This window comes from Trachurus trachurus (genome assembly GCF_905171665.1).
Source record: "Trachurus trachurus genome assembly, chromosome: 3".
Classification (NCBI taxonomy): Eukaryota; Metazoa; Chordata; class Actinopteri; order Carangiformes; family Carangidae; genus Trachurus; species Trachurus trachurus.
The window spans coordinates 37586421-37730599 of record NC_139893.1 but is presented as its reverse complement, the minus strand read 5'-3'; the positions used below and the strand labels follow the sequence as shown (position 1 = coordinate 37730599).

Genomic DNA, 144179 nt, shown 5'->3' with positions numbered 1-144179 from the left:
TCATAACACACAATAACTGTAATATCATGTATTGATATTTTATTATTAGAGGGAAGAATAACCCCCTTGAGTTGCACCAACTGGTTTTCAAGGGGGGAGACAGTGAGTATAGGCTACAACGCAGGACAACACAACACAGTTACAACCATACAGACACGAAAGGAAGCTCCCCCTACCAGCCCCCCCACCCAACCATTGCAAGGTGCAGGAAAATAACTAATATAAATGCATAAGCAGTGGCAACATAACCATGCATTAGATTGTAAACATAAGCAAGCACACATGCAGAAGGGTCAGTGTGCACTAACAGCCAAGATATAAGCAGGTATGCATGAAACATATCACCATACCATGTAGTGGCATGCAATGAAATGTCCAAGCTTAAAAAGAACAGGAACAAAAGAAAATTCTCACAGCTCTTAGTCAACATGAGGGTGAGTAGATAATGAGTGAAATTTGAATTTTGGGTGAACTATCCCTTTAAGTGGTTTGATTTGGGCTGCAGCAGACTAACATTATCACTTTTTGGTATGAGTCAGCATCAGCACCTGCAGCTTCAAGATCTCTAGCTGCACTGGATGATTGACAGTTAGCATCTGTGGGCTCCAGCAACAGTTAGCGGTTTGTCCTCTAACCTGTAGATGTTTCTCATAACTCAAATCCAGGCAGGGTTTCACATTTGTTGTGGTGTTGTGATGTGTTTCACTGTGAAATGTAATAAAAGTGTCCCTCAGACTGGTAAACTAGACTAGAGAACCAATGGACCCATGACCTTTGACTTCAACTCACCAGACATTAGCACCACAATTTATTTACTTATTTGACGCAGTATAAAAGCTCATATCCTTGCATCTCTCTAATCTTAGAGTATTTTAATTCATATTTTTATACATATTGTATGTTTGTATAAGGATATATTTATCTTTATATCCATTTATCTATGAGGTGAGTCACCAAGGTGCCCCAATTTCTAACTTTTATATTCTTTTGCAGAGGGAGCGACTGTAACTCAAACTAATTTCCCCTCAGGATCAATAAAGTATCTGATTCTAACTCCAGAACCAATCAGATTTCACCTCTATCTCTTGCTCTCTTGTTCTGCACATAGTAATAAAGGTTTATTTGTTGAACTCACAGTGAAGTCTCTTCTGTTAAACTCTGTACTTGAACTCTGCAGCCCTCAGTGCAGGGCATCAGTTCTTTTGTCATCACAGTATTCAAATTTTAAAAGACATTTAAAATTGTTTTTGTAATCTTGGTGATTTTTGGAGTTTATCAGCATGAGAGATGGAAAATACATGTCCATACAGAAATTAAAAATACAATATGTAATCCTGCTAAGTTATCCCTGATTATTTTTCAGTACTGTATTATAGTTACTTTTATTTTTAATCCTAATTACGTGTGACAAGTGTTTTAACTGGAAGCACACAATCATTCGGTTGAGGATGCCTTTCAGAAAAATGTAAATGAGTGAAAAGGCGGCCATCACACAGAGGGAGGAGGTAAAGTTCTCAAATGCTGGGACAATAATACACATTTTCAGTCGGTGTCCCCAGGGAAACCCTCTCTGTTGCTCTCAGTGACAAGAGGCATAAACACAGGCGCTGTGTAACACGTGTAAAAAGGGGAGAAAAGATGCTTGGATCCAGTTCCTCTCTCACCTCCACACGGCCGCTCACACGTGAGGTGGGTGTGAATGCTGAAGCTGTTACTGTAAGGAGGAAGTTGAACACAAAGGCGTGGAGGGAGGGAAGATCTTCAAGACACTGATATCCAGCAGCAGCTCCCTCTGGGCAGGTAGAAAATAAACTGCTGCCACCGTGTGCTCCGGGAAATGTCCCAGTTTGAACAAAGATCTATGTGCTGCAACGGCACGACGGAGCTCCGCTGAGCTACTTATACTGGACCAGCGAGAAGCGCACCATAGACTACGGCCACTGGACAAACCTGGCAACCCAGAAAACTGAGTCCAGCAGCATCAAAACCATTTTTAAAGAAAAATAATGTAAATTAATTGTTTTTTATTTATTTTCTTGAAGACAATTTTGATTATTATTATGTATACTATACATACGGTACTGGTGCTGAACCATCTGGCAATCCCTGCCAACACTGGCCAGTTAAGTTACACTAGTGTGTGTGTGTGTGTGTGTGTGTGTGTGTGTGTGTGTGTGTGTGTGTGTGTGTGTGTGTGTGTGTGTGTGTGTGTGTGTGTGTGTGTGTGTGTGTGTGTGTGTGTGTGTGTGTGTGTGTGTGTGTGTGTGTGTGCCTGGACTGTGGAAGGAAGCAGTGAGTTTTAAAATGACTGTGGACTAAGCTTCATCCCAGTGATCAGTCTACTGCATATGTTTAGAACTGAATGCACTTTGAAGAGATGTTTCAAATGGATTATTATATAGGTCATTACAGTCAGTTTACTTTAATTCAATTATCTTGTACACCCATATGGCAATGTAATATTATGACACGTGTCCCTACTTTAAGGGTGATGATGCCATGTAGTACACTATGTCACTTATATTACTATCACATATAAACATCATCTGAATATATATGAAATGCCCATAGTAAAAGTTGTATATATGTATATTGAAAATATCTGTTTGATGAATTCTTAAAGCTGTACAGAAAAGAGAATTGAATTTGAGCCCACTCTGGGTCATAAAATTAGTGTAATAACTGATCTTTCAGACGATGTAGGCCAAACTTCTATCTATTTTTGAGTAAATCCGGGATGAAACTGTGTATTTTTTTTTTCACTGATATTGGATCCGTCATCCGTCAGACACGCACACACACACACACCGAGTTCGGTCTCTTAATCTTAACATCTAATTTTACTATATATATATATATATATATATATTACATATTTGTGCATATGTCATATATAGAAATGTGATATATGTATGTGTATCACATGTATGTGTAGGCAGGCAAAATAACATTGCAAAGCAACATGGCCTCTGAAATGTCGTTGCAGATCCTTCATGGAACGCAGGGCCCCGTCTACAGAGGATTCCTACTGAGGTGTCATTACAAATCATCCATCAGTTGTTTAAGGAGAACAGCCCCCCCACGCCACCCCCTTACTGTAGGAGGCCCTCTAACAGCCCGGGGGCCCTGACAGTTGCCTTACTGACCACTGATGCACAACCCCCTAAAAAACACCAGGACAGTAGTGTTCCCTGGTGCCGTGATGAGTGTGTTCCATTTGTTGTTTTGGATGGTGCAGCACTTTAATAACTTTGTCCTGCCTTTTTTTACACATAAAACAAAATGTTGACAGTGGAGCAGACCAGAGCCATAACAGGTCCATCACCTGCACCACTACCAGTGCTACACTCACAGGAAGGAGGATGTTGTGTGATCCTGTCAAACTAAGCCTCAATGACAATGATATTTATCAATCCATGTAACTTTGTCGCAAACACAGAATGTTGCCATGTTCCTTTAAGATCCACTGTATCAGCAACAGACAGCCAATAAACAGTGGAAACAGGCTGAAGAGCTCGTTCACCTAGAGGTCAAACTACAGCATGACTTGACTGTCTTTCAAAACGCACACACTCACAAAATATACACACACTCACACAGGCGCATCGTGACGTGCAGTGAGAACAGTGGGTAGTGTCACTAAACTTTGATCTTGATGTGGGTCAGCATGACTCATCCAGTGACACACACACACACACACACACACACACACACACACACACACACACACACACATACATTATTGCACTTCTGTTTTTGTGAGGGACACTCATTGTTCATTGACATAATGCAGTTCACAACCACATGCATTGAAACAGCGGGGTGACACTGCAGCTATTTAACCATTTACAGTCCAAACCTGATGATGTTTCTTTAGTGAATCAGTTTATCTGATTCACTAACATCTGAGTTCTGGATGTTGATATTTAATGACTTGTCATATGATCTTACACATCTGATATCTATGTTTGATCGGTTTGAGTGTTTTGATACTGATAGGATGTGTGAGTAAATGTTAGCAGCTGTCAAAAAAACAAATGGTTGTTTTAGACATAAATAGCTACAGTGGATTCTGTCTGTTTTAAGAGATTGTTCAGCTTTTTTGAAGTGGGGTCGTATGAGCTACAAATGCCCATTAAAGGGACATTGTGTAACTTCTCCTGTTATCTTTTCGCAAAAATCGATTATTTGGTTCAAAAGTATGTTTTTCATTCATCAATAATCCCCCCCATCAACAAAGTGAAGTGTTCCTTTCAGCTCTGAATGAGCCGTTCATATCATTCATATCTCCATGGAGCGGGTAAGCTCGGTGCTGCTGCCATGTGGTGTCGCCATGTTTTTTTTCATTCAGTGGCAGCGTGACGGTAAGAAACCACGGAAACTCAGCGGAGACACCGGAGCTGTCGGCTCAGGTGGAGGTGGCGTCTGTGAAAAGTCACCACAGTAACGCAGTGAGGAGGAATGGAGCGTTACACTGATGCTGCATTCAGGTGCAGTCGGGCAGACGGCCGTCGGTAACAAACCAGATGTCATTTTAGTCACAGAAGTGGAGAGAAAGCCGGTAAAACAATACCACATCACCATGACAACATATTGTCAGGTGTATTGTTTTGCCTCGTGCTGACGGACCACTTGTTTACATAGAGGCTTGTTTATGCCGTTACGTGCAGCGGCTGTCGTCCGTCTGCCATCTGCCCAATTTCACGTGAATGCAGCATGAAAAATACGACTGAGTTGCTTTTGATATACAACCGCAATGCTAGATGGGAGTAATTCCTACACAATGCACCTTTAAGTACACTAGTAGATGCAGTAGAAAGGTCTCTGCCCCCCCCACTGAAAAACACTGTGTGATACAGCATGTTGCGGGCATTTGTAGCTCATACTGTACAACCCCACTTCAAAAAAGCTGAACTATCCCTTTAATGTAACGTTGCTGGTATTTTTGGTATTTTCTTTGTGCATCCCATGTGAAAAATGACTGCAGGTCTCCAGGTCACGCGTCGCAGCCACGAGGCACAAGACGGCGTGCACACTGACCCGTTACATTAACACAGGAGCAGAAATGAAATCCAAGACACCATGCAGTTAACCAAAGTCAGACCCCTGTGCAGGGAAGCGTGCTACACTTTGACAGACAAATGAAACCGTATGACTGAAATGCAGTAATAAATCTGGGGGTATGGCGATATTGTAGACATATTACACATGAATATATTTCCATACCAAACCCTGGGAGCTGATATTATAAAAATCACTTTCCCAGAATGAGTAGATGGCATTTAAAGTTAATGAAAAATGATTAGGCAGAACATATAGAGAACTTTTATGTTTCTTAAAGCAGATATCAGCTTCACGGCCGTTTCGGCTAATGCTGCGTTCAAGGCAGGCTTTTGAAACCGTAAGTTACAGCTTCAAGTCACAACTACGACTTGGTAGCGTTCCAGGTAACCCGTAGCTCGTGTTTTTACCATCCTGTTGTCTGTGAAAGTTCCCTATAACGGCCACTCGTAACTTCCGACCCGTGAACTCGTACCAGATCGAACTGGTATGACTTCACAGGAAGGAAAAACACAAAGTACGAGTTTCTTTGAACGCACCATGAGTTAGCAGCCCCCGCCCTTGTCAGGCATCAATTGGTCCTCGTGCTACGTCACCACATTCACGCGCATCCCTTGGCTGCACACACAGCCCTTCATGCCGTTCTCTCTCCTCATTGGATAACACTTGTATCCCACAAGGAAAATTTTCTCCTCGGGTTACAGCAGAGCAGAGTGACGGAGAGACTCGTGTTTAGGCTGAAATACTTCATGTAAGTGATTGCTGACGGAAAATAGGACTATTTAGGACTTATATTAACAAAAACATTCCACTGATATCTGCTTTAACTAAACAAATATATATCACCATATACACTACTCAGAAAAAGTTAGGGATATTTGGCTTCAGGGTTAAATTTCAGAAAGCACCTAAAATGCACTTTAGAGGTGAACTTAATTTGACCTTCTCTAAACTTTTGAATGCACACGTCCAACTGTTCAGTGTTTCAGTACTTGCTGTTCTCTACAGTAACAAGGTGATGAACCACAAAAATCACAAAAACAAGTGATCCATGAATCCACCACTGAATGTTCTGCTTCAGTTTGTGTTCAGACAGTCCTCTTCATCCTGCTGTTCACATTCTGACATCATGAGACCAAGACCACACCTAACAATCCATCAACACCTGGACATGTGGAGGCTTCAGACAGGATGTTGTCAGAGGGAAGTGTCCACTGAGCTCAGAGTGTCACAGAGTGTCATCAGCAGGTTGGACAGAGATACAGACAGACTAGAAGAGTGACAGGGCTCTAATGTCATAGCAGGCGCAAACAATTTATTTTTTGTTTTTCTCTAAATTTTTACCTTGATACTTACCTTTATAGATTGCTGTGACTAGCCACTCCATGTGTCACTCTGCACTGGGGGAGCTGTTTGCAGAGGAGGACCTAGCCCTTAAAACCGGCAGGCAGGCAGCACCACTAATCGACCGGTCAGAGAAGGCAAGGAAGGAGCTTGAGCTCTACAGAGCTCTTCCTCCAGAGCTGACCTCCACCAATCCAGCTGAGTGGTGGTGGGAGAGGAGAGGGACATTCCCTATGCTGTTTAATCTGGCCTCCAAATACACCTGTGCCCAGGCATCCTCCACTCCAGCTGAACGTATCTTTTCGACCGCTGGTGACACAATCAGCCGGGAAAGGGCTTGCCTTTCGCCAGAGAAGGCAGACATGTTAATATTTCTGAAAAAAAATTGTTAATAATTAATGAGGACTGACTGATGGTTCAGTGTTGTTGTGTTGGCTGTGATATTGACACAGAGAAAAACACTTAATTGTACAGGTTTGTACAACTGATGAGTCAGTGTTGTTCAGTGTTGTTGTGTGTTGTGTTGGTTGTAATATTGACAGAGAGAAAAATATTTCATTGTACAGGTTTGTACAGCTGTTAATAAATATTTAAGCACTTTTGAAATGCATTCGTGTAGAAAATCTTTTGAATGGGGAGAAGTGGTGACATTTATGCAACTTTTGCTTTATTTTCACATGATTAATATTGAATGAAGTTGAAAAAAAAGTATCGAATGAAGTACTCAATTGGTATCGGTATCGTTTTATGGGTACTGGTATTGGTACTGGTATCGAAAAATTTCAAACGATACCCAGCCCTAGGCGCAGGGCAGCACAGAGGCTTTTTATGGTATCTGTTCATGTTGTGATCTGTACACACTACACATCTTTGTTACACATGGTTTAAATATAGGTTACTAAGGGCGTATTCACACCAGGCTCGTTTGGTCCGCTTGAAACTGACTTTTCCTCTGGTGCGGACTTTTTGGGGAGGTGTGAATACAAACCAGCGGACTCTGGTGCGGATCAAACAAGTGGACCGAGACCACCTCTGCAGCTGGGACTCGGTTCACTTGTTTGGTCCGCACCAGAGTCCCAAACGAACCCTGGTGCGATTTGCATCCGGTGTGAATGCAAACCGAACCTTTTTCAAACCAAATGCTAAATCCAAGCGCCTTTTTGGATTCAACAGGCTTCCGTTGTTGTCAGGAAAATGTGGAAATTATCAACAATGAGTGGGTCAACATGGAGCACAGACAGACACGCTGCCTCCTTGATATTTGGTCAGTGGAGACGCACCCGTCGCCGTTAAAGGTGTGCAGAAAAGAAAATTGAATTTGAGCCCACTCTGGGTCATAAAATTAGTGTAATAACTCATCTTTCAGACGATGTAGGCCAAACTTTGTGCAAAATTCTATTTTTGAGTAAATCCGGGATGAAAGTGTGTTTTTTTTTTCACATTGGATAATGCAGGCGCATGGATTATACGTCAGTCTGTACACGATTCATCAGTCACTGATATTGGATCCGTAATCCGTCATTCAAACGTCTGAGACACACGCACACACACACACGGAGCTCGGTCTCGCCCCAAGCTTTGAATGTCCCGCCCACTCGATAACGACCAATCAAATTCGTTTTCCTTACTCGGGTAAACTCGTGTTGCAGCTCGTGACAACTCGGCGCGACAAACAGGACAAACAGCCATTTCTGTACACCTTTAAAGGGACAACGAGGAGTTTCTATTCGGTTATAAAAAAGTCTCACGTTAATGTGGATGAATCTCCACTACCCACACTTGTTAATGGGCCCATTTTCGATAAATATATCGTTCTGTCTCTATCGTTATTTTGTTATTATTAGCGGTGGCGGAAATGCTGGGCGAGCCGACCAGCGTTTTTTACTTTCGGTTTCGCAATGAGTCATGAGAATAACGCAGCTGAATCGCCGTTTATGGTCGGAACTACGACGGTGTGTGAACCTCTTTGAACCTCTGACTTTAATTCTTGATGAATGAAAACATGAGTCCGTCTTGCGCCGGTCAAAAGAATTTTACGGTGCGCGCGGAGGCTCATAAATGTAGTGTGAAAACGCTTCGCTTTTCCCAAACTCCTCGTTGTCCCTTTAAGGATGCACATTCTTAATATTTTTTTTAACTGAGAACAGAAAGTCGTTTTCCGATTAATAACCGTTAACAGAAATAAATGTGACTAGGCTTCTGCCGATCGGCAACGCGGCATCCTGAGAGAATGATTATGTTTTTTGTTTGTTTGTTTTTTGCTGTGCCGTCCTTTTTTTCTTTTTTTTAGTGCACCATCCTTCAGACGCACATGCAGACGTGTGTGTGTTTGTTGTCTGACCATCCTTCACGGAGACGGCTGCATAACGGCCACATAGCCTCCAAGTGATGAATAAGCACAGGACAGGTGCAACTGGAAAAAGGGCAACAAGAAACGCATCCATGACCTCCATTGTGTCGGCTACTTTTCGTGGAAGATCCCGCTGATCATTTTTATCCAATGATTGCGCGACTGTGGGACACACGTGCTTTTGTTTACAAAGTTGAATACAAACCGCACCAAGTAAAAAAAGATTTAGTCAGCACCAAAGCAAGTGAACTATCGGACTTTCCTGGTGAATACGAGTGTCTTTATTTGTGGAAAAAGATGTTTTGCCTTACCTGTAACTGTGCGTTCACACCAAAAGCTTCCAAAGCGTCACCAGACAAGAAGTTGAGCCATGATTAACTTTAGGGTAATTAGCTATGACGCGGTTCGGCGGCAACCTGTCAGAATAGAGACGTCCTTCAGCTCCCTTTTTTTTCTTTTTTTTCTTTGTCTCCCCAATGACCAGCGCGATCGAACTTTGACATCAGTCACGTGACGAGCGGCCAAAGCGGCTAAAAATATTTGCCGTTTTGGAAGCTTTTGGTGTGAACGCACAATAATCCCAACCTCAATCCCACCAAAACCCTCCATGCTAACCTGATTAATGATATTAGTAACCTCCTCCTAGACTACTTCTGCTTCACCAGTCTGAGGTCTGTTTGTGTCTCCATATATTTGTCCACTGCGAGTTTGGACCTCCTGGACCAAAACATTAGTTTCCTCCTGAGGGAAGTTTGGCTGTCTGGTGTTGTTGTCTCCTTCATCCATGTCAAAATGACAAAACTGCAGCGTGCCTCGCCCGCAGCGCATTTAAAGGTGAGGAGAGGAGCTCATTTGATTGGTGAAGATCTGACTTGTCTGTGTTAAAGCCACTCATGCCTTCTCCCTTCCCTCTTTCCTACTTGTGCCAGTAGGATGGACTAGAGTTCTCAACGGGCCTGAAAATTACAACCCCAACCGACCCGACCTCGACAGAGCCCGACACACCAGCATTAATTATCTGCCCGAACCCGGCCCGGCCCGGGAAAAAAAAAGCAGCGTGCTTTCTTTGCAGCGGGAGGTGCCGCAGCACTCGTCTTCTGGCTCACGTCATCTGGCCTCTCCGGTACCGGCCCGCTAATGGGCGGGACTTAACGTACTGTTGTAGGCTACATTTGCCGTCTGATCAGCGGGCAGCGGGCGCAATTGATCAAATTTCCGCCACGGGAGCGGTGTGCCTTTGTGGAGATTTATCCCCCAACCAGTGCGCATGCTGTTGACGCACAGCTGCCAGCTGTGGAGTATCGTTGGCATGTTCCGGCAGTAATGTTTCAGTGGTTCTGCCCACAGCAGCACAGGATGCAGAGTGGGATATTTCTCTGAGACTCACATTTGAACAAACACCAATTTACACCAGAAATGTGTTTTATGAGAGAGAAAAAAGGAAGCCTGAGGTCCGACCCGACACAAGTCACTTTCATATTTTTTCAACCCGAACCCGCGGGTCCGGTCGGGTTTGTCAGGCTGGCCTGACCTGTTGAGAACTCAGGGAAGTGGACATCGTTTGGTCACATGACATCTTATTGACACACTGACATTTTTTGTTGTGGTATACCCATCACTGTTGTTAGCTTTTGTTTCAATTCATTGTTTGAGAGATTCCATTCTTATACTTACTGTATATGCCCTACTTTAATATAATATCACTGTAGAATGAATTTTTTACATTTTCCATAAATTCCATCTGAAAGACGAATATCCCTACGTTTGTGAGTATAGTGTATTGTTGACATATTAACGGTTGCAACATATTACACTACAGGAATAACTGATCTTATAGACACATTAGATACTTCATGTACTGTGTTAGAAACTTTTATCTTTCTATTTGAATAAATGTCATATATGGCATCTCTGTGGAACTCACGGGATTGGCTGAAAGATATCAAAGGTGATGAATTGTTCATACAATACTAATACAAAAATATAAGTTTAACTGCAGAGTGACCTGACCTGCATAAACTGCCAATGGCTCATAAATTCCGGAAGCTGATAAAAAAGTGTGATTTCATACTTCATTTGTTCCAAAGGGCACCTGTGACAGCCAAATCAATCAAAGTATATTTAATCTACTACATGAAACTCTGAAACCTGTAATATCACTGCACATCTGTACAGCGATTCCAAACCTGAGTGGTGTTTGTACGAACAACAGTCAGACAGTTCTGGGTCTTCTTCTCCTTTGCCCTCTGTGATAAAATATGTGCGTCGAGATGACTTTGCAGTTTGGAGTCAGTGTGCAGCCATTACTCTTATCATCAATGCTTTTTTTCCAATATAATAACCTTGTGATTGCTGGCCCAGCAGCCACACAGTGAGGCCAGCTGTACCGGTGGTAACTCTTCTCATGAGTTCTATTTACTTTAGGATTCTGTATTTCTTAGTGGGACACTCAAAAGCACATGAATAATCATACAAAGATTTGTTGTCTGGTATAACCTACAGCCTTTATTCTCAGTATTTTGATCCCTTACAGAAAAACCACATGAACTTCACATGTGATTTTTCACATGTGAAAAATTTTGCACATGGAAATCATGTTACTGTATTTGCACATGGGAAACATGTGTTTTTGACCCAATTTTATGTGAATCACATGAACCCATTTTCCACATGTGGTAAGATGTTTTACACATGTGCTCTACATGGTGTATGTGATCACATGTTACCACATGTGTTACCATGTAGAGTGTAATTTGGGCCAAAACCGCATGTTTCCCATGTGCAAATAACATGATTAAAGGGATGGTTCACCCAAAATTCAAATGTCACTCATTATCTACTCAGCCTCATGTCGACTAAGAGCTGTGAGAATTTTCAGAGTCCTCCGTGCCTTCTCTGAGTTACGGGGGGGTCCGCGCAGCAGTATTTGTCCATATAATGGTTGTCAATGGATACCAACTTTCTTCGTCCAAAAAGACACACCAAAAAACATCCAAATACCTCCATACGAGCAGTGAAGCTACAAAAAAGCTTAAAATATAGACTTGTTTAATCTTTTTCGGAACAATTTCTCATGTCAGGGCTTCAATACAAGAGGGACATTGCAGACGAGCTGTGTGTAGGTATTTGGATGTTTTTTGGTGTGTCTTTTTGGACAAAGAAAGTTGGTATCCATTCACAACCATCATATGGACAAATACTGCTGCACCCCCCCCCCCCCCCCCCCCACACACACACACACACACCCCCACCCCTCACCCCCGTAACTCTGAGAAGGCACAGAGGACTCTGAAACTTCTCACAGCTCTTAGTTGACATGAGGGTGAGTAGATAATGAGTGAAATTTGAATTTTGGGTGAACTACCCTTTTAACATGTGCAACATTTTTCACATGTGAAAAACCAAATGTGAATCACATGTGAAGTTGGTGTGGTTTTTCTGTAAGGGCTGTTTGAGGTGAACACATTTAGTTTACTTTCTCTGTCAGTTTTTTTTTTATATTAGTTTCATAAATTCATTTGGGTTGTCTGTTCCTAAAGGTTGCTTAGTGCTGGAGTTGTCATGTCAACCCATCAAAAGGAGCCCCAGCTCCATCAGGACTGAAAATGATGCTGATTATGGACTGGATGTCATCATGCTCTGTGCTAACTTGTAATATCTAAAAGTGTTGTGCAGATACTATGTTGAATGTTGCCAACAGTTTAGCTTTCTGCTAACTGTATGAAGTGCTCTGACCCAGTCGTCCTTGTCAAACTGGCTCAGATCCTTACATGCCCATTATTCCTGCTTCTGTGTTGTTCACTTCACCTGTCAGTGCTCATAATGTTAGGCCTGATCGGTGTTATGTCTACAAGGGAAGAGCTGCAACTGTGTTTTATAATCTGCTCCTTTTTCTCTAGACGTCTTCCTGCCCTGGCATCAAACATCATCTCCAGTTCTGAGGCCAGCGTTGATGGTAGTAATCATTTCTAAATAGGCCACTGATCCCGATGGAGTGACAGTGAGTGTCTGCCAGGAGTCTTCAACTATCATTCTCATCAGCGCTGACCCTGGCCATCCCTCCTCTTCACAGGCAAAGAAATCACCCAGACAAAGAGCAGAGCAGCCACACAGGGAGTTCTGAAACTCATCCACATCTCACCAGCAGCTCCAGAGAAGCACTAATACAAGCTTTTATTAGATTCTACTCTGTTGAACATTTGTGGGTTAACAGGTTTTTAAACCTGGTAACCCATACACAACTTTAATATATAGAAGTTTTATATATAGGTTATGTGTAGCTATAATATAAAATATATAAAAACTATATATGAAATCTATCTATCTATCTATCTATCTATCTATCTATCTATCTATCTATCTATCTATCTATCTATCTATCTATCTGTCTGTCTGTCTGTCTGTCTGTCTGTCTGTCTGTCTATACTATATACTCTTTATAATATCTGCTTATCTTACAGTAACTTTATCTCTTCAAACCATATCGCTCTGGAACCTTTGCCAACTGTGTACTGAGGCATAAACTAAATTGTGGGTATTGAACAATAGGATTGAGGGCTTTTGTTTCAATTTTTCAACCTTGTTCCGTTTACATATATTCAAAGGGATTTCATGCATAAGAATGTCCAATGTTACTCTTTCAAATGTCACTCAGTCACTAATATTGAGTATGGCCACCCCGACACGGATCAATGTGTTACTGTAAGACATTTTGGCATACTGGCCACAAGCATGAATTCATTTCACCTAGGTAACTGGGACTCAGTATGTAATCACTGCATCTGGTCAAAGGTGATTACTGATGTGTATCAATAGGAATAAAAAGAAGAATGTTTCTGAAAACAAATTGATTCCAAATCTATGGATAACAGCAGTGTAATACAAACAAAGATGATTGCAGCATCACTAAATGAAAGTTCATTAACATGTTTTTACTGTAATGTGGAGATTCTACTGTGGGAATTTCTGAGGTTATCTGTCTCCTCTCAGAGGGTCTGAGGAGAGAAGGTGTCATCATGCCGTGTTGATTCTGAAGCCCCGGATACCATGTAGTCTTTTGTCATGTTTTGTTTCATGTTTATTTTTCAAAAGTGTTTCACAGTTTTGTAAAATTAATGTCTTGTGGTGTCAGAGAGAAAACACCTCCATGTGTCTGTCAGACAGTCAGAGGGTAGATTAGGACGACATGCTGCTACTGAAACATGGCCTGCAACACCAATGCTGCTCTTTCTAATTATATACACACTTAAGTGGGACGTGCAAGAGACAGCACTCAATCATTAGATTTCAAATTAATCAATTCACATTCATTTCTATGCTAATGTAGGCTAATCTTTAAGTCAGTGCACGGCAGGTCAGCTTCACTTGGGTTTAGATTAATGGAACCCTTTTTTACCAAATTACGCACACTTCTCTTCAGGAAACTGTCAAGGAATTATGAGGAAATAACAGAGCCATAAAAGCAGAGGGACCTCAGAGAGAGCAGACCTGCACCGGGGCCGATGTCTAACGACACAGGCCTCCGGGGAAGAAAATTCAAGCTCATATTAAACGATCTGGATCCAGGTCAATATCAATCGGTTTCTGGCCTGGCCCACATAGCTCCATTCTTCCACCGAGTTTGGTTCAGATTGGTCCAGAACTTCTTTCATGATTCTGCTGACAAATAATCAGACGAGTGAAAAGATAACCTCCTTAGCTGAACACTCTCTGTTCACCTACTGGCTCTGACAGAAAACTCTCAGCTTTAACTTCCTTATAGTTTCTACTTCAACCAAACCACACTATGGGCATCATATAGAGCTAGTTATTTGACTGAGTTATTCTCTGTAAATATTCTCCATTATTCCAGAGGTCTGCATTCTGGGCTCTGTGAAGCTATGAAGTCAAATGCCATCGATGACACCCAAGAACTAAACCACTGCATTAAACATTAAAGAAGCCTTAGGTCAGTGATCACACTGTGTGCAGTGCTTATTGTGAAACCTGCAGGAGTGGGTAAGACAATCTACTCTATCTCCTGAGCCACAGCCACCCACACTTCAATCTTCTTCTTTCTTAACAGGTTAATTGGTTGTTGGGTTATTGGGTTAATATATATTTTAATATATATTTAATAACTTATGTTTTGTGTTTATTAAGATATTTTTGGCAACATGTTTTGGTATCATTAGAAATTATAAATAGCTTTAAAGGTATAATATGTAGGAATTCCCCCCATCTAGCGGTGCGGTTGCATTTCAGAACGTGTTCTTGATGTTGCATTCACGTGAAATGGGGCAGACGTCAGACAGACAACAGACGCTGCATGTAACAGGATAAACAAGCGTCTATGTAAACAAGTGGTCCGCCAGCACGAGGCAAAACAATACAGGCGTGACAATATGTTGTCATGGTGATGTCGTATTGTTTACCTGACCCACGTTTTACCGTCTTTCTCTGGTGGAGTAAAATGACATCCGGTTGGTTTGCCGACGGCCGTCTGCCTGACTGCACCTGAATGCAACACCAGTGCCTCCGTCCTTCCTCACACTACACAGTGGTGACAGTTTTAACAGGCCGAGCCCACAGCTCCGCTGAGTTTCTATGGTTACCTACGGTCACGCTGCCACTGAACATAAAAAATGGCGATGCAACATGGCCGCCTTGGTTCGGTGCGTCACCCACTTATGTATTTGTAACGACTTGTAACAACTGATTCTAAGGTACCAGAAAGCTTTCATTTGTATGCGGCTGTGATTCCACTTCAGTGAAATACGTATTTATGAAAGCAATATTTGATTTTTGCTAATAAAAAGCCAAATAAGTTACATACTGGGGCTTTAAAGGGTAAATTAAAGGGAAGGATTAAGGGTAGGCATAAGCTTGTTAGTTTCAACCGTTTTTTTGATCAACACAATAATATGAAATCCTATGTTATGTCTGATTGTACTATACTGTATGTGTATATGATCAAACTAAACTAAATTTCAACCCACACATATGGAGAATTTTTTGTCTGGCACTTAGCAGCTAGCCAGTGAAACCTCCACCATTGTCTTCTTGGTGGCACCTGACAGGCCCCGACAAATCAATGAGAAAGTTCCACTCTGCATAACGCTTCCACCCATTCTCATCCCCCTATGGGATGTATTGTGGGTGTATAGGCTCATGGTTTGTATCTTCATAAACCAAAAGGTTTTTCATTCTTTTCTCTTCTCCATTCTTTAAATAATAATGATATAATGTCAAATCTAAACATTGAAATTCAATATTAAAGCAGAAGTAAGCGGAATATTTGTGTTAATATAAGTCTTAAATAGTTCTATCTTCCGACAGCAATCACTTCTATAGAGTGTTTGGTCTGAAACACGGGTCTGTCAGTCACTCTGCTCTGCTGTAAGCCGAGGAGAAAACTTTCCTTGTATCCTACAAGCTTTATCTAATGAGGAGAGAGAACGGCATAAAGGGGTGGTCCTCTCTGTGTGTGCAGCCAAGGGATGCGCGTGAATGTGGTGACGTAGGGACGAGGGCGGGGACTGCTAACTCCATCGGCTGACAAGAAGTTAGCCAAAACCACCGGATCGCCTACTTCTGCTTTAAATGCAAATATAAATGGAGGTGTTAAATGGTTTCAATGGTAAACTTGAACCATAACATTCAATCTAAATCTGAATGTTTGAAGTATGTACATCATCATCATTGTTCCCATTAAGAATACAATATATGATATTTCCTGATCAAAAAATAATTTCACTGTAGATTTAAGTTTAACACAAAACACAGGAAGAGTGCAAAGTAACTCCATGTGGTCAGCTTTAACTGGTTTCTATAATCACTTCATTATCTCACTCCATTTGTGTCTTCATTAGACACCAGAGCCCATCAACTAGTGATGAAACCTCTACAGCTGCTACAGGCGGTGCAGTCGCTTCAATTTACTGACCAATCCATCCACAGCCAGCCTGGTGCTTCAGATAAGTCACCACCGCGCTGTGGGAAAGTCAGCGCAGACAGAGCGCAGAAGACAAGGATCTACAAAAAAATCACAAAGTACATTTGTCGAGCTGGTTCTTGGACTCCGAAACAACTTTAAAGGAGGGTTCTGGATCACAACAGCACGGGTCTGTTTCTTTCTCATCATCAGGACAATTTCTGGAGATCTGATGAAATAATCACACTGCAGTCAGGTTGTAAAGAGACTCCCAGATCAGTCTAACTCAGACTGAGTAAAACAGAACTGACTCATTTCCTGCTGGTTTTGTTTTCTTCCTTCTACCTCAGCACCTGACATCTGCATTTCTTCAACAAAATTTATGCTCGTCTTAAGATTTTCCACTTTGAGATCATCAAGTTTTCCTGCAGCACCACGGGCAAATCAAAAATATCAACGTGGCTCGTAGGACAATTAATTATTCAAGAGGAGGTATATGCAAGAATTAAATCATACCGCCACACTCCTGCAGCTCTCCGCTCATACGCACACGCAACACAAGCAACTGCAGTTCATGAGTGTTTGTCTACAACAGAGGGGTAAACTGTTAGCAACATTCAGCACAGCCTCTGCAACTGCAACACGATTAGATGACGCAGGAAAGTGAGCAGCCTGGTACCTCTAGAGAAGAACAGCAAGTTCTCTCCATCCTGGACATTGGCCTGTATCTTTCCAAATAACTTTAAAGGTCCAGTGTGTAAAATGGAGGGGGGAAAACCGTGATATCAAGCGTTCAGATTCTAGTTTGCAGCTCTCACGCTCACTCCCACTCACTCAACGGATAAGTGACGGTGGCCTCAGAGGACAAAAAAACTTGTTTACCATGACTGGGAGGACTGGGAGTATTTCAGGAGTATGGAGCGATGAGGTGTAGATCTAAACCGTTTTACGATACGTCTGCTGTTTCCTTCTCCTTCGTCTTTCCTTCCGCCTTCTTCATTGGTTTATTTATGAACGCAAAACTCTTGAAACCTGCTCTCTGGTTGGCTGGATTTTCCATTCGGGCTGCCGTACAGGCGAAGCAAGATGGCGACACTCTCTAAAGCAAGACCCTTGCTATATGTACTGTATATAAAAGAAGAATTACTGTATAAGGCTACGAAAACCAAACAAATTTTATTTTATAGCCATTATACACTTATACAAATAGTAGACTGTACTTCTTCAGGTTGCTCAGGAAGGCAGGCCTGTGCTGTCGCCCTCTCACCCAGGTCTACAAGGGACTGGTAGAGAGCATCCTCACAAGTGGCATCACTGTGTGGTATGGAAACACCACACAGTCAGAGAGGAAGGCCCTGCAAAGAGTCATAAAGACTGCAGAAAAGATCATAGGGACTGAACTCCCATCCATGAACTCCATCTACACACTGCGCTGTCAAAAGCGAGCACAGAGGATCATCAAAGACACACAACATCCAGCTCACTCCCTGCTCGAAGCACTGCACATACAACCTCAGACACAAATGACCAGACAGCATCATCACACACAGATCACGCTTTTTCAACAGTTTCTACCCGGCTACAGTCAGACTTTTAGCAAACACAAAATAACCTGGGCACATGGCAATACAACACGCACCTAGCTCAGTAGCACTTGGCACTTTACACCTATTTATTCTTACATTTATTTACTTATAGACACAGATCTCTGGCCTTTTTAGAAATTGTATGTCCTTGTCCTTTTAATCAGGCTTGATTAAATGATGTCTTGTATGTCTTTGTGTGTTCTCTTTTGTTTCACCACCTGACCTGGAACAACCGTACAAAAATTCCTATGTGTGTATGCACAAATGGCAAATGAAGATTTTTTGACTTTTTTGACTTTTAGTATATTTAAGCACTTCACTTCGTCATGCTCAAATGACGTTAAAGCATACCCTCTCGGGTAATATTGCGATTATACAACTATTACCAACAAAATAAAATGTATCATCAAAATATAGTATTCATTTTGATGGAAAATTTGCTCTCAAATTTGAAAGTTTTTTGCGAGAGTGCTTCCCGTTTCCATGGGAATACATTGGGTCCGACTCATACCTGAAACACAATCAGTCACGTCAGTAGACTCCTGTGTAATAGAACCTAGTTCACCACTACAGCAAATAATCCGACCCTTAGTAACGACCTAGCAACAGAAAGGATTTTCTAGTCCCAGATGAGAGAAACATAGAGGTATCTTCCGTTTTATCCAGCGAAATATTCAGCTCCAGGCCATATTTTATTTTCACCGTGGTCACAACTAGCGTCACTCTGAATGTACACATATGGAAGGGAACAACAGCCTCTCTGCTAAAACGGGGCAGTTTACAGCATATTCACTAAAAAATGGTTATTTAATTGTTCTAAAATTTAAGTTTGGCATCTGAAAGGAGCACTCTACAGAAAGTTGATTTAGTTTGTGATTTATTTTCACGAGTAACATAACGTTTCTAAAATAGTAAACATAAGAATCCATGGATGGTTACCATGGAGATGGATAAAATAACATGACATGGCGGAATAATATGTTTAGTGATGAGTTTAGGCGTGCTGTCATGTTGATTTGAGTGCGTTCTAAATGTCTTGTTGACCAATCAGATTGCTTGGTAGGAACTACTTGTTGTATAATCAGATTTTGAAACCTTGAGAATTATTACACACTGGACCTTTAAAACAATTTTTTTTAAAGAATAAAAAGAAGCAGTGCTTGATGGTAGTGGTGATGTCAGAAGTGGAGCTGGAGCGAGACAGAGGAGGATGAGTGATTCCAGGAGTCCAGCCTGATGATAGCATCAATGACTCTCCCTACGTCAGTAAAGAGGAAGGTTTTATTAAGAGAGTGTTTGAGGCTGTAAGAGGCAGTTTTAAAATGTTATGTTTTACTCTTTACTGGCTCGTGTGGGGGACATTGGTTTTATATATTAACCTGAGTAGGAGCTCCTCTGATACTTCACATTGACTCTGTGATTCCAAGTTTTTTTTTAATGGATTTTACTTTGTTTGTACATTAGACAAGGAGGACTCATTAAACTTATAATACCTTTTCATGGTGATGGAGGAGGCTCTGATGATGGCACTGTTTTAGTGCCGCCGCAGTCCGTACATCGATGTATGTCCCATTGAAGTGAAACAGAAAGAAACCAACATATTGATCTTAAAGGGATAGTTCAACATTTTGGCAAATTGGCCCATTGCCATAATCCCTATAGTCATAGCAGTAGGTTCGTTACCTTTAATTGTTGGTGCAAGCTATTTTTAGAACGGCGGAGCAGAGCCGTGAGCTGCTCAGAGCTACGCTACGGAGGCTAAAGGAATTTCTTGGTTTCCCTCATCAAACTCATCAAATACAAAATCCCAAAACTCCAAAACGCTCTGGTGGACAAGTTGTGACCTGCACATTCACCACGCTATGAGATAATAATGTAACGTTACGAAATGGAGCCGTTTTTGAGGTAAATACAGGGTAAATACAGAGTCTGCATGCTGAAAAACTGTCCCTGAAGGCAACGCGCATCAGCGGTTTTGCATGAATTTACCTCTAAAACGACTCTGTCTCGTAACGTTCTGTTATTATCTCATAGCGTGGTGAATGTGCAGGTCACAACTTGTCCACAACAGCGTTTTGGAGTTGTTGGATTGTGTATTTGATGAGTTTGATGAGGGAAACAAAGAAATTCCCTTAGCCTCTGTAGCATAGCCCTGAGCAGCCTGCTGCTCTGCTCCGCCGTTCTAAAAATAGCTTGCACCGACAATTAAAGGTAACGAACCTACTGCTATGACTATAGGGATTATGGCAATGGGCCAATTTGCCAAAATGTTGAACTATCCCTTTAATTTTAACTATATTGTTAGTGATAATGAGTTGAAATACAATTCCCATTGTGTTCAGTTTTGGGCCTGGGGCTCTTTTTCTGGAGGGAAATGCATGTTCTTCCTGCCTGCGTGGGTTCTCTGCAGGTTCTCCAACTTCCTCCACACAGTCCAAACACAAGCAGCTTGGGCTAACTGGTGTGTGAAAGTGAGTGTGTGAGGTTGTTTGTCTCTGTGTGTCGGCCCTACGATAGACTGATGACTTGGGATTGACTCCAGCCCCTCTTGCAACCCTAACAGGATATAGCAATATGGCTAATGAATGAATGTATGAATGAATGAATGAATGAATGAATGGCACTAAGCCTCTAGGAAAGCATGACATAACAGAAAACTATCAGTCCTGATTCCCAGCCTCCTTCCACCTATCTAACTGTCCTGCTTGATGATTTTGGAATTGCAAAAAAAAATAAAAAATAAGATATTTAATGATGCTGCACAGAGAGGGGAAATTAAAGTGCAGACACTGCACTGATAAAACTGCTGGATTCTAACTCTCTTATTCAGACTGGGCTGTGCTTGTTGTTCCTTTCGCCACAGTCATCTTTTTCCTCACGGCTGTCCCATGGAAGGTAAGTCAAGCAGCTCTGCTCAGCCATCGCATGAGAGATCTGCTCTCTGTCCTCTGGATGTCTCAACTGCTTCCTTACCTGTGCACCAGATGATGATATTCTGGGCGAATAAACAGATAATAAATATTATTTCTTATATAATCCATTTATAAGATTAGGGGGTGTCGGATTAGAAAACTATGAGTTGCTTTGGAAGAAACTGACAAATGTCTTCTCATTTGAATGTTCAGCTGGAATAAGTTTACAACCATAGATGAATAAAGTTGTCAATACCAGACAGATACCTAAACGTCAGTCAATTGATAACTACTGACTGATAAATTCACTTTATTGAGTTTCTCTGACTGTGAATATTTTCTCCTTCGTCCTTTATCTCCTTGAAGCATGACAACTGAATTCATCGGAATGGGCAAATCATATTATTTCTGACGCTAGACTTAATTATGAATCAAATAATCATTGGCTGCAGCTCTATATGAATGAATAGCACCACTTTCCATTACTATATGAACTAATAACTCTAATCTGATATGTTTGTGATGTCCCGGTGAAGGTGCACAGCCAGTGGGAAGTTGCCACCTGTCACTGCTCACCAGTCTTGGGGTGTTACGCTGTCTCTGACACAACTAAACAACAAGCCCAAGAAAAATTTACAGGACAATTAAAACCACAGTCTGTATCTGTTTGCCGATGATTCCTCACTCCACTGCAAAAAAAACAAAACACATCTGAACATTACACACACTTGTCAAAGCTCTTAAATGCCTCCCTGAACATCCTCGCTCAGACACTTCAGAACATCTGTGCCTGTCATCACGACATTCACTAACACATGGAGAACTGTTGCCTGTGTAGTGCAGAGAAAGAGAAAAGAAAGAAAGAAAGAAAGAAAGAAAGAAAGAAAGAGAGGCAGCCGGAAAGAGGAAAATCTGAGGGCTTCTTACCTGCTTGCCTTACATCCTGCACGGCTGCTGAAGGTAGGACAGCTCCCGGTCTGCACTGAGGAACCGCTACGGAAGAGAGGGAGGAGAGGGAGAGGGAGGGAGGTGAGGAGTCGTGGGAGCGTGGCAAGTTAATGGAAAGCCCGGTGGAGAGGGGAGGCAGATGGGAAGAAGGGGGCAGATGGATGGAGAGCGGAGGGGAAAGAGTCAGTGCTGGTTGCTGCATCCCCTCTCTGCATACTGAGCCCCACAAACTAAGCAGAGCGGAGTGCTGCACTCATCCCTGCTGCTGCTGCTCCACGCTCACTCACCGCCTGTGTGCTCTGCTACACGAGAAAGATGCAGCAAGTGTGTGTGTGTGTGTGTGGCATCATATCTGCTAAACTCACTTGTGTGTGTGTGTGTGCACAGGGCGATAACCAAACCAAATGTTGTGCACCTTTCTAGCTTGACATATATACTGTGTTTGTCTTTGAACTTTTTCATCAAAACGATTAATACAAATTAAAAAAAATAAAATCCACAGAACGTCTAGAGGGGTGCAGAATAAAAGCATTCATTTTACAGATTTTTTTAATTGTATAGAAATTATTGTTTTATGAATTTTGACGGGTCCAAAATATATAAATATTTACGTTGGCAACGTTGGCATGAAATCATCTCTGTGCCAACAGCATTAGTACGTTGGAGCTCAGGGGGAGATGGTTATATGCTGTCATTCCGACATCCCATGGTTCCGACATGCAAACGTCCCACCATTCCGACAAGGCTTTCCATATAAGGAAAGGTTACTCAACAGGTGACTCCCTTCTCTAAGACATGCTGATAGAGGAATACCCACATGGTTGTGTGTAAGAGTGCAGACAGGGACTAGTCTGCCTGTCTAGCCTCTACCTGCTCTTTTTACTAAACTTAACCAACTCCTTTCTTCATTGCCTATAAGCCCCAACATGGCTTGTTGCCTCTGAGCCTGTGGCTTTGATGTTTTCTGATTATTGTGTCTTCAATCTTTATTTAGTGTCCTTTGCATATTTATATTCACGGAGTGTTGTGTTCCCCTTACAGCCAACCAAACACACACAGTGGGTGATATGTCCCTCCAGTATTTGCCTCTATCTGATGTGAGCAACTCTCTCCAACTGGGTAGACGTTTGGACTCATTTAGTGGACTTTACATGGTGTTTAAGTTAAAGGGATAGTTCAACATTTGGGCAAATTGGCCCATTGCCACATTCGCTATAGTCATAGCAGTAGGTTCATTACCTTTATTTGTCGGTGTAAGCTATTTTTGGTACGACCAAAACTCCAAAACGCTCTGGTGGACAAGTTGTGACCTGCAAATTCACCACGCTATGAGATAATAACACAACGTTACCAGACAGAGTTGTTTTCGAGGCAAATGCAGAGACTGCTTGCCGAAAAACTGTCCCTGAAGGCAACGCGCATCAGCGGTTTTGCATAAATTTACCTAAAACAACTCTCTCTGTAGGGATCTTCATGGCTTTACATGCTGTGTCCTCTCTTCTCCGCAGGTATGATGATGATCAGATTCCTGGTGGAGATAAGGAGAGATACGCCAGGTAGGCCTAGCCAGCTGGGGCCGCACAGGATGTTCCACTGACTCAGGGACCGACAGGCTGCACAACCCGCACACCTCAAACCTGTTCAGAGACATAATAATAAAAATACAAACCCTAACAAGGCAGCGGTTTGGGCATCTTTAAAGGGATAGTTCAACATTTTGGCAAATTGGCCCCTTGCCATAATCCTTATAGGTGCAAGATATTTTTAGAACAGCGGAGCAGAGCCGCGAGCAGCTCAGAGCTACGCTACGGAGGCTAATGGGATTTCTTGGTTTCCCTCATCATAACTCATCAAATACACAATCCAACAACTCCAAAACGCTCTGGTGGACAAGTTGTGACCTGCACATTCACCACGCTATGAGATAATAACAGAACGTTATGAGACGGAGTTGTTTTCGAGGTAAATTCATGCAAAACCGCTGATTTTCTGGCAAGCAGTCTCTGCATTTGTCTCGAAAACAACTCTGTCTCGTAACGTTCTGTTATTATCTCATAGCGTGGTGAGTGTGCAGGTCACAACTTGTCCACCAGGGCGTTTTGGAGTTGTTGGATTGTGTATTTGATGAGTTTGATGAGGGAAACCAAGAAATCCCATTAGCCTCCGTAGCGTAGCTCTGAGCAGCTCTTGGCTGCGCTCGGCGGTTCTAAAAATAGCTTGCACCGACAATAGGCTTTATGCACAGCTCTACTACTTCCTGAATTAAGCCAGCTCCTTTGTTTCCTGTCTTACATTATTGGACCGACTGATTAATCCAGGTGTGTCTGACCATTGTTGGCAGGTCAAACACACCTGGATTAATCAATCGGTCCAATAATGTAAGACAGGAAACAAAGGAGCTGGCTTAATTCAGGAAGTAGTAGAGCTGTGCATAAAGCCTATTAAAGGTAACGAACCTGCTATGACTATAGTGATTATGGCAATGAGCCAATTTGCCAAAATGTTTAACTATCCCTTTATGGCTAACATCATCATCATCATCGACCGTTTTTTAACCAGGCAGAAAACATTCTTGTTGAAGGCAACAGCCAGGTAGGAGGCAAAACACCTCTTAAAACACAAGAAATTGTTCAAGAGGACAATTGGGTTCATGGGTTCCATGGCCCAAGGATCAGGGCCGTTGTATAGGGGAGAAAGGTGATGATAATTCTAGGGGCCCAGCACCCAGTAGGGCCCATAAAAAACCCTAGTAGTCTAATCTTTGTATGACTGAATTATTCTGCATAAGACCCTGACTAATACTCATAGTAATGCTGCATTAGCATCAAAATAAAGTAGGCTAAATAAAAAATGAAAATACATACGTAGTCTTAGAAAGAAAACTGGAAAAGTTAGGGGGTAGGGGCCCACTTCAGTATTCTTTAAGGGGGCCCAGAATTCCTAGCAACGGCCCTGCCATGGATTCAAGTCAGACCTGTGGCCCTTTCCAAATCACCACGGATGTTAAATGTCAATAAAATCAATCAATCAATCAATCAATCAATCAATCAATCAATCAATCAATCAATCAATCAATCAATCAATCAATCAATCAATCAATCAATCAATCAATCAATGTCAGAAATATTAAAGTCCACATGGACTTTATCTCATGCTACATCACCACACCTCTCCTTCTGTTCCTGTCATGACCACTGTGGCCACCAGATGTCGCCTTCAAACAAAACATAACTATGCGTAAAAATCAGCTGCTGAAGGACTGGAGGACGGTCTACGTACGATAATAGTCTGCTATTAGCAGCAACTGTTTCCTTCAAATATCACTACAAGCTACTTATTTCTAACTTCTGCAGTCACTATTCAACTTTGTTCTCATCTACATTTTGGCCTTGGTTGACATTAGAGGTCTTCCTTTGCTGTGGAATGAGAACGCCTACCCATGTGAGCAGCTGCTGCTGCAGTGCTGCATGAAAATCCCTGCTAGGGGCAAGTTTTCAAAAGTAATTTCTTAACTTGTACTTGTTGTGCTGACTATCATGAAAAAAAAATAGGAAACTCTCATTTATGTGTACGTATCTGTTTTCTGTGAGACTGTTGTTTAGTCCCACGATGTTAGCATTAGACCTCTCTCCCCTTTTGTCTTCCATTGTTTCCTTTTTTCACCTAGTGTTCTGTTTGTCCCGTGTGTGTGTGTGTGGGGCCTCCTGGTTCCAGCTCACCCGTTCTTCCTCTGCCAACCAGCTCTTCATCCTGCACCAGGATTAAAGCAAAGCTCATCTCTTCGTTCTCTGGCAGGTGGTTTAGTCATGTTGTCTGGTGTAGGTGCGGCGGCCAACCTCAGCTCTAAACCTGCTGCCTGCCACAGTGCTGGATTTTCATCTGTCTGCCCTGCTCTGCCAGTCAGCTAGCAGCCCATCTCTCCTCTGACTGACAAACAAACAGTCAGACTTTGGCAGACTGAGTTTAAATGTAATCCATGTGGGCCTATGAAGCAGTTTTGCTCTTGACTATCTTAAGCCTGGCTGTGGCACAAAGAATTCTGGGAAAATTAAGACATATTTCAAAATGAAAAAAATGGCCAATGGAAGAGTTGAAGCCGACCTCTCAGTTCTGTTTACTCTCAGCAGAAAATGTTTTGTGACTGGAAGCTTTCAACAGTTACTGGATGTTTTACTTGGGAAATAGAGCGATGAGTGAAACAATAACACAAAACTCATTCTCGTCTTCTCTCAGCAAACCACAAAACAACCATGTTTCACTTTTTTTTTTGACTGGTTAGCATAGTAATACTGGTCATAACATTATTTTCCCTGTAGGCCTACCTAATTGTGCTCTACTTTGTGGGTCCAGATCATACACAATTGCAATATGTAGGTCTGCTACTGAACTATGTATGCTGCATTAACAACTTAGACATAAAAGTTATACATGAAACCAACGAGAAATTGGACAATTTCACATGTAATCTCTACAATTATGTTAATATATTTACATTAGTAATGTGTCGCATAAATATATCTCCACCCCAAACCCTGTTTATATGTGCTGATATTACAAAAGTCTCAGCCAGTCTGAGCCAACTTTTACAAATTAGAAAACATGTTTACCACACAACCACTGTTGTGTTTTGTTTATTTACTGATCTGTTTAACTTAGGTTTTCATTTCTTTTTTTCTGATGTTTCTTATCACCATGGACATGCAGTGTTTTTGCCTTCTATGTGTGTTTGTTTGTATATTTATTTAGTATATTTGTTCCCCTTAGTTGTAACTTATTTTACTTTATTATGTATGTGTTTGTGTGTATATATGTGTATATATATATGTGTACATGTACATGCATATATACAGTAGGCCTATGTTTATTAAAGGGCCAGTGTGTAAAAATTGGCGAGGTTTATTGGCAAAATCTGAATACACTACCCATGAATATATTTGTATAGCTATAACATAAAATTTGTTTGGTTTTCGTAGCCTCATAATTCTTCTTTATATAGTAAGGGTCCTACTTGCTTTAGAGAGTGTCGCCATCTTACGCCACCATGTTTGTACATGTAAATCCAGCCAGAGAGCACGTTTCAAGAGTTTCGTGTTCATGAATAAACAAATGAAGAAGAAGGAGGAGGAAACAGCAGACATATCCTAAAACGGTTTAGATCTTCAACTCATCGCTCCATACTCCTGAAATACTCCCAGTCGTGGTAACTTTTTTTGTCGGTGGGAGGGGTGTGAATGAGTGAGCGCTGCAATCTAGAATCTGAACCCTCACGGTTTTCACCCTATTTTACACACTGGACCTTTAAAGCAACATACAAAAAGTTGTCTTTGTTGTTGTTTGTTTAATCAATTTCTAATTAATTGTAACCATGTTTTCTAATTTGGAGAAGTTGCCTCAGACTTTTGGACTCTAGACTTGGCCAATATAATGAACATTATTTGATTGCTTACAAATTCAGAGCCAATTGTGAACTGTTTGTTTTGTAAATTTGTTTAAGAAAACAAATGGCATTAATGAAATGAAAATAACTGAGAGTTAATGAGGCCACCGTCACTTTGCCGACAGGAGGGGTGAGTGTGAACGAGTGAGCGCTGCAATCGAGAATCTGAACCCTGGATATCACAGTTTTCACCCCATTTTACACACTGGACCTTTAAAGCAACATACAAAAAGTTGCCTTTGTTGTTGTTGTTTGTTCAATGAATTTCTAATTAAGTGTAAACATGTTTTCTTTTTTATTCCAACTGTTTTTTATTTTATTTTATTGTTCAATTAACAAACAAAGGCAGACATTCCCTCCACACTCTACAAGGTTATAAAAAGAAAAGAAAAAATAGCCTATGTATAGCTACAGTAAGCACACACAGAGCCTACAGAAAAAAAACCCAGTAATCAGATTACCGGTACATTTGATAAAAACGGAGATTACTTGGCTGATTACTTCACATTTTAAAAATCAACCACAGACTATAGAGCGGCCGTAGAAGCCACTCGCCTCTAGCTGTATTTCAGAGGAGAGGCACAGAGCTGCTCTGCCTCTTCTGCCAGTACGGTGTGTGTGTGGCTGAGGCTGCCTCATTGCGTAACTCTACTAGTGTGAGCGGCACGTAAATTCACGTTACTTTCGTGAATTGTAAACAAACAGACGCACCCTCGGTTTTAGCTTCCAGCAGTTTAGCGGCTAATTCAACAGCAGTGATGGATAACTGTACCGGAGAGGCTCAACTTTTTTTTTTTTTTTTTTTTAAGTCTACGGGCTCAACATACAACTTCATGAGCTTCATCTGAGGAATAAACGGCAGCTTTTACCTGACGGGAGACCGACGCCTGAGCTACGGTAGCTAACAGCTAACAGCTAACAGCTAGCAGGTATACTTTCTCTCTCTCTCCCTCTTTTTCTTACACACACACACACACACACACACACACACACACACACACACACACACACACACACACACACACACACACACACACACACACACACACACAGAGCCCAGGTTGTCTGTCACATCTGTTGTAAACCTTGTACTACTAACTTGTTGAGTACAGTTAACATTATTGTTGCTTCGGTTTGAGTGTGGATTAATTGTTAACGGTTTGTTGTGTAGCTAATGTGAGCAGTGGTCCAATATCAAGATCCTGATGAGTTGGGTTTTAATAACAGCTGATCTGTGTAGCTACTGTAAGTTAGGCTAGATGGCGTGGATTGTGATGAGAAGGTGTTGCAGTGCACACATTTTAAGACTTATCTGTGCAAAGTGTAAACCATTGTGCAAAACCTGTTTGTTGCGACTTTCTTGCTGATAAGCTGAGAGTTTATCCATTGTGTTTTATTTTGAAATTTAGCGGATGCTCGGTGCGTTTCATTTCCTGTTTCCTCTGCGTGGATTGATGCGTGATGGCTGCGTGACTGAATTTGCATGTTTGGTATTAAAGTAATCCAAAAGTAACTAAATGTAATCCGTTACATTACTTTAATTTTGTGGTACTTAGAGTAAGTTACTAATTACATTTTCTAACAGGTAACTTGTAATTGTACTGGAATACATTTTTAAAGTAACCCTCCCAACCCTGCCAGAGCGGCATCTGAGAATGACTGAGGCATTCTGGGTAATTTAGGGGGCAGCGCCCGGCATCCCTCCATTGAAAAGTTCAGCCAAACTGGCTTGACAAACTAAAAAGTTGGCTATGCAGGCTATTTACAAACAACACTTAGCCAAAACCTTTTCGACCAAATACGTGTAGCTAGATGTCCGGGTCAGAAATTTCTGGCCACTGTGTGGGGTCATTGATCATTGTGGGAGGCTAAATGGGCATACTGGTAGATTAATTAATTGTAGTCTTTCGAGATAGCGTGAACGATGGGTTTCAAGGAGGGTGTCAAAATAATTATGAGACATAGTGCTACAAAAGAAACAAAAAATAAAACCTTCAAAATGATTATTAGTTAGTCTACGCTCCATCAAAACACAAAAAGCCACTGAGTGCAATTTATAATTGCCGGGCGCTGCCCCTAAATTACCCAGAATGCCTCAGTCATTCTCATTTGCATAAAGACGCCGCTCTGGTCAATAGACATCTGTCATTTGGCAGCCAGTGGCGATGACGCTGTGCTCGAAGTTATCTCCACAGGTAACAGCAAAATGACCTGAGTCTTGTCCTTGCATCAGGTGACAGTGCAGTGTGAAATATATCTGACATTTTCCCGAGTCAGGAGCACTGGTGCACTCACTCTGCTTTATTACATTGGTAACATTAGCCTGTATGAAAATCCTGTTCTTTCCACAGAGTATACCAGACACTGGATCAGATAAATACAGCAGGGAGAGCTTTACCCTAAAACCTCTGACAATAAAGTATTGTTGAACAGCCACGAAGGATCATGTTTCTGCAAATTCATGATCATAACAATGTAACACATTGACCAATCAAAGCAGTCAGACCTGTTCCTCTATGTCTATATTCCTTAACTGAAATGCAAAAGGTCATACTGAGGCTCAGCAGTATTCATGGAGCAGCCTTAAACACACAGTGATGGTGTGAATTACCTGACCTTAAAACTGCTGTTTGTTCCTACAGTCTCAGTTTCAAGCATCCACTGCCTTCATGAAACCTCTCCCATACCACTGAAACTAACAGCTAATTCGACACTGAGCTGACAGGTGAAATAGAAAGTGTCCATTCATTACTTCAGTCAAACCACTTTTCCTGTTGTTTGTCTCCACATTAACTCAGTTATTTTCATTTCATTTATTAAATTACATGTGTTTTCTTAAAACAAATTTAGAAAAGAAATAGTTCACAATTGCCTCTGAATTTGTAATCAATCAAAAAATGTTCATCATATTGGGTAATCAACAATTATGATAGTTTTTCCATATGAGATATGAAACAGTAAAAATGTCTTCCTTATTCAATGTAGCCTATTCCATAATTATTTGTTTTTGGTAATAACTGGGTGTTAGTTTGCTTTTTTTTTGGCCATTTCCCGGTTTACCTGTGGCGATAAAATTGGATATGCTTTCATTCAATACAGTTTATTCAGCTGGAATTTCGTGGTAATTATTGTATTCAATGAGTTTAGGAGAATAGAGTTTCATGTTTAACTTAATCAGCTGATTTATTCTTGAATCTATCTATCTATCTATCTATCTATCTATCTATCTATCTATCTATCTATCTATCTATCTATCTATCTATCTATCTATCTATCTATCTATCTAGATAAATAATTTTTATATTTTGTATGCTAATATCACAGAAAACAGCGACATAAGAACATTAGGTCATGTGAGATGAAGTGATGGAGGACAGCTGCTGATGTTCTCCTGGGCAGAGAGGTGATCATCCTGGGCGGTTTGGAGGCACTGAGGGGTGTCTGTGTGCATGTGGTGAATTATATTGTATCAGAGTATTTAAAAGTAGCCTATACTTTATTCATAAAAATAGCACAACACGCAAAGTCAACTTGCTACAAACTCTTATATTGCATCACAATCAAAACGCCACTTCTCTCCGCTTTGCGTCCCTCACTTCCACCAGCTGGACTGTATAACATTAATTTATTCAAGCAACCCTAAAATCTCGCGGTGCTACCATTCAGACATCTTGCATTTTTATTAAGTCTGGTCTTGGGAGAAAATTTTCCTTTTACATACATTATATAGGCCTACATGTGTGTGCATAGGCTACAGCACATCTCCATCCCGCCGCAGAGACCAGAGGCTTTTTTTTACTGGCGCTGTTTGAATCCAGATTATTTTTAACTCAGCGTTAACGGACTGTGAGGCGGTCGGACCGAGCCTTGCGTGCCAATCCCGCGGAGTTTAGACGCTCTCTCACGGGGGCTCTGTAGCCGTATTGTGCGTCATCTCCATCGCTGCCCCGCTCTGTTATTTTTTTTCTCCCTCCTCCTCCGGTTGAGGCAACATGGCAACTCCCGCCGCGGTCAACCCGTCCGGTAAGTCAGTATACCCGCTCTGCTGGTAGCTATGCTATGGGGGGGAGGGGGAGCCGGTACCGACGCTGGCTCGGTTAACGGAGAACAGAACCAAAATAGGAGCAGGGTTTTTGTTCAGACCGCCGACCGACAGGCCGCCGGAGCCTGGCTCAAGCATCCATCCCCCTTCCCCCCACCGACAACACAGCCATTCTTCCCGGCTTATACCGCAGCACTTAGACGGGCTGAATGTCATAAAACGCTTCGGTTGCTGTTGTTATCGTTTGATGCGTTTACGTTCCTTTGTGGTTGTGGGTTATTATTGTTCCTCAGTTGAGCTGCTAGGCTAACGTGTTGGGGGTTTTTTGCTTTTTTTTTAACCGACCCCTTCGCTTTTCTCTCTCCCTCACTGTGATACAAAAGGTTATTTTGCATATCGTTGCTCCACCGCACTGCCCTTCGTGTGTTGTGCGTGTGTTGTGTTGTGTGTTGCATCGCAGACATTTCACCGTTTGTTGTCATTTGAGAGGAAACAGCCCTGACAGCCTGTGGGTTTTATTTGTAATTTGTCGGTCCATCGCCTGTTGATTCCTTACTGCATAGTAAAGGCTTTATAACGGTGTTCGCCCTGGGATGGAGCTGCACATAGGCTACAGTCTATGGAGCTGCCGCTTTCACACCAAACCTCATTTAAAAATCCTGCTGTTTCTTAATGCCTCCTCATGTTGACTTCATGAACGTACCGCAGATCAGAAAAGTAAAATGTCACTATTCTAAGTCGAAGTCTGGCATGTAGGCTACCCACTGTGATATTTGAATAGGCTATTATCTAAACTTTAAGAATGTATAATATTGCTGTGAACTGATCCCTTTTGCTCAGGGATGAATTAGGGGATTATTGGGGAGTCAGCTTTAGAAGTTAAGGCTGAATTGAACTAGTCCACATGGTCCTTGGTGGTTCAAATTGCATAAGATGGATTTATCAGAGATCGATGTCAGTAGTAGGCTATCTGATATGCATGTGTCAGAGTAAACAGAGCAAGTTGAATGAAGTGTGTTGACAGTGGTCCTGATCAAGACTCAAGACACTTTATTGTCATTTCTCACAAATGTAGCCTATGTGCATTGCCTACATAGACTGAAACCAATGTACCGGTTCTTACCAGCTTCTTGCAGTGCAATAGGAATAATAATAAACAGATGAAATCAAGTTAAAAACATAGCTATTGGGTTTTGGGTTTATGCTCAGTTATCATTTATAGCTTGGTTGAGTCACATTTTTGCCTTTGAATTAGACATTTCACCTAAATTGTGTTTTGTGAACTGTTTGATTCAACTTCAAATAATAAAACAATGAAATGTAGGTAACCAGAACTGCTATGTAGCCTAAACGCTGGTTAAAAACAAAAAAAAAATGAAAGTTAAGTTATGTTGACAAGATGAAGATGGTTACAAACACATTGGGATGCAAGACAAATTTCAGAGTGATCTGACAATAAAGTGTAATCTTATTTTATCTTAAACAGAAACAGAGATTAAAACAAACAAACAGATAAATTAAGGATTGTACAAAATGTACTCCACATGCCTCTCTGTAAACATGCCTCAAAGTTAGCATTAATCTGCATTGACATTATAAGCCGTCATGATCATGGCATGATAAGTATTCAGCTGAGAGAAAACAACACCCAAAGGAATCGGTCCACGTTGGCAGAGAGTGGCAGAGTAATTATTCTGGCGTGGAGGACGGAGCCTGTGAGTTTGAGAGACCTCCATATGAAAACAGGTCAGCCGTACTCTACCTCACGCTCCGTGTCACTTCATTGGCAATGTAAATGAAAAGGGGAATATAAATAAAGAATCGGCTGGTTATTAGCGCCTCGGCTGCATACAGAGTGTCGGAGCGAGGTGCCGTCGGAATGAACAATGAACAGATGAGAAAATAACCCTGTCAGATAACACAAGAGGCACCTAATCCTGCTTCTTCCTCTTGTTTAAAGATAAAACCGGCTGTCAATCATTGAAAACCATGAGGGTTTTTTATGGAAACAGCCCCAAACCCCTCCAGGCCGGGGGCAGATGAGATCTACTGCTTTAGTTAAGTTATTACCCCCCTGCATGCTGTGGGCCTGTTGTACCGTGGTGACCCGCTCAGATGTTTGGGGCGGAACTGGAAGCGTGCGGCGAGAGCTACGTGCAGCTCCTCCATCCAGCGATGACACCCACCCAGTTAGAATTAACTCATGCCTAATGCTGCTGCTGCTGCTGCTGGAGAGGAGGAGGACAAAGTTAGCCTGATCTGTGATCAGCCTCGCCGCTCCCACCGGAACGGTAATGCCGTCAGGTGCGTTGACCTCAGACCAGAGAGCTGCTGCAGGGTTTGTGGGAACGCTGTGTCATTGAAGGATTAAGTCAAGCTGGTCGTCACCCAGATCCAATTGGTGTAAGAGCATGTGAAACATGACAGGGGAAATGATCTAATGAGGGTTGCGTGTTTAGAGAGGAAAAAGATGATTTCTGGATCATGAAATATACAGATCCAACCGCAGCAAACTGAAAACACTCAGCCACAGTCTCTGCCTGGTTCTTCTCAACACAATGATCCACTAATGGAACTTAATACACGGTTATGTTAATCGTTTTAATTGGCTGTTTGTTTTCTGAACGTAATTAAATGTTACACAGGCCCTGGGAAATGATCTTTGGTCATTTCCCCAATCTTTTCAGACCATGATCATTGCATTAATGAGAGAAATAATCAACAGATGAGCTGACAAGAGAGATTACATCACGACTTGCATCTCTTTAAAAAAAAACAAAACCAAATAATGAATGTAAAGTGTTTCATTTAGGGCAAATTCAGGTATGTGCATTTTCACTTATCAAAGGTTCAAATAGGAAAAACAACAGGGAAAAAAAGTATTTGAAAAGACTCTTTCATATATGACAAACTAAAATTGGCAGATAGGATATACTGTATCTAGCCTTTAGGCTTGTTACAAATATTACATAATCCGCTGATCGTTAAAACTGTCTTCACTCATCTGTATAAAAACAGCTGGATGAAACCAACAGAAATGTCATATTTCTGTTAGCTTCATCCTCTGCTCTGACTGGTCCTCTTTTAATGACATCATCACATTGTGCCGCCTTCTGCTATGGTTTAATGGCGCCTGAGTGGAGAATAATCTCCAGGGCTTAATTTCTAATATTTGACGACCGCATTTCAATGAGCATGTGTTGACATGAGCATCATGGATATAGCTGCAAAGCCAATAAATGGCTCTTCTTCTTCATAAGGTCTATGTGTATGATACAACTATGTTTAGGCTTAAACTGTAATAGTGGCATGAAATGATCAGAAAAAACTATTTAATTGTCAGTTGTAATTATTTGTATGGCAAATAAAATGTCCTGATGTGACAGCTCTACCAGCAATGAAGAATTACCGACAATTTATATGAGATGTTCTGCATAATTAACAATGTGTATCATGATAATATGAGTTCAGTTTTATGTAAATATGAAGAGATGATCTCTGAGCTCTGCTCCATTGTGATACATCACATTACACTAAACTGTTGACATGTTAGAGAGATTATATTCTTGAGATTATTATATAATAATATAGTTACAACAATCCCCCAGAAGTATTTTTTTAAAGATTAAAAAAAAAAAAAAAAAAAGGAAAAAAAAAGAAGAAATACAACATAATAACAAAAGTCTAAGTAGACTTCTTAGTAAGTGGAAAAATGTAAAAATGCAGTGACATTTTCTTTTTATAGTGTTTCCCTTTTGGAGTATCAATTGTCCTTTTTGAAAGATAAATGTCCTGAGGCTGTTTGATAGACCCGGTGTTTAGGGAAAACACATCTGGATGGAAGAGAGGAAAGAAAGAGAGGAGGAATGACAGGGAAGAGAGAGAAAAAAGAAATAACCTTGTGTGAGGGGGAGCAGTGATTGAAAAGGAGAAAGTAGTAAAGCAGTTCCCTCCTGGTCTCCTAACAGGCTTATTAATGCATTTGACCTCAGGGCTTTTTAGCTTTTGGCTGTCTGAATAATGTATGTGACTAAGTTAAAACCAGGCTTGTGATCAACTGGAGCGGCGTGTCTTTAAGACGCTGCCTGGAACACTTGCCATGCATTTTAAAGGGATAGTTCACCCCAAATTCAAATTTCACTCATTATCTACTCACCCTCATGTCAACTAAGAGCAGCTGTGAGAATTTTCAGAGTCCTCCGTTCCTTCTCTGAGTTACGGGGGGGTCCGCGCAGCAGTATTTGTCCATATAATGGTTGTGAATGGATACCAACTTTCTTCGTCCAAAAAGACACACCAAAAAACATCCAAATACCTCCATACTGCTCGTCTGTAATGTCCCTCTTGTATTGAAGCCCAGACATGAGAAATTGTTCCGAAAAAAATTCAATAAGTCTATATTTTAAGCTTGTTTGTAGCGGAAGCTCCCAGTGTCTCAGTTCACTGCTCTTCCTGGCACTGACCGGCGGAACAATTTCTCATGTTGAGGCTTCAATACAAGAGGGATCTTACAGACGAGCAGTATGGAGGTATTTGGATGTTTTTTGGTGTGTCTTTTTGGACGAAGAAAGTTGGTAGCCATTGACAACCATTATATGGACAAATACTACTGCTACGCGGACCCCCCCGTAACTCAGAGAAGGAACGGAGGACTCAATTTAGACTCACAGCTCTTAGTCGACATGAGGGTGAGATAATGAGTGAAATTTGAATTTTGGGTGAACTATCCCTTTAAGAAATACAGGGATGGTGGACTTATGTAGATAGGTGACTGGAAGGCTGTCGACTTCATGCGAACGCCTCAGCGTTGCTGTGCTGAGTGACAGTGACACAAGGCAGCTTTGTTTGTACCACAGCTGGCAATGTATGAGGATGGGGAAGTGTCAAGTAGAGGTGTACACCCTCTTCTAGCCTTCACACTGCACAGGAAACATTCTTCACTTCTATTCATAATAAAACAGAGCTGGGAAATATGGCTTACACCTGCTTTAGATTTTCACTGATTGTTTTCCCCTTAAAACCAAACTACAGAAGACAAAGAGATTACTCACATGAGGTTCGTTTTTGTTGAAACAATGAAAATGATCAACATCTGGGGCCGATTGTCTTCTACATGTAGATGATCTCAGACCTTAACAGCTGGACAGCTCCATATCGTTGTCTGTGTGAACATCAGTTCAGTCCAGTTCAATTCAATTCAGTTTAATTCAATTCAAATGACTTTATTGTCCTCAAGGCACAATTTAAAAGGACATGAAAGTAGCTAAAAAACACACACACAATCAATTGACACAAAATCAACACACACAGTACAACAGATTAATAAAGTCCATTCCAGCATCATCTACTGTCCCTCCACCAGGACCCTTCGTCTTCTCATACAGGACACTGTGGGACAGGGCCGTCACTTTTTTAGAAAATGTAGGTTCGAACGAATATAAAATGACCCGTAATTCGTAATTCCAACCCCCCGCTGTATCATATTTGTCAACTGCAGTGTTTTATTTTTAACCGTAGATTCTCAAATAAAAGCCGAGGATCAAATAGACGTTGGTCTCCTGTACTGGACCGGGTCTGGCAACAGGTTTGAGCAGATAAAAGACGGTCTCAATTAGAAGCTGGGTCTGTTTCTATTTTCTGCGAGTTCTTGTGAATGAATGAAAAAACTCTATATAGCCTGCCCTACAGTCTATGGCCAGAGCACACATTCATTTAGAGGTTTAATTGGTTATTAAACTTCCGACTCTTTCCTTAATATGCTCATTTAAACAGTAAGAATAAAGCAATTTGACAGTATTTTCCATCTTTGCTGAGCATCAGATTAGTTCAAAATTAATACAGACGCCTGTCTATAAGCCGGGTCAGTTCGTTTATTGGAGTTCTATTGGAGAATTTAGGATAAATGAGTGGTGCTGCTGCTTTTAGTCCTCACAGATCAGAAGCTCAACACTTCCAGACCAGGAGAGGCTGATCCTCACTGTAGTGAGCTCATGCTGCTCATGTTTCACTTGTGTCTGAGGAGAACTCTGTATTGTTATATTGGTCGATTTATATTGAGGACATCAGTAAAGCAGGCAGGGTTTCAGAGGACGTCAGTAAAGGAACGTGGACACATGGTCCACGCCTGAACTTAGAGCTGAACACTGATTGGATGACCTGAGAAGGAGGTTGATACAAGCTGTGAACAGGCCTAGGTTTCAGTTATCTGGTGATTACCGGACTTTTGATTTTTAACCCCTCTGGTCAAAATGTCTGGTGAAAATAGCACAATTTGAATTTTATTACAATTTTTTAATTAAATACACAATTTCCACATGTCATTTTATTTAAAAAAAACAACAACAAAAAAACCTTAATCTTATTTTTTATGAATGTGTAGGCCAGGCCTATGGGGAACGAAACTTTTATTTTTTCACGCAGAACTAAACTTGTTTCATTTACTTTTATAAAAAGCCAAGTAAGTTACATACTGGGGCTTTAACACAACATACCCCAATAATGTTAAAATTGCGGACTTTTTCTATCTGAAACCCCAGAACAGGCTCTTTGTGATGATAGCACGTCATTGGTTAGCTCGCTGAACGTAGACTGAATTGTTCAATTTACTGTTTTTGTAATCGAACCTTAGCTGCTCTTTGTCAAACACAGCCAGTGGTTTTTGTCCTACAACGAGGTGGACTTCCCCTCCAAGAACTTTTCTCTGCCTTTCATTTGATTGACTCATTATTTAGACTGAGTGTGTGTGTGTGTGTGCTGTTTCCGCCAGGCTGAATGGCCACATTTATTGTCTCCATCAAGTGATGCTAGTTTAGAGCCATGTGTTACTCATACCCACTTCATGAATGAATGATGGAACAGTGCTTCTTAGAAAGAAGGCTGTGCACTGCAGGGCGAGTGTGTGTTTCTCTGGAAGCAGGGGCGAAGGGGGGAATGCATACTGTATCAAATATTAACTAAGTTACGCGGTGCACTGGGGCATACTGTAGGGTTTGTTTGGCCTATCTATTGCATCTGGGTGAATGAGTGAGTGAGTGAGTGAATGGAGTGGGGAGATGGAGGGGAAACAGCAAGGCAAATAGAATGGATTTGTGGGACGAGCGAGGACAGAAATAATGCAGCGGCAGCTAGAGAGAGAGAGAGAGAGAAAGGGGGATATGAGGAGAAGATGGAGGCTGTGTAATTCCTTCTGGCTGTAATGACACTCAGCATAGTGGCTGCAGATTGAATGGAACACTGAGCACATATTTTACCACCATCATTACTGAGTAAAAGCAAATAAAAGGATAGTGTGTGTGTGTGTGTGTGTGTGTCCTGATAGCATTGGCATTTGAACATAGAGCTGTTCGTCACAGCAGCTGGAGGTGGCTGGTTTCCTGCTGCTCTAATGATTTAACTTGCTTCAAACTGCCAACTGTTATTGTCTGTCACGTTAACACCTCAACACCATAGGCCCAAGACAAGCTTAGCCCTTCAAAATAAAAGCACCAGAGGTTCTGCTTTGTTTCATTCAATCCTAACAGTGCTTTATTTTACTGGAGCAATGTTTTATTTATTTATTTGTTTGTGTATTACTTTCTAATCTGCTAATCTTGGACTGACACATTGTTTGTGAGCATGACTTTAAAGGGATAGTTCAACATTTTGGCAAATTCGCCTATTGCCATAATCCCTATAGTCATAGCAGTTGGTTCATTACCTTTAATTGCATGTTGTTTTGAGATCAGTGGGGCAGAGACGTGAGCTGCTCAGCTAACACATTGGAGGTGAACGGTACAGCAGGTCCCCTGTCCCTCATCAAACTCATCAAATACACAATCCAACAACTCCACAACACTCTGGTGGACAAGTTCTGACCTGCACATTCACCACGCTATGAAATAATCATATATAATTGTGTAACATTACGACACATGAAGCAAATACACGGAACTACTTGCGCTTTTAAAATCACTCCACCCAGCAGCTGGAATGTAGTTCCGGCAGTGCAATTGCCTTGAAAAAAAACTCAGTCAGTAATGTTACATGAGTATTTGATGAGTTTGATGAGGGACAGGGGACCTGTACCATTCACCTCCATTGTGTTCATTGAGCAGCTCCCGTCTCTGCCCCGCTGATCTCAAAATAACATGCAGCGATAATTAAAGGTAATGAACCTACTGCTATGACTATAGGGAATATGGTGATACGCAAATTTGCAAGAATGTTGAACTGTGCCTTTAAGACAGAAGGTTTACAGTAATAATTATGCTGAGACATAGGGCTGTTCGATTAATCGATTTAAAATCGTAATCGCGATTATTTGCCTAGGACGATGTTAAAAACGTGAAATTCTAAAAATCGATTTTTTACTCTAACTAGGGTAATTACGGTAAACCCCCGTTCATGAATCTGCGCTGCGCTGAATTACCGTAATGACTGCCGCCTCCTTCCTCTCATCACGCTCTCCCACTGCTCTCCCCACACACTGTAAACAAGCATGTCGGCATTCTGCTATGACCAGCGAGGATTTCGTTGCCGAAAAGACCAACAGCCCTTTTCCACTACACAGTTACAGGTCTGCTCGGTTCGGCTCGGCTCGACTCGGCCGTCATATCACAGCGGTGTGATATGACAAGGATTAGGTCTAAGTTACAGCTGAGTTTTTCAGCGGGGGCGGGGTCGTCATATAACAGCGGCTACAGCCGTGTCATCTCGATTACGGACTGCGTGGTTTTCCACAAAGCAGACATTTAACTCAGGTGACAGAATAACAACAGTTCGTCGGTGTGTTTTTACTGTAAAATGAGCGGTATTGATTCGGTAGTGACGGACATAATGGTCGGACGTTGCGCTTGCGACTCTTCCGGTGACAACGCTCTGACCAATCAGTGGAAGGCAGTCAGTTGACGTCACGTTTTTAGATAGATAGATAGATAGATAGATAGATAGATAGATAGATAGATAGATAGATAGATAGATATGCTTTATATATTGCATATTATTTTGAAAAACTTTTGTATTGTGAAACAAAGTTTTGAATAAAAAATAGATAGATTGATTTTTTTTTTTAAATTAGACTCTAGGTCCATTTAAAAAGACACAAACAGCACACAAAATAGTTTGTCATTTAACAAAAAAATCGTAATCGTAATCGGAAATCGATTTTTGAGAGAAGAAAATGGAGATTTTAATTTTGGGCAAAATCGAACAGCCCTACTGAGACAACATCCAGTCCACTGATCAATGCGGTCTACATTGTTGAAATACGATGAATCCTTCATCCACTAACAGTGATGATGCTGGCTACACATCCTGAGTCTCTGAAGCATTCAAAGATGTACGGGCACAAAACCATTACTGATGATTAGGAGTGCGTATTGTCAAGAATGCTATATTGTGATACTAAGCAAGATGATAGCAATTTTTTTACTGTGCTAAGTTAGCATGCAATGAGCCACAGACCTGTACTCTCTGAGATCTCATTGTTTCATTGGAGCAGAGGAGTCAGTGGCTGAATGTCTGCTGCCAACCAGCAGTCAGAGTTTTAAAAGAACCACCGCCGTAAATGTTTGCATGTAAATTGTTCATAAAATATCGATTCAGTGCTTTTGAATATCGATACAGTATTGCGAAACGAAAAATCACGATATTTCAGTGTATTGATATTTCCTTACACCCGTGCTGCAGATCGGTGTGTGGTCTGGAGAACATGCAAACTCCATACAGTGTGTACTACTTTAGCGCTGCTCTACTGGTCACACAGTAAAGTCAAAATCCATACCATAGTGCTAACTCACACTGACGTACTGTCTATACGGTTTATACTGTCCAGCCTTACCCACCCCTATAGGAGTGTGTCATCTTGAGCAGCAGAGAGAGACCATGTCCTGTTTGGCTGCTCAGATATGTGTGTGTAGAACTGGAAAAAAACTAAATAGACACAATCCTAGTTGTTTTGAAATCTATTTATATATGTTTTCTATTAAACTTTTCAGGTTTTGAATGGTTTGATGTCTGCATTTTGACACATAAATTATCTGTTAATTAAAAACAGAAGTTTAATACAGTTATGCAAGAAAAACCCATTGAGTTACCTGTGGTCAGTGCGACTCACTACACTGAAAAAAAGGAATGCTGACTTTGCACACAGGTATTGTATAGAAGAGAAGAGAGTTGGGAGACAAACATATTGTCTTAATTCTCTAGATGGCTGTGTCACACTTCAGCAGATTGAGCTGCCTGTCTGATTGGTTGTTATAATCACAGAGCCACTGTGTTGAGGACAGTGATGACAACAGCATTCACTCCACCCACACACACTGGTGATCACACCAGGAAGTGGGTCCTCTTGGTGTTGTACAGCGTCTCTGAAGCTCATTATCATGCATCTTCCTCATGGGTAATATAACCCAATGGAGGGAATATACAAGGTCTTTCAATGGTATGTGACCACATGGATTTTACCATGTGTCAGTTTGTCTGTACTCCTTGATCCTTTGAATTTGTTTCTGTGTTGCACTGGTTCAGTTTTGTATTGCTTTCATTCTTGCTGCTGATCAGTCTCTGACATCCCTCATTAAAGGGATAGTTCACCCAAAATCCAAATTTTATTATCTACTCACCCTCATGTCGACTAAGGGCTGGGAGAAGTTTCAGAGTCCTCCGTGGCTTCTCGGAGTTACAGCAGGGCTCTGTGCAGCACTGCATGTCCATATGACGGTTGCAAATGGATACCACTTTTCTTCGTAACAAAAAGACACACCAAAAAACATCCAAATACCTCCATGCTGCTTGTATGTAATGTCCGTCTTGTATTGAAGCCCCAACATGAGAAATTGTTCTGAAAAAAATTAAATAAGTCTATATTTCAAGCTTGTTTGCAGCGGAAGCTCCTCTTCCTGGTCCGGCGCAAATCTCGCGAGAGTGAGTAGATAATGAGTGAAATTTGAATTTTGAGTGAACTATTCTTTTAATAAAGTATCACTTCATAATCAGATTACCCTTATAAAGGATTTATAAACAGTTTATAAACATTTTATTTTATAAATCATAAATCAAGAGGAAAATTCTTTAATAAAAAGCCCCTGAATACAAAATAGAAAAACAATGAAAAATGTAATAGTGACATTTAGTCACACAGTCAAATGGAAGCTAACCCTCTGCTCTCCTCTGTTGCTGTGTCCTCCTGCAGAGATGGGCAGTGAGTTGCCGGGGACAGTGGGGATGCCGGGAGCAGTCGGTGCTGGCCAGGTGAGGATGGGCGGAACTGTGCCGGGCCGCGGGGGCAAGAGGAGATCAGGAGGGTGAGTACTGTCTCTGCTGAGCTGCTGTGGAAACTAACTAACCCTCCACTAATGACTTTTTTTTTTACAGCATGGTCTTAAAACAACACCATAGGCTGATGCAGGTTGGTGAGGGGTCACCAGTCACACTTTGTTACAGTTTATAATAACATGAATGACTGAACAAAAAGTCAGTCATTCATGTCTTGTGCAAAAAGCAACAAGCTTTTATTGAGATGATTTAACAGATGCTTAATTAGTTAATGGAGAACAACAACCTGGCTGTTATGGCACCCAAATACTGGGCTCTTCTACAGACACATGGGGGTCTAATACATTGGATTCATTTGCTTCAACCTGTCTTCTGACTCATCCTCACTGTGCTCGGTCTGTTCCAAAATCATCAGCCTCCAAATAACTTGTGCTTTTTGGAAATGACCTTGTAGGAGTTGTGTCGACACTAATGTTAGATCTCATCGCGGTGCAGGTTATTTATTAACCAGGGTTCTTTTATTCAGTAATGAGACTGGTGACTTTCACCACCACAGAAATAAACTGTAAAACATCCTACATTAAATCAACTGCTCGTCTCTCAGTAACTGAATGTAAATCAAAAGATTTATCAATTTCTTCAAAGTTATTTTCTTTTAAAGGCCCCATGGCATGAAAAATGTGATTGTGGTTATTTTTTGGTGCTTGGGGAGGTCTCTGGGCCACGTATATACTGCCCCATGCATCAAACTGGTCATAAACGGAGAAACACACACCGCCCATTTGTAGGAACATTCTCTTTAAGACGAGCAGATAGCACTTCCTCCTTTCTGTGATGTCACACACAAGGTAACTCCGCCCACCGTGACCAGTTTTTTTTTTTCAATTTTATGAATGCAGCTTAGGTTTCAGTTACTTGCCTGTGATCGGCCCGACCACACGCCACTCAAAAACAGTCAGCCAATCAGAGGAGAGGTTCTCATTCTCTCTTCTGATTGGCCAAATGACCTGTGCCTGCTAGAGCTCCAGAAAGAGGCAACAGAAAGGGGCAGTATAAACAGAAAGCAGATCACAGGTACTCAAAACCAATGATACATCTTGTTAGGGATATCAGCAGGTAAATAAACCCAGAGAAAAGTGCACAGCATGAGGCCTTTAACTCATCATTTTCATGATGACTTGTGTGAATTAAATGCTGCCTGGTATGTATTGCATTGGGTTTGATGAATGTCTTTCTCTTGAACTCATATTAAATGAAGGTAATCCTGATGAAAGCTAGGCTTGCATTCAGTCCCTGTAAATATTAGTAATAATAATTTACAAGGTTGCAGTCTTGCATGTTGAATAGCACCAATACCAATCGTCTATAATATAATGACATAGAATAGTATTGTGATGTTCCCATGTCTCTTTTTTGTTGCGGTGCGTTAACATTCTGCTGCAGGTGAAATCCTGCACAGAGGAGTCACAAACAGTTAGACATTCATCAGATAGGGTTAGCTGCTGCTTGTTCCTCTGAATCATGTCTTTATTCTGACAACATCATTTTTTTCTCTTCATGCACTCTAATATATCTCGTGCTGTCTCCTGTGTCTTTCTACTGTTGTGTGTCTTTTCTCCATCACTCAACCTGCTGATGAATGAGTGTTTGGATTTACTGGAAACTTGCATTAGTTTGCAGAATGAAGACGTTCGACAAGTGCATGTTTGTGATTGTGATTAACAATGAACAGTCTTTCTTTGTAGTTTAACATCTTCCAGAGCTGAGCAGACAACAAAGACTGATGGAGGACACTTCAGACAGGGCTACAACAAAAAAAAGTCATGATGGACATAAGAAAACAAAACACTACTAATTTTCATAACTTTGCGTTTTTTTTTCTTGTTTAGAATTTCACCAAGTCCTCCACACATTCAGTATCAGCACAACCTAAGCTAATTGTATACAGTATGCCAATTAGGGATGTCACAATTACTTGTTTTCACAATTAATCGCGGTATTCAACACCACAATTAATTGATCGTAAAGATTCCTAAATACCGTCACTTTCCAAAAAAGGATGATGTCGGAACCATATTGGCAGATGTGCACCAAAGTAAAGGTAAATGCTCAGATACTGGTCCATACGTAACATTGAATTGGTAGGAAATGCTAGAGTCAGTGTCATTCGTAAAAAAAAAAAAAAAAAAAGATTAAAATTAACTTAAACATTTGGTATAGATGACAATTAATGACTTATATATTTCAAACACTTTAATAATTGGTCATATTTTAATAGATACTTTGTGGAAATAATTAGTAATGCAATTATATTTTGACTATATTTGATTTAATAGTGTTTGAAATTAATTGATGCATAATAATCATGATAATCGTAATACCGTGATTATTTCTTTGACAATAATCGTACCTAGAAAATCTGTAATCGTGACATCCCTAATGCCAATCAATAAAGACATCTAGTATAATATGGGTTACAGCCCATGAAAGGAACACACCTTGATTAGTTTCCCTTATTTTTATAGGTAAAAGCTCCAAACCATAATAACGAAGGAGCAGGAAACCGCTTTGATCTGTTTGGCTTGTAGTGGGAGTGATTAGAACTTTCTGTGGTTGTGAGTTGCGGTCGTTCTCTGGGGAAGGATTTTCTAAGCGATTTGTGTTTGTGTCTGCTCCTGGAGAAATCAGCCTGTCGCTTTTCTGCTGCTGCCTTGTTTCTCACTGTCCTGGCCGCTAAAGCAGCTGCTGCTTTTCATTTAGAAGAGGAAGGAGTTTGGGCAAAACTCAAAACAGTTAAAAGATAATGTCATCAGTAGCCTGGGGATATTAATGAGCGTGTGAAACCTTTTCGGTAGCACCACTGCTGAATGAACGTAGGGGAAACACTGGGCCCGGCCCATCATTACATTACACTGCAGAATATAGCAAATATTGTAAGTGGCTGTTGAACTGTTTTTAATTCCTAATTCAAAATTAGCAAATCAAATTATCTGTGTCTGCAACTGCAATTATAGATTTTTCTAGTACAATTATTGTCAGAGAAATAATCACAATTATTATGCATGAATTACAACACACTATAAATGTGTAAAATCAAATATCGTCAAAATATAATTACATTAGTAATTATTTACACAAAATAATTTAGTATCTATTAAAGCAGTACTAAAGAACTTTCAGTTTTGGTTGAGTTTGGCGGCGCCTGTGGACCAAAGCGGTAGTGTTTTGCCTGAAGGAAGACTCAATTTCCCATGAACACTAGCGTGAAGCACTGTAAATATCCTGCATTAAAATTAACAAAAGACATCAAAACTAAGTTTCTGTTTCCAGTGGATCATTTCAAAGTGAAAACACAAACATAATCCATTGCTAAAGTGCTGTTTTGCCTGCTCCCTCCTTGTTGTGACTCGCAAAAGTGAAAGTGAAGGAAGACTCCATTTCCCATGAACACTAGCGTGAGAGCAGGGTTCCTACCATGCTCCTCAAAGCTGCTTAGTGCCAGAGAAAGAGATACAGACCCCCTCAGGCCATGACAGAGGTGTCATTCAACTTGTTGTAAGTCGATGTATCATCACAAAAGTTATGAAAATATTTTATGAAGGTTGAAAAGTTCCTTAGTGTCGCTTTAATATAGGACCAATTATTCATCCCCGAGGGGAAATGTTTGAAATATTCAAGTCATTGTCTTCAAATGTTTTAGTTTATTTTAATAGTTTTTCATTACAAAGGCCATGCTAACATTTAAATTCCTACCAATTCAATGTTACATTAGGTAAATTCACATTAACGTAATTGAACGCAGTATATATTTACCTTTATTTGGCGCTTACATGTATCTATATGGTTCCGGCATAATCTTTTTTGGAAAGTGACTGCATTTAATCATGACGTGATTAATTGTGAAAACAAGTGGTGACATCCCTAGCTGTGTCTGAATTCAGGGGCTGCATCCTCCAAAGGATCCAGTCCACTAACATTTTAGTCAGGGAGTTACTAATGCTAAGTTACTTACTTACTTTTTGCCTCAAATTCTGGTCAGCTAATGGCTGGTGAGGCATGGTATAAATTAGGGGTGTCGACAATAATCGATTCGGCGATGCATTGCAATGCGGGACATGCACGATTCAGCATCGATGCAGCAACGTGCCATAATCGATTATGTGTTTATTTTCTGGCCTCAAATAAAGTTGTGAAGTTTCAATTACCTCCGGGGGTATTTCCGGAGCAACGACATGCGCAGCCTGTAGCTACATGCTAAGCAGCAGCACCAGCAGTAGCAGTGTTGCCGCTGGCTTTCTTTTTACTTTTTTTTTTTTTTTCACCGGCGGTCAGGTTGAGTATTAATTAATTAACGCTCATGAGTCCGGCCGTGTTGGGTCGGAGATTCAACAAGCCGGTCGGGTTTTACCGTTACAGGCAGTATCAGCATGCCCGTTTATCACCAATAAACACAGTAGAGGAGGGGGAGTGACTGAGCTCAGGCTGTAGACGGGGGTCTCTGATGCAGAGAGGCCATAGACTGTAAAAAGAATGGACGTAGCGTCCGTGACGTCACCCATTGGTTTGGGGGAGTCTATTTTGTGCCGCTACTACGGGGGTTTGAACCGCGCCATGTTGGATTCTACTTGCCATATTTGGAGCGGTGCGGCCGTTGGCCGGCCGAGAGCCCGCCCACTGGCTCGTAGCAGCGGTCGCCGGACCTGTCACTCAACGGTTCTGCTCCCTAATTGGCCAGAGCTTTAAACCTAATAATAGTAAAACGGTAGAGTTTAAAAAAAATTCACCCCCCTCAGAGTGTGTGCGGGGGTAGAAACTATCGATTGAGACCAAAAAAATAAAATGTACCAGGCTGTAAATATGTTTTTTTAAGCTGTAAAATCGGCTATTTTAACATGGGGCTCGATTGGAGTTGCTCCCTGGAGCCAGCCCCCAGCGACAGCCGAGGGGATTGCAGCTTTTTGAACGCGGAAGTGAGCTTCACTTCTCAGACCGACAACTGCCCCCTTGAGAGAGGCCTGCCGTGCCTTGTAAAAAAAAAACAACAACAAAAAGTGTCACGACTTCCTGTATCTGGCCCTTCAAAATAAAAGCCCCATAGTTTTTCATATTAAGTCATATTGATTTTGAGTTAAAGCAGAAGTGAGTGATATATTTGTGTTAATATAAGTCTTAAATAGTTATATCTTCCGACAGCAATCACTTACATAGAGTGTTTGGACTGAAACACGGGTCTGTCAGTCACTCTGCTCTGCTCTGAGCCGAGGAGAAAACATTTATCGTATCCTACAGTTTTTATCCAATGAGGAGAGAGAACGGCATGCAGGGCTGTGTGTGCAGCCAAGGAACGCCGTGAATGTGGTGACGTAGCGACGAGGACTGTTATGGTGCGTTCAAGGAAACTCGTATTTTTCCGACCGTGAAGTGGTACCAGTTCGATCTGGTACGAGTTCACCGGTCGGAAGTTACGAGTGGCCGTTATAGTGACTTTCACCGGTAAAACAGGTCGGAAAAACACGAGTGGGTTGCCTGGAACGCTACAAAGTCGTAAGTTGTGACTTGAAGCTGTAATTTACGATTTCAAAAGCCTGCCTGGAACGCAGCATTAGCGAAAACGACCGGATCACTCACTTCTGCTTTAATATTGACAAGACAGGGCTCCAAAGGTTTGTTTGTTTTTTCCCGCGACCAATCGACCAATGAAATTTTGGTCGGCTAATTTTGGGGGGCAGCCCTAGAAGTGATTTATGTTTTCTTTTTCAGGTTTGAAAATGCCATATCCAATACCCTGTAGGCCTACCATTCAATTTTATTTTATTTAATGACATTTATGTCAAAGATACAGGAGAGTGATAATAAACACATAGCAGCCGATAAAATCTGTTGTTCAATATCTCATGACTGATGAAAAATTTGCCGTGTTGCGTGCAGTAGAATTTTGATGCATCGCAATGCATCGGAAAATCGGATCGAATCGAATCGTTACCTGCTGAATCGTAATCGAATTGAATCGTGAGGGCAGTGCCAATGCACACCCCTAGTATAAATCTCATTTCAGTCTGGCCTTCATGGTCATGGACCTCACCTCAGAGGATGCAGCTGATCAGGACACAGGTTATAAATCAGTTGTGCCTCTATGCTGTGTGGGTACACAGCCAGTACAGACTGAGCCTCATTATCAGACCCTCTGATTGGTTGTGACAGCACCCACTAGAGACAACAGAAGACATGACTGTAGACGGTCGAGAACTGATCAGAAACGCACAATGTATTAATGCGTGGAGATGGAGGTGATGGAAAAAAAACTCTAATCAAACCAAATATAATTTTCTATCTACATGTTCTTTGTGTTTTTATTCATGTTGTAATTTAGGGCGTATTCACACCAGGAAAGTCCGATAGTTCACTTGCTTTGGTGCAGACTAAATTTTATTTTACTTGGTGCGGTTTGTATTCACATTGCATTTTTTCATAAGTGGATCAACTTTGTAAACAAAAGCACTTGTGTCCCACAGTCGCTCAATCATTGGATAAAAATTATCAGCGGGATCTTCCACAAAAAGTAGCTACACAATGGAGGTCATGGATGCGTTTCTTGCTGCCCTTTTTCCAGTTGCACCTGTCCTGTGCTTATTCATCACTTGGAGGCTATGTGGCCGTTATGCAGCCGTCCCCGTGAAGGACGGTCAGACAACAAACACACACACGTCTGCATGTGCGTCGGAAGGATGGTGCGCTAAAAGAAAGAAAAAAAGGACGGCACAGCAAAAAACAAAACAAAAAAGTTTAAAACATAATCATTCTCTCAGGATGCTGCGTTGCCGATCGGCAGAAGCCTAGTCACATTTATTTCTGTTAACGGTTATTAATCGGATAACGACTTTCTGTTATCAGTTAAAAAAACTATTAAGAATGTGCATCCTTAAAGGGATAGTAGCATTTTTTTTAAAGTGGGGTTGTATGATCTACAAATAGCCCCTAAGTACTTTAATTGCAGTAGAAGACTCTCTACACTCCTCCCGTTAGCAACGCCAGCCCATAGCCCTGCCCAGAGATTTACAACATACTACATTGTTGTGAATGGACCCAAAGAAACGGCCTATTTTCGCGGCCTAAAAGAGGTTTTATGTGAAAAAAAAGACACAGTTCCATTGTTCGCTATAATATTTTTTTTTCCAGCCCCTCAAAGTGCAGGAAAAATGCAGTTTTTATTTGGACCTAACCAACTCACGTATCCCTCCGCCCAGGGTTAGCGCCCGCCGATCAGCAGTTGGTTAGCTCCAAATAAAAACTGCGTTTTTCCTGCACTTTGAGGGGCTGGAAAAAATTATATTATAGCCAACAATGGAACTGTGTATTTTTTTTCAGGTAAAACCTCTTTTAGGCCGCAAAAATAGGCCGTTTCTTTGGGTCTGTTCACAACACTGTATGTTGTAAATCTCTGGGCAGGGCTATGGGCTGGCATTGCTAACGGGAGGAGTGCAGAGAGTCTTCTACTGCAATTAAAGCAACATTGCGGAGTTTCAGCGCAGTGCTTCCACCATCTGGTTGAGAAGCGCTATCGTCTGGGGGGAAAAACGAAAACGAAACTTAACAGCGAGCGCATCCAGCGTTTATTCCCATTAATAAACGACAGTATTTCCCACATGTTTGCAAGGAGACTGTGTGGCGGGTGGTCGGGGGAGGGGAGGAGGGGGTGTGTGGGGTGGGGGGGCGGCGGCGGCGGCGACAACGGCGACGACGACCGGAGGAGAACCGTAGTTTCGCTTTTACCCACCACGTCTCTCCCTCGACGCAGAGGGGAGGGGGGAGGAGGGGGGGTGGTGACTCGTACCCGTGCAGGGAAGTTACATAGTGCAGTTTCAGCCGACGCGACCCGGCTCAGGCTGCGGCGGCAGCACCATTCATCCTATTAACCATTTTTCTACCATTGCAATGAGTCTGGAAACATTATTTTAAGGCCGAAAAACTCCGCAATGTTACTTTAAAGTACTTAGGGGCTATTTGTAGATCATACAACCCCACTTTTAAAAAAAATGCTACTATCCCTTTAACGGTGACGGGTGCGATCCTCTCCAGCGTCTGATAAATGTTTTCCTCTGACCAAATATCAAGGTCTGTCTGTGATCCATGTCGACCCACGACTCATTGTTGATCATTTCCACATTTTCTGACAACGGAAGCCTGTTGAATCCAAAAAGGCGTTTGGATTTTGCATTTGGTTCGGGAAAGTTTCGGTTTGCATTCACACTGTACGAGAATTGCACCAGGGTTCGTTTGGGACTCTGGTGCGGATCAAACAAGTGAACTGAGACCCAGCTGCAGAGGTGGTCTCGGTCCACTTGTTTGATCCGCACCAGAGTCCGCTGGTTTGTATTCACACCTCCCCAAAAAGTCCGCACCAGAGGAAAAGTCCGTTTCAGGCGGACCAAACGAGCCTGGTGTGAATACGCCCTTAAAGTTGTTTGTGAATGCGACCATCTAAAACTCCCTGTGAGTAATCATCTGAACGAGCTGCAGCTGTTTAGGTTGCCGGGCAACAAAGGCCAGGCTTTGGGGTAGGGCCTCAGGAAACGAAGCGAACACTAGACCATCTCATTTACCAAAAGCTCTGTTCCGGTCCACATGGTGGACGCGGGACAAAGACTTTGTAGACCACGTGGACTAGACAGTGTCCTCCACAGGAACTGACACAGCTAAGACAGACACTGGTAAAAAAAAATGTCTCCAAATGTCCTCCTAGAAGAAAAGACGTCAAGTTAAGCTCTAGTGGTCACGGAGCAATTGATCTCCTTCATTTGGACACAGATGAGCTCCAACAGGCCTAAGAGGGCTGATTTAACGTTAATGTATCATTGCTAATTGTAAATGTATCTTGTCAGTGCTTTTGTCTGCTACCGAGCAACCGGGGGAGGAGATCCTAACAATCTCTGTCTGTTCTGAATGATGAAATCAGTGGGGATGGTTTCAAACTCCTTCATCTTATAAGAAGTGGTGTAGATGAACTTTATCTCAGTGGAGAAAAGAAAGTAGAAAAGTAGAAGTGTTGCAGCTGCAGAGCTCAAAGAATCAAATCAGTGTCAGTTCTGCACTCGTGTGGAAACGGCATTAAAGGAACGAGACAGAAAAGAGCTTGTTGTGTGTATTTGTGTGTGTGAGGGGGGGTAGAGGGGTGGGGGGGTTGTTGAACATGAGCCTAAGTACCTTGTAAATCAGGGGCCAATGCAATGCACTTAACCCATACACAGGCAATAGGCCTACACAAACACATAGACATAAATAAATAATCCAGGCCTGGATGTAGGCAGCTCAGGGAGACAACAGGGACCTCATGTACACATCTACACCATTGTTGATTTATTCATTCAGCCGGCCCTGTGTGTGTGTACATGTGTGTGTGCAGTTGTGTGGACAGAGCTGATGCTGACAGTCTGCTCTGCCTCGGCTCTCTGCACAAGATCTAGTGAAGTTAAAGGAATACTTAACCCAAAATTGAAAATTTTGAAAAATTCATTATCTACTCACCCTCATGTGGACTAAGGGCTGGGAGAAGTTTCAGAGTCCTCCGTGGCTTCTCTGAGTTACAGGGGGTCTCGGCGTAGCAGTGCATGTCCATATAACGGTTGCAAATGGATACCAACTGTCTTTGTAACAAAAAGACACACCAAAAAACATCCAAATACCTCCATGCTGCTCGTATGTAATGTCCGTCTTGTATTGAAGCCCCGAAATGCAAAATTGCGTCAAATTTGGACGAACTGGGAAGAGGACGGAACCTGGTTCGTCCAAATTTGACGAACTGGGAAGAGGAGCTTCGAGAAGCTTCCGCTACAAACAAGCTTGAAATATAGACTTATTAAATTTTTTTCGGAACAATTTCGCATTTCGGGGCTTCAATACAAGACGGACATTACATACAGTATGGAGGTATCTGGATGTTTCATAGTGTGTGTTTTGGAGAATTCCAAGTGAACTCTATCCACCACCATTATATGAAAATCCGTTGCCAACCGGACCCCCCTGGAACTCTAAAAGCGTTTTGATGACTCTCAAAGTTTCCCAAACCCTTCCTTGGCATGACGCTGAGTAGAAAATTGGTGAATTATGCATTTTGGTTGAAGTATGCCTTTAACTTGGTTTCTTGGATTTGTTCATGTTGTGAAATCATGTGGGCGCAGTGATGAGCTGGATTTCTCTTGACTACCTTGTTTTTCTCCAATATACAGTGTACACGTGACTGTTTTTCTCTCTGTCTACTTGTGTGAGCATGAAGAGCAGCGTATACGTGCTCTGTGTGACCTCGATATTATGGAGGATGAATTTCACTTTCTGTTTCAGTGCCCTCTGTGTAATGAACTGAGGAAATACATGTTCAGGTGAAGAACCCTGACTTCTCTTGGATGTCTGAGTGTGATATGTTGAACTGGTTTTTCAAGGAGGAGATCCAGGTCCAATGACACTTAAATAAACAAATCAACCAATCAAAAGCCTGAGAGAAGGCTGAGGGTGGACACAGTAACAGCTGAGCTCAGGATAAAAGCATGTAGAATGATGAGTGTTTAATAATAACTCTGTCTGAGGTGAAACCAGACCTGAAACTAACATCAAGTCCCCTGTAAAGGTCTAAATAAGAGCTGAACACTGGACTGTTATTCAGACACAGTGGTGGTGAGTGAGGCCCTGTCTGTGCATGTGGTGCAGTCATTGCTCATGTAGCTGGAGCCGTGCTGATGCTACTGCTGTGAGTCAAGGCTGAACTGCCTCTTCCTCTTTTTATGCAAAAGAGAGAAAAGAAAAGTTATATTAAATCAACACTAAAACCTTAGACTGAGGCGAACAAAACCCCTAACCACGACCCAAATCAAAACCACAGCCATAGCAACAGCAGTGAGAACATATAAGTAGAGCAAAACAAACTGTTGGCCATCTCTGTTTCCCCTTGTTCTGCTTCTTATTTACATTGACAGTGTTCTGTGCAGTGCAGCTCTTAAAGGGATAGTTCAACATTTTGGCAAATTCTTTTATCACCATAATCCCTGTAGTCTTAGGAGTAGGTTCATTACCTTTAATTGTCGGTGCAAGCTGTTTTTAGATCGGCGGGGCAGAGACGCAAGCTGCTCAGCTAACACAACGGAGACGCACGGTACTTTCGTCTTTCCCTTATCAAACTAAATACACAATCCAACAACTCCAAACACAACACAGCAAATACTCAGAACTACTATAGTGTGGTGAATGTTCAGGTCACAACTTGCCCATGAGTGTTTTGGAGTTGTTGGATTGTGTATTTGATGAGTTTGATAGGGAAAGGGAAAGAGCTTGTGGCTCTGCTCCGCCGTTCTAAAAACAGCTTGCACCGGCAATTAAAGGTAACAGACCTACTCCTAAAACTATAGGGATTATGGCAATAGGTGAATTTGCTTATTTGTTGAACTATCCCTTTAAGAGTCCTATACAATCCTTCTCAGCTGATTTTGACCATTACTGAATACTTTTGATTTTGTCTTTATATACCACATAAAAAAAGAAAAAGTTTACCATACTCATGTTCTCCTTTCAGCACAACTTCTGTGACCACAACCTCTATGATCTGACGATTATTTTTTTCACTTTAACCTACTTTATGATTTGAACACTTTTTTTCCATTTTGTAAAATTTGATGAATATAATATTGAAAGCAATGCAACGCCCATCCTGTCTCACTTTTATGCTCAGATAAATATTCTTGTACTATCAAAACTGTCATATCTCTGGTTTTACTGGTCTATCAAAAACATGGAGAGAGTTTCAAATCTTCACTCTGGAGTGAAGTTGACAGCAGCTCTCCAGGTCACCTAGTTATGGAAACATGAATTAACATGAACATCTCAACAAATAGCTTCATGATGGCTTCTCTGGAGAAAACACAACTACAACAAAACTGGTTTTAGAGGAAACAACAGAGGCAAAGACAGTGAAACCTCGCTGCTGGCTGCTCATCGCTATCCTTCTCCTACAATCAGGTTCAGGAGCCTTTAAAGTCTTTTTTACTGTAGCTGTAGGAACACCTTCATGTTATCTGCCCCTCTCCATCTCCGTCACTCCTCTCTGTTATCATGACTATCAGGTTGGCACTCCAGTTCCTGTACAAGCCAACAGTCCATTGAGACAGTACTGCAGCCCACTGACTCTGCTCTCCCTACAGAGTCGACACTGTTCTGCTAAGCAACGACTGATTATTTCAAAATGCTGTAAAGCCCCATAATACCACCATGCTGTTCACTTTCATGCACGCCTGCTCCTGAACTGCTGCTCTCTGTTTTCATCTGTTCTCCTGTCACACACACAGACTCTTTTTATACTTTTTCTTTATTCCACTTTGGTTCACAAAATTTACTTTATATGTCAGTAGTGCACAGGTGTATTTTTTCCCCCTTTTTCTCCCCACGCAATGTTATGTTACCCTTACAAACCAATTATGTTATGTTATGTTAAGTTTATTTATTTGATATGGACATCACAAATACATTGAGACTGTTCCAGTGGACAGACCAGATGCTTTGCTTGATTGTGTTTAGCACAAGTGCTAATTTTCAACACCAGTCCATAGGTGTTTGCATTAAAGGGACAACGAGGAGTTTTGGAAAGCAAAGTGTTTTCACACTACATTTATGAGCCTCCGCGCACCGTGAAATTCTTTGACCGGCGCAAGACAGACTCATGTTTTCATTCATCAAGAATTAAAGTCAGAGGTTCGAAGACGATCACATACCGTCGTAGTTTCCACTATAAACGGCGATTCGGCGGCGTTATTCTCATGACTCGCCGCAAAACCGAAAGTAAAGAAATGTTGGTCGGCTCGACCAGCATTTCCACCACCACTAATAATAACAAAATAACGATAGAGACAAAATGATATATTTATCGAAAATGGGCCCATTAACAAGTGTGGGTAGCGTAGATTCATTCACATTAATATGAGACTTTTTTATTGTCGCGGAATTTTTCGTTCTGCCGACGGAGAAACTCCTCGTTGTCCCTTTAATTACTAACAAATTCATATGAAATGAAATGATTAAATCATATATGGATGGATATGGATATATGTATATGTGTATATGTAAATATATATATTGTTTTTATGGTTAGTTTATTCTAACAGAGATAGACAAAATATCAACAAAACACCCGGAAACAATATAATCATAAAAGTTCTAAATTAATTTACATTTGATCAAGTGAAATAAGAGCAAAAATCAGCAGGGGATCAAATACTTATTTTCCTCACTGTATGTACAGTGGTCATGAGAGAGCTCTGTCTGCTCTCAGTGTAAGAGAGTTAGTAACTGTGTTTCCTGTGCTTGTTCCTCAGAATGGACTTTGACGATGAAGACGGAGAGGGACCTAGCAAATTTTCAAGGTGAGAACAATGACAGCAGGTAGGAGTGACTGACCCTGTCTGAAATGTGTTAGAGGATCACACAGTTCCTGTCTCTGGGAATCAGTGGGTATGATCGATTAACAGAAATGTAAAAACTGAGCGAATACTGTGCATGGCCCTGTCAAACAGAAACATGTTTATGTTAGATTAAAAGGGTAAATTAAAAATGGAACCCTGCAGATATCCTATGTTTGTAACATTGACCTCATGACTTTTGATTTGCCTCCATCAAAATTCAGCTCTGTTGTGTTTACTTCTTTCAAAAAGAGACTCAAGTCTGTCACTTCATCACAACTGTCCTCTCACCTTTAATTTATCTCAACTTGTTTTTTGCTTTTCTTCTCACATTGTGGAGTGTGTGCGCGTATGTAGGATGTACAGTAAGTGCTTTGTGTCTGAGGCTGGCGACATGGCAGTGGATTTTGTTTCTGGCTAATTTGAAGTGGTGGCTGGTTTGGAGGAGGAGGTGCCCTCTGCTGAACACAGGAAGAACTGCAAGCCTTAATAATGGACAGCAGCAGTACATGTACAGTACAGGACCGCTGGGTGTTTGCACTGGGGAAAGGGTTTAAGAAGGGTTTACCATGGTACACACACTCCCTATGAATAGATTAGATGGGTCACTGCTGTTTCCCAGAATCATTTATTTGTTGTAAAGCACATTTCTTGTAGAGAAGTTCCTATAACAACTATAATATAAACAACACACATATTATTTGTGTTATCTTCTGTATTCATTTATACCCAGTCCAAAATATTTTAGGGGTGTTTAGCGGAAGGACGGTATGTAAATTGCTCAAATTCTTGTCTGATTCCGATTAAATCCAGACACCAAGATACACATAATCCCATTACAGACAACTGCACTACCAAGAAAAATAAATCATGATTCTGTCCACAATTTTGGTGTCTGAACTGAAGCAGTTCATTTTTTTTAAAATGAATTTGAACAATTAAAATATAGTTTTAGGTTAATTTCACCTTTGAATTCAATACAGAGTGAATTTCTGAAGCCAATCACCTGATTGAAATGTCAAAAAATAAAAAAAATGTGAAATATTTTAAATATATGTTCAATCAAGGTTAGGTTTTATTCATTTGCTCCCGATATTGAAATACATATTTCTTCCCCCCAGTTTGACAGTCAGACAGATTGTACATAAACTGTATTTATATAAACCAGTTTGTATCTAAGATAGCATTATGCTAAATCATATATCAGTGAAATAACATAGGCCTGAGTTTGCTCTGAGTCTAGTGATGACACCTCGTCTCAAGCTGTTTAAGTTTGTTAGTTAATGTGATGAAATTATCTGAGAAGAGCAGTTCTGAAAAATAAAGTGTGAGGAAAACATAGTTAAATCATGTCCTCACTCTCTATCACTGACACTGACCACCTACCCGTTCAGTTTTTTTTCTCATTTCGTTGTCATCAAACTTTAAACCATCGACCGTCACGCATTAATCAACACATGAAAACCATTGGATGTGCTGAGTGTGGAGGGTGAAGCTGCTCTGTAGGGATCTTCATGGCTTTACATGCTGTGTCCTCTCTTCTCCGCAGGTATGATGATGATCAGATTCCTGGTGGAGATAAGGAGAGATACGCCAGGTAGGCCTAGCCAGCTGGGGCCGCACAGGATGTTCCACTGACTCAGGGACCGACAGGCTGCACAACCCGCACACCTCAAACCTGTTCTGAGACATAATAATAAAAATACAAACCCTAACAAGGCTTCTTTAAAGGGATAGTTCAACATTTTGGCAAATTGGCCCCTTGCCATAATCCCTATAGGTGCAAGATATTTTTAGAACAGCGGAGCAGAGCCGCGAGCAGCTCAGAGCTACGCTATGGAGGCTAATGGGATTTCTTGGTTTCCCTCATCATAACTCATCAAATACACAATCCAACAACTCCAAAACGCTCTGGTGGACAAGTTGTGACCTGCACATTCACCACGCTACAAGCTAACAACAGAACGTTACGAGACAGAGTTGTTTTCGAGGCAAATTCATGCAAAACCGCTGATTTTCTGGCAAGCAGTCTCTGCATTTGTCTCGAAAACAACTCTGTCTCGTAACGTTCTGTTATTATCTCGTAGCGTGGTGAATGTGCAGGTCACAACTTGTCCACCAGAGCGTTTTGGAGTTGTTGGATTGTGTATTTGATGAGTTTGATGAGGGAAACCAAGAAATCCCATTAGCCTCCGTAGTGTAGCTCTGAGCAGCTCACGGCTCTGCTCTGCCGATCTAAAAATAGCTTGCACAGACAATTAAAGGTAACAAACCTACTGCTAAAACTATAGGAATTATGGCAATGGGCCAATTTGCCAAAATGTTGAACTATCCCTTTAAAAAAAATTGATCAATATAAGTGTGAGCCTTTATTCAGAAAAGAGAACAATCCAGCCTCTTACAAGTTTGCTGCTGGTTTTAGCATGAACATGCAGGTAGTTCTACATAATTAGGAGGCAAAGACAGAATAACTGTCCTGTTACAATAACACAACAAGTTACAAATACAATCTCAAAAAAAAAAAAAAGGTTTATATACTGTATATTGGTTAATTAGAACTGATTTATTTGCTGGTTAGCGTTTGTGATCAATATGAACATTTCTATCAAACCAGCCTGTGATGAGGGAGTTTAGTCAACAGGTTAGTTGGTTGTTAGTTGCATTTTTATTGTTTCCTTCAGGAGAAATTTGTTTTGGACACAAGAGAATATCACATATAGCACATCACAAAACACAAAAATACAAAACACACACAAAGGAGAGAAGAAAAAAAAAGAAAAGAAAAACGTTTGTTTACATATAGCAAAGATTCCATCGACCATCGACCACCAAACTAGAAATGCAGCTGTTCCCTCCTTCCTTCAGGAACAGCGGGGTTGTTTGAGTCTAAACACACCCAGTGATGCTGTCGTGATGTCACATGAGCACAGGCCAGATCTGTGTCGACAGCCGTGAAACCTGCAGCTGAACCTGCTGCGTCCTGCCTGACGGAGCTGGGGACACGGCTACAAGATAGAGCGTTGTTTGATTCTTCCTCCTCGATAAAAAAAAATAACATTGGAGGAGAAACATGTACTCTTCTGGACTTCAAATTCATTTTTTTTTGGCACGAGAAAAGAGCATCACCCTAAAAGCTGCAGTATTGAGATAATTTAATAATTTGCAACTTTAGACATCAGTGGAAATAGTCTGTTTTGATTATCAGCAGGCGCAGTAGAGAAGGCATCTCTACACTGCAAAAACTCAAATATCTTACTAAGAATATTTGTCTTATTTCTAGTCAAAACAAATCTCATTATACTAAAAATAAGACTCATCACATAAAAAGTAGCTTGTTTTTAGGCACTTTTTACTTCTTTCAAGCATATTTTCACTTGAAATAAGTAGAAAAATCTGATAGTGGAGCAAGTTTTTCTTCCTTATTATGAAAACTTGCTTTCACTGGAAGGTTTTTCTGCTTATTTCAAGTGTAAATTTGTTTGAAACAAGTGAAAATGTTCATTTTTAGGTGATGAGTCTTATTTTAAGTGGAAAGAGATTAGTTTTGACTAAAATGAGACATTTTGACAAGAAATAAGACAGATATTCTTGGAAAGATTTTGAGTTTTTGCAGTGTAAAAGCCTTCTTCTCTTGCCATATGAGTGAACGTGCCTTCAGTCAGTAAGGTCAGATTTGACACGGCTGGCTGCCGTGTGTTGTAAACATGTAATTTTCCCTCAGAGAGAAAAAAAACCAACAGCTACATGTCAGTGTGAAAGCGAGCAGTCGACGTGCAATTCCATTCACTTGTTTCTCCAGCGTTGATGACAGTTTATTACAGATGTTGTCAGACGCTGTGGTAAAAACCCTCCTGTTAGCGTTTCACTGCAAGACTGAAACAAATCACACTCACACTCCAGGAACACCGACGTAGCCTGCTGTGACTTGTTGGGTGGTGATGGAGAGAGATGCTGATCCGATGCATCGTATCTGGATGCATCTAACTGCTCCTCTCTGTTTCAGAGAGAACCACAGTGAGATCGAGCGGCGCCGACGCAACAAAATGACGCAGTACATCACCGAGCTGTCGGACATGGTGCCCACCTGCAGCGCCCTCGCCAGGAAACCCGACAAACTGACCATCCTGCGCATGGCCGTGTCCCACATGAAATCCATGAGAGGCACCGGCAACACGTCCACCGACGGAGCCTATAAGCCCTCCTTCCTCACCGAGCAGGTAGCGTTGCGCTTTGACACCAAGCACACACATGCACCACTGATATACAGGATACAGGATTGGAAAGGCAGGTGCAGAAAGAAATAAGTGTCTGTCTTGTTGTGGCAAACTAAGACCATGTCCACACGTAAACGCAAACGGCCGGAACGCAATACTTGCCTATGTGTTTGGGCCTGTCATCCACACCTAAACGCCGTTTTTGGTCCTTAAAAACAAATATTTTCTAAAAAAAAAGGCCTTCTGGGCAGTAGACTTTTCAAAAGGCCGTTTTCGCGTTTACGTGTGGAGAAGGAAAACTGAGTTTTTGGTTGCACAGGGGGCTGGACCGGGGGAGTGGGCTGATGTTTGCCGAGACACCGGCAAGCTCTGGGCGCCGGGTAGCATGTTGCTGCTGGAGAAGCAGGTCAGCAGAGCTGATTGGTTAATTCTTATCACATGACATGCGGTGTGCTTGCTGCATGCGTGTCACACCAAACGTGCGCCGCCACGGCGTCACTTTGGGTTGTGACACTGTGAAAGTAATGGACATTGTGCGCGCAAAAGACGCTCCATTTGAACAGAAAAGTGTGACGGTAGTCATGGAAACAGTAAACAGAGATCAGACCGGAAGTACGCTTTAGTACTCCGGGGTTCACTGTGATTGGTCAATGCATTTTTTTAAAAGTCGAAATTCTACCGCCGCCTGCTGGTGTGGCATGCAATGCACAGCGTTTAATTGCGTTTTTTGTGTTTACATGTGGACAGATTTTTGGTGTGGATGTGAATTGTTTTGGAAACAGAGGAGGGACATACTCCGTTTCATTAGAACCATAAACCAGTGAATGCCTTCATCGATGAATGTAGAACCACATACAGCTGATCATAAACACAGTCCACCTACAGCTCCTGATGCACCTAATGTATCTTTTGTACTCCCCATAGGAACTCAAGCATCTGATTCTGGAGGCGGCCGACGGCTTCCTGTTCGTGGTTGCCGCGGAGACGGGCCGGGTGATCTACGTGTCGGACTCGGTGACGCCGGTGCTGAACCACCCCCAGTCGGAATGGTTCGGCAGCACTCTGTACGAACAGGTTCACCCCGACGACGTGGACAAGCTGAGGGAGCAGCTCAGCACCTCGGAAAACTCCATGACAGGTAGAGAGAGAGAGCTGGCACTGATACTTCTCCTCCAGCTCAGTGTTGGACTTTTTTTCTGCTTTGGTTTAAATCACCAAGGGGCTTGGTTTTAAAACAAATATACCTGTTAATGTAATACCTCCAGAGAGAATCAAGTGCAGCCTCGTCCTGTTTTATACTCAAACTCAGGCTGTAGAAGAGCTCAGAGTGAAATCAGCCTGCAAGTTATAGTTTAGTGGTGAGCATTTTATTTCTGCGTTTAGTATTTAGGATTGAAGCATCATGATGTGCTTCATTAGTGCTCATTTTAGAGTTCAGTAGGGTTCATTCATTTTCTGTAATCCAAGACAAAGTAAAAATACGGTGGCCCCTGAGGGAACCAGAGAGACGCTAACCTCCTTTTCAGGTCAGACATTTTTAGTCATCACATCAGGTTCAATTCCATCACACGTCCATGTAAAGTATGTTAATGTGCCAGGACCCTGGGAGGGGCTCAGTGGTAAAGGAATGCACCCAGATTTAATGAAAAGTTTCCAACTGTGCTTTTTCCTGAAAAAGTCTAGAACTATGATCACAGAAAGAAAACTTATTCAGCTTCAAATATTGTATATCATAAATCAATTCTCACTTTTCCAGTGATCTGAATAAGTTCCTGCTGCTGCAGCTACTGTCTGGTCCTCTCATGCACTCTAGTGACCATTCTTGTTATCAGTTCTGTGGATTTCTTATGTCTGCACAGTAAAGCAAGAGTATTTTGTACATTTTGCATGATGATGAAAAGCAAAGTCTTGTCATATCGAAGGAGACGGAGCGCAGGCCCAGTTTAACCCCTGAGGGTGCATCAAGACTCCTACACTGAAATGCAATATAAATTAAAACAATATATAATAATAACTTTATTTTTATAGCACGTTTACAAAGTGCTTCACAAAACAACATATATGAGGCAAGTCACAAATGCCATTAAACCATAAGAGATACAGCAACACAGGTAATACTGTACAATAACCCAACAACAAATTGAGACCCCTGTTTCCTCAAATTAAAATACAGGATGCAGTTAAAATAAGGGGGGGTATACATGATAAAAAAGATACAATGATATAAGAAAAGATGGGAGAAAAGAGTTAAAGGTGTGAAATCAAAGAAAGAGCGTCTGAGTAAAACTGTGAGAAAAAAATGGATGATGATGATGATGATGGAAGAAAAGGATGACATCACATAAAAGCAAGTCTGTAAAAGTGGGTTTTAAAGGGACAACGAGGAGTTTCTCCAGCAGCAGAACGAAGAATTCAGCGACAATAAAAAAGTCTCATATTAATGTGGATGAATCTACGTTACCCACACTTGTTAATGGCTCCATTTTCGATAAATATATCGTTTTGTCTCTATTGTTATTTTGTTATTATTAGTGGTGGCAAAAATGCTGGGCGAGCCGACCAGCGTTTCCTTACTTTAGGTTTCGCAGCGAGTCATGAGAATAACGCCGCCGAATCGCCGTTTGTGGTCGGAACTACGACGGTATGTGATCGCCTTCGAACCTCTGAATTTAATTCTTAATGAATGAAAACATGCGTCTGTCTTGCGCCGGTCAAAGAATTTCACGGTGCGCGGAGGCTCATAAATGGAGTGTGAAAACGCTTCGCTTTTCCAAAACTCCTCGTTGTCCCTTTAAGAAGAGATTTAAAAGTCAACACTGAGTCCGCACACCTTATCTCCTTCATAGCGGAAAGCCGGAAATATTGCATGCTGTGCAGAGCTTACGTCTCTGCCCCACTGATCTAAAAACAGCTTGCACCGGCAATTAAACCTACTCCAACTATAGGGATTATGGCAATGGGCGAATTTGCAAAAATGTTGAAAACCATTTGAAAGGCTGTATGAGATGTTTACAGTGAGATGAGGCTGCTCTGAGAACAAATGGAAGTGGAGGATCCAGTGAGGTCTCAGCCTCTACTAGTTTTACCCAGGCTATATATATATATATATATTTATACACTAAGGCCATTCCAGGTTTAGACATACTCTTTTATGTTTTTATGTTACATGATAATTGCAGCTTCACCACTGTGTTCAAAGGCTGAACTTATAAATATAAGATTGTGAGACATGCCCATTGTGCTCACTAGAGGGCAACCCTGCCTTGTTAATCCCTTCCTGCTCCACGCTGCTCCGGAGGCTCCGGAGGCTCCGCAGCATCTCAGCATCTCAGCGGAGCCTCTGCGTCTCTATCTGTCCGTCCGCCCGTCCGTCTGACCCCGGAGGGCCCACTCTCAACCTCCCTGAATACCCAGCAGGCCAGTCAAATCCACATAACACAGTAATCTCCATGTAGAGCTGTGACAGATGAAAATACACTCATGAGCACGAACCCATACACAAGCCCCCCCCCCCCTCCCTGATGAAGCCTTTGAAGTCCCGGCTCTTCTCAGAGTTAAGTTTCATTCAGTGGAACCAAAGCAGTATGTTCTGGAGGCTCTGCTCTGCTCTGCTCTGCTCTGCTCTGCTCTCCTCTGCTGCTTCACTGTTTGAACTTTGTTGTGCGCCTGCTCAGGGACTGTGTGTGTTTTTCCAGCGACTCGTTGTGGAAGGACTGAACAACATAAACGAGCAAGAAGTGGAACAAGTGATTGTTTCCTTCGAAGCAGTTGTTGCTGTCTGTAATTCGCTCTGGGAATAATAAGTGAGTTAGAGTTTTGGAATCTTTTGAGGGCAGAGAGTTTGCGGTGGTCTGTGATTTTCCCAGCGTTTGATATTTGCTTCATTTTTCTGGAGCTCAAACAGGCCCTGTTCTCACTTCAGTGGCCTGCGTTTACAGCTTTCATGACATTGTTTTTGTGGCTCGGCAGCTCTCTCTGTGAGGTTAGATGAAATTAACTAAAAGAGAGTGTGAGAATGGACCTACCGACACCTCCACAGCCAGGAAAGTGAGCACCACTCTCAGTTTGAAAGGCTGTTCATTCCCTGGTGTGAAGAAAAAAAAACACACCACTGTCAGTAACGATTATAAAAACTTTATTACCCCTGGTTTCCAGCAGGGGCAGCGACACCGAGTCTTTTTTTTTTTTTTTGACGGAAGGCACGTCAAGCTGCACAGACGTGATCTAGCCGGACGGGAAGTCGGACACAGGAACGGCATGGAGCTTTCAAAGTAAAGCATGCTGTGCAGTCTCCCGATCCTATGTCACATCACTACATCAATGCCACAGCGGATGACAGGTGATCAAGTAACAAAATACAAAATATGACGCTGGGGTGTGTGAAGCCGTGCAGAAGAGAGGGTTATGTAGCCGTGATGTGTCATATGGAGTCGTGATTCAGTCATAAGTCATAGTGACACACTGACTGCACAACTGTTGGCAATAGAGGAGATCAGTTTACATGTTCCCAAGAGAGCTGGAAAAAGGAAAACTGAAGTACTTTATTTGGTTCCTGTTTCATTGGATTGGTGTTAAAGGGGTAGTTCACCCAAAATTAAAATGTATCCGTGGCTTCTCTGAGTTACAGGGGGTCTCGGCGTAGCAGTGCATGTCCATATAACGGTTGCAAATGGATACCAACTGTCTTCGTAACAAAAAGACACACCAAAAAACATCCAAATACCTCCATGCTGCTCGTATGTAATGTCCGTCTTGTAGTGAAGCCCCGAAATGCGAAATTGTCCCGAAAAAAATGTAATAAGTCTATATTTCAAGCTTGTTTTGTAGCAGAAGCTTCTCGAAGCTCCTCTTCCCAGTTCGTCAAATTTGGACGAACTTGGAAGAGGAGCTTTGGATGTTTTTTGGTGTGTCTTTTTGTTACAAAGACAGTTGGTATCCATTTGCAACCGTTATATGGACATGTACTGCAACGCCGAGACCCCCTGTAACTCAGAGAAGCCACGGATAACTCTGAAACTTGAATTTTGGGTGAACTATCCCTTTAATTGCCCTGTAAATATACTGATATTCAAAGGAGAGCAGAGCAGTCGGCGCTTACAAGTACACATCATTTAGTGGTAGATCTCTAAGTCTCTTTGTCCATGGACCAGGAAGCACCATCACTGTCCAAACACTATGAAAGCATCAGTGAGCTACGGTGCTGCACTGATGCACAGACAGAGAAGTTGATGGGCTAACACCGGTGCCAGCTGTTACTCTCTTCCTCTCCTCTTCCTGTTGTATATTCGCAAACACGTCACTTACTTTTTGGTGCATCAGATGTGCATTCATACTTTCATCATATTGATCTGACTCAGTATCGGACGTTGCAGACTTCTCAAAAGAACATCCGTCCAGTTTGAAGTTTGATATGCAGGGGATAAATTGATCTTTTTGACCGACCTGCCAATGGCAGATAAGGTGTGGAATATTTACCGGCCTTAATATGTTTTTACCAGCCACTGATCTCATTAAAAACAGCAGTGTTTCCTCCAGTGCTTTATACTGTAGTTAGGTGGCCACCTTAACATCACACTAAACAAAAACCATCAAAATGTGGGGTAACACTTTGAAAATTGATCAGTTTTTTGTATAATATTTAGTTTAAACTTTCTGCTGTTTTGAATGCAATACTATTGATGAAGTGTCTATTAAAATAAAGGTGAATGTTGCATATTATTTCTCAAAAATGTGCATTCAAGACCCTTTCAACACCTGAAACCAATATAAATACCAGGTGATGGATCCTTTAAGCATTAAATACTGAATTCATCATTTAGAACACATAAATACTCACTACTATGTAGTTTATAAACACTATATGATAAGCACTAACTGTATTTATAAACTACATACTAATGAGTATTCATGCGTTATAATTGAAGAATCAGTGTTTATTAATGGTTAAGTAATGCTTAATAGTGTGTACTTATCATAAAGTGTTACCAAATGTGGTTTAGGCTTAAAATGAGGTTATGAAATGATAGGAATATGTATGACAATAGACACTTTATCAATAGTATTGCATTCAAAACAGCAGAAAGCTTAAACTAAACATTATACAAAAAACGGATCCATTTTTCAGCCGTAACCCTCACCTTCCCCGACGATAACCATGGCAACTATTATTTACTCCTGCAATCTGTCACCACATACACAACCAACCATGTTACTACAAATTAATGTTGTTAGCTTCTGACCACTTCTTCACACTGACTGACTGACTGAACACTAACGTTGTTGCAAATAACTTGATACATTTTTTCATTTCCAATGACAGTGGACAGGAAGGGACAACTTTGAAATTCAAAATGTGATCTACATCTGCTGTAGCTTTTAACTATGTCCGTTTTTCTTGTTTGGCATTTGTAATGAAAGTTATATAGCCTAGTGAAGGAGGCATGTTCCAGCAGCCTGCCAATGGCAAATGACCTAATTATTTTCCTCGCCAAAACACATTTTTACACGCATTTGGCGTGCAACGGGTGCTAATTTTAAACCGTGGTGATATGAGTCCAACAGGCCAGCCAAGTAGTGCTGCCTGGGCCTCTGTCTGCTCAGAAGATGTGGAAGTCATGAGTCTCTGGAGCTGTTTCTAAATTAACCACAACACCCGTATTCCCCATAATGAGAAATGTGTCACCCAGTGCAACACTTTAATCTGCATTACAATGCATTTACATGGCTGTTTTTGACATGCCATGAACTTCAGATGTTGTTTCATTGACAACATTAAAGGGATAGTTCAACATTTTGGCAAGTTGGCCTATTTCCATAATCGCTATAGTTTTAGGAGTAGGTTTGTTACCTTTAATTGTCGGTGCAAGCTGTTTTTAGAACGGCCGAGCAGAGCCGCGAGCTGCTCAGAGCTACGCTACGGAGGCTAATGGAATGTCTTGCTTTCCCTCATCAAACTCATCAAATACACAATCTAACAACTCAGCCGCTCAGCAGCAGCTCGCAGCTCTGGCCCACTGTTCTAAAAACAGCTTGCACCGACAATTAAAGGTACCGAACCTACTCCTAAGACTAGGGATTATGGCTATGGGCCAATTTGCCAATTTGCCAAAATGTTGAACTATCCCTTTAAGTTAAAATACTTCCTGTGAGCAGCACAGCCTTTTCAGACTAGCCTGGATGCTGCAGTGACGCAGTAACAAGATGCTCCTGTCTCATCTCAGTAGGAATGATGGAGATAGACACAAGCACTGAACTGCTGTTACATGTAATACTGAACACATACTGTACATGGTAAGTAAACAGCTGTTAGTGCTAACATTAGCTACACAATAGCAAAACTTATGCATAATTTTTTGTGGTAATTTTTTTGTAATTAATATAGATTTGCAACACAGAAAATGTACAGTAACATGAATTTCACAAAAAGAGAAAAGAAAATAGAGACATGCCCGACCCATCCACCCCCCTCCTCCCTGGGATTTAGAACAGTGTCTTGTAGGTTACCATTAATAAATATAGTTAACCTACCAAATCAAAAACGACCACTAATAACAGTGACGCTGGGGTTTTGGACCGAGAAGCTGTTTTCAGGTCAGCTAGTGGAGGTGGAAAGTACACAATAGAGGTGACTCAGCTCTTCTGTTTTATTAGAACTAATGTTTTCTCACATCTGAATAAAGAGCCAAATAAACTGAGAATCACTTCGGAATTTGTTAAATCTGGACTTTTCCAAAGTGCGTGCTGCGTGGGAGTAGCTGACAGAGACCGGAGAGCATCATCACATTAATCCTGCTTTACAAGACTTCTGCATAAACACGGACGTTGCAGACTGAAGTGAGGCCGTGCCACCTGCTGCACCACTGTTGGTCCACCGATCGACTTGCGTAGCGCTGGAGTTTCCCCACGGTGTTTACGGGCAGCGTTGCCAACTTAACACCCTCGGTTGTTGGATTTACTGCATCTTCTCCTTGTTAAAACCACCTGCGGACTGTTTGGACAAACATGTGAATAATATAAACCTTCTAAGACCCTCTAATGCAGAGTCATGCTCCAGTGAGAAGACTTTGTTTCCTGCGTTTTTTTGACAAACTGCTGCTGATGATGATGTCATCCTGTCTGTTACATGTTAGCGCGGTCATTAGCCCCGTTTCCTCAATCTGCGTCCGCTTGATCACAGTTGTGTGTTTGCATGTGAAGTTCTCCTCAGCTTCATATTTTCGAGATGCTGAGAATTCCTTTTCCATCTGGAACGGATCAGTCCGCTTTTACTGATGATGATGGAGACCGTGCAGTTTATACCGGAGCACCGAGGCCGAGCCGCTCACCTCTTTTATTCTCCATCTTCCACAAACTCAACATAGGAGCTCTAAAGCCATCTTCTGTTGGGAAATTACTACTAATTACTAATTTGTAATGCATTACTATTCCTCTGTTTAAGTATTTTGAATTGGGTTGAGTCTGGATGGGGCTGTGCAAATTTGTTTTGGAGTTAAGCTCTGATTGAATCCACGACAAGCGTGGTTAAGAAATGATTACGGGTTATTATTAATTAAGTTACACTGTCACCAGCCCCATACAAAATATTGACAGTTTTAAAATGTGAGCACCAAATTCAGAGTCTGAACGGCCTGTCGCTGTGACCTCAGTAGCTTTTCTCTGGCAGCTCCAGGATCAGCTGTTTCTCTGGGCCTTCACAGGAATTTCTCTTTTCATCTCGCTTTTCAATGCCAGTAAATATGAGGAAATTACTGTGCACTTAGATCACACAAAAGGCACACTGCTGTTAGTCACAGTCTGGTAAATGGTGCCCAGGGGCCTTTTATTGCAGTTCATCAAAACACCATATTATGCCTTTTGATAAAATATCATAGAATAACACTGATGTATGTGAATTCATGCTCAGAGGAGACATTGAGCAATAGTTTTTTTTGTTTTTTTTCCCCCAGCAACTGGACTCTGTTGCACAAACACACTGATACTGTGATATTGTGAAATAAGATTTTTGTGTGAATTGTTATACTTCCACTTTGGCTCGTCTGCTGTTGAGCTATGCCATGACGTTGAGAAAATTATCTTTAGCCCTCTTAATCCTCATACGGTCGGCACTTCGAGAATGTGCTTAACCCTTAGGGCCCGTTCTAATATTAGTCACACTCTCACTGCTAAGCACAGAAAAATGTGTTTTTATAGCAAGCTATAAAAACATTATTCATTAACATTATATTCTATTTTTGAGCTCATTTTTTTCACCTTCATTTGACCTAATTTGTTGATACTGAAATACTGATACAAGATTTTAAAGGGATAGTTCACCCAAAATTCAAATTTCCGTTCCTTGTCTGAGTTACGGGGGGGTCCGCGCAGCAGTATTTGTCCATATAATGGTTGTCAATGGATACCAACTTTCTTCGTCCAAAAAGACACACCAAAAAACATCCAAATACCTCCATACTGCTCGTCTGTAATGTCCCTCTTGTATTGAAGCCCCGACATGAGAAATTGTTCCGAAAAAAAAAACTATACATTTTAAGCTTGTTTGTAGTGGAAGCTCCCAGTGTCTCAGTTCACTGCTCTTCCTGTGTCAGTGCAAATCTCTCGTGATTTGCACTGACCGGCGGAACAATTTCTCATGTCGGGGCTTCAATACAAGAGAGACATTACAGACGAGCAGTATGGAGGTATTTGGATGTTTTTTGGTGTGTCTTTTTGAACGAAGAAAGTTGGTATCCATTGACAACCATTATATGGACAAATACTGCTGCGCGGACCCCCCCGTAACTCAGAGAAGGAACGGAGGACTCTGAAAATTCTCACAGCTCTTAGTCGACATGAGGGTGAGTAGATAATGAGTGAAATTTGAATTTTGGGTGAACTATCCCTTTAACCCTTTGAATATCAGGTTTTTGCCATGAAGGTGCCATGTTTTCAGATGAAAAAAACAGACAAAATGAAACTGAAAAGTAGATTTTTTTAATTACATTATTACATTATTACAGCCTAGGATACATCAATGATTTTTAGCAACACTGATTTTTTTTTGCGCAGTGTCAAATACTCACACTCATAACACAAAGCACAAAGAATGCGCTTTTCATAAGGTAGCTTTGAAAAATATCACACATATTATTTCCAACGTTTTTAAGCTTAACCTTTAAACCAACATCAGTCCTAATCACGCACATCAAATGTTAATCATTTTGTTAAAGATTTTAACCCTTTGAATGCCAGGTTTTTCAGATTCAGAAACTTCTCAGCGCCATCTATGGGAAATTGCATGTAGGGATGTCACGATTACTTGTTTTCACAATTAATCGTGGTATTAAATGCCACAATTATTTAATCGTAAACATTCCCAAATACCGTTACTTTCACAAAAATTTGATGTTGGAACCTTATTGGCAGATATGCACAAAAATAATGGTAAATGCACAGATATTGGTCCATTTAACTAACGTAACATTGAATTGGTAGGAATTTAAATGTTAGCGTCTCATTTTTAATAAAAAAAAAAAAACCTAAACAAAACAAAAAACGATTAAAATAAATGCAAACATTTGGTATAGATAACCTATAGATGACCTGAATATTTCAAACATTTCCCCTGGGGATTAAGAATTGGTCATATAGATACTTGAAATATTTTGTGTAAACAATGAGTAATGTAATTATATTTTGACTATATTTGATTTTACACATTCATAGTGTTGTAAAATTAATTAATGCATAATAATCGTAGTACCGTGATTATTTCTCTGGCAATAATCGTATCAAGAAAATGTATAATCGTGACATCCCTAATTGCATGTATTTCCTCCAAATGACGACCATGATGCCGTCTGGTGGAGAGCGGTAAAATAACAAGATCATATGAAAATGATAAAAAAAAACAAAGAATGAAAAGCATGTAAAATGTGCGCAAGTGCTCATGAGTTTCTCATATGAGGAATGAAGAGCGACTGTAAAATCTCAACAGAATGTCATTGTGTTTTTTTCATCAAGAGAAAAACTGATCATTTCCAGAAATATTTCAAGCAGCCAATCAAAGAGGTGAAAGCACAGCCAGTGCTGTCTGACATTAGAATCAACTCAGTGTCTTCACTTCATGATGATGATGATGATGATGTGATGCAGATGAGTGAGAAGATAACGCTCCACGTTCCTGGTTTGAAAGTTTTCTCCTCTTTCCTCCCTCCTTTGTTCCTGACTCCGTGGCAAAAAAAATAATTGTTGAGCTTTGATCACAGAGCGGATGAATGAGTCTGTTTATCCTCCCGGCTTATTGAGCACACGCAGCACCATTTTCACTTCCATCTTCACTTTTTTTAGTTTGAGAAGACAGATTTTTAAAAACCAACAGGCTGTTTGATGTGAATGAGTCTTAGGGCTGGGACGATATGCTTTTCTCCCGATTCGATTCTTCTACGATTTTTGGATGGCAATTCGATTTAAATTGCGATTCTACGATATTGCCGATTCTCTCAATTTTTAGTCTGCATTTTTAACATTTATCTGCACACAAACACTGTAGGAGCCTATAAATTACAGTAACTCCATCATAAAGTGAACTTAAACCCTTTTCAAAACCTGTACTCTCTGTATGTAAAAAAGGCTAACAAATGCACATTGCACAATATTAAAAAAAAATTCAACCCCCCCCCCCAAAAAAAAATCGATAAAAAAAAAAAAATCTATTTAAAAATCGTCAAAAAAGATATTGCGATATATATGTGAATTGATTTTTTCTCCCACCCCTAAGAGTCTTCTTTGACTGACATCATGACTCTGTTTGCCTTGTGTTGACCTGAGCTGCTGTTTGTGTGTCGACAGGACGGATCCTGGACCTGAAGACGGGAACAGTGAAGAAGGAAGGACAGCAGTCCTCCATGAGGATGTGCATGGGCTCCCGGCGCTCCTTCATCTGTCGCATGAGGTGTGTGTGACCTTTTAAAACCCGTGTGTGTTTGTTTGTTGTTATCGCATGTGACCTGAGCTGAGCTGTTGAGCTGGTTGTCCTTTACTGAACTCGTCTCCAGTCATATGACATGATGTTATGTTTCTGAGCCCTTGAAAATGTCAACATTTAAAGGGATAGTTCACCCAAACTTCAAATTTCACTCATTATCTACTAGGGGTTGCACGACTTCAGATTTTTTAAAGTCGACTCTAATGTTATGAAAGTCGAGTCGACGTCGACTAGTCGCTGATGACGTCATTCATATTTCCCATCATAACTAAAATCACAGGAGGAGGGAAATGCTTTGCAACAGTCTGTATTCACTGACTGACGCTCATGCACAGAAATTAGTCCACAGAACAGCAGCTTTATAAACAACAAACTGTAAATCAGTTTGTTTTTTTGTAACATACACTCCTATAGCCTACAAGTGCAAAAGATAATACTGTAGCTACTGTCCATTAAACAATTACGTAGGGAGGAAAACGACACACAGGCCTCGTCACCATCACAGTCCTGCTCACTCACAGTTTCACTCACAGCTTTTTTTCCTGGTTGGTTGTTGCTGTTGTTGGTTGTTGTTGTTGTGCGCGACGTAAAGCTGTCGATATGAGCGGAGTTGTTTGTTTTTTTAAATTGCCGGCAGCCGGACACACTGCCCGCGGAAGCGCAGCGCCTCACAGGCGCTTGGCGTCTCGCAGGCAGCAGCTTCTCCTGCTCTCTCCGCGCCGGTCAAACATCAACCCGTCTGGCTACTCGGTTTTCCACACACACACACAGGTCTGTCTCTAGCGCTGTATGTATGGATGTGTGTCTCGGGTGCAGACGCAACTGATAAATATTTATAGACGGACAATCAAACTAATCATCATTTATTTTATTTTGAAAATTGACCGGATTCTCTCGCCTTTTCTGTGCCCGACTTCCTGTCTGGTACGCGCTCGTTCCATCCAGCTTGACGGCGCTCGTATTTTTTTCATTCAGCGCACTCAGCTGTTGTTTCAAGCCGCTGCTCTTGGACTGTCGCATGATCAGCGACTAGTCGACGTCAAGCTGAAAACGTCATTGTGGAGCAGTAAAGTCGACTAGTCGATTAGTCGACTAGTCTGTGCAACCCCTATTATCTACTCACCCTCATGTCGACTAAGGGTGTATTCACACCTGCAGTGTTAGTGCGCACTAAATTTGGTCCAGTTTGGGTTGGTGTGAAAGCACATCGCACTCTAATGCACCAAAACTAGTGCGGCCTGAGGAGGTGGTCTCGGTTCGGCTCCAGCCGAACTCTGGTGCGCACTAGTTTAGGTGTGAAAGCAACCGCACTCTGGTGCGAGCCAACTGCCAGGCAAACTCAACAAGTTTGAGCTAAAAGGGCTCCCGTAGTCACTGACAACGGGTTAACGCAGCGGGGAGACCGCCCGGTGCTCCGGTGCTGCGGAGCTCTGTCCCCACAAACGAAGCAGCAGCAGCAGCAGCGGGGCAGCCGGTCGGTGTGTGTCCGCTGAGTCCACTCAGACACCGGACAGGTCGGCGGGTCCGTCCCTCAGGTCCGCGGAACAGCTGATTACCGAGCTGCAGCAGCAGAGGTCCGTCCGTGTTTAACGTTTAACCGGGAACTAACGGGACTGAGCTGGGTGAACGCAACCGGAACACAGTCGGAAGTACCAAACAGAGTTATACTGTACATGCAAACAATATAGAAATAAATGACCAGAGCTACTAACAACCGGCCCTACTGGAGTCTCCATCATGAAAGTTTTATCAATCAGCGCTTCCAGATTTCAGCCGGTAGTCATGGAGACATGACGTTCTCCAAGTTTGGTCCCGAGTGACAAAAAGCAGGTGTGAACGCAACCGCACTAACTGAAAAATGAAACAATGTATCATTTTAACATTTGGTGCGCACTAAACATGTGTGAATACACCCTTAGAGCTGTGAGGATTTTCAGAGTCCTTCGTGCCTTCTCTGAGTTACGGGGGGGGGGGGGGGGGTCCGCGCAGCAGTATTTGTCCATATAATGGTTGTCAATGGATACCAACTTTCTTCATCCAAAAAGACACACCAAAAAACATCCAAATACCTCCACACTGCTCGTCTGTAATGTCCCTCTTGTATTGAAGCCCCGACATGAGAAATTGTTCCGCCAGTCAGTGCAAATCATGTGAGATTTGCACTGACACAGGAAGAGCAGTGAACTGAGACACTGGGAGCTTCCGCTACAAACAAGCTTAAAACATAAACTTATTTAATTTTTTTCGGAACAATTTCTCATTTAGGGGCTTCAATGCAAGAGGGACATTACATATGAGAATGAAATTTGAATTTTGGGTGAACTATCCCTTTAATATTTTATATTAGCGTATTCCAGTAATTAAATCTCAAAGTATTCTCCTCACATTCGACAGTTCACATTAGGCCCCTGTATTGCTGCAGTCGCACATTAAATTGTAATAGTGTTTTTAATTCCAGACAGATGTTGTTTGTAAAACCACTTTAAATTCATCTTTGTGAGCATCACAATTCTTCAAATCCTCGTGTCTTTGTAAATCTTGCAGAAATTACACGAATACTCCAGAGATGTAATATTTCAGTGTAATTATGAATCATTGTGTCAGTAATCGATTTAGATAATGACTCAGTAAAATTAATTAGGTCGGGGTAAACCGAAGCTTGTCGAAAACAAATGGAGCCTCTCACATAAGGTCACCTCTGCTCCGCAACCGCACATGGTAATTAATTGGCATGCGAGCGAGTGGATGGAGTACACAACGGTAAACAGCGGGGGCTCGTGTAATGTGACAGGCAGTCAGCGGTATGCAGCTCACTAAGTGACGGCCATTAGACTCCGACAAAGACGGCGGCGACACTTTTCCCTCTCTTTCAGCCGCTGCCTACACAGAACAGTGAGGAGCTCCCGCTGAGCAGCTCCTCATTAGCCTCACAGACGCTTTTACAACAGCGTTTCACATGTGATTGATTGTGGTGTTCAGGCTATTAGTCCCACAATTAATCATAATATGCAGGGTGAGTCACAGGCAGAGGAGGAAGCTGGATGGAAGTCGCCAACAGTGGGGAGATAGGATTGAAGTCAAAATGACAAAATGAACAAGGATTTTTTTTCTTTTAAAGATAGGTGACGCAGATCGAGTTCTTTTGGTTCCATTTCTTTTCTTTTTTTTTTAACTTTATTTTGCAGTTTTTCATTAAAGGTCCAGTGTGTAAAATGGGGGTAAACCGGTGATATCTAGCGTTCAGATTCTAGATTGCAGCGCTCACTCGCTCGCACTCACCCCTCCCGTTGGCAAAGTGACGGTGGCCTCCGAGGACAAAAAAACTTGTGGTAACACTTTACTTGACGCCTATCTCTATAATGCATTATAACCATACTTATAATGAGGTATAATGCAGTTATACTACTGTATAACTATAGTTATAAACACTCATAAATGATCATAATGCTTTTTAACAATAATCATAACACACTATAAAGCATTTTATCATGACTTATAAGCTCAGGTATTATAATACGCTATAATCATTAGTAACTCGGCAATGCTCGACAATGCTCACATCGATAATGCATTATAAATATAGTTATAATGTGTTATAATTGGCTCATAAATTACCATAAGCTTTATGACAATAAGCATAACACATCATATAGAATTTTATAATGGCTTATAAGGTCAAGTATTATAATAGAGTTATAACGCTCTATAATGTGTTATGCTTATTGTTATAAAGTCTTATGATAATTTATGAGTGTTTATAATGATAGTTATACACGCTTATAAGCCAATTGTAACACATTATAACTATATTTATTATGCATTATTGATGTGGTCATTGTCAGTGAGTTACTAACAATTATAACGTATTATAATACCTGAGCTTATAAGTCATGATAAAATGCTTTATAGTGTGTTATGATTATTGTTATAAAGTATTATGATAATATATGAGTGTTTATAACTATAGTTATACAGTGCTGCATTATACTGCATTATAACTCATTATAAATATGGTTATAATGCGTTATAGAGATAGGCGTCAAATAAAGTGTTACCAAACTTGTTTACCACAACTGGGAGTATTTCAGGAGCATGGAGCGATGAGGTGAAGATCTAAACCACTTTACCATATGTCTGCTGTTTCCTCCTCCTTCTTCTTTCCTTCCACCTTCTTCTTCCTTGGTTTATTTATTAACAAGAAACATGCTCTCTGGTTGGCTGGATTTTCCATTCAGGCTACCGTACAAATATGGCGGCGCAATATGGCGACACTCTCTAAGCAAGACTCTTGTTATATGTAGACATAAAATAATAATTATAGGGCTACGAAAACCAAACAAATTTAATTTTATAACAAATATATTCATGGGTAGTATCTTCAGATTTTGCCAATAAACCTTGCCAATTATTACACACTGGAAGGAAGGAAGGAAGGAAGGAAGGAAGGAAGGAAGGAAGGAAGGAAGGAAGGAAGGAAGGAAGGAAGAAAATGTACCCCACTCCACTCCACCCCAAGGTTCTTAAACAAAAATAAAATAAAATAGACTGAAAAATACAAGCACAAAAGTGTTTTGAGCATGTTGTAAAGTAGTTGTAACTATTCAATACAACTAGTGTTGAAGTGTGTCATTGAAAGGGAAAACCTTCTACAAATTCTATAAAGGGACTCCAGGTCAGGGTGAAGTTTTTGCGGGCTCAGTTTCTCTAAAGGTAGAAAACATAATACATCCCTCAACCTCTGCAGACATGATAGGCTTGAATTTGATTTCCAGTTAAAAAATATGAGTCTGCGTGCAAGCAGGGACGCAAATGCAAGAACATTTGACTTTACAGCCAAAAGATGGCTGTGTGATGGTCAGGTCGTGGAAAATCCATCAAATATCTGTCTCCAATAGTTGTTTAGGGAGGTGCATGATGAACATGTGTCCTGTTGTACATAGCTGCACCTTGGACAACCAGGATCTGCAGTGGAGAAGAGTTTGAATTCCTGATTAAATCCCTTTAATACTGGATATCTGCTGATACTTAAGCTCATTTAAATTTTGATTCAAACATTTAAAAAATACCAGATGTAGCAACCAAATCCGACACAAGAAGAGTGCCAAATGCAGAAAAGATGGTGCACAGGTGGAGGGAGAGGTGCAAACAGGTGGTGAGCTCCATGTAAATGAGGCAGCACAAACTGGACTGTTGGAACCCGGCTGGCTCTCCCATCATGTCAGAACTGAACCACCGACTCCTTTATTTTATTTAAACCTTTATTTTAACTCGTTGGTCACTGAGGTTCCCTCATTTACAGGGACGACGAGTTTACAAGCAGCAGCAGCAGAACATAAATACAATTACACTGAATAACAGTTGCAGGATGATTTACAAAGGTCAGACACCATACGTTTAAAATCAGCAAGAGTAGGAATATTCGTTGGAGAATATTCCATGAGTTAGGAGCACCAAAGGAAAAGGCAGATTTACCAAACTCTGAATGTACAAAAGGGACCTTAAGAAATAATAAACCACTAGAGCGAGTAGAATAAGATCCAGAGCTCCATTCTAATAAAGATGAGATGTATGGGGGCTGTTTACCAGTAAGCGCCTTAAAGGGATAGTTCAACATTTTGGCAAATTGGCCCATTGCCATAATCGCTATAGTCATAGCAGTAGGTTCGTTACCTTTAATTGTCGGTGTAAGCTATTTTTAGAACGGCGGAGCAGAGCGGCAGGCTGCTCAGAGCTACGCTACGGAGGCTAAGGGAATTTCTTGGTTTTCCTCATCAAACTCATCAAATACAAAATACAAAAACTCCAAAACGCTCTGGTGGACAAGTTGTGACCTGCACATTCACCACGCTATGAGATAATAATGGAACGTTACGAAACTGAGCCGTTTTCGAGGTAAATACAGGGTAAATACAGAGTCTGCTTGCTGAAAAACTGTCCCTGAACACAACGCGCATCATTTACCTCTAAAACGGCTCCATCTCGCAACGTTCTGTTATTATCTCATAGTGTGGTGATTGTGCAGCTCACAACTTGTCCACGACAGGGTTTTTGAGTTGTTGGGTTGTGTATTTGATGAGTTTGATGAGGGAAACAAAGAAATTCCCTTAGCCTCCATAGAGTAGCTCTGAGCAGCCTGCCGCTCCGCTCCGCCGTTCTAAAAATAGCTTACACCGACAATTAAAGGTAACGAACCTACTGCTATGACTATAGGGAGTATGGCAATGGGCCAATTTGCCAAAATATTGAACTATCCCTTTAAAGATACATATACCAGTGCTTCATGCGTCTGTCAGAACTCCTGTGTCTCGTTCGCAGTTCGATATTCAAAACAGAATAACATGCATTTGAAGGGTAATACATCAGATAGATGGATGGGTGTGAGATGAAACTGTCTGGAAACACATCTGAAACTCCGTCTGTGAAGTCGTGCCAGAGGACTTTATGCCGAGAGCACAAAGTCCTCTCCTGCTCCTGCTCCTGGTTCTGTTCCATTCCGCTGCCAGTCCGGCCATTTTTTTTTTTATCAGCAAGAGCAAAGTAACTCAGCACTTGAAGATGCACGGCGACAAAGGAGCAACGCTCAAGGTGTAAACAGACCACTTTAATTAATCACTCTCCAACCGGTCGTGTGAATGTGTAACGTGGTTGAAAGAGGAATGCCGGGGAAAAAAAAAAGTAATCTACATTTATCAATAAATTAATACGGGCCGATCCTGACGGTGTGTGTTGTCCTCAGCTGCCGTGCTGTGTATAGAAATTCATTAAATCCCTGCAGGCGTCAGAAGGCAGCGGCACAGATGTGTTGATAAATGCGCAGCCTCTCATCTGAAGCGTCTTTTCATTTATTGAGCTGCTGTTCTGTTTCCCTCTTTCTGCTCTAGGTGTTTATGAGCTACAGTATAAAACCCAGCGGCTCGCCCACTGTCTCCGTTTATTACCACAGTGTCCGATCTACAGTATATTCTCCTCAAACCAAAACAACAGGTGCACAAAGGCACTTTCACATGTAACACTTTACATTTCTTGTCGTGTCGTAAGGTGTAATTAAAATCGTCCATCCGGCTCCTCTCTCTCCTCCATGATGTCTGGCTGAGCACAGACAACAGATGTTTTATTTTGGCTCGTCATCAACATATTCATTGAATTCATGTTAATTAGCGACAGCTGATCAGACCGTCCACTGGTGACATTTGTAATTAAGCCTCTGCGCCGGGAACGGCCAGAGCCATTTTCACACTGTCTGCCCCCCTACCCCCCCCCCCCCCCCCCCCCCTCGCGTTCTCATGGACACAGTATCTCAGTGGGAACTGGGAGCGCCGCCGCCGTCACGGTAGATGCCCAGCGGGGAAAGGAAAAAAATGAAGTGATGAGGTTTCACATCAAAAAAGGCCAAAGGTCATTGTAAAATTCTGCAAAAAACATTTCTGTGGCTGCATTTCCTGCAACGTCACTGGTTGATGGAGCCAAGCAATCAGAGATGGTTTCAGAGAAAGCAGTGGTCAGAGATCTCATCCACTAGACTGTTAATCCTCACAAAAGATTGGTTTATAATTAATTATACTGAAGAATTAAGAGCATGGATCATAATGAATTATGTATTTGAAACAGTTCAGTATGTGTATATACAGTACATACAGTTCAGTTGTGCTCAAAAGTTGACAAACCCTGGCAGAAGTTGTGAAATACTGGCTACATTTCAGAAAATATAATTGATAATGCAACCAAACCTTTTTTTATTCAGAGTTAGTGGCTGGGCGAAGCCATTTATTATTACACAACTGTGTTTGATCTTTTTGAATCTTAATGATAAGTGCAAACACCAAAATGTCCCTGATCAAAAGTTCTACCCTGATAATAAACACACAGACTGACACAGACTGGTTTAAATGGCTACTCAGGGAAACTCTTGACAAACACCTGCACATTCCATCCATTGCTGCACTGACTTTACTGGATTCTGAGCCAAAAAACTGTGAAAAGTCCTGAGGGAGAAGGTTGTTCAACTTTATAAAACAGAAAGAGGATATAAAAAGATTTCCAAAGATGTGAGAATGCCACTCAGCAGTGTTCAAGATCTCATAAAAGTGGAAATTGAGTGTTCTGTTGATACCAAGCCACGGTCTGGTACCATCCGAAATTTGTTGGTAATGATCTTTTTTTTTTTTTAATGATTGTGTTATTTTGGGATGTCTCAACAGTTTAATTTGAATCCCATTAAAAATAAGATAAGTCTGTTTTGCCTGATCACTCATATTTTCCTTAAATAATGGTACACAGTTACAAAAAGGGTATGTAAACCTATGAGCACAACTGTATATACTGCAGTCAGACAACTGATGGTTCAAATGTTTATTGCAGCTTCAGTATACATTCAGAGTACAGCTTCTGGGTGCATTTGGAATTGGCTTCTAGGCTCAGAGCTCATCACTCCCTGAATAGGATTTCATTAAATATCCACAGGAGAGATGAGGACATAACATAAACCCCTCACCTGCAGGTGGATGCTGGGGTGGAGGTGGGGATGAAACAATAGGCACAAGGCAGCAGAGAGGAAGATGGGAAAAGTTTGCAGCTTTAATTTAGAGGCTCGAGTTTTCTGCTGGAACAAGCTCCGTACATATCTATATCTATCTGCAGATGGATAGATAGATTTTTGGTACTCATTTTTTTTCTAGTCTATACTTCTACTCCTACATTTCACTACATTTATCTGACAGCTCTGCTCATTAGATCTGTAAAACAAGCTGTGAAAACACAGTGGTGAAGATGGTGCTAACAGCTCCACCAAACTGTTTTTTTTAAAAGATATAATTCAGAATTTCTCATGTGGTTTCATTTCAATAAATGTTCCAATGTGTCACCAAAAATCAAAGACCAGAGAAAAACTGAAAACTACACACTGATGATCCAGTGATAGATAGACAGAAAGACAGATAGACAGATTTATTCTGCAGCATGACAACGACCAAACAATTACAGACAGTGTCAAAAAGAACTATTTGAATTATAAATAATAATATAAATAAATATTTATTATTATTTGAATTGAAAAGCAGAAACTGAGTCCTTCAACAGATGGTACAACCCCCCACAGAGTCCTGATGTCAACATTATAGAGTCAGACTGGGATTACATAAAGAGACAGAAGACACTCAGACAGCCTCAGTCCACACAACAACTATGGCAAGTGAAAGACAAAGCGTGGTCACACAGAATGATGATCTGAATCAGGTTTCTTCTGTTGATTGAACTCCATAAACAAAGACTGTTCATGGCTTTATTTCTGAAAGCATCTTTACTTTATACTTAAAGGACAATTCCGGGCGAATTCAACTCGGGGGTGTATTTTCCTAACATTTTAGGTCTAAAAGAAGGAATCTGAAGATTTTCAGTTTAATTGCTCCTGTTTTGCGGTAGTTGTGTCTGCCCCCGCATCGCCACGGCAGCAATGAATGGGAGTGGATGCAAGTTCTGCTGCTTAGGCTGTTTACGTCCCTCAAAACCGCAATTTTTTTCCACAGACAGCGTCAGATGGCGACTCAAACATGCACCGAGAAGTTTATTGACTTCAAGCAAGTCAAGAGTTGATATTCCTGGGCACGTGAACACACAGAGCGTCACCTTGGGTCTCGCGCGAGAATCCGCGAGACTTTGAATTAGATCCAGTTTTACAAACATGTCGGCGTGCTTGAAGTGAATAAACTTCTTGGTGCATGTTTGAGTAGCCACCTGACGCTGTCTGTGGAAAAAAAATCATCCCTGCCGTGGCGATGCGGGGACAGACACAACTACCGCAAAACAGGAGCAATTAAACTGAAAATCTTCAGATTCCTTCTTTTAGACCTTTAATGTTAGGAAAATACAGCCCCGAGTTGAATTTGCCCGGATTTGTCCTTTAAACTGCCTAAAACCTTTGCACACCACTGTAAAAGTTTATATATTGCTACAGTGGAGAAATCAAACAGAGGAATTCTTATAAACAAAAACAAAAAAACAACGCGTCACAGACAGACAAACAAAAAAAGGAATTCTAAACTGCAAATAATGATCTACAAGATCTACAGATCAGAGCCAATGGGAATGCTCCAGAGGCGTCACCTGACCGAGCCTGCTCATATCTGAGTGATGTGTGGTGTGTTTTGCATCAATGTCCAACAACAAACCCGATGTGCATGAGCCCCGCTGATGGGGCCAGATGAATAGATGTCACCGTGGCTCCCGTCACCTCTCCCAGCTGGGCGGCCGGAGCTGAGCGCTTCCTCATGTGTAATACAATACAATTCCACGACCTCTACCTCCACACCGTCTGACTGCTGCACACCCAGAGCGTTCACCTGTCACCTGTCACAGCTGGAGGGGCCAGAGGGAAGTTGACTTTTAATAGATGACATCTGTGACCTTTCCTGTTGTCTGCTCTGTGAGGCTCTCCAAATGGAAAAACCATGAAGTCCTTGCAAAACAATTAGCGTCTATCCTTTCATTATTACCTGCAGATGAAAATGACTGGAATGCACACGCTGTGCTGGAAGCTCCATCCTGCCGGTTTCTCTTGCCAGATTTTCACCACTCTGTCCTTCCAAAACCTGACACTGTTAAAGGGATAGTTCACCCAAAATTCAAATTTCACTCATTATCTACTCACCCTCATGTCGATTAAGAGCTGTGAGAATTTTCAGACTCCTCTGTTCCTTCTCTGAGTTACGGGGGGGGGTCCGCGCAGCAGTATTTGTCCATATAATGGTTGTCAATGGATACCAACTTTCTTCGTCCAAAAAGACACACCAAAAAACATCCATACCTCCATAGTGCTCGTCTGTAATGTCCCTCTTGTATTGAAGCCCCAACATGAGAAATTGTTCCAAAAAAAATTAAATAAGTCTATATTTTAAGCTTGTTTGTAACAGAAGCTCCCAGTGTCTCAGTTCACTGCTCTTCCTGTGTCAGTGCAAATCTCGCGTGATTTGCACTGACCGGCGGAACAATTTCCCATGTCGGGGCTTCAATACAAGAGGGACATTATATATATATAATATGGAGGTATTTGGATGTTTTTTGGTGTGTCTTTTTGGACGAAGAAAGTTGGTATCCATTGACAACCATTATATGGACAAATACTGCTGCGCGGACCCCCCCGTAACTCCGAGAAGGAACAGAGGACTCTGAAAATGATCACAGCTCTTAGTCGACATGAGGGTGAGTAGATAATGAGTGAAATTTGAATTTTGGGTGAACTATCCCTTTAACTTCCTGTTGGGCAGATTTCAGCTATTCCTCAGTGAGACACTCCTTCTCTACTATTGGTGGTTGTCATGTTGTCTGGAATCTCACCCTTTGGCACAGAATAATAGCACAAGAAGTGACAAACAAACCTAATACAAAACAAACAGAAAACAAGTATAACTGTTCTAAATCAGAGGCGCTGTGATGATTTTCCAGATCCTGTCTGTGAGGATTACAAACTGCTGTGCAGTGTTTTTAAATGTCTTTGTCTCTCAGCCCAGCTGGACGTCCTGGACAGTGTTTCAGTTTGCACCTCCCACCGCTGCAGCCATCTGCATCTTCTTATTGGACGCTGGGTTGTTTTTGGCTTTTTTTACACAATAAGCAGACACACACACCAACCTGATGATACATCAGGAGTCAAGAGGAGGGTGAATGTAGGATTCCCTCTCTTAGAGCTTCGTCTTTGGTCTCTACCAACTCCTGAGGGAAACATCTGGCTGGCAGATGTTGTGATTTGGAATGATTGTTTGTGTATTTAATTTTCATTGAAAACAAAATGTAAAAAAGGATCATGTATTATTTGTTAGGTGTAGCTTATAGGTTCCATCTAGTCCAGTATGATGTGTGGGGGAAAATCGATACAGCATAGTATGCATGGCAACATTGTATCGATATACAGAGTTAAGTATCGATCTGAACTAAAGCTGCAATGACACAAAATTTTACCATTGATGCGTCGTATTTATAAAACCCTGCTGTATGATCACATAGCCTACTGTTAAAGTCCCCCTCCCTTTTTGGTTATTTTAAAACATTCTCTGTGGTCTTTAAATTGTGATTATGAAGTTTTTAGCCAAAATCACAAAACCTGTGCCATTTCCGAGGGCTCTCCTTCTGCACAGCACCAGCAGCTCATTAGCAATGCGCCTCTGCGAGGTGGGCGGAGACTGTGCTGCTCTGCACCCGCCCAGCCACCCCACTCGCACCGACCTCACACTGGGGTTGTGACGCTTCAACTCCAGTCTCCTTGAAACTGCCATTTCGCGTCTGTCATTGGTTCACAGCAATTAGAAGGCAGAAAAACTCAGAAATGCAATTTTGCACTTCCTTTTCTGCTGCTATGTCCTCTAATATAAGATAAATGCCACAGGAACATGTGAAAAGCACGAAAAACACAATTTTCATGGGAGGGTTTTTTTTAAATAAACGCCTTTCAAAGCAACACTAAGTAGTTTTTTGGCCTTAAAACAATGCTTCTTAACTCATTTAAGTAAATTAAGAAAATAATACAATATATTTGTACATTATGTTTTTGTTAAATCACAACTTGCACTTCAATATTGTATTATTTCATTAATTCATGTTTCGTAACAATAACAATTTAAGAATTCATATTACAAATACATGTTTCATTTTTAATTTGCTCAAAGAATATGAGGTAAAACCAAAGTCGAAACAGATTCTGCCAAAATAATCGTGACTAATCAACTAATTGAAAAAATAAGAGATAGAGTGGTCGACAACCAAAATAATCGTTAGTTGCAGCCCTAATCTGAACAGACTAAGACGTTTATCTTATTAGAAAAAAACAAAGTTTTCATTTGGAGACATCATTTGCAGTTGAAAAAAAGCTAATTAATGGCAGCATACTGCAATATGTGACCCGTTCTATCAAAATGAGTCGGGTGTCGCAATGTTCTATTTTTAGATAACCAGCTGATAAAATGGAAAACCCATAGAAAATCAAAAAAAAAATGTTTACCCTAATTTCAAAGCAATGACATTCAAAAACAATCTCCCAAAGTTTCACAGTCCAGATAATTGAGAAAAGGCACGTAAATGATGATTAAAGTTGACTTGCAACTTAAACCCTCTGAAAATGAGCGTTACATCGGTGCATAACATGAAATATCTTCTGAACCGTTCATGATAGAGACGAGCTGTAAACTGCATCTGAATCGCGGGATTCTCCGCTTTCCGACGGTCATTGAATGGTGCATCGTAGCATCGACGCTAACAGAGCGTAGCACCGATGCTAAACCGAACGTAGCAACGATGCTAAACTGAACTGCAATTTAACTGCAATTTTCTCAGGTTTTAGAACGGAATAAGAGAGTGAAAGATCGTAATTCAAATGGCCACATCTCGAAAACCATCAATTGTATGACTTTGACTAGGGTATCATTTTAAAGCTTATTTTTCTAATCTTTCCATGAACTTTGAAATTTGGGTCACTGTGACTCATTTTGATGGATCAGGTATTATAGCAATAATATATCGTATCACAAGGCCTCTGGTGATTCCCCACCCCTGTGTAGCACCACAGTGCACTTCCAACACTGTGATACCTATTTACCTTTATTTGAAAAAAATAGATGCATTTTGGATCTTGCACACGCCTGTGATTTTGATTATTTTTATTAAGAGTGCAGCCCGAGTGTCGACTGTTTGATGCAACTCCATCGACAAGTATTAGAACTGATAGTTCAAATGTGCAAGCACACAATATATGACTCGTACCTACTGTTTAAGTCGAGGCCATAACCCATGTCACACCACATGACCCTCCAGCCACGTGTTGTTGTTAAACAACCGATGCCTCCACTCACTCATTAATTAAACTCAGCCGTCTATGTTCTTAGAATTGTTGCCATCTGTTGGAAATGACTCCATCTCCATCCCACAGCGCCTCACCCTCTCCATCCCCCCCAGTCTCTTGTTGAACTCTTTCTTTCTCTTTGTCATGATATCATCCAGTTGGTCCGACAGCCCTCTTCACTTACTCGCTTACAAACGACATAAAAGCAGCTCTGACTGTTTCAGAGTGACGCACCTTCCCCTGCTCTCCGCCAGGCTCGGGGTGGTTGCGCTAATGCCCCGGCTGCTGCCGTATAGCCTTGTTTTGTCTGGATTCGTCACAAAGGGCCTACAAGTCACGCGAGACAGAGAGAGAGAGAGCCACTCTGTGTAACCTTGTTAAGAGCCTCTTGGACTGGCATGTCCTTTTTTTGTTCTGTTGCTATTCCAGGCGCTGAATAATTCAAACAACATGCTGCTGGCTCCGTCTGAAAGAGACTGAAGGCGAGTGGTGAAAAACAACCACTTCTGTGACACGTACATAAACACTAGGCTGAGAGGAATGCAGCGTGATCGGCGGACTAACGTTTCAGGGAAGCCATTATTAGATCCAGGCATCCAGGCTTATGTAATGTTGAGACACAGGACTGGCCTCATATCAGCGCAGAGCAACACCGGCTGGCTGCGTTAGCGCTGGCCTCAGAGAAACTCAACGTCCTCCGCTGTCATTATATGTCTATTTAGTTGTTGTAACAATCATTACTACTCGACAACCCCACGTCCAGGAGGCACACTACTTGGAACATTGCACTTGTTATACTGGGCAGTTCCTCCATTTGATCTCACAGCTCTTAAAGGGATAGTTCACCCAAAATTCAAATTTATCTACTCCCCCTCATGTGGACTAAGGGCTGGGAGAAGTTTCAGAGTCCTCCGTGGCTTCTCTGAGTTACAGGGGGTCTCGGCGTAGCAGTGCATGTCCATATAACGGTTGCAAATGGATACCAACTGTCTTCGTAACAAAAAGACACACCAAAAAACATCCAAATACCTCCATGCTGCTCGTATGTAATGTCCGTCTTGTCTTGAAGCCCCGAAATGCTTCCGCTACAAAACAAGCTTGAAATATAGACTTATTTAAATTATTCCGGGGCTTCAATACAAGACGGACATTACATACGAGCAGCATGGAGGCTTTTGGATTTTTTTTTGGTGTAACTCAGAGAAGCCACGGATAACTCTGAAACTTCTCACAGCTCTTAGTCGACATGAGGGTGAGTAGATAATGAGTGAAATTTGAATTTTGGGTGAACTATCCCTTTAACTATCCCTTTAACCCTCAGACGTCGAATGATAGCGACATAATTCTATTTTTTATTGAAAAATGTATTGATAGTTCACCTAGAAGCTCAAACATCCGTGTCCAATAGGAGACTCACAGGATGGGGCAAAGTCCTATAGGAGGAGAGTGTTCATTTACATCAAGATGGTTACTCTGTTGCCTTGTATGATTGCGATTATTGGAAAATCACTTATAAATGCAATAGATAATGCATAGATTACCATTTAGTATGCATTTTATTAAGCTAACACCAACCAACGGGCCTCATATGGAAGGAGGAAGTTTGTTCACTGCAGGAAACAAGACAAAAAAGTCAATACACCCAATGGAAATGTCAGGCCTGTGATGTGGTTCTCTGCCTCACTGCAGACACACACTGTTTTCATGCCAGGCCAGTGGGGCATTTTTGTAAATAATATAAATAATACATTTTGTATCATAGTTAGAGCCCTTGTTCTTTTTTCCCTTAATCCAGGACCTCAAAGAACAGTTATATAGTGTGTAAGAAGATTCCAAAATATATGTAAAATTTATTTTCCTTTTTTCCCCCTTCTTTTTCTGATCATATATCTTGTTCTGCATTCATGTGACACCACTACAGAATGAATATTCTGAAAGCCAAGGTTGTCCTGAAAAAAAGGATGTCAGTTACTTGGTTATGCATCACAGGGCCGAGGTTTTACAAACATTAACACACAAGGAGACCAGGCGAGAGGAATACAGAAGAAAATGCCATACTCATGTCATGCATTCCACAGGCTGAGGGAAACACTCCCCTGTGTCAGCTGCATCTTCATGGTGCCACATCCCAAAGGCGTCCTACTGCAGGGGTCTTCAACAGGTGGCTCCCAGAAGCTCACCTGTTATAGAGTAGGTCAGACAATACAGCCTGGACCAACCATAGATGTATATTTTAGACTTAGAGCAGTAAATGTGCTCCAGCTGAACTAAATCCAATCCACAGACAGACCTCTTTAACACCAGATCATTAACTGTCAGCTGTCCATCAAGTTTTACATCTGATGGGCTGTAGGCGACATGCAGTGATTGCATCTTGTCAACTGAGCTGATGTTCACTGCATGTTGCTCTGATCCAGCTGGATGTAGCAATCAGACATGAAAGCACCAGGGTGAAGGGTGGTGTCAGCAGTAATGTGGATGTTGTACTGGACCGTCATGGTGGAGATTTACCAGTCGATCTTCATTCCAGTCCCCTCTGGGCCGTTACTGAAAGAATGTGATCATGGATGGAAGCAGCTGAAATAGATTTCCTCTGAAGGGGGTCTGGGCTCAGACTTAGAGACAGGGAGAGGAGCTCAGACATCTGAAGAGCTGCTGCACCTTCAGGATGGATCATGGAACATCTTGGACCTCCCATTTGACGTGCTGCTGCAACAGTCCAGAAGATGATGGATGGATGGGTGGATGGAAATAGAAATAGAAAAAAAACTTTATTGTCCAGCCAAGGGAGGAAATTTTCCTTTGGTCTCACCCAATTACATACAAACACAGTCTTGTAAACAGGGTTTACATGAGACAACTGTATCAACAGTACATCAAGTTTGAGTACATCAGACAAACATAGAAGTGCCTTTTTCAAAGTTTGGAAAACAGACTAAAAATCTGATCACAAAAAACAAACAAACATAGAAGAACGATCATGTACACAGCATCTGCATGGGATACATACATACACGTATCACACCGAGGTTTCTTATTATCTTGATTTATTAAAGGGGACAAATATGGACATGGCACTTTTTGAAGGCTCTTTTGGTGTTTGTCTTGCCTTCTGACAGGCTCCCTAGGTTGAAATCCATGTGGTTTTACGAGCTGTTCCCTCAGTTGTCTGACAATGATGTCATAGAAGGGGCAGGGCGGGGCAAGCAGTGGTTCATTTGCATTTAAAGGGACAGACACTGAAATCAGCCGTTCTGAACAGGGCTGTTTTGAGAGGATGAAAAGAGCTGTGATGTTTGATCCTTGGGGGATTTTGACCAAAGCATGTCACAGACATGTCTTTAAGACACCTGGGAACTATTTTAATTTAATGGAAAATGGGCATAATATGTCTCCTTTAATTATGTTGATGGCATTGGGGATGATGGAGCCCTTATCGATCATTTTCTTTGCCAGAGGTACTCTATAGCGCCACCCTCACTGCAAAAACTCAAAATCTTTCCAAGAATATTTGTCTTATTTCTTGTCAAAATGTCTCATTTCTAGTCAAAACTAATCTCTTTCCACTTAAAATAAGACTCATCACCTAAAAATGAACTTGTTTTTAGATCATTTTCACTTGTTTCAAACTAATTTTCACTTGAAATAAGTAGAAAAATCTGCCAGTGAAAGCAGGTTTTTTGTGCTTGTAAAAAGAAAGAAAAACTTGATCTACTGTCAGATTTTTCTACTTATTTTAAGTGAAAATATCCTTGAAAGAAGTAAAAGTGTCTAAAAACAAGCTACTTTTTAATGTGATGAGTCTTATTTTGAGTATAATGAGATTAGTTTTGACTAATATGACATTTTGACTAGAAATAAGACATATATTCTTGGTAAGATATTTGAGTTTTTGCAGTGCTGAGAGGAGCTTCTCAAACTCACTATAGAGGGGGTGTGTCTCATCATTAATGATAGACAGGATGGATGGATGGATGGATGGATCAGTAGTAGTATGAGATTTGAGTGTAATTCCTGTAAACGCATCAGGAGTATCAGAGAACATTGGCCCAACAGACGATGGTGTGCTCCTCTTGTGTTGGGTGGAAAGATGTGTAAAGGGTACTGACAGTAAACACAGTTACACCACAATGAAAAAGGAACTGGGCTGGAAAATAAAGGAACCAAACAGACATAAGAACTGTCTTCAAGTTACAATGTTTTGAAAAACACTCAGTAAAGTGAGACATTAGAAGTGACAGTGCACGGTGGATGTTGTTGGTGAAGCAGTTGTACAAGATGTGAGCCGACACTGAAGCAGATTATTTACCACTGAGTGTAATTCACGCTGTCTGCCCTTGTGTTGTGTTTGTGTGCAGGTGTGGCAGCGCTCCTCTGGATCACATCTCCCTAAACCGTCTGTCCAACATGAGGAAGAGATACAGGTACAGCAGCAAAACATCATGCACTGTCACTGATTAACCCAGTTTAACATGGATGTATTGTACATGTATTGGAAGGCCTGTGTTATATTTGAAGCCCTTCCACTCTGATGAATCTGTATAGCTTTTTTTTCCCTTTTCTTTATCAGGATCCCCATTAGCACCTGCGGCAGCATCGGCTAACATGCTGCTGTGTGTGCGTTTGATTTATTTTTTTTTATTAATTTTGTTTTTATTGTGCAATATAAGTGAAAAACATAAAGCAAACATAAAGACATGACACAGCACAAGGCAAGAAAGTAAATTAATTGATACATTGTGATAAGAGAGAACAAAATCAATCAATTTTTCCTGTTCCCTTCATTTCCCTTCAATATGATAAGCTGATAACAATGTATTATTTATCTATTTACTTTTATTTTATTTTATTTGATTAATTATAATAGATCATATTATATTATTCAGCATCATTTGGTAGCACACTGCAAAAGCTCAAAATCTTTCCAAGAGTCTTATTTCTTGTCAATATGTCTAATTTCTAGTCTAAACTAATCTCTTTTCACTCAAAATAAGAACCATCACCTAAAAATAATATAATAATAGATTATTATTATATTATATATAGATATTATATTATATATAGATAATTTCCATTTGTTTCAAACACATTTTCACTTGAAATAAGTAGAAAAATCTGCCAGTCAAAGCAAGTTTTTTGTGCTTGTAATAAGAAAGAAAAACTTGCTCCACTATCAGATTTTTCTACTTATTTCAAGTAAAAATATGCTTGAAAGAAGTAAAAAGTGTCTAAAAACAAGCTACTTTTTATGTGATGAGTCTTATTTTAAGTAGAAAGAGATTTGTTTTGAATAGAAATTAAATTTTGACTATAGAAATAAGACAAATATTCTTGGTAAGATTTTGAGTTTTTGCAGTGCAGATTGCACTATAACTACATGGTGTTACATTATTATGTATGCAGGCACACGCTATCTTCTCTCTCACACACGCACGCACACATAGACACACAAAGTGAAGTGTGTGTGTGTTTGATTGACAGGAACGGCCTGGGACCCTCAAAAGAAGGAGAAGCTCAGTACTCCGTGGTGCATTGCACTGGCTACATCAAAGCCTGGCCCCCCGCAGGTTGGTACACATCTTCAACTCCACGCTCTTGTCTCTCTCCCCACTTAACCCGAACTTCACCTCTCCGCAAGAGTCCCACAGCGAGTGGCCCGCTCTAACCCGGAGCAGCTGTGTGCGGTGCTCTGGATCAGAACCACACAAGCTGTTCCATCACAACCTGCTCCGCTATCCGGTCCTGAGCGGCTGTGGAAGTTTAGTCTCTGTAAATGTATGTGGGTTTTTCCTCCGTACACAAGCAGCTGTGGTCAGGCAGCAGAGATTTGCCGCAGTGCGTTCCGGTGCTGACACGTGGGAGGTAGAGGCTTTGGAAGTGTGTGACAAGTGTATTGATATGTGTGTGTGTCATTTTAGATGTATCAGGCTCCAGACTAACTTTTTGCATTAGTTGCACTGGTGCGCCTAACTTTTATTTTTAGGTGCAGCAGCACAAAATTTAGGTGCACCCAAATTTTTGTGTCCCACTAAATGCACGCCGCTATGGCGTCACTTTGGGTTGTGAGTAGGGATGCAAATGATCAATTAGGCCTAATTCATTAATCATTAGTTGGTTGACCGCCAATCGATTAATGGTTAATTGATAATCGGCGATTTTCCTGAGAACCAAAATTTCCTTTGGTATAGGGTCTATAACATAAAAAGCTGAACATTGCTTATACAGGGCTCTACACTAGTTCCTACTTTAGGGGCACAATGAAAAATGTTTAAATAATATGTTTTTTAACCCTTAAATAATGTTGAGGGTCCAATGTGACGCATTTTTAATAAAAACACCCTAAACATTTTTCCTTTGACTTTAAGCTGACTTCTAATGTGACCCAGTATGGATCATACATGGAAATAGTTCAACTTTTTAAAATCAACAGACACAAGCAATAAGTTGTTCTAGGCCTATTCACAATATTTGATACAGGTGAATTGGTCTTTCCTGCCACTACACTATTATGATATTAACTCTGATATGAATTACATATTTAACTACTTTCAATCACAGAAGTATTGATTTGTTGAACACCTGCTGTAAACATTTATAAAACTCAATAACCTGTCACACAAGCAGCTCCATGTTGTCCCTGTGTGATCATCAGGGACAACATGGACAACCTGGTCGGTCTGAGGACAGAGAGCTTTGAGGTTGAAGTTTATATTAATGAAGGGTGCACTGTGAGATGGTGACAGGTCAGCTGGTCAGCTGTAGTAGAGGAAAACTCAGCTTTTTTTATTTTTTTAAATAAAGCTCCCTTATATCGACCCAGCTAAAACACGGGAGGACGCTCTCCTCCCACATGCCGCTCCGCTCTCCTTCTAATTCTAACCCAAATTGGTCGCAGTCTGGAGCTCTATGTATGATAAAGCTGATGACATGTGAAGCTTCACTTGTCATCTGTGTCATGTGACTGCTTTTGGTGGTGGCAGGCGTGATATAAGACCTCGGGGTAGGTACAGTACTCTGAGTGGCCCTGGTGAACTCCCAGGTGGGGCTTGAGGTTTACTCCGTGCTGATGGGGATTTGCAAAGCGGGATGGGACGCCTCGAGAAATCCACAACATAAGCAGCATTTTTAAAAACCCAGCATTAGAAAGTGTTAACACTGCCAGAAAAAACACAAACAACAAGAGCTGTAGAAGAAAAAACACGCACAACGATTGCACAACGATTGAAACTTTTTTTCTTTTAAATTAAAAAACATACATCACTACATACAAAACGATTAAAGGGATACTTCACCCAAAATCGACAATTCACCAGTTTTCTACTCACCGTCATGCCAAGAAAGGGTTGGGAGAACTTTTGAAGTCATTAAAACGCTTTAGGAGTTCCAGGGGGGGTCCGACTGCCAACAGATTTTCATATAATGGCGGTAGATAGAGTTCACTTTTGAATCGTCCAAAACACACACTATGAAACATCCAGATACCTCCATACTGCTCGTCTGTACTGACCCAAGTGTCCTGAAGCCGCCACATGAAAAAGTTGTTTGGAAAAAAATTATTTGATCTCTGTTTCCCTTTAAGTCCGATCATTGAAAGAAACTGTTGCACATTACGTCGCCTCAATTGTGCAGCAGGTCCTATATAGGTCCTACTCTACAGTGGAGACACAGCGGCTGAGAGGACGTTCCTGTACAGTTCCTGCCTCCTACATTTTCCCAGGAACTTCTTTTAACTAGAAAGGAGCACGCCACAACAATGTGGAAGGATGGAATTGTTGAGGATGGATAGATGGATAGATGGAAGTGGAAGGTTGAGAAGACGTAGTGGAGGCCACTGGAGGGAGACTCAGAGTAGGGGTTCCTACCCGAGCTGGTTACCTGCCCCCAGGACAGTACCTGGAATGAGACGTGGAAGGTTATGCACTGGTTGAATAGAGAGGGATGAGGGAAGGATGGAGGGAAGAGAGTGGGAATGCAGTTTTTATTGTTCTTTAGGCCCGTATGTTTATTGTGTTTGCACAAAAGCTATGCTTAAAACAAGAATACGTTCACTGTTTCCATGGTCATACTGATACTTTGCAATGTGCAAACTTTAGGATTTGCCTGTTTTAAGAACTCATCTAAACAAAATGATGTTTATTTTGTCACAGTTAGGGGGTTGAATTAATCTAAGTCAACAAATTCAGCTGATGTAGTTTGTGTAAAACCTGAAGATTTAAGGCAAAACTGTGAGTCTAAACAAGAAGAAAAGGAAACTTTTGAAAAGCTGCAGAGAAGTCAAACACACTCAGGAGGAAGGCAGCAGGGGTGAGCGAACACAGTAAAACAGGAAATAAAGCACAAGTCCAAACAAAGTGAAACGTGGTGATATTATTATATCTTTATATTATTATATCCCATAAAAAGATTGAAACTGATCCCACTAGTAAAAGCTCCACTGTGTTCATTCACCCCTATGGATGCATACACACATACACACTATAGTTTATTCTCACTCAGTTTTATTGAGTTAGAATAAATGTGTGTAATCTTCACTGAAATGAATCCCAGACACACAATAGTAAAATCCATAACCTCTCTACAACCATACATGTGAGTGTAGTTTAAAGTCTGTACGTACGTAGCTGCACTGGAAACCCCTGTCCACCGTCCACCACACCTTTCTGGTGTGTTGTGACACGTGTTGTCCATTTTCTGTAACTTCCCAGAACTAACATTCACATCCGCGTCACGCTGTGATTGGCCAGCTGTGTGGAGGTCCTACTGGCTTCTTTTTGTTTGTTACTCATCTGTGAGTTCATGTGAACAACCAGTGCTGCACCAAGAACGTCCTCCTGGACAAACTGGTAATGTGCACCATTCACCCTGTTCCTCTGTTACAACTGGGGTTTCACTCCACTTTATGTATCCTACACCCTACGTCAGGGGTCGGCAACCCATTTTCCTCCCACTGCAATATGTTTTAATAGGCCAGGTTTCTGAAAAGCAGTGTTGTGAATAACGGGAAAATATCTTCAAAATATGATTAGATGTGGGCTACAATGATTTTATCTATCCATATATTCTGGATGGACTGTAGTCTCTGTTTCAGCATTTTCCTCCCACTGCAATATGTTTTCATAGGCCAATTTTCTGAAAATCAGTGTTGTGAACTTGGATCCAGGTTCCTCTTGAGAATAACGGGAAAATATCTTCAAAATATGATTAGATGTGGGCTATATAGATTAAATGATTTTATCTATACAAAAACAACATAACTGGGATTTTTTTTGTTGTTTATGTATTTTGTGTCACATTTTATTGTAGTGGCATACTCATTGACAAGAAAATTTCAAACCGGCACTCCATGTCACAAAGGTTGCCTATCCCTGCCCTACGTTATCCATATGTGCAGGGACTGACAGCCATGAGGGCAGCTAGTGTTAATACTAACCTTTTGAGGTCAGTGCCATCGTACACGATGGCCAGGGTGTTATTATTATTATTCTTTCGCATCCATCCCCAGATCCCCAATGATAGCGTTGAATTCTTTTTTTTATTGAAAGCGGGACACTTTGGCTTTTACAAAGAGTCTACTGGTGTGTCTGTAGCTCAACTAGAAGCGGAGTAGTCCTGCCTCAAACATCTGTGTCCTCTGTTGCCTCGTATGATCGTGATTATCGTCCAATCAGTTGTAAATGTAATAAATAATGTGTAGATTACAATTTACATACCTTACACAAGCTAAGACCAAGACATGAGCCTCATGTGGAAGGAGGAAGTTTGTTCACTGCAGGAAACAAGACAAAAAGTCCTGTGCACCCAGTGGATATGTCAGAGCCCTTATTCTTTTCCCTCTAATCCCCGAGACTTCAAAGAACAGTTACATAGTGTCTAAAAAGAGGTTTATGATAATTGTATGTGTGTTTCCAACAAATATATGTGAAATTTCTTTCCCATTGTTTGTTCTCCTTCCTTTTTCTGATCATATAGCTTTTTCTACATTCATGTGACACCACTACAGAACCAGTACAAGCATTAAAACACAAGGAGACCAGGCAAGAGACACACAGAAGGAAATGCGGTAACACTTTATAATAAGTACACACTATTAAGCTTTAAATACTAAATTCATCATTTATAACACATGCATACTCATTAGTATGAAGTTTATAAACACAGTTAAAAATGTTTTACTCATCATTGATAAGCACTAAATGTATTTATACATACTAGTGAGTATTCATGCATTATAAATGAAGAATTCAGTGTTTATTGATGCTTAAAGTGATAGTTCACCCAAAATTGAAGTTTCAGAGTCCTCCGTGGCTTCTCTGAGTTACAGGGGGTCTCGGTGTAGCAGTGCATGTCCATATAACGGTTGCAAATGGATACCAACTGTCTTCGTAACAAAAAGACACACCAAAAAACATCCAAATACCTCCATGCTGCTCGTATGTAATGTTCGGCTTGTATTGAAGCCCCGAAATGCGAAACTGTCCCGAAAAAAATTAAATAAGTCTATATTTCAAGCTTGTTTGTAGCGGAAGCTTCTCTTCTTCAAATTTGGACGAACTGGGAAGAGGAGCTTCCAGAAGCTTCCGCTACAAACAAGCTTGAAATATAGACTTATTTAATTTTTTTTTGGGACAATTTTGCATTTCCGGGCTTCAATACAAGATGGACATTACATACGAGCAGCATGGAGGTATTTGGATGTTTTTTGGTGTGTCTTTTTGTTACGAAGACAGTTGGTATCCATTTGCAACCGTTATATGGACATGCACTGCTACACCGAGACCCCCTGTAACTCAGAGAAGCCACGGAGGACTCTGAAACTTCTCCCAGCCCTTAGTCCACATGAGGGTGAGTAGATAATGAGTGAAATTTCAATTTTGGGTGAACTATCCCTTTAACTAATGCTGAATACTGTGTACTTATTATAAAGGATTACCGGAAACACCATAGACTCTTAAGGGTTAAACATCCCTCCCAGGTGATCCAATCACAAGTGGTCAACTTAAAGTTAGTGTGTGAAGTGGAGGAGAGAAAACACATTTCTGACAGGGCATCTCTAAAACTGTGTGTGTGTGTGTGTGTGTGTGTGTGTGTGTGTGTGTGTGTGTGTGTGTGTGTGTGTGTGTGTGTGAGAGAGAGAGAGAGAGAGAGAGAGAGAGAGAGAGAGAGAGAGACCATAAAGCAGAGCTTGAGCCCGATAACCTGATCTGTCTGAGGACACACTAATCCACAGATGCACTCTCTGACTTCATGACACACTCTCACACACACACACACAGCATGTTTACAAAGACAGTGATTGGAATGCGGTGTCAGACCAGGTGTGTACAGGGCCGATGTGGTGAGGCCCGTTGGTGGAAATGACCCACATGAAGTAAAACACGACTAAATCCCCTCTTAGAACTCTGAGGTCACGCTGGAATAGTTCCAGGAATAACACACACACACACACACACACACACACACACACACACACACACACACACACACACACACACACACACACACACACACACACACACACACACACACACACACACACACACACACACACACACACACACACACACACACACCACATGTAGTTAGAAATCAATGACACATGGTTCACTTCCTCACACTAAAAATACTCCTGTGGAATATTTTGGACACAAAGCTGCTGGCAAACAATCACCAGACACATGCACACATGCGCTCATAAATTGCAGATGGAACAGCAGAGAGATGCGCTGCAGACACAAAATAATACGTCGCGCGTTCGGGGGCCAGCACAATGGCCGCCAACTGAACTGTGTTACAGAAGAGGAATGTTGCCACAAGTGAGGAGGATGGAGTCATGGTTTTGTTTTTATGCTAAGAGGAGCAGAGGGAATCTCATCTCTTTCAACTGTGTGATGAATAGCCATCGCAGGCTAGCAAAGGAATTTAAGGAAAATAAAAAACAGTGATTACTTCACATTCAAAAAAAAGAACCAGGTCACAAAGGATGTGATCACATAACCTCCGTATCCTTTTATAGACTCGTCCCCGAGGACCGTGGATGCTCCTCAGTATCACTGAGACGATCCAGACCGGGATGTATTATAATCTGGGTGAATAAAACTCATCTGACAGTGCTATCATTAGTAATTCCTCCACGAATCTACATGAATGGTTGAGGTGATGGGGTGGTGTTAATTAGGTCCTCCGGTCGCAAATCAAAAATTCCACTCCGGCCTGTCTCTGGTGTCGGATACAGATTTAATTTTTATGTTCTTGGACCTTAATGGAAAACCACAGTTATGTGGAGCTGCTCCTACTCTCTTGCTGCAGAGGATTCATATAATTACATAAGAAAGAAGCAGTGTTCCAAAAAGGTTAGTTTTAGCCTACCTATTAAAGGGATAGTTCACCCAAAATTCAAATTGCACTCATTATCTACTCACCCTCATGTGGACTAAGGGCTGGGAGAAGCTTCAGAGTCCTCCGTGGCTTCTCTGAGTTACAGGGGGTCTCGGCGTAGCAGTGCATGTCAGTATAACGGTTGCAAATGGATACCACTTTTCTTCGTAACAAAAAGACACACCAAAAAACATCCAAATACCTCCATACTGCTCGTATGTAATGTCCGTCTTGTATTGAAGCCCCAAAATGCGAAATTGTCCCGAAAAAAATTAAATAAGTCTATATTTCAAGCTTGTTTTGTAGCGGAAGCTTCTCGAAGCTCCTCTTCCCGGTCCAAATTTGACGAACTGGCAATTTCTATTTACCGTAATTTCTGGACTATAACCCGCTACTTTTTTCTCACGTTTTGAACCCTGCGGCCTATACAACGATGCGGCTAATTTATAGATTTTTACTGGCTAACGGCCTCCGGGGGGGGGGGGGGGGGGGGCGCTCTAGCAGGAAGCGCAAGTGAGACAGACATGTGGGGAAAGATTATGCGCCGAAGAAGACACTAGTTTTGAGTTTTGGTGCAGTGTTTTATTTTCTAACCAGGCATGTTACTGTCTGTTGGTGCTGTGTTGATGCCGTGTTGGTGCCGTACTGCCGATTTTCAGGCACAGTTAGAAAAAAAAGAGCATGTCAGGAACTAAGCAGGATTTCCCCCGTGGCTCAGCTACATTTTTACCTTAATTAAAAAGCTCCGGAGTGACGGTTAACTCGCTACATGACTTGTGACTTGTTACAGTGAGAACGGAGGCTCTCTGCCTTCACCTGGCGTCTCACAGCTGAAAACCAACCTTGCAACATCACCTACTACTCAGCCTACTGTACCTGGCTGCCCCGGTGTCCCAGCTCTCGTCTCTGCACACCGTGACACAAACGCGCTCCGTAATCTTTTGTTCATGATGGTTAAGACTACACAAACACACACGCCGTAACATCGTATATGCTATGTAACGTTATCCACCGCTCCATTTATTGATTTTTCGCCGGCTTCATTGTTAACAAATGCACATGGCTAGGAGCGTAACCAAAACAGCGGAAAAGCGAGTGGACTTGTATAGTTCCACACATCTTACGTGCACTGTCTTTCTGTGTAAATATCTCATGTTACAACATGAAAAACCTGCGGCTTATATTCAGGTGCGGCCTATTATCTACAAAATCTATTTTCTTTTCAAATTTAGCTGGTGCGGCATATATTCAGGTGCGCTCAATAGTCCGGAATTTACGGTAGTTTTTTTGACTTGCTAGACTTCTCTACTTCACAGTTTGGCATGATAACCATTTCAGACTGGTAGCTTTGTGGTAGTTTTCATGAGTTGTATATGTGGACCTCTAGACACTGCATTTGAAACTGTCAGATAGGAACACAACACTAGCTGTAAAAAGAAATACTGCATAAAGAAGTAATGTTAATTCTCATATTCTAATCATTATCCTTTTTATAAAAACATATTACCAATACCGTCAAAAGCAGTAGCAACATATTCAAGGCGCTTGAATTATATCACATCCAGTCATTTGGTTATTACATTCCAAAAGTGATGAGCATTTCTGTATCGTAAATGTTAATACAAAGATTCTTGGACTGATGTTGAGAAGTCGAGAATGAGAATGTGTCACCAGAGTCTTGTACAGTGGCTGAAAACATTCTTACACTGTGGAGGCCTAGTGATGAAAACATGACGTATAAACATGATAAAGGAGCAGTGGCCGTGGCAGCCACTACATTACCGCTCTCATGCTGCAAAGTTCAAGTAAAGCAAAATGGAAAAATAAGTGTTCACTCTTAATGAGAAATGCCTATTAAATGGCACTCGTGGCCTCACACTTCGCTCTCTCTCAATTCAATTCAATAAGCTTTACTGGCATGAAGGTCAGGGTTGCCAAGTGTGTGCATATGTGTGTGTGTAGATGTGTACTACATGCAGGATGATTATTTGTCACATTCAGTGATGTTTTAATTATTTGTCGCTCTCATACAGAGCAGCTGAGTGTGTTACGTGTCTGTTTCCTAATAGACCTGTTGCTTTTCCTTGTCCTCCACTCTGATGTTATTATAGTTGTCACATTTGAAGAGGACTCTGTCTCCACCTCAGCTGTTGTGTGCAGTGACAGCAGCGTCTTTTCCTCCGTTTGCAGCCAGGCCCCGTGTTGTCCTTTCTCTAGAATTAGAGCAGTCTGTATTATTTGGTCAGGATGTGTCTCTGCTTTCTATCTCCCAAAAAGGATCTGCCACTTTAGATCCATTCCATGGGTCGGGGCCAGATAGCAATAAAGTTTGTTTTCAGTTTTGGTCCGATTCATCCATTGTTCCGGATAGGCATGTTTTGTTAATTTAATAACTTGGTTTATTCTGATTACTGGCTGGAACACAGACCTGGACCGAGGTTGGCTGTTATCAGATCGCTGAGGGTCATGACCTGCTGACAGCTGAGACAATTACCATGAAGGGCAATTGGTTGCATCACATCGTCACATGTTTTAGTCCAAATTGTGACTATGTTATGTCTAGGCTCGAGGGGTTATTGGAGGAACTGCAGTTTTAGCTTCTAAGTTGATGTTTGGTCATCAGGAGAGAGCAGGACTTTAACTCCCTTACTTTTAAAGGTCCAGTGTGTAATAATTTTCACTACCCATGAATATATTTGTATAAGTGTATAATCGCTATAAAATAAAATGTGTTTGGTTTTCGTAGCCTTATAATTCTTCTTTTATATCTACATATAGCAAGGGTCTTGCTTTAGAGAGCGTTGCCATCTTGGGCCGCCATGTTTGTACGGCAGCCCAAACGGGAAATCTAGCCAACCAGAGAGCACGTTTCAAGAGTTTCGTGTTCATAAATAAATCAACGAAGGAGGAGGAGGAAACAGCAGACGTATCGTAAAATGGTTTAGACCTCACCTCATCGCTCCATACTCCTGAAATACTTCCAGTCGTCCCAGTCGTGGTAAACAAGTTTAAAGTGACGGAGGCCACCGTCACTTTGCCGACGGGAGGGGTGAGTCCCTACAGAACTGCGGCTGATTGGCCAATCGGCACGGCCCATTCAATTCAATTCAATTCAAATGTATTTATATAGGACCATATCATGCAGAAGCAGTTCAGAGTGCTTTACGTATAGGACAACATATTAAAAGTAAACAGCAATAGATACACAGAAGTTCATACACACAAAGACATTTAAGGAAATTCACAGCTAAACAGAAAAGTCTTAAGTTTGGCTTTGCAGGAGCACAACGTCGGAGCATTTCTGAGATCATGTGGTAGACTATTTCACTCTTTAGGTGCATAGATGCTAAAGGCCATGTCGCCTGATTTGGTAAAGGCTCTGGGCACATGGAGGAGATCTCTACTCTGTGACCTGAGCAGTCGACCGGGATTGTGAGCTGATAGCATGTCAAATAGGTACTGTGTAGTGTTTTGTAGACCAGAAGGAGTATTTTAAATCGAATTCTGAAGACAACAGGTAGCCAGTGAAGGTTGCGGAGGATTGGAGTTATGTGGTCTGATCTTTTTGTCATGTTTAGAACCCGTGCAACTGGTTAATTGTCCTTCAGTTAGAGGCTTTCAATCACCCAGTTAGTGGATGGCAGAGATGTTCACAAGTCTTTTTTTGCAAGTCCAAGTCAAGTCTCAAGTCTTTGAGGGGTGAGACTTCGTCAAGTCTCAAGTCTTTGAGGGGTGAGACTTCATCAAGTCTCAAGTCTTTGAGGGGTGAGACTTCATCAAGTCTCAAGTCTTTGGTCACGAGTCCAAGTCAAGTCTCAAGTCTCTAAAAAATAAAAGTCTCCTGTCTCTTCTGGTTGTAATGACCCTTTATCATCTGCTGCTACCCGGTCTACTAAAGATACTGCACAGCTATATCTAAGAGATTCAAAGCATTTACTGTAGGTTATTATCACTCCTTTATCTATACAGTATTGATTAGTTGTTTATTATATGATCACTTTAAACAGGATATTGCAATGCAATATGAAGAAAACACACAATGAAAGCTTTCCTTTAAAGGAAACTGTATTCTGAGTCAAGAAATAATCAAGGCTGCTCTGCCCCTCTGCACTGGCCTTTTCTCTTTTTTTTTGCTTTGTTGAATTCAGAAAACCCAGATGAACAACATGGAAAATGATTTAGGCTGTTAATTATAGGTCATTAGATCTGGATGGTACCTATAGCTCACATCTTTATGTGCAGCAAAACCTTTCTGGAACCGCATCGTTGTTATTATTTTTTTAATTAGCTCTGTCAACTCATGGGGGCGTGTCGACACGTAGGCTACAGACTTCCATATGAGCCTTCAGTCATATTTCGCAGCAAAAACATAAATAAACAGGAGGATTTATCCTACAGTAGCCTGATATGTGCCCGTTATTCAGCAGCTAGTCCCCGTGAAGGAAAGTTTCACAACAAACGGGCGTTGTGCATGTAGGCTATGGACGGTGCCGCTATTAAAAAGAAAAAAAAAAGCCGGTTCACAGTCGCCTGTCACTCACCCACAGCAGCTGACTGCGCTGTCAGAGGAGCTCTGCTGCTCCTCTCTCTTTAGACACTGGTGTTTGGCTGCACTCTGTAGGAGTTCAATATGAAGATCTAACCTCCATCTGAATAACGTTGCCGGCCATGTGGCGCTGCTCCACTAGTGTGTGTTAACGGCAAAACAAAAAAAAGAAAAAGAAAAAAAAAGATTGTCGGTCGTCCTGTCAGGAGGGAGGCACGAGCCAAAAAAAATAAAGATTGTTCACGAGTCTCAAAACACGAGTCCAAGTCAAGTCTGAAGTCTCTGTGGGTGCGACTTAAGTGCGACTCGAGTTCGAGTCGCAAACTCGAGTCCCCATCTCTGGTGGATGGGCTGGGCTAATGACAGTGTCATGGCGATGCTAATTAGCAAGCTAGGTCTCAAGTGATGACATGGATATTCAACTGCCAAAACAACGCCCTGGTGGCACCAAAAACCGATAGCACCGTGGGTCGGTCTGGGCCAAAGCCAGAGCTGATTTTTCTGTGGTAATACGTGAAATCAATCACCACCCAGAACGTTCTCTCAACTGGTTCCTCAGCCTCGGCTGAAGGCCATCAGGAGAACTAGATGGATATTCTGTGTTTATCCAAATGAGCTGTTCTGATGGCAGGTTAATGAGGTCGTTCCTCGTGAAAACAAGTGGTGCACTGTGAATGTTGCGTTGCAGTAAATAAACGTCAGAACCAGTAACAGTTTTGTCCTCAGAGCCGGTCCAAAACATTCAATGTCGTTAGTGAAAATCCTTTACTCGTAAGCCTCAGATGAGGGTTACTGGAATCGGGAGCAGAACACAGTCCCGGTTCCAGGACCCTGATCCTCAATACGCTGTTGGTCTGGGGGAGAAAAAAAAAATTCATTATCTTTGAAGAATGAAGCCAGGAAGAGGCAGAGAGTCTGTGGGCTGTCTCGTGCTCAACAGGAATCTACATCCAGCATCACTTAAAAACAGGCTGCAGGAATCCTTATCTGGATTTATGCGGGTTATGAGGTTTAATATGAAAGTCTATACGGAGAGAATGTAAAAGGTGTTTGTCCCAGGATGTGCACACCATCAAAACTCCCTGCCCCCCCACCTCCTCCCTGCCTGTGGCCAACATGACTGTGTCCTCTGTGTGTTGTTTCACGGATTACAGCATTAGAGTCCATGATAATATTCTGTACTTCCCAATTTCCGAAGAGCTTCTTCTCCATGTTTGTCCTCGTCCATTACCACCACTGCTCCTCCTTAGCTCAGTGGGTTTATTGCACCACAGTCATGACAGTGCTTTAGGGAATTCGACCATATAATCCCCTGTGACTAATGTAATTAAAGCCTTGTTTGTAGAGTGTGCAGAGTGTGAACGTGACCGGTTGTGGGCTGATTTGCTAAAAAGCCATTCTCTAGATATTATGTTATCTGAGGAATTCTCCAGATTACTGCTCACACATTGGCTTAGTCATTAGCTGTGTTGTCAACGGAAGATTGCTAAAAATATTAAAGGGATACTTCACCCAAAACCCATAATTCACCAATTTTCTACTCACCGTCATGCCACCGAAGGGTTTGGAGAACTTTCGGTGTTATCAAAACGCTTTTAGGGTTCCAGGGGGGGTCCGGCTGGCAACGGATTTTCATATAATGACGGCGGATAGAGTTCACTTTTGAATCGTCCAAAACACACACTATGAAACATCCAGATACCTCCATACTGCTCGTCTGTACCCAAGTGTCCTGAAGCCGCCACATGAAAACAACATATTGTAAAACATTGGATGCATGATGCAAACACAGAAGAAAATCTTGCAGCAAATCTTGCACATCTCACGCAGCCACTGGGAGCTACTGTACTGCTACAACAAGGCTAAAAACAGAGAGCAAATTAATTTTTTCTGAACAACTTTTTCATGTTGCAGCTTCAGGACACTTGGGTCAGTACAGACGAGCAGTATGGAGGTATCTGGATGTTTCATAGTGTGTGTTTTGGACGATTCAAAAGTGAGCTCTACCCGCCGCCCTTATGAAAATCCTTTTGATAACTCTGAAAGTTCTCCAAACCCTTCCTTGGCATGACAGTGAGTAGAAAATTGGTGAATTATCCATTTTGGGTGAAGTATCCCTTTAATATGAATAAAGCCAGTGAAAGTGTGTTTCTAGAGCTTTAAAAAAGGATATAAAAAAAACTATGACGTCACATGCTTGGTGTATCGAACACCTTTCTTGCATTGTAAAGTGTTTCAATTCATTTTTACACTGAATTGCAAAACCAAATGCGCACAAGCCATGTGAGTTGTTGCCTGGAAACCACTGAGCCATACGAACAACAGCAATGGATCACATCTACCAACAAATATTGCACTAGTTATAATAGTGCTAATGCGCCAACTCATGGCATGTAAACAACGTTCTGATGAAGATGCAGTGTTAGCTTTTTTTTTTTCTTTCTCTTTTTTTCTTCTCTTTTTTCTTTCAAGGGCTGATTTTCAATAGATGGCAGCCAGGGAGCTGCTCTGCTACGTACGAAACCCTGACCCAGAATCATAGTAGTAATAGTAGTTAATAGTATTAGCTATTTGATACACGACAGTGGAGGCGACCTGTGGTTTGGGAACGGCAGCGCTCCAATCTGCTCTGGAAGATTGTGGTAAAAGGCACTTCACACAAAGCCTGTCTGTCCGTCTTTGAAAATTTGGAAAAAACATGGCGGAATTGATGTAAAACTTGATCACAACTCACATTCATACAGCAAAGAACTGTTTCCATAAGCTTTTTATCGATCGAGAGAAAATCCGAGGAGATCTTTTTGTGGATATTCATGACATTTAATCAAATTTTACCGTTTCCATAAGGCATTTTTAATTCGATAAAACTTAATGAGCATTAAAACATGAGGATGGAAGCATAGCTATTGTTGGGGTCAGTTTTCTCTACACATATGTGTCAGGAAAATAAGCCTCTAGATCTCCATATAGCAGCCTTATTTTCCGATTTTCCGTTCTCTTTCCTCCTGATGACGGTCTCCTACTTGCCCACTGGTGTTTGTTTGCTGGTATTTGTTCCTTTAGTTTTTCAGAATCATATTTCTAAGTGTTTCTGCTTATTGTTCCATTTCTCCCACAAGCTTCTCAATTTCTCCTGTCTCACTGTGATGTTGTTTTTCTTATGCTGTTTGTTTTCCCTGTTCCAACATGATTGTGTCACAGCAGGTGTATCATGCGTGTGTCTCTTGTCCCCAGGTATGACTATACCAGAGGAAGACACAGAGGCGGGTCAGACCGGAAAATACTGCCTAGTGGCCATCGGCAGACTGCAGGTGTGTATGTTGTTGTGTGTGTAGGTCGGTGTGTGTAACTTTTTCACTTTATTCTCATTTTCTGACAAACTGAATTTTGGGTTTTCATTAAATGTAATCCATAATCACTACAAGTGAGACAATACAGGTGAATGGGGTAAACATCTTAACTAACAGATATGACCATGAACCTTCCCAAGTTTTATCACTTACATTAAGACAAATATTTTTTGTATTACAAGTTTTGTGAAATTTTATATTTAAATACGTAAATGAGGCAATATCTAATTAAATATGCACAAATGTGTGTACATTTCCAGAAAAGAAATGAAAGAGAATGGATGAAGCCACTTTCAAAATTCTTGTTTTATTTTGTTGAATTTGGATATCTCTTTTTATCACTCTGTAAATGAGAAAATCAGATTTCGCCATGTTTTTAGGAATTAAATGTTGTATAAATCAGGCTGTGAATGATATATCAACAATCCCCTCTGTAAAAACCTTCAGAATATAGACAGGAATAAAACTGGAAGGTTTGGTGTCTGTACTGCTGAAGTTGAGATTTCTAGCTCAGAGTCTGAGGAAAAACTCATATTGAGAAAACGGCCTTTAAAGGTTTGTACTGTAAAATACTTTTACAATTTGTTGCTGAAAAAAAAGGAAATGACAATTTTTGGAGCCTACATCATTGTTCAGGAGAGACAGAGCTTTACAACGATACCTGACATGACATGAGTCAGACAACACTGTAGCGTGTTACTTTTGGTGAATTTAGGAGAAATCTACCGACAAAAGAAAATAAAATGAAGTAAAATAACCACTTTAATGTGGATTTTCTACCATTTCTTTCCACTATTCTGGAAGAAGACATGCTAAGGAGGTAAACTAGCCCAAAATCTCAAAATTGATCAGTACAGTACATGAAAAAATGATGTTTTTGCCTTTAGTGTCTCGACTTAAAAGAAATACAGACATGAAATATTTCAGATTGTGTGAAACTAATTTAATATATAATATATGAGTTTCACTATTTGAATTGAATCACTGAAATAATTGAACTTTTCCATGATATTCTCATGTATTGAGATGTATATACATATAGTCAATGGTGGAGCTAATGTGAGGCCTTCAGATGGTTTCTCTGCATCCCCCCTCTTCATGTCTGATGGGGAAACATTATATATGAACTGAGTTAAAGTAATGGTCCATGCTTGTTGTGTTTTCCGCTGTTAATGAAACGTACATGCTTTGTTGTTGGTGTCGGTCTGACACGGTCTCTGTGAGCTGGCGCTGTGCCATTGTTGACAGTCACTGTTCAAATACAGGGAACAGTTTCAGCCTTGTGTGTCACACAGTCTGGGGCTGAGTGCGATGCCAGCGGTAAACAGCGTGAACAGTAACTCAGTGTTCAAAACACTCATGTATTTATGCTCCGACTCTCATTTCCCTTCTTAAACATTTCCCCCTATGGCTGAATGATGCGTCTGTGCCTCCCTCAGGTGACCAGCTCTCCCGTCTCCATGGATATGAACGGCCTGTCGGTGCCGACGGAGTTCCTGTCGCGTCACAACTCAGACGGTGTCATCACTTTTGTGGACCCGCGCTGCATCAACGTCATTGGTTATCAGCCTCAGGTTTGTAAAAGTAGATTTAAAGGGGTTTTGTGTTGCATTGCAAATTCTTAACACAGGTAGGAATGATGCTTAAGTTTCATGCAGATGAAATTAATTTTGTTCCTGCACCATATTCCTCACACATCCTGATTTGACTTCATAGTAGAATATATTATTTTGCATAACCAGGGTTTTTATAAATATGTTTGATCCTATATTAGTAATAATCCTCTGTTTACATCATTATGTGCATCATCATCTGGCTGCTGTGCTCCTCTCCTCATTCATCTCCTTATTTAAACAGAGACTTTCATTCACATTTCTCTGGACTGCTGCAGTGGCCAGATTCTACTGTGTTGCACAAAACAACACAGTAGAATCTTAGAATGCACCGTGTTACAGTAAACAGTGGAAAACTTTTGAAAACTTAACCAAAGTATAGTTTGAGGTACTAGTTTTTTTTCTAGTCTATACTTCTACTCCTACATTTCACTACATTTATCTGACAGCTCTGCTCATTAGATCTGTAAAACAAGCTGTGAAAACACAGTGGTGAAGATGGTGCTAACAGCAGTGTGTACTGTTGGATTTTTATTAACAGCTCCACCATATTTAAAAATATATATATATAATTCAGAATTTCTCATGTGGTTTCATTTCAATAAATGTTCCGATGTGTCCAGTGACCAGAGAAAAACTGAAAACTACTTACACACTGATGATGCAGTGATAGACAGATAGATAGATAGATAGATAGATAGATAGATAGATAGATAGATAGATAGATAGATAGATAGATAGATAGATAGATAGATAGATAGATAGATAGATAGATAGATAGATAGATAGAAATATGCAAGAGAAGAGCCACATGCACTTTTCTAAGTCTTCCTGTGTAAATCACAAACACTTGTTTTCAGTCACTTTGACCTCCGACCTTAAAAGAACTCACTGCCTGTTCCATGATGGAGTCGTCATGGCGAGGCCGTGTTACACAGCTCCAGTCACGCTATGCTCTCAGATGAACTCCAGCCTGACAAACAGTCTCCATGACTCTGCGTTATCGGCCGTGCACATGATTTTTTGTTGTGCTGACAGTAGAAATAAGCAGACCAAGATGAAAACCACTTGTTTCCTACGCTGGTATGTTAAACACATTCCTGTGGCCAGTCAGCACGCGCCCGCGCTCGCAGCCTCCGCCGCTACTCCACAACAAAACAAAGAGTTCCACATCTGTTGTCCTAGTATCATTCATAACTCATACATGTGCATCCTGTTTGGAGCTAAAAATATTCTCTTTCAGTTCCTGCAGACCTTGTTTTTCTTCTTCCCTGCAACACATTTATCTCTCTTCTCATATTAAATATCACTTACCTTTCACCTTTCCATAAAACATTTGCAGTCGGTGATTTGTCATTTTCTCACATCGGCTAACTAACATTTAAACACTTGATGAATTATTCATTTCATTTCGAAATCAGAGGGAAATATAGAAACTACTGAGTGTGAAGTCATGCTGGTTAATTTACCACAAAATGACATTCAGATCTAGAAAGTCAACAAAACACTCCAACTCATCTGTTAGCTTGCTGCTCCAGTCGCGTCTTCCTTTTTGTTTATGTATTGATTTGACTAAACGAACCCTTGACTGATTATCTGTCCTTCAGGACCTGCTGGGAAAAGACATTCTGGAGTTCTGCCATCCTGAGGACCAGAGTCACCTCAGAGAAGGTTTCCAACAGGTAGGACCAGACCGGACTGTAGAGGAGTTTGTTGTTTCTTTAGCACATGTTTAAAAAAATACCATATAAAAAAGACATAGCAAACATGCAAGGAAGTCCAAAAAAAACCCTCAAGGGTCTTGACAAGCGGACTTTCCTAAATAAGCATAAAGATGAACAGATGCAATATGTTACACATGAATAACACACACAGACACACACATATCAAGCAGTTACAAACGTCAAACATATTATTAAGATGTTGATAGCAAAATATATTTCATAGATTTTTTTTAAGTGACACATGGGAAAGTTTAATCAAGTGGGGAGGAAGTGAATTCCATGTCTCGGAACCTCTGTAGGAGATCTGGAATTGAGATGAAACGGTTCAAGATTGGTGGGGGGGTGGGGGGGGGCTGGGAAGCTGAAATGCTTTACGGGTTGGATAATAATGAAACTGAATGTTTGCGGAAAAGAAATTGTGGGGGGAAAAAGGTGGGAGGTGTTCCCATTTCCAAATTGAGCATTTTTGGGGTTATTCATCTGCTAGATATCAGGGATGCCAAGTTTAGGAAACAAAGGTAATGAGTGACTTCTTGGAGGAGAAGAGGCAACGATTCTAACTGCTCGTTCAACATTAAAGTGTCTTTAAATCCTGTAATTAAACGAGATAAGATACGATTAATCAGCATAAAAGCATCATTCCAAACATACGCTCACTGCCTCTCTCCTTCCCCGTGCGGACCGAAGTCCTTCATATTTGTGACGAGCTGCTCGAGCCTCCCTCAGCAGTTCATTTCAGAGTCATTTTAGATCCATTTCACACTTGGAAGAAGTGCAGCTCTTACATTACTCAGACTGACAGTGAGAGGAGAGATTGGCTCAGAGGGGGGAGGATCAGGAGGACGGTAGTGACCAGCCGCCTGCTACAGAGAGAGCACATCAAACAGTAGAGACCAGGACTGAAACAGCTCCATTCACAACTCACAAGCCAGACATTTTCAAATAGTCTCTTCAAACAGCAAATCACTTGATGGCCGCCTTCAGGTTTATGTTGCAGTGTGGAGCGATGGGAGCTGGTAAATGAGGTCCAACAGGTGTCCCTCAGGGCTCAGTCCATGGACTTCTTCTCTTCACTCTTTACATCAACAGCATTGGATGTGATATTACACACACTGTTGCCCATAAAGTTGGAAGGAGTTTTTTTTTCAGGATCATTCCTCTTTTTATTCCAATTCTAAAGGTTTATTGTGGTTTAATTTCCACTGTGATATGTTTGGAAGAGATCAAAAGAGTTTTAAGAAGTTATACACTTTATCTATCAAGAATAAATCACATTGTCACAATGATTTCATGGGAAGAGGTAAAAAAAAATAAAAAATAAAAATTGCAGTGATATAACAGTGATATCAACTCCTGAAAAGAAGTTTGAAAATGTTATTTCAGTCAATCATTTCTCCCCTCTAATAATACCAATTGGTGTTGTATAATACTGTATATTGTTGGAACAGCTTGGAACATACTTGTGCTGTGCTATGTGGATACTGTATAGTGTGCTACACTGATCTGTTTTACTTGATGTAGAATTTGCTCTTAAACACATAGTAATTCCAGACAAATGTTTTGCTCCATCATAATAATCTAATCAGCTCTAAAAGTGGCAGCAATGATAAAAGGGTTATGCTAACTGGATTGATGGAAGGTTATCCTTTATAAATCATGTCTCATTTCTGAGAAATAATTAGAACAGACCAATAAAGATTTTAATTTAGGAATAAATTAAGAGTAAATCAAGTTTTCTTTTCCATTGTTCTGACCTTTTAACTTAAGTTTTTAATTGATTCCTGTTTGTTTTAATTGGATGTCCTCTGTTTACCAGGTATATTTATCTGTCTACTTGACGCCATTGTAAACAACGGCTTCACTCTCAAGAATCTCCCAGTTTAAATAAATAAATATACAGTTGTTTCATTGACAAGCTGTGAAATGAGTTTCCTCCCCTGTGCTGCTCTGCTGAAACGGTTTAATATGGACTTGATAACCTCACAGCTAATCAAATGTTTCACTCCCAGATGAACACGCTGGAAAAGTCTCAACTACAAACCTGGAGGAAATGTTATTTTGATGAAGCACGGAGCTGTTGTTTCAATCTCACCTTCGTAATTAAAGGGATAGTTCACCCAAAATTTAAATTTCACTCATTATCTACTCACCCTCATGTGGACTAAGGGCTGGGAGAAGTTTCAGAGTCCTCCGTGGCTTCTCTGAGTTACAGGGGGTCTCGGCGTAGCAGTGCATGTCCATATAACGGTTGCAAATGGATACCAACTGTCTTCGTAACAAAAAGACACACCAAAAAACATCCAAATACCTCCATGCTGCTCGTATGTAATGTCCCTCTTGTATTGAAGCCCCGAAATGCGAAATTGTCCCGAAAAAAATTAAATAAGTCTATATTTCAAGCTTGTTTGTAGCGGAAGGACGAACCAGGGTCTGTCCTTTTCCCAGTTTGTCCAAATTTGACAAACAGGGAAGAGGAGCTTCAAGAAGCTTCCGCTACAAAACAAGCTTGAAATATAGACTTATTTAATTTTTTTCGGGACAATTTCGCATTTCGGGGCTTCAATACAAGACGGACATTACATACGAGCATCATGGAGGTATTTGGATGTTTTTTGGTGTGTCTTTTTGTTACGAAGACAGTTGGTATCCATTTGCAACCGTTATATGGACATGCACTGCTACGCCGAGACCCCCTGTAACTCAGAGAAGCCACGGAGGACTCTGAAACTTCTCCCAGCCCTTACTCGGCATGAGGGTGAGTAGATAATGATTCATTTCAATTTTGGGTGAACTATCCCTTTAAGACCTGATGGTTAATCTTGCTAATGGCTGACCCCCCTCCCTCTGTGCAGGTGGTGAAGTTGAAGGGTCAGGTTCTGTCTGTGATGTACCGCTTCCGGATGAAGAACAGGGAGTGGATGTTGATCCGAACGAGCAGCTTCACCTTCCAAAACCCGTACTCTGATGAGATCGAGTACATCATCTGCACCAACACCAACGTCAAGTAGGTGCCACACACACACACACACACACACACACACACACACACACACACACACACACACACACACACACACACACACACACACACAATCAACCCTGCACCAAGCGGCGGGCCACAGCAGCATTACTGAGCTCTGTCCCTCGGGCTGATGGGCTCTGGCTCACCGTCAGTAGCTCTAAAGTTTCCCTTCATTGAAAACATAAAACTATAAAAGATTTCACTCCACCGTTCCACTGATTCTATTTGAAAGCTTGTTTTTATTTTTCAATTCAATTCAATACAACTTTATTTATCCTGGAGGGCACCTCAGTTTGCAGCCACCAGTCCATTAACACATTCATTCACTCAGTCCACAAACACACTCACTCCAGCATGCGCACACCTCAGCTCCACAGCTCCCAGACATGCTCTAGCCATGCAGCAAGTTAAAGTTAAATGTCAAGCCACAGAACAGCACAGCATACATGATCATAAAAGAAGCAGCACTAGAATTAATAATAAAGAATTGTTTTCGTAAATTGATCGAACAGTATATATACTGTATATATATATAAAAAATCTGACAACTCATTAAAAAAATGATTAAGGTGACTACTGTCCAGGTTTAACTACAAGGGATAGAAGACTTGACATGAGGTTTCTCCTTTGGCCTTGTTTCTTTGGACAGAAGATTGATCTATGAGCTTTCATGTCAACTGTTGTCACTTCACCCATCTCCAACAAGCTCGCTGATGTGCAGTAGAAACTGTAAAATAATTAATCATAACAACATAATGGACCTTTCAGCGATACTTTGCAACAGACTTATGTCATAGTTTTAGATTAGTTACACTGATTTTTTTAGAGTAAGACTAGGACGTCTCCAGATTAGTGGAGATTACTGAACTTTTTTCTCCCAGTAAAGTAGGAGCAGAGTGTAACATTATTATAGAGGTTTGTCTAAATGTTTTTCATGCACATGTGTTAATTGTTTTTTATAGTAAACTGATTACTGTAAAAGGTATGCTTATGAAAAAGATAATATTATGGTTTCTGTGCTTATACTGCTGCTTTGCAATATGCAGACATTTATAGACCTTTTTTTACATTGTGACCTGTTGGTGTAAATGAAGCATCGAGAAACAAATCTTCTGTTCAGGGGGGGTCACAAAATTTATGGCTGATTAGATAATTATTAAATATTTTTTTCATTGATATATAAAATAGAAACAATCAGTCAATCAAATTAATTTGAACAGCTTGGGCCCTAGTCTCGTAGACCGCGCGAAGTCTAACCTCAGCGCAGCTTCGCCACGCCAACGGGGCGTGGACCAGGTCCATTTCGCAAGATTGGTGGGCCGCGCAGTCAGACTTAGACCAGCGCAAGCCCTCCCCTCGTCCCTCCCACCGGCGCAAACGGCGAAGAGGGAGGAGAGAGGGCGGGAGGGAGACAGGAGGAGGAGAGAAAGGCGTGGAGTGGGTTTGACACAGCCGAGTCAGATCTTCACCAATCAAATGAGCTCCTCTCCTCACCTTTAACTGCGCGGCGGGCGATGCGCGCTGCAAGTTTGTCATTTTATACTTGGACATGGACGGAGGAAACAGCGACGCCAGAGGCCGAACCTCTCCCCGGAGGAAACAGCTGTTTCCCCGGAGGTCCGAGCTCAGAGTGACCAATAATGAGTTTACTAATAATAATACAAATATCCTTAATCAGGTTTGATCTGATACACTGAGAACCCCTGCCCGATGTAAGAAACAACAACTAATAAACTAATAAAGAAACTCACATTTATTCAAACCCTGTGCAAGATGATGAGAGGTGTAATCACAACATAAACAAACACCATGCGTAACGGATGAAATCCGCGTAAAGGACGCTCTCTCTCTCTCTCTCTCTCTCTCTCTCTCTCTCTCTCTCTCTCTCTCTCTCTCTCTCTTTCTCTCTCTCTCTCTGTCTCTGTCCGTCTCTTTTTTTCTCTTTTTTTTCTGTGATAGAGAGTATACTGTAGTAGGCTATATACTGACTATCTGATACCGAGGCTGTGGTGGACTAAGAGAGATGAAGATTTGTGTTTTGTTTTTCATTACGGCTGCGTGACGACGTGGTCGCTGGCGCTAATGAATTAATAAGTAAATAAATAAATAAATAAAGCGATCATCACAAGGGCAGAGTGGTATCTCAACACGGCAGCGACATGCAGTCATCCACCCTCAGTCCTGCTTGGGACATCCACAGCTGCTTTTCAGTGCCAGTTCGTCCCTGCTGTGTTAATTCAGGTGGAGTTTCCATTACGCGCTGACAGCCTTTGATCTCTGCTTTGATCTGACGTCAGATGTGACGGGACAATCTATATAGATATAAATTCACGTGTTGATTCCATTAGTTGCATTAAATAGTGGTTATTGTGGATATTTATTGCATTGAAATGTGTCTGGAACTGTGGAGATCTGCCTGTGAGGTCTTGGTGACGTGTGTGCACTGCAGGTCAGTCAGCCAAACTTGCACTGCACCTGCTGCGCTCCGCCCTGCGCTGAGAGTAGACCTGGTTGGAGGTGGCGAGCTTTCAGCGCAACCTCGGCGAGACATTTTCGCACAAAACTTCCACTGCACCAAGCTGAATCTGTGACGCCTCCCCCTGCTGCGCGGCCACGCCTATCTCAGCGCAGCGCGATCTACAAATCTCCCAATCTGACTTTGCGCTAGGCTGCGCTGGTCGAAACTTGCATTAGACCAGCTGCGCTACCTTGCGCCACCTGCGCTGCGCCAGCAAACTAGGGCCCCTTGTCTGCATGATTAACATGCAATTGAAAGACATTGTTGAAATTGGCATTGGTATCAGTTTCCAAAGTCAGTTTATAAATGGCATATGGAATATATGAACCTATTTGAAAAGCTTACTATTAAATGCACAATAACAAGGTACATTTATACAAGGCACTGGGACCAGTTTAATATAAAAATAATATTTAAAAAAAAACAACTTTATAAAGGGGGTCCTGGTCTAGTCTTTGATCTCATTATTCTTGCTATGATATTCTGTATCTATATGTATGATTTTACAAAAAAAAGACCCCAAATCCTCAGTGAGCATTTAACCTGCAGCATGCAGCGGACCAATAGGAAGGAGCTCCTCCTCCCTCCGAGGTGAACAGTCACCGAGTCACTAAGTTACCAAACTTGCGTGGTCAAAGAAACGGGCTCAGTGCCTCACGGGAAAATACCAGTCAATCATGCACCGGTGCTTTTTGCACCGTGAGCCGGTGTGAAGAACACATCCCTTCATGTGAACGCGCACTCAGCTGTCATCATCGGTCGAGGACGGCAGCGAGCCCAACCAATTACTAATGTAAACACACGGCTAATAGCTCTCAGTCACGTGGGCTGCGTGTGTGTGGATGTGTTTGTTACCAGCATGAATCACTGCCAGCAGCTCCCTCAGGCGCAGTATTAACAGAATATGTGTGAGATTTATGAGCTCGCTATAAAAAAAAATGAATCTCGTTTATCAGAAAACTACAAAGTTCAGGAGCAGATGGCTTTTTCTGCAGGTTCTGCTCCACATCGGCAGTGTCGGTGTCTGAGCGCCGCCTCCTCGTACGGGTCTTGCATGCGTGCACATGTTAAGTCGTTTATGTTTTGTCCAATGTGAAAGCACTCCAGGCCTTATCCTGTTGAAAGTGCACATTAATCTGTTGAACTGGTGCAGCAGCAGCAGCAGCAGCAACAGCAGCTCAGTGTGCACAGTGAACATCTGTGTGTGCTCAGGTGCTGCATGTTTGAACGATCGTGTCACATTTGTGAGCATCCTCTGGTTCTATGCAGCAGTCTGCTCACTACAGAGGAAGCAGGTTGATGTATTGGCCCTGGAAGTATTCATGTGCTTCACAGGACATGCATTATAGGGTTGAGCGACTGGGTGATATATCAGCTGTCAGCGATTGGCTGAGTCCATCACGTATGGTTGATTTTGGGTCCTTCAGAATTCAACTTGGTAAATAATTAACCTTTAAAGAGCAATTTAAACAGGGACAAACAGTTAGGGTTGGGTTGTAATTTCACTGTCCCTCATCTTCTATCTGAACACACACTGCAGTACCAACTGACACAACAGTCTTTTGTTGGACTTGTTTATCTTCAGTTCAGTTTTACAATGTTTTTGTAATTGATTAAGCTATTTCAGCATTGCTTAAACAATCTATTCAGCTAATTCAAGGGAATTTTGAAACTTCTTCAACAATGTGTTTGTTCACATAATGAAGACTTCAGTATTTAGCGCTTCTTCATGTCATGACTTTGGCTTCTCTATTATTCAACAGTTTAGCTTTTGAACAGTTTTTGTTTCAACTGTTCGGCTCTTTTCTCTATTTCAGGAAATTCAATCTTCACCTTACACATTATATACGTAATTTAACCTCCTGCTTACAAGTTCTATTTTAAATCTCCTGCTATGTTCATCAACTGTTCAGCTTGGATTGCAGGATGGATAGATAGATAGATAGATAGATAGATAGATAGATAGATAGATAGATAGATAGATAGATAGATAGATAGATAGATAGATAGATAGATAGATAGATAGATAGATAGATAGATAGATAGATAGATAGATAGATAGATAGATAGATAGATAGATAGATAGATAGATACTTTATTAATCCCAAAGGAAATTCATCTGTCAGCTGCTCCAAACTGCTCCAACATTCTAAAAGAAAGTGCTTAGCTAATGCAGACAGATGTAGCAATAATATAAAAGAGTAAAATAAAGTATAAAATAAAATATACCTATATATATATACACATATACAAACTATCACCTATATATATGCATATATACATGTACACATATATATACACTCTCATATAAAAGAAATACAATTCATAAAAATTCAGTTAGTGCAGATGCTTACAAGTTCTATTTTAAATCTCCAGCTATGTTCATCAACTGTTCAGCTTGGATTGCAGAATTTTTAACATTATTTTCTCCCATGTTAACATTTCTGCTACTTTATGCTCTTCTAAAGCCATTCATCTCTCAGGTTGCAAGTTATACTTTTCAGTCATAGCATCAGCTTTTTCAGCATTGATTTAGCAATTTCCTCAGCTTATTCAGCATTGTTTCAGCAATAGCATTCAACTGTATTCAGCATTCACACACATTTTCCTTTTGGAAATGCCTAAGTTTAAGTTTAGATTAATATTGTCTGTCCATAACTTCATCTTCCATCTGAACGCACACTGCGGTGGCAACAACTTTGTCAATCAATCAAATTTTATATAAAAGTACTTTATAGTTTGATTGAAAAGTAAAAACAGCCTAAGAACTAAAATCAAAAAGTTAAGGTAGAAAAGAGGGCTGAATTTTTCTGTATGCCTTTTGTAGGTTGGTAGAGGTCCACAGATGGCAATCAGATTTTTGTTGCTTTAAGGGAGTTGAGAAGGGCTTTAAAATGTTCTTCAGACTTAAGGTTTGTTGTGTCATTGCTGCCAGTGTGTGCCACCACAGTACTTTAAAAACATGTCACAGAGTTTGCATTTTCGGGCCCTATTACTCTCAGATGGAGATTTATCCTCCAGGTCTTGTATGCAGAGCAGCAGCAACAGGTTGTCTTTTTGCCTGGTAGTCAAAGTCGTGTCCAAAAGAAGCTCAGTTTTGCTGTTTTGCTTGACTTCGAGCGGATATTAAAATGTCTTTAAAACAAGGGAAAATCACCAAACACTCATCAGTTTAGGATTCAGACTTTAGGTCTCCTGGCTCCTGGTTTATTCAACTTCAAAACCAAAATAATTCCAAACAAGTGAATCTGTATTTTGTCACAACCAGCTCTTCCATGATTGCACTGGTTGAAAACAGCATGTGGAAGAATTTGTCGGTCTGGATTTAATTTTAGTTCAGAGCGTCTGCTTGTGTGTTAAGTGAAAACAGAGGCAAGAAAAGCGATTAGCCGGGAGTTTGGAGGAGTCAGCCGCTGCCAGGACGGTGACAGCAGAGCAGCCCACTCTGAGCCTCAGTGTCACTCCGCAGGAACCTGTGGGCAACATCACAGAAGCCGTGCCCAGATTTATGTTCAGAATGTGGCTAAGACCAGAACCAAAACCAGAGGAAGAGAACATATTGCACCCACATCTGTCAGATGCAAGGAAACAAGACTCCATATCAGAGTGCATCACTGTCACTGAATGGTACTTGTCATGTTCAAAGCAGATGTCTTTATCCATTGTACACTGCAAAAACTCAAAATCTTACCAAGAATATTTGTCTTATTTCTAGTCAAAATAAATCTAATTATACTTAAAATAAGACTCATCATTTTAAAAGTAACTTGTTTTTAGACACTTACATTTTTTCAAGCAAATTTTCCACTTAAAATAAGTAGAAAAATCTGACAGTGGAGCAAGTTTTTCTTTCTTATTACAAGCACAAAAAACCTGCTTTCACTGGCAGATTTTTCTACTTATTTCGATCGAAAATTAGTTTGAAACAAGTGAAAATGATCTAAAAACAAGTTCATTTTTAGGTAATCTAATATAGATAGTATTATTAGTATTATATTAATGATTAGTAAGATAATTACTACTATATAATTTGATGTATAGGCGTTATATGTTGTCTGTAATTATAGTTGACATGATGAACTCATGGCATTGTGATCACTTAAAATAAGCTGTGTCTCTGCTGTGTAACTGGCAATATGTGTCATATTTAGTTTAATTCCATTCTCTGTAGAAAATACAATTATAAAATCTTGTTGTGCAATATCATAAATTCCCAAAATCTTTCAGACCTCCCGTCTGCTCTTCTCAGTTAAAATGTTGTCATTTATTAACAATGTTCTGCTTATTTTGATTGTTAAATTAATTTTACAATTCAAATGAATTGACTCCAGGCCCAGGGAGTACGTGTCGTCCTGCACGGCTGTTTGGCCCCCGCTGCTCTGATAAGGTTTCTGTTTGAGCCTGCTTATCTTCAAATGGAAAAAAAGTTTCCTCTTTCCCATCGTCCAAGTCAGAACTGATGCGGTTTGGTCACCAAATGTAACACGTTCCACCTTCTACAGTCCGCTCAGTGACATGACAAGTTGTTAGCTGCTGAATTTGAAAGCTTTGAATTGTTTTGCTGATGTGTCCGGTGGTTGCTCCAGTCCAGTCTATACCCGTGCCTGACAGACTTGTTGTGCCCTCTGTAAGCACAACATCAGCCTTTGCAGAGGCTAATTCCTGGCTGGTTTTATTGCAGTTAAAGGGATAGTAGCATTTTTTTAAAGTGGGGTTGTATGATCTACAAATAGCCCCTAAGTACTTTAATTGCAGTAGAAGACTCTCTGCACTCCTCCCGTTAGCAACGCCAGTCTCTGGGCAGGGCTATGGGCTGGCGTTGCTAACGGGAGGAGTGCAGAGAGTCTTCTACTGCAATTAATGCTTCGCGTCGGGCCGAACAACGCCCCTTAGCCGTGGTATAATGAGCATATACCACGGCCTGTCGTGATATATTGCTTAAATAATTATTGTTCCCAGACAGAGGCTGTGAGCTGTGTGAAAGACTAAATAAAAAAAAGGCTGTCTCCAGCTCTGGTGATTTACCTGGTGGAGCTTGAGCCATTTGGAAACACAGCCAGGAACTAAACATCCACACACTCCATCAAAACTGTTCAGGCTTAAGTAAAACCTACAGAAAGATTTTTTTTCCCCCTCTTACCTTTCAGGGCTTCTATAAAAACCTGTTTCATATCTACTATAGTATTTTTTGTCTCCGATAAATAATTTGCATAACAATGTAACTGTAGCTGCTGCATGTGAATATAAACGTGATGCAGGTGTTGTGGAATTAGAATTGAATGAATGAATGAATGTTTTATTTTCGTGTCATGCCACCACTGTGGCCCATCCCATATGAGATTACAAGACACAATAACAAATACAAAAAACAAAAACTAGACAGTCCTTCCTGTTGGTGTTACCTGCCACACAGGTGTGACATAAATAAACAATTTAAGTTTACTTTCAGTACTCAACTATATATCACTCTTCGTCTCATTGCCCAAGCCTTTTCAAGAAATAAAGAAAATGCAAAAATATTCAAATGAAAAAGAAGTTTTAGCTTCTCAGCATCGTCCAACCACACAAATTCGTTATTTGGATCTACTTTACTAAACAATTTTTGTCTTATAGAGTCATAGAAAGGACAGTAGAACACAAAATGCATTTCATTCTCCACCTCTTGGATGTCACATAAATTACAAATTCTATCGTCTTCTGCTGTGCCGACATATCTGCCTGTCTCCATATGAAGACCAAGAATAGGAGCACACAGGGATCTTTTCTTTTTAGACAAATTATACAAAACATAGTTTTCTGGGCCAAATACCTGTTTTATTTCACAGTAAGTACGCAGTTTTGGTTTACCCCAAGTATCTAATGCCCATCTATCTTTACTTTGTTGAAAAATAATTTCTTTGAATACATTAATCTCAACTTTCTCTTTGTTATAATAATGGTCTTCATATCCAGCTCTCAGCAAGATGTCATATATGTCCCTATCCCATGCCCCATTGGTCAGAGTGTCCCACTCAAAGATTTTTCTTGCAATCCTGTTACGATTTAATCCTAGTATCCTATTCCATAAACGCAGAATTAGAAACTTGTGCTCACAAATTAATGTCTCACTCCACCAACATCTGCCCAGGTCTGTAAATGTTTTATCAAGGCCAGAGATTTACAAGCAGCACCGACAGCTGTTCACTAACTGCACCGTCTCCTTCATCACGCCTGTCATCTCAGAGATGGACTCGCAGTCGTTTGATACACTCCTTCATCCACGGAGTCCTGACTCTCTCTTCACTTAACTTGACATCGGATGAGATGTAGTTTTTATTTCAGTCAGGATTCAGGAAGCTCTTTGGCTGCCATCAGCAGAATCTGCGTCATCTCTGTTGTGTACCTCATGTGGAGGCTCATATTTTTTATAAAAGCATCAGCCAAAGTCAGCTCTCCAAAAATTATCCCAAATTGTTACTGAAATATCAGCGTCACGCTGAGTTGATGCATCAGTAACCTCTCGCACTGTGTGCACTCTCCGTTCCCAGGGACCATGATTCAAACCAGGGCTTATTTTTCTGATGGAAACTATAATGGAAAACATTCACAGATGATGTTTTTTTCGAAAACAAAATTTAGACTATAGCAATCTTAGAAAAATGTGAAAAATGGGTGAATGATGTTTTAATGCATTTCTTTTCCCTGAGTTCATTGGTTGATGTCAGTGTGTATTCCACTGTTTCTGAGAATTACTCATCATCTACGGGAGGGTTATTGTACAGTCATCAGATGACATTATATTTAAAATGAATGCAGATGGGGGAGTCAGTGATGTGGAGTCTGAGATGCTGACAGTAAACGTGGCGGGTTGTGTTGTGTCGTTGCAGGCAGCTCCAGCAGCAGCAGCAGGCAGAGTTGGAGGTTCACCAGAGAGATGGACTGACCGCCTACGACCTCTCCCAGGTAACACACTGCTCTCAGCCTCATCACAGCCTCATCACAGCCTCATCACAGCCTCCTTACAGCCTCCTTACAGCCTCCTTACAGCCTCCTTACAGCCCTCCTGAGCTCTAAGTTGCCTTCAGATTTCTAGGAAGTCTAGTTGAAATAAGTGGATGTAATGACTACATCATCTAACCTGAAAGCCGGAAAGCTTCAGAGAAAGCTGTGTGTGAAATTACCTTGTATTAAAGCAGAAGTAAGCGATCCGGTGTTTTTGGCTAATGCTGCGTTCCAGGCAGGCTTTTGAAACCGTAAATTACAGCTTCACGTCACGACTTACGACTTTGTAGCGTTCCAGGCAACCTACTCGTGTTTCTCCGACCTGTTTTACCTGTGAAAGTCACTATAACGGCCACTCGTAACTTCTGACCCGTGAACTCGTACCAGATCGAACTGGTATGACTTCACAGGTCGGAAAAACACGAGTTACGGGCTGCCTTGAACGCACCATAACTTCTTGTCAGCCGACGGAGTTAGCAGCCCCCGCCCTCGTCATGGATCTATTGGTCCTCGTCCCTACGTCACCACATTCACGCGCATCCCTTGGCTGCACACACAGCCCTGCATGCCGTTCTCTCTCCTCATTGGATAAAACTTGTAGGATACGAGAAAAGTTTTCTCCTCGGCTCAGAGCAGAGCAGAGTGACTGACAGACCCGTGTTTCAGACCAAACACTCTATGTAAGTGATTGCTGTCGGAAGATAGAACTATTTAAGACTTATATTAACACAAAAATATCGCTTACTTCTGATTTAACATCCTGCAAAACATGAAAAATGTAACGTTTTTTTGCAGACGGATGTGATTTTGTGCAATTTATTTGAAGCTCCATGAGCTGCGTGAATGACTGCAAGAGATTTATTGTGATTCAAACCCCCCCTCCCCCACCCTTCTATAGGTACCGGTGGCCAGTGTGAGCAGTGGAGGAGTCCATGAGGCAGGGAAGAACATCGACAAGACAGAAGCCCTGTTCTCCCAGGAGAGAGACCCACGCTTCGCTGAGATGTACACCGGCATCTCTGGCTGTACGACACACTCACTCACACACACACACACACAGAGTGAAAGTGAAGCTTCATATTTCTTTTTATTACCTGTCTCCGCTGTTATTTCCATTACGCTGACCCCGTTGTGTTTATGTGCAGCGGGAGATAAGAAGATGATGGTTCCCTCCTCTACAGCTGGAGGCCAGCAGCTCTACTCCCAGAGCTCTCCCTTCCAGCAGGGACACTCCGGAAAAAGCTTCAGGTGCGTGTGTCAGTGATGTGGACTCACTTGCTCTGATGTTTGTCATGATAGCAGTGTGTATCATCATCATCATCATCATCATCATCATCATCCTTATTCACATATATAGAAAAGGTATAAGGTCATTAAAATATTTGTGATTTCATATGTGAAATGGGATACCCTGAGAAGCTCAAGAGCTTTTAAAAGGGGCCCAGACACAAAGACTGACAGGAAGACATACACAAGGAGAAGACATACAAATATACATACACAGACATACACATAGCTACATAATACAACATTCCATAATACATATTCCAACACTCACACTCCAATACTCACATTCTCACATTACAGGGTAATCTACATTTTCACTCTCACACACTCACATACAACCCATAACCCCCCCCCCCCAAAGGAGAGAGAAAAAAAAGAAAAAGAGAACTCCTAATCCTAACAAATCCTAACAAGTACCAAATAGCCTGGTCAGCAACAGTCAAAAATAAACATAAAATTGTAAACATGAAAAAAAGAAATTACAACACAATCATGCATATTTCAGCAGCAGTTGTCTCTTCAATCTCTTTTTTAAAAACAAGTGCAGTTGAAGATGTTTGTCGGTCTTTGTCAAGATCATTCCATAACTGCGGACCTTTACAAACTATACTGAAACTACACTGCTCAAGAAAATAAAGGGAACACTTAAACAACACATTGTAACTCCAAGTATATCACACCCGTGTGAAATCAACCTGGGATGATAATTTTGATTTACATTGATCATTTTTATGTTATTTTGTTCTCAACACACTCTTACTATTTATTGAATAACGACTTTAAACTGCAATATTTCATTAATTGAGATCTAAGATGTGTTGTTTAAGTGTTCCCTTTATTTTTTTTAACATTTGAGTTTCTGTTTTTTTCCCTTAATATGAGACTTTTTCCTAGTCTGATAGGCATGTGATGGAGAGGGAATTGGAATAAGGTCACATAGTCTGTAATTAAGTATATTGACAACAGAGTACATGGTGCAGGCATTGTGGAAAATGTTGAGTTCAGTGTCTTTGCGGAGTAGTGTATCCTGACAAAGTATGCATGTGTGTGTCTGTGTGTGTTTGTTTGTTTGTTTGTTTGTTTGTGTATACAGTTCCTCTGTGATCCATGTCCCTGGTGTGAACGACATTCAGCCATCAGGCTCATCCAATCAGAATCTAGCTCAGATTTCCAGACAGCTCAACCCAGGCCAGGTGGCATGGTCAGGAAACCGACCCCCTTTCTCTGGACAGGTAACACACACACACACACACACACACACTTGCACAAATAGTGTTTATTACACAAGTGAAACCTTGTCTCAATGATAAAGTCACCAATCTCCACGGTTGCCATGTTTGCCAAACTCATTTCCTCTGCTCCTCCTGCGTCCTCCACTCCCGTCCCCGGTGTCTGTTAACAGATGGACTTGTCTTTTCGCCATATTTTGTGTGTGTCTGTATGTGTGTGTGTTTCACAATCTAGCTAAGGGAATGTGCTGAGGATAGGTCTCTTAACAGCCTCATCTGTCTTCCACACACACACACACACACACACACACGAGTCAGGTCACTCCAGTCGACTGGCTCTAACTGCATCACAATCACTGGAGCCAGATGATATGAGAGAAAACTTCTACATGGTTTCCACGTGACCTGGAAAGCTGGAAGTTCTCCAGTGCAGTTGCCTAATATTGGAAAAGCCCATTTGCTCCGAATGTTCTCAAAAACAATGAGTCGGACCTGGAAGACTTCTTACTGTGCCACAAAAGCATCCGGTTGTTATGGTACCAGGACGGCTTTGTTTTGGTCGGATCATGATGTTTGAAGTAAAAGACGCATCAGTCTGGAAAATGACGTCTTGAATACCAAAACACTCCGCACGCACATTAACCACGGAGCTGAGTTAATGGCCACAGGCCTGCAGCTCCTGCTGTGTTGCTGCTCCTCCTCCACTGCAAGACCACACATGATTGTTTAACCAGTTTTTGCCACAAGTCAATTAAGTGTCATCCAGCAAGACAGTGTGTTGGCAAATCGAAAACAGGCAACCATTCACTGCTGGTAGATAACTCTGAAGTCTGGAAGACCACTGTAATGTTGTGGCCTTAAAGGAGAATTCCGGTCATTTTTGACCCCTAAATCGTTGTCCTGATGGTCACCCAGTGTTGGTTGGAGCAAAAAACGTGACTAAAATTGATGCAGGCAAACCGGAGTTACAACACTAACCTATGGGGGCAATTCTTTTAACCATAACAAACACTCAAAAACAATCAAATATCTATGGTACATGACTGGAATCCTTAGAGACACCACATTAAGTGTACAGTATAAACAGTATAAACTTTATGTTTTTGCATGTAGTCACTCACCTCAGATAGCCGAACTCTGAAACATCCTGGAAAGACATTACTATCCCATCACAGAGCGCCTGCTCCCCCCGCCACAGAAACTAACACTTTTTCCTTGTTGTGATGATTTCTTTACAAAAATAAATGGTTGAGCAGTGCAGTGGTAATGTCCAAAATATCTCTGACCGTTTATTTTTGTAAAGAAATCATCACAACAAGGGAAAAGTGTTTGTTTCTGTGGCGGGGAGAGCAGGCGCTCTGTGAACTGATAGTTACACTGGGCGACCATCAGGACAACGATTTAGGGGTCAAAAATGACCGGAATTCTCCTTTGAAACAAAACAAACATTTGGAGCCGTGCCTTGTCAAAATTACGTCAAAATCAGTATGACTGAACTGTATATGAAAGGCTATAGAGCTTTTAATTTGAAGGTTCCAGATACAGGAAGTCGTGACACTCACTCACTGTCAATTTTCTTTTGTTTTTTACACGGCACGGCAGGTCGCTTTGTGTCAAAAGCAACTTTTTCCGATGTTGTTCCAGACGTTTGTGGTTTGGAGACTCCGACGTGAAAGCTCGTATCACTGCTGTTTTCAACGATTAGCGGGTGCTGCTGTGAGCCCCGTCCCCGACCCAAAGAGCTCACCGGCCGTCAGTCTCACAGTGGTGTCACGGAGCTGTTCCATAGATCCATGAGCAGTCCCCGCCGCAGTCAGATTGTTGAATCTCGACTTTAGATTATTCGACTAATGGGCTTTATGCACAGCTCCAGTACTTCCTGAAATAAACCAGCTCCTTTATTTCCTGTCTTACATTATTGGACCAACTGATTAATCCAGGTGTGCCTGATCATTGTTGTGAGGTCAGACACACCTGGATTAATATATATACTGTGTATATATATATATATATATATATATAATATATGTATATGACTATAGAGAGATAAAGATTAGTAATCATGTTAGAATAAATCTATATGTATATAAATATAATAATATATTAGAATAAATCCAGTTAAATAACTCATAAATTAATTTATTGTACAGACTATAATGACTAGATAACTTGATAGATAATTTATGAATAAGGGGTGGGAGTAAATAAGTTTTACTTCTTCCCACTCCTTTTCGGATATGAAAAAACAAACAAACAAAAAAATTATTTTTTTTATTTTTTATTTTTTTGTTCATATGTTGTCTTTGCAAAGTTTTTATTTGTTATGTCTGTCCATTTCTGTATTATGTTTTATTTCTTTTAACATGTCCGAAATAAACTTAAACTAAACTAAACTATTTCAGGAAGTAGTGGAGCTGTGCATAAAGCCCATTGCCATAAATGACGACTATTGGTGGACCAAGAGAATCTTTGGTCGACCAGGGGGCAGCCCTAGTACACACACATTGGAGTTCTTAGTTTCAGCCTGAGCCTGAACCCAGCCAGAAGAAGCTGGGTTCATACCAGGCTTTGGAGGAAAAAAAGGTCTGTGTCACAGCGGTGTGTGGGCAGACAGTGATCGCCTGCACTCAGCCTCTTCAAGACTTTCTCCACTTGTTAAAATGGATATTTGTGACCAATGGGAGATAGAGAACCATGGGTAGAGCTGCAGTGTTTTTACCTGGCAGTCACTGTGTTTAACCTGGCAGTCACTGGGACTCCCCTCGCTATGGCACGTTTATCTTGACCTCTTTTTGTTGTTTTGATTATCTATCTGGTACACAATACCACCCTTGTGGCGCCGGCGGCTCAGGTTCAGTATTGTATCTGCTGAGCTTGGGTGAGTCAGGCTCAGCTTCAACTCACATGTACAACATGTATACACATTTAGTGTGTTTAGGGATTCAGTAACCACACTTACAGTATACACATCAAGCAGAGGAGCTGGGATCAAAACACTGACCTTCTGACAACCTGAACATATATACGGATGTTTTATATTTCTGCAAACAACATTTGCTGCTGCAAAAGCAACTCTCTTTCACTGTGTGAAAAAATGGATTTTAAAGGTCCAGTGTGTAATTTTTGTCAAGGTTAATTGGCTAAATCTGAATATACTACCCATGAATATACTGTATTTGTATAAGTGTATAATTGCTATAGAATAAAATCTGTTTGGTTTTCGTAGCATTATAATTCTTCTTTTATATACTATACATATAGCAAGGGTCTTGCTTAGAAAGTGTCGCCATCTTGTGCCGCCATGTTTGTACAGAATGGAAAATCCAGCCAACCAGAGAGCAGGTTTCAAGAGTTTCACATTCATAAATAAACAATACAATTATTTAACAGATAAATACCGTAATAAATCGGAATGCTAGATGTCACTGTTTTCCCCTTATTTTACACACTGGACCTTTAACTCTTCTAATTACAAAGAATGTTCAAATTTCAAACTTGAGATTTTCTTGTTTCAAAAAGAATAGAATATAATCAACTTTGTTGTTGATATAGTACAGTGATATTCAACCAGTATCTTTGCTCTCCAGTCCAGTAAAGCCCAGTCCAGTCCGTTCGGCATCGGTTCTGGCCACAGCTACCAGACGGACCCCGCCTCCTACAGTCCCCTGTCCTCCCCCGCCACGTCCTCTCCCAGCGGCAACGCCTACTCAGGACTGACCAACCGCAGCACAGCTTTTGGTGAGTCTCACTCTTTCATCCTGGTTTATTTCATATGGTGTGCTGCTCTGTAGTGTTGTCACCATACCAACATTTTGGTACCAGTATCGGTACCAACATGTTTTTCGGTACTTTTCGATACTTTTCGGTACATTTCCAAATTATTGGCTTTATTTTAATAGAAAATCTTAGAACTATAACATATGCATCAGTAAATAATCAGTAAACAATCACTGCTGCTGCAGGATTACATTTCCATCTATATTAATCTGAACTCTTCCTAAGTTAAAACATTAGTGGTCTGTTTAAAAATTAATATCAACTTGTTTTCTTTGCATTATTTGAGGTCTGAAAACACTGCATCTTTATTTGTTATTTTGACCAGTTGTAATTTTTGGGAGAAATTGTTATCAGTAGTTTATAGAATGAAACACAAACATTCATTTTACTCAAACACACATCTATTGTTTCCCATACGTAGACCAATGTGTGGTGCAGCGCCACAGAATCAAGACCAAGCCACAAATTGATTCTGCTTTTTTTCCCCCCATCAACGTAATATCATTCCGTAAATACATCTCCGCGTAGGCTTTTGCTGTACCGCTGCCGGCGGCGCAAAATGCAGGTACTGGTCCCATCTAAACGCAGTATAGTACTGTTTTAAATGCCTCAGTACCCCGGTACCAATCTAGTACTGGTATACCGAACAACCCTACTGCTCTGTCATACTGTCCCACCTGTGTGCAAACATTAAGAACAGAATCATAAAACACCTCTAGTAAAGTTTCCATTCTTAGAAGCTCTTAGGAGTTTGGGCCAAAACTTCAAAAAAATCAATAGCACTATTAATATTGCGTGTGGTCACCATGGCAACAGGAGCATCAAAGGAAGCTGAGGCAGCAAAAAAAAAGAGATCAACTTTTTTCCCAGACTGAATGAAGATGACATGTTGCAGGGGCTCAGCGGCTCAGCCAACATGTCTGCTCCTGCAGCTGAACACAGCGGCTGATCCTGAACCAGATCCGCTTTCAAAGTGTTGCTTTTTCAGATTAAAGCCGTGTTCTCTGTGTCTCAGGTCTACACCATGTCACGCTCATATTTCTTTGGCAAACGATGAAAGTCAGCGTTGTTGCACAGATTTACATATGCAATGTCACCACGGTAACGGCAGCTTATCTGTTCCACCTACCATGTGGATCAGTCTATAGAAGTTGTGCCAGGAAATATATTTTACACCATGTGTGTGTGTTTTACACCTGGTCCCACATCATGGAAGCACCCTGAGTAGTTTGACCTCTCGTGTGTCACATGATGAGGACGGCAGAGTGAAATACAAATGAGCTCATTAGATTGGAGTAGGTTTCTGTGTATTTAAACAGTCACAGAGATGCAGGAGTAAGAGGAGACACCAAAGTGAGTCACTTACAACTAAAAAAAAGCAGGGTGGTTGTGCGCACATCCAATGCCGATTTTAGGCCAGGTGCCGGACAGTCAGAATAATTGCAAAGAAAAAAGGGAATATCCACACACTGATTTAAGCTCCCATTTATTGGATAGCCTACTTACTTACAACGTTTCGACCGATGTGGTCTTCCTCAGGCAAATGGCATGACAAGTGGCAGACACCACTGTCATTAGTTGGATGGGCTTCAGGTGAGCCAATTATAGGCCACTTATGCCCAGAGGTCAAGAAAGTACAATAAATCTTAACAAACACAATACACAATATACACAGACACACAGGTCAAGTGTTAAAAAGATGTACACAAAAACATGAGATTATAGTCAATAATCAGCAATGAAACAAATGCACAAAGTCTAAACAACACGCCTTAATGAGGACTTAGACATTAGGCCCTTTTTGTGAACTGGTATTTGGTGTCTAAAAATCTCCATATTAGTGTTCTTTAGACTTTGTGCATTTGTTTCATTGCTAATTATTGACTATAATCTCATGTTTTTGTGTACATCTTTTTAACTGTGTGTCTGTGTATATTGTGTATTGTGTTTGTTAAGATTTATTGTACTTTCTTGACCTCTGGGCATAAGTGGCCTATAATTGGCTCACCTGAAGCCCATCCAACTAATGACAGAGGTGTGGTGTCATCAGGCCTTCAGCCTATATATGTATCTGTCTGCCACTTGTCATGCCATTTGCCTGAGGAAGACCACATCGGTCGAAACGTTGCAAGCAAGTAGGCTATCCCATAAATGGGAGCTTTAATTCACTTACAACTAAAACCTACTTTCCCCACACTCTCACCAAACGCCTTGTTGGGGTCTGGTCTTACTTCCTGGAAATATCGACATCAATATTTTTTTTAAATCCCACCCACCTGCACCCTGGACCGTGACTTCACCGCCCCCACAACACACGGAGAAATAAACATTGTAATACTGCGTTCAACTCAGAACTCAGGTTTTTCTGACTTTCTACTTGAAAAAGTGCAATCACCTCATGTTGGAGTTCCCACTCGGAGTCGGAGAAATAAATCTACCCCAACTTCTCCGAGAATCAATGGTAAAACATTGATTAAAATGCGTTTTATTCATTTATTTATTCCTTTTACAAAGCATTTTATAATATAACACATGTACATGGGCTGTTTTCTATTATAATATTACAAAGAAATGAATAATTAACCAAGTTCATCTTAATGTATAAAGAAAAAAAAACATAAACAAAAGGGCGTTTCCAGTGCTTCCAGATGTCTTTGAATTTAGCTGAAGCCTCATTGAAAAACTGATTCTTTCCATCACAAATATATCATAAATGATAATCATACCATTCATCAACAGATGGGATGTCTGGCTTAAGCCATTTCTGTATGATTGCTTTTCAAGCAGCTAAACTCAGTATTCCAAATTAATATTCAGTTTATAGTAACTGAGCGTACAAGCCCAAAAAGAAGTTTGTCCCAGTTAAATGTGATGTCAGTTCCAAATATAGTCACTAGTTCTGAATAAAACTTGCTCCAGAGAATGTTTATTTTTGGACAAGTGGTAGTGATTGGCTTCCTGAGAAAGACACATCCTTCAGCAGCTGGAAGAATAAAATGCATTTTTAATGCCAAAATTCATTAAAACGTTATGAAAATGACAATATTTACTTACGGTTACAGATGGTGTGGAACACAGTAAATTCATGTTGTTATTTCTCTCTGATTTTAAATGATCTCTTTCATTATCTTAAAATGCTTCTTTTTTAAATAGTTTGTATGCCCTCTGTAATGGATTAATGCCTCATCTGAAACACTTTGAATGCAACGTTCGTCCTGATCCGCTATGTTTTTGGTTATACTGGTATGGTGCGTCTCGAACACTTTGAAGTCGAAACTGTTTTCAACTGGGAGATTCCAATCTGCAAGTTGTCTGGAACGCAGCAACAGCAGATCAACTGGCTCACTGTCCTGCTCGCTCTCTCTTAGTTGCTCACTCATCACTAGTTGCGTTTCCATCAGCTATTTAGATGCGCATCTAGATGTATCGCATCGGAAAATGATGTTGGAAACGCCGTAATTCGAATTAAAATCCCCTGATTCGCACAAATCGAAATACGCTCGCTTGGGCCGGGTTTTGGTTGATTATTCGAATTAAGTGTGACGTAGCGCACTTTCACCCCATCTACTCCTGTGTTTGCAGTTCACTCAACATCACGGTTTCCGCTACATGCTTAATTAATTGTGGTGCACCGCCACGGCAAAATAAAAGCCCCCACACACCTTCATAATGATGTTACTGCACAGTAATGCAGTAACATCATTATAAACCGTAGATGGAAACACACATGATTCAAATTTCTTTTAATGCGCTTTTCCCAGTAATTCGAATCACTTTAGAAACATGGCTACTGACTATAGCTCACACGATTGGCTGATAACACCACCTGTGTATTTGCATTGTAGTATGAGATCTGATACCACACAGGTGAATACCAGGTGTCAACAACGAGCATTTGTTTCCATCTGCACATGCAGTCCACTGGGTCAGTGTATATTGAAGCCTATAAATCTATTTTAGCAGACACCGAGAATAAGATGATGATGATGAACAGTGAAAATGGCAGCTCCTCATTAAAATATCAGTTCATATTCACAAGTTGTCAGGGAGCCGTCCACATGTCCACACCACGGCACCGTAACACTCCTGCAGTACGTTCCATATGAGCCCGTGCTCAGGTGGCTTCTCCTGAAATGAATGTTGGCAGCTACGTCGGCTCCTGTTTCAGATGCCAAAGATTTTGCGGGAGTCATTAAACCGCCGCATAACGCCTTAACATGCTGCTGATCCTTTAGCGTCAGGTTCTTAAAGGGATAGTTCACCCAAAATTCAAATTTCACTCATTATCTACTCACCCTCATGTCGACTAAGAGCTGTGAGAATTTTCAGAGTCCTCCGTTCCTTCTCTGAGTTACGGGGGGGTCCGTGCAGCAGTATTTGTCCATATAATGGTTGTCAATGGATACCAACTTTCTTCGTCCAAAAAGACACACCAAAAAACATCCAAATACCTCCAAAGTGCTCGTCTGTAATGTCCCTCTTGTATTGAAGCCCCGACATGAGAAACTGTTCCGAAAAAAATGAAATAAGTCTAAATTTTAAGCTTGTTTGTAGCGGAAGCTCCCAGTGTCTCAGTTCACTGCTCTTCCTGTGTCATTTGCACTGACTGGCGGAACAATTTCTCATGTCGGGGCTTCAATACAAGAGGGACATTACAGACGAGCAGTATGGAGGTATTTGGATGTTTTTTGGTGTCTCTTTTTGGACGAAGAAAGTTGGTATCCATTGACACCCATTATATGGACAAATACTGCTGCGCGGACCCCCCGTAACTCAGAGAAGGAACGGAGGACTCTGAAAACTCTGAAATTTGAATTTTGGGTGAACTATCCCTTTTTATATAAATCATTCTGTGGAGCAAACGAACAACCAGCACATCTCATCTCAGAGACACAAGAAAGACAAGATGGTTGTTATCTTCAGACTTAAACAGTCACCATGTATTCAGCTCCATCAAGAGAGCCATTTCCTTTTCTTTCAAGTCTCACTGGATTATTTGTGTCCTGGTGCAGAGGTAATTACATGGGAGGGGAAGAAAAGCATCCGAGCAGCTATTGCTCATTAACTGTTCCATCCATCGCCATTAGTATAAATAATTCAGCACGGCCTTCAAAGCTTTCTGCTCACCTCACACTGTGTTAACAGCACACACAGCAGCCTCTTTACGACGGCCGTGAATAACACAGCAAGGTTGGATCTGATAAGTGCTCCGACTGTCACACATGAAGTTGCGTCCGATTGTCCGCCTGCTTGGAAATTCAACGGCAGACGAGCTCCTAGCTGGATTCATGTCAGCGGGGGGCATCCGTGTGTCAACATCCCATAAACTGACTCCGGATCAGGGGATTTATTTTTCCCCTCAGAGCGAGCTGCTCCACCCTTGCCGCCTTGGCAGCCCCTGACTCCGCCCCTTATTTTCAGCTAAACAGGCAAAAATATCACACTATTTATTAGAATGATGATATTTATGTAACAAACATACGGGTGTGAAGGTGGAAAGACATAGTGAGTCTAACTATAAACTCATTTCTTATTTAGTTTTGACAGCTAAAGTGTCTGCGTCTCCACATGCTGTTGATAAAGTTGTCAAGTAAAGGTTTATATTTAGAAATGTACCAAATGCAAAGACACAGCCAGTGCAAAAACACACAAGTGTGCTACTCCGCAGCACACACACACACACACACACACCATGGATAGTGTGTCCCTGCTGTTACTCTGATGAGGCTGATTTGTGCCACAACAAACATGAGTCATGTGTTGGAGCTGCTGCTGCAGCTGAAATGAGATGAGGCCGGTGTGGCTCAGTCAGCTGTGCCGGTCTGGTCCTGGTCCTGGTCCTGGTCCTGGTCCTGGTCCTGGTCCACCGGTAAGATAGTCAAAAATGGAATAGAAAACCAATAGCATAAACAAATGATTGTTTCTTCAGCGTCTTGATTGTTTTCAAGGAGAGAGTGGGAGGCAGCTGGAGGTCAGACTGATGCTGCGTTCAAGACAACTCGGAAGTCGGAAAGAAACAAGCTCCGAGTTGTCAAAAACGAATTGAACGGCGTCGAACTCGGAAATTACAGGTCAGAAACTCGGGTATCATTTCAGAGCTCCGACTTTCCGACTTGACGTCACAACAACATCAAAACATTGCAGCCCTCGTCTTAAACAGTTAGAATTTGACATTTTAAGTTATATGTTGAGGTTTTAATGCATATTTTTTGTGTATTATTGCAGTATATGAAATACGTTTATATTAAAGCAGAAGTAAGCAGAATGTTTGTGTTAATATAAGTCTTAAATAGTTGTTTCTTCCGACAGCAATCACTTAGTGTTTGGACTGAAACACGGGTCTGTCAGTCACTCTGCTCTGCTGTAAGCCGAGGAGAAAACTTTCCTTGTATCCTACAACCTTAATCCAATGAGGAGAGAGAACGGCATAAAGGGGCGGTCCTCTCTGTGTGTGCAGCCAAGGGATGCGAGTGAATGTGGTGACGTAGGAACGAGGGCGGGGACTGCTAACTCCATCTGCTGACAGGAAGTTAGCCAAAACCACCGGATCGCTTACTTCTGCTTTAAGCTGTGATTGTTGTATTGTGTGAAATTGTGGTCCTAGTGTATGTGACGGAAATAACGTTTAACAGTTATCAAGGCTGTAACATTATATGTGCTCATCCGCGGCGTCTCCTCTACTCTTCATTTGCCTCCAAAATAAACATAATTTACTGCTGCATATATTTTTCGTATTCAGCGATGAGCCACAATATGCCAAACTTCCTTCGGGTTTCCATGTATTTTCTCTTCTGAGTTCCTGCAGCAATGATGTTGGAAGTCGGAAATTTCCGAGTTGGGAATTCCGACCTCCGAGTTGTTTTGAACGCAGCATGAGACCTGTTGTCCTGCACTGTTTGGATTTGAAATGATTAATGGTTTTCCTGTGGAGAAAAATAGGATGGTCAGTGTAACAGCTGCAGACGAGAGCTTCAACAATGACTCTAAATGACTCTGGTCCCAGTGTCTTTGTCTCCCAGTAAATAGCTCTGGTCTCTGTAATGTTGGCCAGCTTTTTAAACCAATCAGTTGAGTAATTATGAGAAAAAAAAATCACTTTATCAATTAAAAACGACAAAGGCCTTCCACTCTAAATGGAAGTGGTGGAAGCGCATCAGCGATGTGGGCTGTGTGGAGTCGGTGATGGTTCAACAAAGCAGCTGCTCAGGACTCTGCTTGTTTGTTGTCCACTTCATAAATAAAGCAGCTCCATTGTGCGACTAGTTGATGGCATTTTAATGGAAACACACATTAGACAGATGGATCATCTCTCTCTACTGGCTTATTTATTTGCTTTTTTATTGCTGTTCCCTTTTTTTTATTGCCATGTGTTTTGTTCTCTCACACCATCAGACCATTAGAAGTCACTTAGAGCCGGTGTCATTCATTTGCAGCATTCATTCATACGAAGCTGCTTTAGCTGTAGGCCTATCCTCTCTCACGAAGCAGCTTTCTTCTTCACTATCTTAAATTGGACTGTGGTACTATGAATTCTGGGTAATTTAAGACTTCTCAAAATCAAAAGGAAATGGAAGACAGAGGAACCACATTCAGCTGCTCAGCTCTGTTTATACTAGGAAGACAATTGTAGAAGAATTTAACACTTGCAGGATGTTTTACTATGAGCAAAGACTGAAAAGGAAAAACACTCTTTCTCTGCTCGTCTCACTTTGTAACAACATGAGCATCACACACTATGAGCCATGTCCCCCTGCCTGTAGATCAATCAACAACAACAGTTTTTTGAGCTCCATCAGCATCACTTTAATTCCAGACTATGGTGGCAAGAATTTCTTAGTTTTCTCCATTAATTGGTCATTTAATGTGATCTGATCTACATCTAAGTCACAAGTATAAACAAACACAATGTGCTTAACCTAATATCACACAAACAATTATAATATGTCATGTCTTTATTGAACATATCCATTAAACATTCACAGTGCAGGTGGAGAAAGTAAGTGAACCCTTGGATTTAATAAGTGGTTGAAGCTCAACCAAATGTTTCCTGTAGCTGCAGATCACAACTGCACAACACTCAGGATGAATTCTGGACCATTGGTCCTGACAGAACTGCTTCAGCTCAGCCATGTTATTATAGGATGTCTGGTGTGAATGGCTCTCTGGAGCTCATTCCATAGCATCTCTACTGGATTCAGGTCTGGGCTCTGACTGGGCTGAGTTTCAGCTGGTGGAGCCACCCTGACATTGTCCTGTAGGAAGCCTAGATAAACTCTGGAAGTCATTTTGCCCTCAATGATGTCAAACTGTCCAGGCCCTGAGGCAGCAGAGCATCCCATAACCATGATGCTCCTCCACCGTACTTCACCTCTGACATGATGTTTACATGCCATTTTTACACTATACGGAGGACAAAAAAAACCAAAAAAATACATTTTAAAAAGTTTCATCAGTCCACAAAACATTTTCCCATTAATGTTGTGGAGTGGCAAACTTCAGGCCGGCAATGGAAGCAAATTAATGCAGAAAACAAAGAAATTCCGAAGGTTTCACACTTTTTCTTGCAACTGTATGCTTTGTTGCAGTTGTTTATTGTTGTAAACCTCAGTGAGTGTTCTATACATTCTAATCCAGGATAATGAGCTCTAAAACATTTACCACTACAAATAGTTAACAATTACTCCCAATATTGATTGATTTGTCAAACTCAGTAAACCATTGAGTGAATAGAAAGACAGAAAGAAGTGAAGAATGGAGAGACATCCCTGAATAATTAGTTTAGTCTGGACAGGCTCTATCGCCATCAACTGAATGTTTGACACTGATGCTTTATGAAGTAGAATTGTTCAATTTTAATTATTGTAAAAAATCATTTCATTTTAGATTAATTAATTTTGGGTTGAATCAACAAATCGTTTTTGTTGAAACAGTGGTAAATACGGTGAACACCCCCCCCCCCCCCCACCCCCCCAGATGAAGGGCTGTAGAAAGCATCAATCAGCTGACAGGAGGATAAAGCAGCACAGAGACATTACCAAGCAACAGAGGAGATTCATTACATGTCATTAATTAAACAGTGTGGCCATTGCTTTTTGAAAAATGTGTGTAGTGAGCTGCTCTTCTATCTGTGCTCAGAGAATAATGTTCTTGACAGTAATGGTTTCATGAAAGGGACGATGAAGATGAGATGAGGATGGTAGACCTACATATAAAAACACAGCAGTGATGATTCTCACTCCCTGCAACACCTGTTTCCACTCAAACCTTCATGTTTACTAGGTGTGGGCAAAAATATCGATACAGCAATATATCCCGATATTTTGTATCGCGATACGGTATTGATATTCAAAATTTGAATATTGATATATCAATATTTCGATATATCGATTTTTTTCAAATAATAAATCATGTTTCAGATGTAAATCCAGTACAACTTCCGCACCTCTGCTCCGCGAGGTGTCACTGTACTGCTACCTCAGACAGTGTGTTGTTCATGCAAATATGATGTTGGAACTTGCGCTTGTATAGTTACAATTAAATGGCATGGATAATTTGAATTACATTGTTTTGACTCAGTTTGTCCCATGAATTATCACTATCATCTGATGTACATACAACTCGGATTTTAAGATGCATAATGCCTTTTAAATTTTTCAGTGAACTATGTAGAATATCGCAATAGACCCTTTCAGAGAGTATAAACAAAGACAGGTGTTACCAAGGATACTAATTAAGGCTCCATTCCATTTAGTGTACCAGAGCGTTTTCTAATGAGCCACACCTGTCTTTGTTTATACTCTCTGAAAGGGTCTATATATCGCAAAATGTGGATATCGCAATATCATATCGTATCGTGACTCAAGTATCGTGATGCGTATCGTATCGTGAGGTCCTTGGCAATGCCCACCCCTAATGTTTACTGTTTATTTGTTTCTATTGGAACAACTGTTCATTTGCCAAAACGGGGAAACTGACTCTGACTCTTCACCTCAGTCATCAGGGCCGCGTGCAGACCTGCGATCAGCCTGTGTCAGGTCTGATCTCATCACAGTCATCAGCTCCATGTCGAGGTGTGAACGCACCCAGGATGCGTTCAGGATCCATCTCTGTCAACACAAATGTTCTCTGACAACCAGCTATCTACTCTGCTTACGTAACCAAACATGTTTCACTGGGGGATGGTGGAGTGGTCACAGAGCAAGGCTGAATTCCAGTTCCTATCTTAACCTTAAAGGGATAGTTCACCCAAAATTCAAATTTCACTCATTATCTACTCACCCTCATGTGGACTAAGGGCTGGGAGAAGTTTCAGAGTCCTCCGTGCCTTCTCTGAGTTACAGCGGGGCTCCGTGCAGCACTGCATGTCCATATGACGGTTGCGAATGGGCCTCACTTTTCTTCGTCCAAAAAGACACACCAAAAAAACATCCAAATACCTCCATGCTGCTCGTCTGTAATGTCCCTCTTGTATTGAAGCCCCAACATGAGAAATTGTTCCGAAAAAAATTGAATAAGTCTGTGCAAATCTCGCGCGATTTGCATTGACACCCAGTTCACGGTTTCGCAAATCGCACGAGATTCCAGCAGAGCAACACTGGGAGCTTCCGCTACAAACAACCTTATAATATAGACTTAGTTAATTTTTTTCGGAACAATTTCTCATGTCGGGGCTTCAATACAAGAGGGACATTACAGACGAGCACTATGGTTGGTTGGGAACCACTGGAATAAATAGATAAACCTTTGAATTACATCTAAAAACAAATGCTAAGGCTGATACTGGTGGTTAAAAAGGTGCTACAGAGGGACTAAAAACAAAGTGCATCGAAATAAAGTCCATACAGCTGCTCATACCAATAAATTGTGTAGCTGTGATGATCTATTGAGTCATTCATTACTCTCAATTGGCCCTCCGTGAATAAATAAAGGTAAAAGAAAGAAAGAAAAGTATGTAACCATGTGTGTGTATATGTGTGTGTGTCTCCAGATGTGTCAGGGGAGAGCAGTCAGAGCGGAGCCCAGTTCCAGGGTCGCCCCAGCGAGGTCTGGTCCCAGTGGCAGAACCAGCACCACTCCCAGCAGGCCGGAGAACAGCACACACACCCCAACCCCAGCCAGACAGAAGTCTTCCAGGTAACACACACACACACACACACACACTGGCTGCTCACCAGTGTACACAGATATGTGATATGTGTGATAAGTGTCCTCAGCTCACCCCTCCCTCCCTCCCTGTGTCTCTGCAGGACATGTTACCCATGGCTGGAGATCCCACACAGGGAACGGCCAACTACAACATCGAGGACTTCGCCGACCTCGGCATGTTCCCACCCTTCTCCGAGTAAAACCCCCATCCCCACCTGACCCCCAGCCCGCCCCCCGTCCCACTCCATCACTCCCTCCCTCCCTCTCAGAACTGGACTGATGTTTGGATCCGTCTCTCATACTCTGTCTCGCTTTTCTACACTACTGCTCAGAAGTTTTACAACACCCCCACTCCACTCCAACTGTTTCTGTGGAAACTCAAGTGAGTAAGTTTAAATGGGCCAAAGGTCAGCCGAAAACTGCCCCCCTCCTACCTGTGCTGCTCCCCTCTGCATCATCAGGACAGAGCTGTCCTGCAGGAAGTAGGACTAATATGTTACTGTCAGTGAGGACCAGACCAGAGACGGGGATGGTGACCCCCCCCGACACGAGCACAGCTTCTGCTGCTGCTACATAACAAACTAGCTGAGAGCTTCCATCACTGTGTTTGGAATATAACACATTTCTAGGGATATTTCAACATTTTGGCAAATTCACCTATTGCCATAATCGCTACAGTCTTAGGAGTAGGTCCATTACCTAACCTATACTTGTCAGTGCAAGCTATTTTTAGAACGGCGGAGCAGAGACGCAAGCTGCTCAGCTAACGCAACGGAGGCTCATGGTATTTCTTCGTTTCCCTCATCAAACTAAATACACAAACCAACATTTCCAAAACACTCTCGTGGACAAGTTGTCACCTGCAGATTCACATATATACAGTATAATTATGTAATATTATGAAACATGAAGCAAATATTCGGAACTACTCACACATTTGAAGTCACTCTACCCAGCAGCCGTGTCTGGAATGTAGTTCCGGTTATGCATTTGCCTTGGAAACAACTCTGTCTCATAACATTCCTTTATTATTTCATAGCGTGGTGAATGTGCAGTTCACACATTGTCCACCAGAGCGTTTTGGAGTTGTTGGATTGTGTATTTGATGACTTTGATGAGGGAAAGCCGAACTGGCAGAGACGTGAGCTCTGCACGGTGCGCGGCCAATCTCAAAATAGCTTGCACCAACAATTAAAGGTCATGAACCTACTCCTATGACTATATGGATTATGGCAATAGGCCAATTTGCCAAAATGTTGAACTATCCCTTCAATACATTTGCAGAGCAGCACTGCTTCTTCAGGGCGGCCCCAGAAGCTACAGGGAGTCGTTATCAGAAAGGCCTTGTTCACACTGCCACTCAAACTCAAACTCAAACCCGATTTCTGTTACATCCAGATTGTATCCAGATTTTTTTTGACAGTCTGAACAGCCAAAAACCACATGAGATAAAAAAAATTCCGAAACGGATTCAAACCGCATACGGAGGTGGTTTCAAATGCGATCCTGATCGGATTTGTAGAGATTGCAGTGTTTCTTCTACACTGGTAAATAAAGAGCTTTTGACTGTAGCTAGTTTATGGAGCAGGAGCAGAACTCACAACCAGCTGCTTCCACATAAACCAGACAGAAGGTGAAAGCAAAACCACAAGTGCAACATATTTGTGGGAAATGTCAGCAGCCATGTTTTTTTTTGTTTTTTTTTGTATTTCTTTGTTTTTTTCCATTATGGAAAGAGCTGCTCAGAAATTAAATAGAGGATTTAAGATTCAACCATTCTTCCTTCACTTTTAAAACCATCATTATTTATTCATTTGATGCTTTAATTCTAGAGACACAGAAACGTTGTGTATGAAAGGAGGTGTTGTAAAGCTGCTGAGTGGTAGTGTAACCCGCTGCATCACCATCACACGGCTGACCTGCAGCACGGTGAATGTCTGGGTGCACTTGTCGGTCGCACACACACACAAACACACACACAAACGCAAAACAGTCCGCAAGTGTTTGGGCTGCGAAAGGCCCGAAGTCTGTATCTGTGAAAATACACATACCTCATCGCGGCGAGGAGGAGGAGCGCCGCCGGCCGTCAGAGGGAGGGGACGTCCGTCCGTCCGTCCGCACGCGTCGGCTCACTCACTGTGTGTCAGGCTCTCTGCTGTCAGTGATAGGAGGAGCTGTGTGTGTGTAAGTGTGTGTGAGGTTTCACTTCCTCTCTGCTCTTCAGCTTTGATCGGCGGAGTCACTCTATGTGCACATGAGATTATTTTTGTCAGTTGTTCATGTCTGTGTAACCGCGCAGGTGAACACAAGTGCTGACTGTGACCACTACACACACACACTGCACCTTAAAGGGATAGTAGCCTTCCTTTTTTTAAAGTGGGGTTGTATGATTTACAAATAGCCTCTAAGTACTTTAATTGCAGTAGAAGACTCTCTGCACTCCTCCCGTTAGCAACGCCAGCCCATAGCCCTGCCCAGAGATTTACAACATACAGTGTTGTGAACAGACCCAAAGAAACGGCCTATTTTCGTGGCCTAAAAGAGGTTTTACCTGACAAAAAATACACAGTTCCATTGTTCGCTATAATTTAATTTTTTCCAGCCCCTCAAAGTGCAGGAAAAACACAGTTTTTATTTGGACCTAACCAACTGCTGATCGGCGGGCGCTAAGCCTGGGCGGAGGGATACGTGAGTTGGTTGGAGAGAAAATTATATTATAGTGAACAATGGAACTGTGTATATTTTTTTCAGGTAAAAGCTCTTTTAGGCCGTGAAAATAGGCCGTTTCTTTGGGTCTGTTCACAACACTGTATGTTGTAAATCTCTGGGCAGGGCTATGGGCTGGCGTTGCTAACAGGAGGAGTGCAGAGAGTCTTCTACTGCAATTAAAGTACTTAGGGGCTATTTGTAGATCAACCAACCCCACTTTAAAAAAAATGCTACTATCCCTTTAAGTTGTGTGTGTGTCTACTGTATGTCCACTGCTGTTTGCATCAATATCTGTGTTTATTAGGGCTGACTTCCAACATCTGAGAAAATAAACATTAGAGATTCCAGTGCAGGTGAACGTTATTCAGTAGTAGAGTAATTATATTTACAGTAGTACTGACACATATAGGCAAACAATGATTTATAAAACCTAATGAATGACCTCGTTAAGAATAAAAAGGTGTAACATCAGAACAGACATGTTCATAAAACCTCAACAGAATCGACAAAAGGAGCCAGAGTCGTTCCCATATTTCACTTTTGCCAACATTGAAGTCCATTCACACAAAACAACACACAAGAAATATTTCTCAGTTTCTAAAATGTCAAACATCCCTCGATCTGCCGCTGTCCTGTTTGAAGTTCAGCGCAGTCGACTGTGATTGTTTATTTTTCTCCTCCTCCTTCGTCACCTTTTCAAAAGAAGATAAAAGCTGCTTCTACGAGTCATTAAATCAAGCAAAAGGTTTTTCTAAAAAAAAAAAAAAAAGGCAGTCAAGTAAAGTGCAGTTCCTTAGAAAATAGAAAGCATTCAAGAAAATGAAGCTGGTTCCTGCTCAGTCCTGTAGGTGGATTGTATCAAAATCACAACATGTTAAGTAACGCTGTGCTGAATCAGTTATTTATTGACACACACACACACACACACACACCGCTGGATCAGTTCACTTCTCAGTCCTGTTGATGCAGCACTGACAGTTTTACTGCCGTTCTAAATAGCGCTGTAATGAATCATTACTTATCTCTGGAGGAATGTACTGTAGGTCTGGAGCTCCTCCACAAACATTTATTAGAGTTCCTGATGTGACCATGGGGGAGAGTAAATAACACAGCCATGATGGATATTATTGTTCTGTTTGCTTCTTTTTACACTTCCTGTAAAGACGTGCGCTGGGGTCAACAGGCCATTGTGAGCACACGGCGTTCATTCACTGATTCAGAGATGTGTAAAAAAACAGAAGTAGAAGCACAGTAAGAATAAAACAATATAAAAACTCACAGTTTAAATAGATAATATCTCCTCAGAGTGCAGGATTCCAGCTGAACACAGCAGTGTGGAGCTTCTGTTACAATCAGGCTCCTATGGAACAGACTGTTTAGAGACGTATAGACAGTAACTACAGCTTTAAGTTAACTTTGCATCCTGAGAACTGGAGTCACCTGCTGTCTGTTGTTGATTTCAGTCAGAAGCAGCAGCAGCATCTGGATCAGCTGCTGTCAGATGGTCGGATTTGTAAACCTGTGAGGAGAGAGATGCAGTAAAGAACCAGGATTAGGATTCAAAGGCCTGAACGTGCCTCTATTGGTCCTGCTTAGACACTGTCTCTGATCCTAGGTCTGTTTCCCA

At 41.3% G+C, this 144179-nt stretch overlaps 1 protein-coding gene across 1 annotated transcript; it reads left to right on the top strand.

The window, feature by feature from the left end:
- The first annotated feature begins 31441 nt into the window (after positions 1-31441).
- Positions 31442-140068, top strand: arnt2 (aryl-hydrocarbon receptor nuclear translocator 2). Its single transcript, XM_083995467.1, has 19 exons — positions 31442-31573; positions 42763-42874; positions 56195-56242; positions 60282-60495; positions 61417-61630; positions 72319-72421; positions 90635-90700; positions 91758-91843; positions 106432-106508; positions 107987-108121; positions 109768-109842; positions 112737-112888; positions 122291-122366; positions 123304-123430; positions 123551-123653; positions 124786-124924; positions 128509-128659; positions 139686-139831; positions 139945-140068. Exons 1-19 carry the CDS (start codon positions 31543-31545, stop codon positions 140041-140043), a joined length of 2154 nt encoding a protein of 717 aa, XP_083851593.1. The 5' UTR covers positions 31442-31542; the 3' UTR covers positions 140044-140068.
- The last annotated feature ends 4111 nt before the right edge of the window (positions 140069-144179 follow it).

Coding starts and splice junctions, on each gene's coding strand:
- arnt2 (XM_083995467.1), top strand. CDS start 31,543: ATGGCAACTCCCGCCGCGGTCAACCCGTCCG. Junction 31,574..42,762: donor CGCCGCGGTCAACCCGTCCG/GTAAGTCAGTAT, acceptor GTCCTCCTGCAG/AGATGGGCAGTGAGTTGCCG. Junction 108,122..109,767: donor TCATTGGTTATCAGCCTCAG/GTTTGTAAAAGT, acceptor TCTGTCCTTCAG/GACCTGCTGGGAAAAGACAT.